Raw genomic sequence first — 127,928 nt, 5'->3', positions numbered from 1 at the left:
TGGCCTCAGCGGAGACCCCGACCCGTCAACCCCCCCTGCCCTGTACCAATAGTGCCCCCCCCTCCCCCAGAATGCCCCCCCACAGGACAGGGCCGACAAGACCGCCCCCCCACCCCACCCCAGACCCCGCAGCCGAAGCGGATGACACCCAGAGCGACCGGGGGCCCCAAGAAGGCTGTTCCGTCCCGCCCCAGAGCCAGGGAAGGGCCGATCCCAGCCCCAGGTGTAGATGGACAGCCCATCCGACGCCGCTGGGCCCCCCCCGAGCAGGGCCCCCCGCCAACCCCCCCAGCACAGGCAAAGGGACCACCCCCCCAAGCCACTCGAATAACTCATTAGTTCGTAGTAGTATTGTTATGCTAATGGAACAGTTATTGACAGTATAATTTATAACTGGACGAATCGCGTGTGACGTCACCCATACAGAATGACTTGCTTCCGGTTCCAACCAAATGAAGTCAGTTCAGTCGCCATTTGTCTGCAATATATCCTTTGCCATGTTGGAACCAGACATCCTCAGTAAGTTTACCTACATTTCTATGGCAACCACTCTCTCCAATCAGGAGTTAGAATGTTAGAAGGCCACACCCCTTCCACTGAAAGCGGGCTTGGTAGAATCATATGCTTTGGTAGTTCGACACGAGACCACCAACTTTTTTTAAGCATCTGATTGGTCAGTGTATATCTTGAATAACTTGCGCTATAGCAAGCATATAAAAAAAAATTGGATTAGCAAGAACACGTTAATATAAGGTAGTACAGGAAGAATAGTTATTCTGACGTACATGATGAGTGAGTAATAGTTTTTTATTTCTCAATAGAGGTTTATGGGATTTCGGCTTTATGGGACCAGTGGGTACTTCCTATTTGGTACGACTGGGGGGAGGGGTCGTGCAGTCCAGTTCTCATTTACTGTTAATGGGCACGGTGGAGTTAATTTCCCCCTCCCTTACTGAGAGCTATGAGTCAGGACCATTGACACCATAAGAACTGGACAGAGTGTCCCTTTCCCCCTCACATTTTAAACAGGAAGTACCTGCTGTCTACAAGAAGCCAAAATCCCTCAGACTTCTATAGAGAAATAAACAGCTATTACTCAGTCTTTCTATTTGTCAGAATAACCAGTCTTGCTCTGATACCTTTTAAAAATGTATTCTTGCTAGTCCTGATTCTTTTTCACGATATTTTTCTTTAGTGCAAGTAATTAAAGATACTTAATGAAGAAGCCAATCAGATGCCTCCAACATGGTCACTCCTGATTGTCGAGATTGATTGTAAAAGAAATGATGACTAGAAAATGGCACCAACTTCTTTTTGTTGGTGCCATTTTCAGTGGGTGATGTCACACATACTCAGTCCAGTTCCCATATACAGTCAATGGTCAAGACTCATCATGAATGAATTACTGAGTAGCGTTTCCTTGCTCCAAGCTAAATCATAACAGGAATGATTCACTCAGTAGCTCTGTAGCTCCGAGCTGGATCATAGCATGAAGGAATCACTCAGTTGCTAAAGCTAGGTTTCACTCCGAGCATGTGCAAATCCATCCGAGTTGTCTTCTTTATTAATGCAGCTAATTTGATTTCAAGTGATTGCAATCACAGTAAACCAGAGCTTAAAAGGAAATGGAGGACTATGACGCCTCTCATACGATAGACGATTTTTCGCAAGACACATGATTGTACTGCTAAGTCTGCTAAGAACATGGGTTTGGTTTTTGGATTGAAACCTTCTTGGTGTCAAAAGACAATCACTGATACCAGTCATGCCTTCAACTTGTCATAGATCTTCATAACAGAAAACCTAAAGGGAGAATGGATAGTTACCCTGACTCTTTTCAGTCCACTGGAGAATCATGGAAGTCTCACTTACATACGGACAATACAGCTTATTTACTCTTCTAGCTTAACAATTAACAATTACAATTGGCTGTTTACTAATTTATTCTTTTTTGCAGTTTCCTTGAAAAAATGTTACATCGCAGTTTTAGGAGACAAAAGCATTTTAATGTATTCTTGGTGCTCTTCAGCTTAACTCCAATTTGCACCAGTCAGTGACTTGGCTTCACTCAATACAGCTAGTAGATCTAACGATCTGCCAGAAAGAATCACCTGATCTTCAGAACCCCCTCATTCACTGAACAGACACTGCCTGTGAGCAGAAAATGAACTGACATTTAAATTTGAATCTGAGCAGGGTTTTTCGCTGGTTAGAGTGGCGGGTAAATTCATTCTTCACTCGTGTCACAGGCGACTGTGTTTGTCTGTGTGTCAGGACTGATAGTTGTATTTTAGTTTTGAAGAATGCACATTTCTTCGAACTGGCTTAGCTGGGAAATAATATATAAATAGCACAAAATAGCACAGGAGAGACTGTAAGGGAACCGTTAACATTTACAGAGAGACCAAAGCAATAGTCAGGAAAAACGTTCTGTTCTGTGTCCTATAAAAACCCTTTTCAGACAACTATTTCTAAAACTTTATTAGAGCCGGTTTAGCTCGTGCTGGTTTGCGGCGCCTTCCGTCCGTGAAACCCGGGTTCGACTCCAGGCTGTTCCCTGTTCCCTTCTCTACCTCTGTGCCGGTCCCAAGCCCGGTTTGAGAAGGTTGCATCAGGAAGGGCATCCGGCGTAAAACATTGCCAAGTTTACCATGCGACTTGTTCGCTGTGGCGACCCCTGATGGGAAAAGCCGAAAGAGAAACAACATTTCTAAAACTTTATTAACGATTTCTTAACTACATACAATACAAAACAGTCTAAAAGTCCTAAAATATCTTTCTTTTTGTTTGTATGTTTGTTTGTTTCTTGCTTAAAGCTGCTATACCAATGCTAATGCGTTCATGTTTTTATGCCATTTTGACCACCTGAATGTTGCTGTGGAATTTGAGAACAATCATAACATTCATTATTTTTTTAATCATCTTCAACCTAAAGTCTGGGACAACTGTTTTACATATTTGTTGAAGGGTGGCAAATGAAACCATTCATTCATTCATTCATCTTCTTGACCGTTTATTCCCTTTCGGGGTCACGGGGTTGTCGGAGCCTATCCCGGCCACTTGGGCGTAGGCAAGAGATACCCTGGACTGGTTGCCAGTCTGTCACAGGGTAGAATATCTTCAACCACACATCCATTCACTCTCACACTCACACTCACACCTATGGACAATTTAGAGTTGCCAATCAACCTATGAAGCATGTTTTTGGAGAGTGGGAGGAAGCCGGAGATCCCGGAGAAAACCCACGCATGCACGGGGAGAACATGCAAACTCCACACAGAAAGGTCCCCCATTGATGTTGTGTTTTTTCATGTCCCCCAGCCAGGACTTGAACCAGAGGCCTTCTTGCTGTGAGGCAAGAGCGCTAACCACTGCGCCACCGTGCAGCCCCACAAATGAAACCAGCAAAGTGGAAATATCAAAAACATTTTTTATTATTCTTGCTTGTAATAAAACAGCATTTATTTTAGCTAAGGTGCTTTTTCTAATGCTTCTTAGGTCAGCTGATATTTTTTTTAAATTTTGTCAATAGTGATACTGTGGTGGACCGAGCAGTAGAAGGCAAGGACAGCAAACAATTTAATCAAAAATATTTAAATTTATTTTTCAAAATATGTAAATGGGCAAAAACGGGCCCTTAAAAGAGGTCAAAGTAACAAAATTAACTCGAGCTTTTAAATGTAACAAAGGACAACTGAACAGACAAACCAACATAATTAAACTGACCTTTCTAATTGGAAACACAAGGGAACATATATAGTGGCTGATCAAACCAACTAGACACACAAGGGGGAACTTTAAAGAGACTAAGACAAACCACAGAGAACAAACTAAACTAATGCCCAACATGTGATAAATTAACATACACAATGAATGAAACTAAGGAGCATCAAAATGGAAACTAAAGTAAAGAAACACAAAAAGAGTTCCTTGTCCACTGGGCGATGGTTCAGTCCAATTAGCTGCCTGCTGAATATAAGGCCTCTGCTGACTGGGATGCATTCTTGTGTCAGGCCTGACTTGATTTTCCAGCAGCAGATGGCAGCAGCAGCAACAATGGTTCCCGTTAGCACTGGTAACTCAAACAAACCATCAAATTATAAAAAAGTAAACTGAAGCATGCTAATAAATGTTATCAAATGTGTGTGTTATGTTTGAAAAAGAAATCCAAAGGTATATGCAAAAATAAAGTGAACAGATATGTAGGGTGTGGTGCAGGATGTTACTGCCCTGATGGGGTGGCAGTGTAGGCAGCCACCACACTCCCCTCCCCTTCGGAGCCTTCATCAGGAGCACGAGAGAGATAGTCTGCGGTGATGTTGTCTCTCCCTGGGATGTAGTTCACCTTGTATCTGTAGGGCTGCATGGCGAGGTACCATCTCGTTATCCGGGCATTAGTGTCCTTCATCTTCTCCAGCCATTGCAAAGCCCTGTGGTCGGTCTCCAAGGTGAACTCTCTACCTAAGAGATAGTATTTGAAAGAGTCCATAGCCCATTTGACTGCCAGCGCCTCTTTTTCGACAGTGGAGTAGTGGATTTCTCTGGGGAGTAGCTTTCGGCTTATGTAAGCCACAGGATGTCGATCGTCAGACGTGTACTGTAGAAGCACAGCTCCAATGCCTCTTTGAGATGCGTCGGTTTGCAAAATGAAAGGTTTATTAAAATCTGGACTGTGCAGTATGGGGTCCTTACTCAATGATTGCTGAATGTCCCGAAATGCTGTCACAGACTCCGTAGTCCACCTGATTTTGTTTGGACATCTCGAGCCGGTCATGTCGGTCAACAGAGCTGCACGGGCTGAAAAGCTTGGAATAAACTTGTGATAAAATCCCGCTAATCCAAGAAAAGACCTTAGCTGCTTTCTTGTCTGTGGTAGAGGGCAGGATTCAATCGCCTGTACTTTGTTGACTTGTGGTTTGATCAACCCACCTCCAATAGTGTAACCAAGGTACTCCGTTTCCCTCCGGGCAAAAGCACACTTTGCTGGATTGATGGTTAACCCCGCAGCATGCAGGCACTCCAGAACCTTCTTCAGATGTCTTAGATGTTCCTCCCAGGTGGCACTGTAAACCACAATATCATCAAGATATGCACAAGCACAGTCTTTTAGGCCACCGAGTACCTGATCCATAAGTCGCTGGAAAGTTGCAGGGGCACCGTGCAACCCAAACGGAAGAACTGTAAACTGAAAGAGCCCCCAGGGTGTCCGGAAAGCAGTCAGTTCCTGGGACCGCTCTGTAAGGGGAACCTGCCAATAACCCTTACAAAGGTCAATAGTTGTTAAAAACTTTGCCTTTCCCAGACACTCAATGAGATTGTCAATTCTGGGGGTTGGATAGGAATCAAATTTTGACACAGAATTTAGATAGCGAAAATCTATGCAAAATCTGATGGTTCCATCCTTCTTGGGGACCAACACAACTGGATGACACCACTCGCTTTTCGAAGGCTTGATGATCCCGAGGGACAGCATGTGATCAACCTCTTCCTTTAGCGGACCCAGTAGACGCTCTGGTACTCTGTAACTCATGCGCCTAACTGTAGCCTGCTCCTTTAGCACAATGTCATGGTGCACCAAGTTTGTGCATCCTGGATATTCCTGGAAGACCCTGGAATCAATCAATGCTTTCACCTGAGCTTGTTGGTTTTCAGAAAGATGATTTAAATCCAAGGTGGTGGGCATTGATGATGGCAGGAATTCATCCACTTCGTCCTCCTCACTGACATCTCTGATCAGCAGTCCCATGGCATCGTCTGCAGTCCTGGAAACCCATTCTTTGAGAAGGTTAACGTGCAATACACGACTGGACTGTTTGTGACCTGGGGTGGAAACCTGATATGTTGTAGCCCCAAGTTTCTTTTGGACCACAAAGGGGCCTTGCCATTTGGCTAGCAACTTACTGTCACTTGTGGGTAGCATTACTAGGACTTTTTGACCTGGCAGGAAACTTCTCTGGCGTGCTTTTTGATCATACCAGCTCTTCTGGCGTCTCTGTGCATCAGCCATGTGGGCCTGTGCTAACTCGCTCATCCTCTGCAGCTTTTCTCTCATTTGAATAACATACTGAATGGCATTGACAGGTTCTTCTCTGCCCTGCTCTCCTTCCCAGGTTTCTCTTAAGAGGGTCAGGGGTCCCCTTACTTCATGTCCATAAAGTAATTCAAAGGGGGAGAACCCTGTTGAAGCCTGGGGTACCTCTCTGTAGGCGAAGAGGAGATAAGGCAGCCACTGATCCCAATCAGACCCGGTTTCATTGACGTACTTACGAAGCATTTGCTTAAGCGTCTGATTAAAGCGTTCAGTCAACCCGTCCGTCTGTGGATGATAAGGAGTGGTCCGCAGATTCTTCACCCCCAGGAGCTGATAAACCTGCTTAAGCAAGTTAGACATGAAGTTAGTGCCTCGGTCTGTCAAAATTTCTCGGGGGAAACCCACTCTGGAAAAAAACTGAACCAGAGAGAATGCCACAGCTTTTGCTTTCACACATTTCAGTGGAAACACCTCTGGGTACTTTGTGGCATAATCGGTGATGACTAGCATGTAGCGGTTTCCAGATTTACTTTTCTCCACTGGTCCCACCACATCCATGCCAAGGCGTTCAAACGGAGTGCCAATAATTGGGAGAGGCTGGAGTGGAGCTTTGGTGGTACATTTCAGTGAGGTTTTCTGGCACTGAGGGCAACTCTGACAGTAATGTTGGATGTCTGTACGTAAGCCAGGCCAGTAGAAGTGTTTCATCACACGTGCAGTTGTTTTTTGCTTCCCTAGGTGGCCAGCCCAAGGTATGGTGTGGCCTAGGCTGAGTACTACATCTCGAACCAACAGAGGAACCACCAGTTGCTTCACTTTACCTTGCTGGTGATAAAGAACTCCATTCTCCACCAGATACTCCCTCTTCGACTCCTCAGCCATTTCTGCTGCTTTTACAAAACAAGACGACAAAGTTGGATCATTTTGTTGCATTTCAACAATGTTAGATGGCAACTTGAACCCTAAACCCACTTCTGGAGTTGCTTCAACGGGCGGATCTACCATAGTGCGTTTAAATTTCTCTTGCCTTTTCTGACTACGTGTTTTGCGAGACTTCCCGGGTTTTGTCTCAAGCTCAGCATCATAGAAAGGTAAAGCGCAGAGAAGTGGCAGATTCGCATCTGTATTTTTAGCTTGAGCTCTCGTAACCGCAACAGCACTTCCTCTTGTGTCCAACAGGTCATAAAGAACTGGCAGGTCATGACCCAAAACAACTGGGAAAGGAAGGTCATCAACAACTCCTACTTTCAGAAGATACATCTGTCCTTGAATTTCCAAGTAGAGATCAGCAGTAGGATAAAGTCTTTTATCACCATGTACACAGCAGATGGAAACTGTCTCTTGAGTGGAAACAAGGTTGACTGGTACATGTTGTCGATGAATTAAAGTCTGTGTACTGCCAGTGTCAATCAGTGCATTGAAACATTTCCCATTCACTTTAACAGTGGTCATTTTAATAGGCTGGTTAGCTCGACTTTCCAAAGCATGGCTCTGATACGGAACAAAACACATCTGAGTGAGCTTGGCTGAATTTCTTGGGCAAAGGGGTTTAATATGTCCTTCCTGCCCACACAAATAGCAGATTGGTGGGTTATTGGAAGATTTTGCTGGTTTACTCATCTGATCGTCATGCACAGGCATTCTCGGTGCACCTGGAGCCATTCTGTGGTGGTGGTGTTGTGGGGCTGTTGGCCTGCGTGAGTCTTTTATACCCTTCCATTGCAGGTTGCTCCATGGTACATTTTTCTTGCGAGCAGCCACAAACACCTCTGCCAGTGTTGCGGCTTCAGCTGCTGATTTAGGCCCATGTTCTTTTATCCAGACCTGAAGCTCAGGAGACATCATTCTTAAGTATTGTTCCATAATGATTATCTCACCAATTTCTTTTACCGTTTTACCTCTGGGTTGAATCCACTTATCATAGAGTTCTTTGAGACGGGCATAAAGCTCCTTGGGACTTTTGTCGGGGCCCACTTCCAAGGAACGAAATCTCTGTCGGTAAGACTCAGGGCTGATGTCATATTTATGCAAGATTGCAGTTTTAACTTTTTCATAGTTCAAAGAATCATCGACATCCATGTTAACATAGGCACTTCTGGCCTTACCAGTGAGCAGTGGGATGAGGCGGAAAACCCAGTCTGACTCCACCCACTTGCACGCTGTTGCTATGCGTTCAAAAGTTATTAGGAAATGTTCAATGTCATCGGTTTCTGTTAGCTTTTCTAACCTGGGATCCATAGAGAAGCGAGGGTGAGTGGTTACTTGCTGTGCCCCTGCTGTCTGATGTACGGCCTGTGGCAGCCGATCATCTGAACCAGACTCCTCCGTTGGATCAGGGGCTGATGAGGTGTAATCAGGAACAGGTGACGTCCGGGCCTGCACCTCCATCTGCAAAAGTTGGAACTGATGCTGCAGGCCTTTTAGCCTGTGTTCCTGCTGCTTTGCTTCCTCCTGGAGTCTCATTTCTCGGGCTTCCTGTTGTCCCATGAAGGCCTGGAGAATACTAGTGAGATGTTGCAATGTTGGCTCTTCACCCTCAGTACCTGTACTAGCTCCTGAAGCTCCAGCCTCCTCCTCCTCTCCATTGTCCATGTTGGCAGTGCTGTAGTCTTTATGTTCAATGCGTGCTCTTGTAGTCCTTCCTCCTCGTTGCATGGCTCACAAAAAAAATTTCAAGGGATTGCCGGGGGGGAAGAGGAAAAAAAAAAAATTGTCCTTAAACTGCTGATCCCACTTCTGACACCATTATGTGGTGGACCGAGCAGTAGAAGGCAAGGACAGCAAACAATTTAATCAAAAATATTTAAATTTATTTTTCAAAATATGTAAATGGGCAAAAACGGGCCCTTAAAAGAGGTCAAAGTAACAAAATTAACTCGAGCTTTTAAATGTAACAAAGGACAACTGAACAGACAAACCAACATAATTAAACTGACCTTTCTAATTGGAAACACAAGGGAACATATATAGTGGCTGATCAAACCAACTAGACACACAAGGGGGAACTTTAAAGAGACTAAGACAAACCACAGAGAACAAACTAAACTAATGCCCAACATGTGATAAATTAACATACACAATGAATGAAACTAAGGAGCATCAAAATGGAAACTAAAGTAAAGAAACACAAAAAGAGTTCCTTGTCCACTGGGCGATGGTTCAGTCCAATTAGCTGCCTGCTGAATATAAGGCCTCTGCTGACTGGGATGCATTCTTGTGTCAGGCCTGACTTGATTTTCCAGCAGCAGATGGCAGCAGCAGCAACAATGGTTCCCGTTAGCACTGGTAACTCAAACAAACCATCAAATTATAAAAAAGTAAACTGAAGCATGCTAATAAATGTTATCAAATGTGTGTGTTATGTTTGAAAAAGAAATCCAAAGGTATATGCAAAAATAAAGTGAACAGATATGTAGGGTGTGGTGCAGGATGTTACTGCCCTGATGGGGTGGCAGTGTAGGCAGCCACCACAGATACAAAATCAGGGGCAGATGGGTCAAAGCTTTTTGGCCCCCTTGTCCTCCTGTAGCTCCATCTCAGCACAAGGTCAAGTATAAAAATCTTAACATTTAGCTAAAGATTTACCACAGAAGAGTTGAAAACAAATCTTGAATTAAAGCAGTCAGAATCAAACACACTGAATCTCATAGAGAGGATACAATTCAACCTAGTTTTGGTGTGGCACTTGGAACTGCTTAATTAGTCCTGTATTTGTCGCGCCTTCAGCGCAAGGTTCTGGGATACCAGCACGAGTTCCACCGTTAGAAAGGAGGGACACAAAATATGTTGGTCTCAAAAGAATCTTTAATATGTACCAGTGGTGACTACCACGAGAGAAAAAAAAGCTAAAAAATTCTAAAAGCCCCAAAAGCATAAAATGGCCAGATAAAAGGAGCAAAATCGATCAAAAAACATGCCTATAAAAACACATTAAAAGTCCATCTTGGTAGTTCATGCATAGTAAAAAAACAATAGGAAGTCCTTCAATTTAAAGCAGTGGATGAGCAGCAGGCCACGACAGGGGGTCCCGATTAATACTTTTCTGCTCCAGCACTGTTCCCCTTCCTGCACGCCACTGGAATGGGGAGAAGGAAACTCAGCTGCAGTTCAACCCGGTTAGACAGTGGCCACGTTTGTGCTCACAACACCAGTTACGTTCCTTTAAACTTAGCTTTATGGGCGATTCATCACATCCATTCCAGGCCCATCACAACTGGCCTCTGGGGTTGGTCCTCCGCAGCCCCCCTCGATCCGACCACACGCCTCTCTTCTCCAGTCGGCTCTCCTGCTGGTCCCTGGCCGCTCTCTGGTGGTGCTGCTCCTCTACTGCGAGCCAGCGCTCGATCGTCTGACTGACTTGCAGGGCGGCCCGTTCTGGCACCACTTCACCCCGAGCTGCTTCACCCGGTGAGCGTTCCTTAGGGGGGGGGGACTCCTCCGCTGTCGGTCCGAAGCCTACTCGTGCCGCAGCGATCCTCCCTTGTGTCGGTCCCGGCACCTGCTCGTTTCGTGGTGCTGCTCCTGTTCCTCCCTCTACCGCCTGCCTCCCTGTCAACCGTTCTCCTCTTTATAGACTCCTGTGTGCTTCAGGTGCGGCTCATCAGCAGGTGTCATGCATCACCAATCAGTCCATGCAAGAGTTCATGCAAAGAATCAAGGAGTCCACTACAAAGTCATGCAACACAAAAACACACATAAACCCACATAAATATTCAATAAAAACATGTGATAAGCCACCCGACATTTACCCCCCCTCCTTTAACACATGTCCTCTCGACCTCTTGCTACTACTGGTATCTATGCATTGTTAAGGGATTGCTTGTGTTGTCTGACCCAACCTTGCACGGTATAGGACTCAGTAGTCTGGTTCAAGCCCATAACCCAGTCGATAGGGAGCCTTGCGTGCCTTCCAAACACCACAAAGTGCGGTGTCATCTTCGTCGTGCTGTGTACAGTGTTATTGTAGGCCTGAAGGAGAGCCGGCAACTGGTCTGGCCACTGTGCTTGGCCAGTCTCAGCTAATGAACCCAGGAGCCCTATCAATGTCTGATTAAACCTTTCGCAGGCCCCGTTTCCTTGTGGGTGGTACGCTGTCGTACGGTTCTTTGACACCCATACAGTTTACAAAACTCTTGCAGCAGTGATGACTCAAACGAAGCCCCCAAAATCAGTCAGGATGCGCTCCGGGCAGCCAAAGGTTCTTATAAAATGTTCATAGAAGGCTCTAGCTGTTGTAATAGCTGTTTGATCCTTGGTGGGCACTGCAACTGCATACTTAGAAAACAGGTCAGTTATGACCAGGATATATGGGTACAGGTCCTCAGAGCGGCCCAAAGAGAAGTAGTCCATGCCAATGACCTCAAAGGGATAAGATGTCTGGATAGGTACCAGTGGTGCTCTTGCATCCGGTCCAGTCTTGGAACACACACACTATGGGCAGCTTTCCGTCCAGGCCTTCACTTCCTCTGTCATTCTCGGCCAGAAACAGCGTTGTTTTAGAATGGCCAACGTTCGAGCTGTGCTTGGATGTCCCATCTCCTTGTGGTATTTGTCCCAGATGTTTCGAGTGGCCTGTTTAGGGACAATTACTTGGAAGAGTTCTTGGTTAACATCGGTTGCTGTGGTTAACCTTCCAATAACACCATCTCTCACAACGATCTTATCCCACTCCCTCAACAGCAGTCTTACAAAGGGTGACACTTCACCCATCTGTGACCGTGGTATGGCCTGTTCTTTCCACTCTCGTACCTTGCTCAAGTCTGGGTCCCGGGTCTGTTGTTCCACCCACGTCTCCTCTTCAATCACCACCAGGTTCACCTGCACGTCATCATCCCCTCTGTGATGCAGCCTTGACAGTGCATCTGCATTCTTATTTTGGGTGCCAGGACGATACTTGATGGTAAACTTGAAGTTGGCAAGCTGGGCAACCCATCTTTGTTCAACCGCGCCAAGGCAAGCACTCTCCAGGTGTACCAGTGGGTTATTATCTGTGAAGACAGTAAAGTCAGCACCATACAGATAATCTTTGAACTTTTCAGTCACTGCCCATTTCAGAGCCAATAGCTCCCACTTAAAGGAGCTATAATTTTGGTCATTCCTTTCAGTGGGATGCAGGCTGCGACTGCCATAGGCGATTACTCGCTCTTTACCTTCTTGTACTTGGGCCAGCACTGCCCCCAACCCACCAAAACTGGCATCTGTGTACAGGTTAAATGGTTTAGAGAAGTCGGCATAAGCCAAAACAGGTGCTTTAATCAAAGCCTTCTTCAATAGATTGAAGGCTTCCTGACACTCTGAGGACCAGTCGATTACAGTTGGTTTCTTGCCATTTCCACAACCATTAGTCAAAGCACGTAGTGGTCCAGCGACTCTGGAAAAGGCAGGTATATAGCGCCGGTAGTAGCCAGCAAAACTAAGGAAGGACTTAACCTGCTTCACTGTCTGGGGTACTGGCCAATCCTTCACAGCTGAGATCTTTTGCGGGTCTGTGGCTACTCCTTCCTCACTGATAACATGTCCCAGGTAAGTTACTCTCTGCTGGAACAAGCGACACTTGCTGGGCTGGAGCTTCAATCCATGTTGATTCAGTCGTTGGAACACAGGTGGTGCACATGACTGCTGAAATCAGGGGAAAAAACGACAATGTCATCCAAGTAAATCAGCAAGAAGTCATTCACCATGTCTCCAAGACAGCGTCGCATCAATCTTTGAAATGTTGCTGGGGCATTACATAGGCCAAGTGGCATCCGATCAAATTCATATAGCCCAAAAGGTGTGGTGAAGGCAGTCTTCTCTCGATCACAGGGCTCCACCTCCACCTGCCAATAGCCACTGGCGAGATCCAAAGTTGAATACCATTTGGCAGCTTTGAGTCCAGTTAGAGACTCCTCAATACGTGGGAGAGGGTGTGCATCCTTGTGGGTTACTGCATTTAGTTTCCTATAGTCGACACAAAACCGCCAACTCCCATCCTTTTTCCGTACTAGCACAATGGGAGCTGCCCACGGGCTAGAACTTTCCCTCACCACGCCACTATTGAGCATGTTCTGCAGCAAGGCTCTTAATTCCGTATACAGGCTTGGGGGCACGGGTCGATACCTTTCCCTACTCTGTGGTGCTGACCCCGTCGGAATTTGGTGTCTCACTGCTCCGGTATGGCCAAAGTCCTCATCATGGCTTGCAAAAACCGTGGTCCATCTGTGTAACAGACTAGTCATCTCAGCCTGTTGGATGGAAGTCAAACCATCTCCTTGTAGGGAGTTTAGAAGGTGAGTCCCCACATCATTATAATCTGAAAGCCCCACCTGTCTTACAGACACCTCTACTACATCTGATGTCATACTACTCAGGACCAACTCTTGTTCTCCTTGTACATCCTCTTCTGCGACTCCACCCACTTGGGCCAACGGCAGTCGTTGAGGGATTTCTATGGGGTAAGGATTGGGGTTACAAATCCTACAAGGTATCCTCCCACCACTCAGTGTGGCCAGTGTGCGCTCCACACACCACTCTGTATCACTGTCTGGGAGAGGCTCTATACCATCACATCGGAGGAGTTGCATCCGTCGCCTGATACTTGGGTCCAAATGACCATCTCGGAGTAAGGCGGGATGATTACTGGTTGCTGACGGGGCAACTTTGCCACACCCTGACAAGGTGTGGGAGGAACCCTTGTGGCAACACGCTGACACTCTGCAAACGCCTGGGTCCAGGCCTGCCCTTCCATAGGTGATACGATTGTCTTGAATGCTGATATCCCTGGATGACTCCCTTGAGTGAGAGAGGACCACACGGCTTGAATGATGTTCATTCCCAATATTCCCTTGTCAGCCCCTAAGCAGCCATCATCCACAATGATCACCCCTTTTTCAAGAATATGCATTCCTCCTACCGTGCAGTTCACCAACATGTAACCAATATAAGGGACCTTCAGGTCATTAGCAGCTCGTAGCGCCAGCCAAGGGACTTGTCCATCCTTGGTCACTCCAGTCCCCTCCAGGTGTTGGGTGAACAAACTTTTACTCAACAAAGTCACTTGAGAACCTGTATCGAGCACAAAAGGTATGGTTTCACCATTCATCTCAATAATCACGGTGGGGCACTCACCCACTAGGGCAGACTTTGGCTGGGTTGCTTTTAATGTGGGCTCCTCGTTCTGGACAACCACCCCTGCTGCCTGGCCCTCGACTGCAGGGGAACTCAAAAACCCTGTCGCTGGTTTGATGACTGGGTGCAGTGACGCTGGAGATGTCCGACCTGGTTGCACAACTTGCATATAGGTCTACCTTGTGGGTCCCATCGGTAGGTCTGCTGTTGCCGGTCTGTCCGTCGTCTCCTTGCCCAATGTTCTTGCATGGGAGCCACATGGTTGCCTGTAGGCTTTGGTGCTGGATCATCCATAGAAGCCTGCGTCTTTAGTTCTGCCAGAAGATTTGCTGATATGACCTTCATCTGTTCAGTGATTTCTTTCCGCATTTCCTTAAGCAACTCTGCTTGCATCTCAGCCCGTATTTGACTATGTGGTTCCCCTGTACTGGTTGTAGCCACGCCTCCTGGGGATCGGGCTACCACTCTCTGAGAACAAACGGCTGGTTCTCCATCTTCACTTTCTTGTTCCAAAAACCGCGCTTCTTTAGTGGCTTCAGAGAAGGTCATTCTCTCGTTACGTCGCATTTGTCTGCTTAGTTCTTGTTTTACACGACCTGGCTTAAGCCCAACCATGAGCTGATCTAACAAAAGATCTTCACCATCATGCTCATCTTCATCTTGCTCCCACCACCTGGCAACGAGCTCTCGTAATCTCAACACAAAAGTGTGCACACTCTCGTCGGGCCTCTGCTTGCAATTAAAGAAACTGGCTCGCAGCTGCGCTCTGGAGGCTGATTGGCCATACAGCCCCTGTAAGATGTCCAACATCTTCTGGCTAGTATTTCTTTCTCTTGTACGTAAAAGTTGTAGCTCTCGTTTGGCTTCTCCTTCTAGGGCACCGAAAATAAAGTCAGCCTCTTGTTGTTGATTAAGTCCCTTTGCTCGCAGCGTGTCTTCAACCTGAGCTCTCCATTCTACAAATTTAGTTTTATCGCCATCAAATTTTGGAATCCAAGCAGCCCCCATAAACCATGGCACAATGTACTGTGTAGTATATGTAGGGTGGGTACTACCGTAAGCGGCCTCCATTTCTAACGGTGGAGCTGGTATCCTGCCGACAACGCCAAAAAATTTAAAGATGTCGTGCCTTCAGCGCAAGGTTCTGGGATACCAGCACGAGTTCCACCGTTAGAAAGGAGGGACGCAAAATATGTTGGTGTCAAAAGAATCTTTAATATGTACCAGTGGTGACTACCACGAGAGAAAAAAAAGCTAAAAAAATTCTAAAAGTCCCAAAATCATAAAATGGCCAGATAAAAGGAGCAAAATCGATCAAAAAACATGCCTATAAAAACACATTAAAAGTCCATCTTGGTAGTTCATGCATAGTAAAGAAACAATAGGAAGTCCTTCAATTTAAAGCAGTCGATGTGCAGCAGTCCACGACAGGGGGTCCCGATTAATACTTTTCTGCTCCAGCAGTGGCCCCCTTCCTGCACGCCACTGGAATGGGGAGAAGGAAACTCAGCTGCAGTTCAACCCGGCTAGACAGTGGCCACGTTCGTGCTCACAACACCAGTTACGTTCCTTTAAACTTAGCTTTATGGGCGATTCATCACATCCATTCCAGGCCCATCACAACTGGCCTCTGGGGTTGGTCCTCCGCAGCCCCCCTCGATCCGACCACACGCCTCTCTTCTCCAGTCGGCTCTCCTGCTGGTCCCTGGCCGCTCTCTGATGGTGCTGCTCTTCTACTGCGAGCCAGCGCTCGATCGTCTGACTGACTCGCAGGGCGGCCCGTTCTGGCACCACTTCACCCCGAGTTGCTTCACCCGGTGAGCGTTCTTCGGGGGGGGGGACTCCTCCGCTGTCAGTCCGAAGCCTGCTCGTGCCGCAGCGATCCTCCCTTGTGTCGGTCCCGGCACCTGCTCGTCTCGTGGTGCTGCTCCTGTTCCTCCCTCTACCGCCTGCCTCCCTGTCAACCGTTCTCCTCTTTATAGACTCCTGTGTGCTTCAGGTGCGGCTCATCAGCAGGTGTCATGCATCACCAATCAGTCCATGCAAGAGTTCATGCAAAGAATCAAGGAGTCCACTACAAAGTCATGCAACACAGAAACCCGCATAAATATTCAATAAAAACATGTGATAAACCACCCGACATATTTCTAGAAATCCATGTATTGGTGAGTGACTAACAATAAACTGTTTGTGTGGACAGAAACAGCAGCATTGAAAAGTGTCCAACTTAGAACTTAACATACATGAGACAAGCATATTCAAAAAATCTAACTGCACCAAACGTGCCTGGAAACAAACAAATGGGACTAACAGTAGCTGACAAACAGCTGATGGGGTACATGCAATATGCCAGGAAAAAGTGTATTTTTCTGATAAAAATGTAAAGAATGTGAGCAGAAGAATTGTGCAGGTGAACAATTAGTCTGTTGCCACACTGCAGATACATGTACTTTGAGAATACAATCCTTTTTCCAAGAGATGGTAAGCATAAAATAAAACACATTTGTGATTTTAACAACCCTGCTGTATTTCTTAAAGGTGCAGTACTTACGTTTTTGTTTAGGGTTATATTGGGGGAACTGGGTTGGTGCAGGACGGAATCTGGTGAGAGAGGGCTGCCAACTTTGTGTGATTGTCCTGTGTTTTCTCTTCTTATTAATTTTCATATTTTATGAGATATGAAAATTTTATTTTATTTGCTTTTATGTTAAGCACTTTATGTTTTCAACCGGAATGAAAGGCGCTAGACAAATAAATAAAGTTTGAGTTTAAAATACTGCCCCCTTGTGGTCAATTTGACTTATTCCAGTCCGTAGTTTCGCTAATTTCTAAATGTTCTTTTAAAAAAACATGCTAAATTAAAACCATATTATTAAAAATATCTGCAATGCAAAAACACCTATTGTATAAAACACAACAGGTATCCTGAAAATCTCTCCCTTGAGCACACACACAGGAGGGTTTTTGGTTTCAAATTGTGAGATATTTACATTTTAAAAATAATAACTTGATGCTTCTGATTGCATTATTATGTTTTTGCCTTTGCTGAGAACATGTACTTAACTCTCAATCTTCTTCAACAAGAGTTTGTCCCCTTGCTCTTATAGGGCTTATTGATGTGCTGATGTGGTTTGGTTTGGATGAGTTTACCAGTGGTTGCTCACTAAATGTATTCAATTACCGGTAGTTGCAGAAGACTGATTCTATGGTTGGGCCAATTTGTTTTGAGATTAATCACCTTTGTACCACAAAAGATACATTATTATCTCTTGGTCAATCATTTAGTGCGAGTTGAATCTCAGCCACCAGAGAAAAATCAATGCAGTCCAAGCAGAGCTCAGCAGGGGTCAGGAAAGACTGTTCCTGTCTTTTTGGAATGACCAGGGATGGGAATTGAGAAAGAAATGGTTCTGCTAAATAATTAACGAAAAAAATTAATCAGTGACTTAAAATGGGTTGTTTTAATACAGGTCTGTAGGCCAGCAAAATATAAATAAAACGGATATTTGTAAGTGGACTACAAAGGATAGATAAAGAAAACTCATCAAAATGCAGAATCTTTAGAGCTCCCCCTCTCCAGTACACTTAGATATTTAGATGTAAATTTTTCACAGAAACATGCTGTCAATAGTGTGACCTATGTCAAAGTAAAGCTCAGGGATGTGTGTGTCATGGTGGAGTGGAAGTTGTCTTTGGGCTCAGTGTGCCCAGATGAAGGACACTGAGACACTAAGAATGCACGGATGACTCAGACTGCATCAAATGTCACCAGAAGATCCTTTGCTCCATAATTACCTGGGAACATATTTAAATGATCTTCAATTAAAAAAAAGTGTCCTCAAGAATGAAAATAAAGCATTTGCTGTGAACATGATGCAAAATTACCACAAAAAATAAGCATGTTTATTGTTGTAATGCTTTATTTTATTTGTTGATATAATTTTATTTGTATATGTCATGATTTCAAAGAACCGAGGCAGACCCAGGTGCTGGAACCCGGAAGGAAAACAGGAGAGTATGGGGTAAGTTAGATGATAAATTTTTGGAGGACATAGATCCGATGGCGAGGATGACGGCCGAAGACAACAGATGAGTAGTTGAATGAGAAACGGTAATCTTGGCTTGAAGTCATGGCGTGGCTGTAGGTTTTCAGCAATGGCTGAACTGAAGGGTTGGCATGAACAGGAATCGGGGCAGGCTTGAGGAGGACCGATAGCTCTGGAGGTGAATCCCAGGTTAACACTCCTGGTGGGTTTTTCCTGAAAACAAGGCATAGGAAAATATTTACTTGAGGCACAAACTTCATGAGCGAGATCATGAGTGACCAGACTAAGCACCATGGAGGAGCAACGAACTGGCGATGAATGCTGGATCAGGATCTCCTTAAGAAGGCAGCAGGTTGATGAGTAGATTGTAAACAGCTGGGAGTCCTCAGGAGCAGAGCAGAGGGCTCTCGTGGACCAGTTTGATCTGGGAGACATGAATGGTGGGATGTGCCTTGAGAGCAGCGGGCAGTTTGAGGCGCACACAGGAAGGGTTGATGATCCTGTCGATGGTGTAAGGTGCAATATAGCGGGGAGCCAGTTTTCGAGAGGTAGCCTGGATGGGGATGTTCCGCGACGAGAGCCACACCCTTTGACCAGGCTGGTCCGTGGGTCCCACCACCCTGTGGCGATTGGTAATCTGGCAGTTGCTCTCCTTGGTGCGGAGGAGAGCGGCCCTGGCCTGGTGCCAAATTTGTTGGCACCGCTGGAGGTGGAGCTGGACCGAGGGCACTGCCAGATCGAGTTCCTCTCACAGAAACAAAGGTGGGGAGTACCCAAGGGAGGCCTCGAAGGGAAACATCCCCGTGGCAGAAGATGGGTGAGTATTATGGGCATACTCGACCCAGACCAGGAACTTGGACCAATCAGAGCAGTTTTGGGCTGCCAGACAATGGAGTGCAGCTTCTAATTCCTGATTGGCTCTCTCCGCCTGGCCGTTGGACTCTGGGTGATAACCAGACGTCAAACTGACTGTGGCACCCAGAGTGAAACAGAAGGCTTTCCAGACCTGCGAGATGAATTGGGGACCACGGTCAGAAACAATGTCAGTGGGTATTCTATGATGGGGGAAGACCTGATCGACCAGGATTTCAGTGGTTTCGGTAGCTGTAGGGAGTTGTGGAAGGGGGATAAAACAAGCAGACTTCGAGAAACGGTCGACAATGGTGAAAATCACAGTGTGTTCATGAGAGGGTGGCAAACCAGTAACGAAGTCCACAGCGATGTGGGACCATGGGCGACTAGGAGTGGGAAGTGGAAGCAGGTAACCAGCAGGAGGTGTGTTAGACGTCTTGGAGCGGGCGCAGGTGGTACAAGCCGCCATGTACTTTCGTACATTCTTCTCCATGGCGGGCCAGAAGAAACGTCTCTTCAGAAGATTGAGAGTCCTGCGAACTCCACCATGGCAGGAGATTCGTGAGGAGTGCCCCCCAGTAAGAAGTTCTGACCTGAGGAAAGAGGGTACGTACAGAGCTCCATGGGGACAGGGAGCATGGTTGTGTTCCTCACCCTGGGCCTGTAAGACCCTAGTTTCAGTTTTCCTGTAGAGAGCATCCAGCTTAACACTGCGACTGCCGGGACGGTAAGTGATTATGAAATCGAAACAGTCAAAAAACAAACACCAACGAGCCTGAAGAGAGGTTAGGCAAAGGAGATTGGTACGAAGGGTTGGATGTTTGCTTACGGTTCTGATGATCTCGTTGCCGGACATCCGATCGTAGTGCTGCGGCAACTAGGTCTTCAAAATGATTGGCTTCCGGCTGGGAACACAAATGATCTTTGATTTTATCATTGAGAGTTTCATCGAAAATTCCTTTAGGCGCGGGTTCAGGCCAACTGCCTCCACCGCCAGTATACGGAAATCAATCAAGTGGCCACTGACCGGCAATTGCGTTGCTTGAGGCTAAGCATGTGGACATCCCTGAGGTTTTTTCCGGAATCCGTTTGTTTTTTTTAGTTTTTCCTTACCGCAAAGGGGGGGTCTAAGGGCAGAGTTTAGTTTAGGTTAGGTTAGGTTAGGTTAGGTTAGGTTAGGTTAGGTTAGGTTAGGTTAGGTTAGGTTGGGTTAGGCTGGGTTGGGTTGGGTTGGGTTGGGTTAGGTTGGGTTAGGCTGAGTTGGGTTGGGTTGGGTTAGTCTGTTTAGTTAAAGTTTAGTATTATCCTATTGAATTATATGCATTTATGATCCTTTTTGATTGTATGTTTACCTTACAATTACCGGTACGAAGCCCATTGAGATGACTGTTGTTGTGAATTTGGGCTATTCAAATAAAACTGAATTGAATGGAATCGAATTGAAGGTTCAGAGCTTGATCTGGACCAAATTAAGCAGACTGGATCCGATACAAACTGAAGACACCATAAATATGGATGTTTTTCTGTTCCGTCAAATTCTGAATTTTTAAAACCATAAAATTTTCTTTCGGGATGTTTTTTCAAACCCTTGATTTTCAAACACCTAAAATTTTTGTAAAAAAATTGATGGGAAAAACTTTACTTCTGCCGTCTCTGTCATGGTGCCTCTGGCAGCTCTCTTCCCCCGCCCCTATCTGCTCTGTTCCTGATCTTCACCAGCTGTGGACACTCAGCTCATCTACCTCCAGATCCAGTTCCAGCATTCATCGTCAGTTCGTTGCTCCTCTATGGAATTATTATTCCCCAAGTGTCCACCTGGGTTCCAGCTCCAGAGCGCTTCCTACACCACGACTGCGGATTGACTGCATCAACCACAAGTTCTCCAAGTTCGTTCTCTGCCGTATCCCTCCAGCCACGCCACAGCTGAGCATCCCGTTCCTCATCTCTCCTCTCATCCACTGGACTCCACCTCACCAGTAATCGTTGGTAATACATCCAGGAAAAATAATAAATCTTCTAACTTACCTTCTCGTTGTCCTTCCGGGTTCCAGCGTCTGAGTGTATCTCGTTTACGAAATCTGAGAACACATCAATTACTAGCCAATCAAATCATGGCACTGATGTGACGTCAGAGTTTACTACGTTCAATAGCCTACGTGCACGATAGAACTTCCGGTTAACTTCCGTGTTTCGAGTGTGAGGCCGACAACTTCCTGTTGGTCGTGTTATTGTTGTGGGGAGTTTTGTTGAGTTGCTTGTTTTGAGTAAATAGGAGCGGATTTCGGGTAAAAGAAAGGCGTTTGGTGTTTCAACGCGTGACAAAGACATCACAACATTGTTTTGTACCCGTGTGCGAATTTGTCAAAGTACAACAGTACTAATATAAGCTTTCATAGCTTTCCAGTATATGTGTCGGTGAGAGCCGAATGGATGGTGAGCACGACGGGAGGACTTCACCCCAAGCAAGACGAGTCGTGTTTCGTATTTGCAGCAATCGGAAAGAAAATGCGTCATGTAAACACGCCGTTCGTAATACTTTGCCCCGGTCAGATTCGTTCGGATCAAAATTTCTTTCCGATCGAGATAGCTGGGTATACCGATCGTTGTTCATGTAAACGGTCATTCCGATCGTGTGTCACTACTGCTCTGGGTTACGTCATGCATAGACGGTGTTTCGCTGAGAGAAAGCTTTGGAGCGCATATGGGACCAATCAGCTGCTCTGCGGACGCCCCGCGTAAAGCCCCGCTCCGCTCTCGCCCCGATGGGTCTCCCCTCTTTTTCACCCCTCACGAGGGAGATGCGGGGGGGATGCGTGTCCACTGACTGAGGTCTGGACCCGGCATCCGAGCTATGCGTTCGGGCTCCGGTGCCAGTGGACCGAGTGAACCTCTCTGAGCAGAGCAGCCGGATTTATTAATGTGTTTGAGGGGAGGGTGCTTTGTTACGTGTGCGTTTTGTTATGTGTGAGAATTCGGACTGCGAGCCGAACCGCCGCTCTGGGTTAGCGGCTGCCGGACTCGCGAGGACAGAGCAGAGCACAAAGTGTGTGTGAGCTTAGAGCAGAAATGCCGCTCAGTCCTTAGAAACTGTTAAAAAAAAATCACGACACATGGAATTATGTTTCTAATTGTGCCCCGACAAATAAAGGCTGATCATTTACGTGCAGCAAGGATGCAGATTGCAGCGTTTCCCACATGGTTTGTCCTGGATTTTGTCTCCATCAAAAGGCTAATGTTGTTAGCCCGTGTTGTTAGCCTATCCTAACACTGGGTTGTTCTTCACTTCTGTTCTTCTTCCACAAAAAAAGCACTGACCACAAGGATTAAATATAAAATGATAAGCGAACAGGCACTTCATAATATTCATAAAATTAATAAAAGCACGTTTGGAAGATCGCCTCGTATATTACCGAGCTGCTGCATAAATATGTGACAGCACAGGTTTGTTTACAACGGGACTCATTTCGGTATTTTCGACACTATATATTTTAGACACGATATTTTGCCCATGTAACCACGCACTGGTCGACAATCCTGTAGATGTCGTTCACGTCGATTTTCGGGAGACCTTGTAGAAAATGGGTGAAATATACCATCTTTCGCAATCAAAATCTGCCGTGTCGCTGCTATAGAAGTCGCAAACCGGAAATGGTCGGCCTCACACTCAAGGCGGCGGAAGTAGAACTCCTTACTTTCGTGCACGGAGCCTATTGAAGCCAAGCAAACCGACCAGTGTTTCATCGGTGAGTAAATAATGCTTTGTCTCCCTATTTTCTTCTCATTGACATAGTTTAATAGAACACAAAAACGTACAACTTTGGTTGTTATTTTAGTTTTTATTTTTATCAGTAGATCTGTGTGTTTTTGTGTTAGGATAATAATTACGGGGAAATTGTGCAGTCAATCCTGGTAACATCGCCTGGGAGACTCCAGACCACCAAAGCTGGTGTGTGTGACAATCAATGACAAAAGCACTAGAGGAACCCGATGGAGACTTGACTGTTTTGACATGATTTGCCGTTCCTGTTTTTGGTGGTAACATGACATGAAGCCCCGAGCAAGCCTGGATGCTTCTGTTATTCATATAGTAAATATATGGCATCAGTGTTGCTAAAATATACTTGAGATGGAAATCAGTAAACAAGTTAATATGTGAAATTTAAGTACATTGTAGATATTTGAACCATATCCATAAACTAACACTTAAGTGATGAACTTCAAAAGTACTACGCTGAGTTAAAACGTGTTATTTCTGCAGGTCAAGTTTCTAGAAGCGAAGTTCCAGAAAAGTTTGTGCAGAGCCAGGAGAAAAGATGGCAGCTCTACATGGGAATACAGATTTATGTGAAATATGATATGACATTATGATAATTTAACCTTAATCTCAAAACTTAAAATAGCATTTTTTTCTCTGTTTCTGCCTGCTAAATAAGCCTGATTGGTTGTCTTGGGGAGTGGAAGTGGAGCCATGTTTCCTGCCTTAAGTGGCTGGCTGAGGACCTGGAAAACCACATCTATGAAGAATTGCATCAAACAAGTTAATGTTTAATCAAAACTGCATTTTAAAATGTTCATATTAGACTTGCTTTATTTAGGAGTTTGTGTTTAGTGGCTCCATGTTTACCGTTTTGAGTTTTAAAGCATTATTAATGATTTGCTGCCATCTTGGGCTTCAATAGAACGTAGTAAACTCTGACGTCACATCAGTGTCATGATTTGATTGGCTGATAATAGATGTGTTCTTAGACTGACTTTTTATTCTGGTGAGAAGGTAGAAGTAAAGTTTTTACCATTAATGTCTTTACATCCAATTTTGAAATAAAAACACTGAAATATTTAAGATAGAAAATAATATTTTTGGGCTTAAAATGTTGCTGTTTGAAAATCAAGGGTTTAAAAAAAAAACAGAAAAAAAATTCAAAGGTTTGAAAAATTTTGAATCTGATGGAACAGAAAAACGTCCATACCCCAACTTTCTTTGCTGTTTGTAAGGCAAAATTTTGTCGGGTAGTGCCTGACCATAATTCAAGGACTTCATGAAGGTCATGTTTGATTTTTAGAACGGGTCACATGGAGAATCATCATGAAGAAATACAACTTAAATGTGCTAACTTCAACACATAAATAGATTTAAACTGATTATTCCAATGACATCAAAATAAGAAATTCAAGAGATTTCAAATGACAAATATTTTACATTTAAAATAATCCTAAAAATATCACAGCAGCAAAAATGTTCTTGTTGCTCATGTGTTTATTAAACCAAATCTGTTTGTCTTCTTGGGGTCTCATGGTTTAACATGAGCTTGTCCAGGTGATGGTTCAGCCAGATGGGGGACGGATCTCCTAAAGTCCCACTCCAACTATATTTTCCCATTTGATCAATGCTAAAGCTTTTTAACTTGATTGGGCAAGAACAGAAGAATTACTGAATACTAAGTTAATTATTCTTTACTGTTACCATAACTATTTGGAGCTGTCTCAGAAAGCCTTGTTAGCTTTCACCGGAAACAGGATGTACACACAAAATGAGTGAACTTTGTGGAAGAAGATCTTTTACAAGTGTAAGGTAAATCCAAATTCTTCCTCTACCCCTCCGGCAAATCCCTATCACTCCGATTGTTGGGGCATTTGGAGGTACAGGGTTGTCCGAAATCATTTTTTTAACCCTTGTGCTATCTAATGGGGTCCACCCTGACATTGATGTGTTTGATTTGATTTTGATTTTATTGATTTATTTTAAGCATTGTAGTCAAAGCAATAAAGAATTTACACATATTTATCAAACTCATTACAGAAATGATGAAATGCATAGATTAAAAAGACAGAAAACAAAACAAAAACGTCACTTAAATCATACATGCTTAATTAAATACAGTGATCATTAACTGAGGTATAAGTACAGTTTGATTTATTGCTTGAAAAGGAGTGGGAAGAAGCAAGTTTATATAATCCCACCCCTACGGAGTTCATTCATTTGATAGTTTTACAGTGTTTTAAATCCGGTTCTGATCAGATAGATTCTCTTGAAGTAACAAAATCCAGTGCCTAGAAATGATTCATGATCTTCAGAAAACATTCATTCATGATTTCAGTAAACAGTAACGATACCGATATGTAATAATAATTGATTATCATTAGAACACATGATAACATTAAACCAGTAATTATTGCTTCACATTGCAGATCAAGTAAACAAAATCAATAGCTTATTGATTGTAATTTAAACATTTCAGTAATCATTATTGCACATTACAATGTAACACTCAGTGGTTGTAATTAAAAGAGCTTTGATTATTTCACCAAAATCCAGTTCACACATGTATTTGGAATTATTCAAGCACCTGTTGATCCTTGAATCCTCTTATCTTCATATCCTGAAATAAGAGTTTCTTTATACATTTTCTTGAATATTTGAATATTTGAACATTTTTTGAGCTCATTACTTAAACCGTTCCAAAGTTTAATGCCACACACCGACACACAGAAACTTTTTTTTGTGGTTCTTATCAATTTGATCTTGAAGTTCCTACATCCCCTCAGTCTGTAGCCTCCTTCATTTTCTAAGAACTGTTTTTGGATGTTGAATGGTAACGATTTCCAACTGGCTCCGTATAAAAGTTGCGCGGGGTAAAAATCCATGACAAAGGTGGATAAAGGTGAAGAGGATTTCATGTAATCCATGGACAACAGTGAAGATCACAAGTCATTGAATAAAAAAGGTTCAGCGCACTGTCTTGTGGGTCTAGATGACCCAACTCCCACTGTTAAAGTGCCTTGGATAGTTCAAGGGTTAAGGGCTAACCCTCGCGGTGACGGGAAGCCCTCAGTCGCAAGGGCGTTTCATGTCAAGCGCTTTTCTTCACGTGGGTGTTGATGCACAGAAGTTTTCTTTTAAATGTAAGTAATGACTTTTAGTTAGTCTTAGCAAGACCTTTTAAATGTATAAAACCAATGTTCTTATGTATTTCCGGGCACTAGCAGCTCCGCCCTTACGTAGCTGACCTGTGACTATTGACAACATATAATCAATTGGGAGTAGCGTTCGAATTCAATGACATAATTTTTCCATAACTCTCCATTTGAAGAATTTAGAATCAGCCTAAATCTGCTGACAGGTAAAAGAGAGCCTGTTGTATTTTTAATGTGGAGGTGAAGTCCATCACACTGGATAAGAAGTGGAATTACTAGCATCTTGAGAACACTACTAACTGTAAGTCACACTGTACATTGTGTACTTTATGTTACTGCAACTCCTGATGCAACACTTTCACAATAATTTCTCTATATGGCACTTGCTTTGTAAAGTGCTTTCCTTTTAAAAGTCAACTTGAGATGTAGACTTAGTTTATCCAAGATCAAATGTTGAGTGTACATCGTTTCAATAAATCTCTGAGAGGAAGACACAATTCCAACTCTTCATCACCTCTGAGATTAATACACAGGAGAAGCCAGAGAGCTCTCTCAGCTGTCACCTAATTCACAGTCTGCCTGTGCTGCAGTTATGGTGGCACTGCAAAAATACTTCACAACACAGACACTTATCCAAAGATGAAATCTTAAGGAGATAAAACTACTACTCAGCATTGCTTACTGCACATGGAAGCCAGGCATGGGAGCGCACTTTAATGCTCCTTTGGAGGAATAGCAGGGATTGTTTGGAGACTTTTGGTCATAAAAAAAATCAGGATTAATTAGTCATGCCTGGTCTCCTCCACCACCAGTCCCTGAAACAAACAGTAAATTCTAGAGGTGTAACGATTCATTATAACAACGATTCAATTTATATGAGTTGTGGTCGCTGAGACGATTCATTGTCAATATAAGTTCATTTTGAACAATTTAATTCACTGACTTTATTCCAGGACATCTTTAGCCGAAACATCAACCAGTGTAACTCAGAGATAAAAACCTAAGTACTGAACAGTGCAGGTGAAGTTTTCCAGATTCCTTGCAATATAATCAAGTGTAAAAACAAGTGTACTAACAAGTAAGGAAAGCAGATCCATTCACATTTCCTAAAGTTCAGCCCACTGGTTTTTTTTTCCACAGCAAGGGAACATTAAAACATTCTAGCACACTGTAGGGTCACATGTTTCAAAAAATTAAGTGTTTCCACACATTAGACTGGAATGATAGCTGGATCATTTTTTCCTGCCATCACGTGTGTCTTGTCTGCTGTGATGCACTTGGTCATTTTTATGTCACAGTAAGATAAACCTACCATGCAGCAATTATTGATTTATCTAATCTTAAAAAAATTTATTTTACTGATTTAGGTCGACTCGATTTGATTAACAACTTGCCCCAGACAGATCGATTTGGTTGGATCGTAGGAAGTAGAAATCAATTCATCAATTAACTGTTACCCCCCTTGTTACAAATAATTTTTTAAGATTTCTGGTGTGTTTCCAGGTCACTTCCCCTGTCGCCACATTCCTGAAACAAATTTTAATAAACAAACTCAAAAAGGCAAAACCCATGTAGGAACCAAAAGGTGACACAACAGAGCAGATGACCTGACAAGGATAAACCAGACACTTAAATAGGCTGAGGGCAATTAACTAAAATGATCACAGCAGTGGATCATGATGAACCTGGAACCAGTGTGACTGAGAGCAACTTGGAATATGACCAAAAAAACAAACAAAACCACAGAACCCTTACAGTTTGACCAGTTTAAACCTTGTGCTATCTTAGATGACCCAACACTTACATTGATGTGTTCTCCCTACCATGACAAAGGTGGATAAAGGTGGAAAGATTTCATGTAATCCATGGACACCAGTGAAGATCACAAATCATTGAAGAACAAAGGTTCAGCGCACTATCTAGTGGGTCTAGATGACCCAACTCCCAATGTTAAAGTGCCTAGGATAGCACAAGGGTTACGTTGTGACTTTCTTAAAGTAAAACCGAGGCAGTATGTACTTTCATCCTGGAAGAGTAATGAGATTACTGTTGGAGGACATATATAACACTTTGGCTCAAGCTGTAACACTCAGGAACATGACTTAAGTTCTTACGTAACAACATCTGTGTGCTTGATTGTCTTTGCGACTCCCGAAGGGTGCTGTTACACAAACTGATGGCAAGGGCTTCGTTCTGCAGTTTATTTGTAAGATGAGCCAGCGTTAAAATGCATTTTTAATTCCTGCAGCCCTTGCAGCATGAGTTGCTGCCTTTAACAATGATTCAACAATTAATGGCACATTACAAGCCAGCTTTGGGGGTAAATGGATAGCAAGAAAATTAAAGCAGTTCCCAGGAGCACCCAGGCTGTTGATAAATGAAGGGAAATCAATCAAGCCTTTCTCATTAAAACGATAATCAAGTGGGTCTGCTGTAGTGGCATTGATTGGGAGGCAGCTTGAGTGGCAGTCACGCTAACTTCAGGGGGTTTGGTGATGAGTCATGGTAAGTGGGGATTTTGAGGCACCCTGTGTGCCACTTGTCATATCCCGATGCCTCCGCTCCCCTGATCCAGGAAGACACTAAAGGCCACAAGTCATGTCACTGTCCGAACCATCCACAAGGTGATGACTGAATTCACTGTTGATTTTATTGGGAGGCTTTTGAAGAACAGGGAGGGGGGAAACATATTTGACTCACTGTCAACAACTGTATTAATTGGTAATGCAGGACCATAGTAATTAATTTAGGCAAGGCAAGTTGCCTAAATTAGTTTATTTGTATAGCACAATTCGTACACAAAGTAATTCAAGGTGCTTCACAAAACAGAAAAATGCATTAAAATCACAATACATCATAGAAATAATCAACGTAAAATTTAGAAAAGAAAAAAATTGAAAATTGATTTGAGAATAAAGGAAGGAAAGGAAAGAAAAGTGCAGATAGGACCTTTCAGTCATATATACGGCTAAACAGAAATGTTTTAAGTCTAGATTTGAACATGAACACAGAAGAGGCCTGTCTTATGACTTCAGGGAGGCTGTTCCAGATTTTAGCTGCAGAATATTGAAACGCTGATTCCCCTTGTTTAGTTCTGACTCTGGGCATCAACAGGAGGCCGGCCCCTGAGGTCCTCAGAGTACGAGATGGTTCATATGGCACTAACATGTCAGAGATGTACTTTGGTATTTAACTTTGTTTATCAAAAATAAAACACCATATCTAAATTCTCAAGATTGTGGATGACTTTGTAGAAAGTTGCTTTACTCCAACACACATCGCTTTATAAAAAAGAAAAACAAACAAACAACTATTTTGATGTTGAGATTTCAAGAACCTTGTCAGGGCTGATCTGATCTGCTGCAGCATTCACAGTCTTTGTGGTCTGTGAATGCTCCTTATGGACGGGAGAGAAGAGCAGCCACTTCAAGGTAGATCTTAACCCTTGTGCTATCCAAGGCACTCTAACATTGGGAGTGGGGTCATCTGGACCCCACAAGACAGTGCGCTGAACCCTTTTTCTTCAATAATATGTGATCTTCATTGATGTCCATGGATTACATGAAATCCTCTTCACCTTTATCCACCTTTGTCATGGTAGGGATAACACATCAATGTCAGTGTGGGGTCATTTTGACCCCACTAGATAGCTCAAGGGTTAAGGGGAGTGTGTGTTGTAGTTCCCTTGAGGCCTTTTTCAAAATGGAATATACGATTGTTGTATGTGTGGTAAATCTATCGTCAAAGTGTTTTCTAAGGCTTATAGAAGTTGGATGCACCTGTGACAGGTGACACTGCCTTACGGTTCCCTTACGCCAAACTCTATAGTTAATGTTAAGCCTTGGGGAGTACTCAAACTGGCTATTTTTGATTTGCTTAAAGTGAGCTGCTCTCCTGGTTGGGCTGGGGTTTGCACTCTCTGTCCCTCTATGCCTCCCTGCTCTCTGGCTTTGGGGGCCAGAGAGGAGGGTGGTTGTTCTCTATCTGCTACCGTGCGAGTGTTGGGGGGTTCCTGCCTGCCGCTGCTGCGGTGTGGGTCTTGGTGTGGGGATGGCTGGGCACTCTCCCTCTTTCTTTTAACATTCCATCATCCACCTTAGAAGAACATAAATACTCACCCGAGCACAGTTGTTAGCTCACCTTTGCACAAATAGTTTGCGTGACTGTATGAACTGTTTCAAATGTGTGAGTGTGTGTGGACAGGCCCCGCCCCTTTTAGATTTGTATTACTTCTAAACCTAACCGTAATGATTGTAAACATGCAGCAACTTGTTGCTTTATGCTGCTTTATGCTGCTTTGTGCTTTTACCCAGCCCCCCCATAATTGCCCTTCTACCCCTCCCCTGTAGTATCCCTCTCTATTCTTCCCTCCTTTTTTTTCTGTCCGGTCCAACACAAAATTGTTACAAATATAAGTAAGATGAACAAATTAAAAAAGGGGTTTCGTTCAAATATACACCTACTGTGTCAAAATTTTCATAACCCCTGTTTTAACAGTAAAATATATCCAACACAAGAGGCTTTCACCTCTCATCTGTTTGCTCATCTGTTGGACAGGACAAGTTAAAAAAAAAAAAAAGAGATCTTTTGGAAATATAGATTCCCGTTAAAAAAATGTCACTCTGTTTATAAACACTGAAATGCATTTACAGAAAAGGATTTAAGAAATGTTCGCTTTGAAAAATCTTTTCATGCCAGTAGCTGTTTTCTTTTCTTCAGCATAAGTCAGCCTCTTCTCGCTTCTCCCATAGGTCCAGTGATGACTCACAAAAGCTGCTCCTTCAGGTGCCTGTCTTAATGTTCCTCATAAAGGGCTTTGTGTTGTTCACTCCCAAAATCCCAGTGCAGGGACAGGCTGACCAGGTGCTGAACCATTCTGTTATTCAGTTAGATGTTCAGGGAGATGTTCATGTGGGGGTTAGATAATCAACAACCCAGTTGAAGCTTAGCCAACAGATTGACTAATGTAAAAGGAGGCTGAGCAGACAGGTTTTTGGCGGTCTGTGCTGAACACGTCTGTCAAGCTGTCTGTCTGTCATTGTGCATGTTTTGAGTGTGGCAGGCGCAGAGGTGGCAGCTGTGTAACAGCACACTGGGGAAATCACTGTCAGAATGCAGGACATGTGTGTCGGCCTGACCCCAGAGATGACCACACGGATTTAGCAGGGTCTGGTGTGCTGTGAGCCGTATGTGTTGGGGGGGACGACAATATTTTTCTAGCAGTACAGTTTCATTTCTTTTTTTTTTCTTAGGTCACACAAACATTTGACACCATTGCAGCTCGAAAGCCCCTTTCAAAGAAGCCTTTAGAAGACTTTATTTGGATGTGAAATGGATCCAAACCCGGTTACGGGTTACGAAAGTCAAGTCAAGAAAGCTTTGGACTGGTTTTCTTGACTTTGTTTCTTCCTTCCTTGGACGGCCGTGATGCAGTGATAGGGCGGTCGACCTCCGATCGGAATATTGTGGGTTCGATTCCCGCCTTGCTTCCCCATGTGTCGAAGTGTCCTTGGGCAAGACACTGAACCCCACCTTGCCTCTGGTGGAAGATTGGCACCAGTGTTCAGCAGCGGAGCCGCCACCAGTGTGTGAATGTGTGTGTGACTGTAAAACGCCTTTGAAGGAGGCAAAAAAGCGCTATATAAATATTTTGTCAGGAACTAGTGGTGGAGGACCCAAGATGCAGGAGACCAGGCATGGTGAAAGTAAAGAAAACATTTAATAAACAAACGGAATCATGACAAAACCAATGGACTGACAGAAAAGGTGATTCAACAGTGTAGAGCAGATGACCTGACAAGGATGAACTCAAAACCAGACATTTAAATAGGCTGAGGACAAATAACTAAAATGACGACAGCTGTGACTGAGAGGAACTCAGAACATGACCAAAAACCAAACAAAACCACAGAACCCTTACACATTTACCATTTTCTTTTGGTTCCTTTTAAATGCATAGGAAGTCTACCATGAGTTTGCTCAGAAACCTTGGGACACTAGGGGTCCCTGAGGACCATTGAAAATGCCACATTTGATTTTAGTTCTATCCGCATCTGGATTTCTCTGATGTATGAAGTAGTGTTTGTGCCACCGCAGTAAAAACCAAAGTCACAGTTTTGAAATCAAATATCCTAACAAAATGTTTAGCTTTAAAAATCTAACTTTCTTAAATAATAAATGTTTGTTTGCAAAATCCCATCTGTGTTTTCAAAATCTCTTTTTTTGGTTGCAAAATTCCTTTTTTGTTTAGTGACCTTCATTTATCAAGTCCACACAAATATTTTCAAAGACATTCTCTCTCTTTCTCTCATTTTTTATTTTTGCTTCTTAACTATACAAATGTGCCACTAGACCAGCCAATGACAGCCTGGGTCCATCCTTATTGGTCTAGATTTTATCAAATAAAGTGTTTTTGCCCAACAATAGCTGTGAAAACCTCCAGCAACGATCCTGCGATCCTCACAGGTATTAAACAGGGTAAGAAGAAGAATGGATATGTGTGTTTTTATGTGTGTGGAGTATACATATATGTCAACATAAAAAAGCATTTATTCAGTATTGACCAAGTTTCAATGTAATTGGATCGAATTTTTGAAGTTTCTCCAAAGTTGTTCTGTGTTTTTGGGGACTTGGATGTAAATAAGCCCAATGGTTTTCCATACTCCCTCACATCTGTTTACATATACATTTTCTTTATTATGTTTACATTTTTAAGCATAATATAATATAGAGTAATAATAATGGATTGGATTTTTCTGCGCTTTTCAAGACACCCAAAGCGCTTACATTATGTCCATTATTCATTCACTCCTCATTCATACTTGGTGATGGTAAGCTACGGTTGTAGCCACAGCTGCCCTGGGGCAGACTGAAAGAGGCGTGGCTGCCATTTCGCGCCTACGGCCCCTCTGACCATCACCGGGATCATTCATGCGCATTCACACACCAGTGGAGCCACACTGGAGGCAAGGAGGGTGAAGTGGCTTGCCCAAGGACACAACGACATTTTGGCTGGTGGGAGCGGGGATCGAACCGCCAAGCCTTCGATCATTGGACGACCCGCTCAACCACCTGAGCCACTGTCGCCCCAGTAGTAGAATAGAATGCTGCTGTACCACCGTGTCTGATAAAGCAGCCAGTTCATTTCCTGATGTCATTTTACGTGACATGGATGTCATTAGGCCTGTGAAAAGCAAATGCATATTTGTATGGGGGAAAGGGAACTAAATAAATAAAGGGAATTATATAAAAATGACGTTGAAGTGAAGGGTGGCATTCAAGCAGCATGAGCGTCTCTGCAAGCCGCCTGAGAAGTGCCTCTGAATGTCCATAAAGGAGGTGTCAAATGGCCTCTGCAGTATTTACAGCCCGGCACGGTAACCATATACCTGCAGCAGCATCAACTCGCTCTGTGGTTGTGTGTTTATGGGTAGGCTGCTTAGTTTCCACAAATGACTCCTGACGTCTGCTGCATTTTCCACAAGGAACTCAAAGGCTGTTGTACCGCAGTGAAGAAGATCAACCACCTCTACTTCATAGCTTTCCTCATTTTATACAGAAGAATCTCTTTCTCTTCTTGGTCTGTATCCATTATTTTGCTAAAAATGTCTTGAGAATAGGATAAATGGACTACTGTCAATTGATTTATTTTCCAATTACAAATTACAATACAAAAGAAGTTGTTCTTGATATTTTTATTTACAAAAAGGTGATTCTCTCTCACTGAAGTCATGTGTCTTCATGTGAAGTGTAATAAGCTAAGTTACAAGGATTGCACTTGCTTAGAGTTTTTCAGTACTTGCATGGTTTTAAAGCAGGCTGTTGATTTTAACCTGTTTGGTGGTTAAAAAATAAACCTTCCCTGACAGATAACTAAGGAACAAAGGAATAGTGTAATGAAACAATAAATGGTAAAAGTATTAGTAAAGAAAAAAAAATAATGATTTGATGAAGAGATTTGAGAATGAGAATTGTAGATGTGATTTGATAAATTAAACCAAGCTTTTCTGTTAATCACCAATAGAGCTTTTTGAATGAAAGTGTAACACTGCATTAAATGAGAGTATTTACAAAAATTTATCAGGGATCTCATTCATTAACTGAATGTGTTTGATTCTTTTTCTCCATTTATACAAAACAACTCCAACACAATGAGGTTTCCCAGGTAATTATGATATATTGAAATATACACATATATTTACAACTTCACCTTTAGTAGAAACCACCACCCAACTACACCCAGTCTTTTTCTTATTTACACAGTACTTTAAAGTTTCTTTTGTCCGTCTTTTGTCCCTCTGGACAAAGCAGTCTCAAAGATAGAAGGGCCTGTGATGCTCCGTCCGCATTCTGATGGTCAACGACTTCTTACCGGATCAGCTGTGATGGAAATCGTGAGACTTTCTGATGAAGGAAGACCTTAGGAAGGGTGGCAGAAAGTTCCGGTATATTCCTCAGCTTTGTTTAATCCATAGAACCATCCGTTACTAATCCATCCTTCAAGTGGCACTCAAACGTCACCCCAGCCAGTTTGTTTCTCCTTCCTCCTTGCTTGGCTCCATCTTCCCCTCTTTTGTGCTGTCATTAGCTGTCATCAGCCACACACCTGAGTAACCGGAAGTCACCGGCAGGAAGTCTCTTGGCCGCCATATTTGTAGTCCACAACACATAATCCAAAACCAAATACATACAAATCAAACTATTATAATGTGCTCACCTGGAAACTTAACAATGACATACTGGACCATTAATATTGGTGGCTAATTTGGAAAGCATTTACTGTTTTTTATCCCAACAGCGATATGACAATCCTATATTTGTGTGGCAATGCTACAAAAGGAGAGAGGAGAAACGTTATTGCTAATGTAATAAATATTTTATGGCAATGTTAATAAGGTCGTGAAACATTTATCCTATGTTAGTACATATAAAAGACTTCTATCGTCAGTGAAGCCTTTTGCACTGAGGGACCGGTGGAGGACCCAAAATGCAGGAGGTCAGGCTTGATAGCACGAAGTAAAAGGCATTTAGAAATAATCTTAAATGGGGGGAATAGTCTGTTAGAACAGATGAACTAAAAGGCAGACACTTAAATACACTAAGAGTTGTGAACTAAATTAAAACAACTAAGAAATGATGTGGGGAAACCCCAAAGCCTAACAACAGATCAATAGAACCAAGAAAATATAAAAGGGAAACGCCAGATCTTAAAATCCGCTAAATGATTATGTATAATTTTTATTTTGCAACAGAAAGCACAATTCTGATGGAGCAACAGAGTGTGGGAGTCATTATCTGTGTATGTTTTTTATTTAAGAGTAACATTTAGTTTTATAAACATCAGTTCATGCTTCTAGTGGTAATTCAACTGGGCACAGTAATTGTTAATAGTTTGCAATCGTGTGGCGCTTTTCCATATGTGGGGGCTGGGGGGGAAGGCATTTTTCATTACACATTACAACAATCAAAAATCTTAACAGACTACACAGGTCTTCACCCCATCCACTTTATGTTTTCCTATTTGTTAAAAATTTGAAAGCATCATTTACGAAGAGTTCAAACAAAGTGCACAGAATTGCATGCTCACTTGAAGATGAATTACCAGGACCAGGCAGCAATGCTGCGTGTGCTAATGGATGAGCATGTTGCATCAATGCAGCGCAGAGTAAAGACGGATTTCAAAGCAGGACGAACTGCTGGAACGCATGAAACCATCTGCAGGTCTTGAAGACGGTGAAAGCTGTCCCACAGAAGGTGCACTGTTTTCTGTGACAGAGGCTTTGAGGAGAGATGCTCAGTCTATTGCAGTGCACCCATGGTAGCTGATCAGGTTGTCTTCTGCACGGATGATGGACAGTTAACCCTGATAGGAGGATCACAGATGGGGTACAGGCAGTGGCGAGGGCTCTTTACAGCAAAGCCCGTGAGCTTGGAGAGGAAGAAATGCAAGGAGAGAGGAAGGGTAGAAGCTTTGCAATCTATTTGGATGGTTAGTAAATCAGGTACAACATTTTTAGATTTGAATATTGATGGTTTTTATGGCTTTATTATTTTTATTGTTTATTGTTTACTTTCGGGATTGACAAAGCTTCTTCTTCTTCTTTTTGGGGGTGCTGTTTGGTTTGCACGCATTTTCACACACGAAAATCTTTTTGAAAAGTCTTCTCTTTTTCTTAAAACCAAAAGGTAAAACTGTCTGTAAAGACTGTCTTTTCCTCAAAATACCTTCCACAACGTTGCGAGGTCACATGACTCGCACCTCTATCTTACCACCATGTTATTTAAAAGAGCCGCTGCCATTACTGTCTTTTCAGTGTCACATACAAATGATCAGTACATAACTAAGCTTTCAAAGCATTAGCCTGCATTTGGTAAAAATTCTCTCTGGAAACAACAAATGATTCTTGGCTGAAAATTATGCTAACTTGGATTGAAAAGTAAATTAACACTGGTGGATGGTTTTAGCCCTGATGGCAACAATGGTGCAGACTTTTATAGTTCTTCTCGAGGGAAATTCTCTCAAAAAGTGAACAAAAGTCACCTCTCAGACGACTCTCTACGTCAATTAATTAAGTTAAGATGATTATGTAAAGCGAATTATCTGTCAAAGGGGGCTCAGGCAGGTCACCAGAGTAATTTGGTCTTCTTTTAGCACTGGAGATTGCTTGGAGATGCTTTTCGTGTGTGCACCATGCAGAGCCCAGATAATCCGCTGAAAGACTGACTGCGTTCAACTTCATCAACTGAATTTTCAAAGTTTATTAAACATGAAAAGCTAATGTTTTTACACTGTATCCACACAGCTCGTTTATTTTGTTTTGAAGATAAATCTAATAATTTAGATTTGTTTAATTTATTATTTAAGAACTCCTCCTGGAGCTTTGATATCTGATCAGATATTAGCTCATTGTTCTCAGCTTGCATATTATGGGGTTTGCTTTACCGATTTTAAGACCCATTCCATTGAAAATGCTGTTTTTGGTGTTTTTATATATGAAGAAAATTCGAATTAAAACTTCTTTCTTGAGTATTTTTTTATTCAAATAGATGTGAATCAGGAGCAGATGAAAACATATTGTTTGAAAAAGCTTGTAGTTGTTACGTACAAACAACAGCTCCCTGCATTGCTCCATTCTGATGCATCCACTCGTTGACTAATAGATCCACGCAGGTCTTAGTTTTCCTCGTCTGAGCTGGCATTCGGCTCAAAACTGGACGGCTGGATAGCTCCAATATTGTTCACAATTGTTGTTGCACCGCTAATATTAGGTTGAGGTTGTGAGGGGCTGTAAGGTAGTGGGAGAGAGTGGAAACAAAGGAATGATGTGAAATGGAGGCGGGCTTTTTCCTCACCACCAGTTCTGCCTGCTAATCAGAGGTGAATTTCAGGTTAGCTTCTGTCGCTCTGCAGAAATATGTCCCAGAAAACGACACAGTTTTTTTTATTTTGGCTAAAAACAGCATAATCATAATTTGAAGGGTTACAGCCTTCAGTTTTGGCTTTGTTGGATGTCTCCTGCGTTCCATGTGAAGCACTTTTAGTTTACCACAAATGTGAATTTGGCCTTTCTCACAAAAAATAAATTTCAAATTTAGAAAAAGGTCCTAACTTTAAAAATTCTCACCATATTGAGAAATGAACCAAGTGCAGATTTGGTCAGTATGAGCACAGATAGCACCCAATGACACAAACCCTGAGCCAGTACTGAGGACAGATGGACGTGTGATAGTTGTCATACTTTTTCTTATCTGTTCCCAACTTCATCTGATTACTGTGTAACTGTCTGTGCAGTCCTTTGACAAAACTGGGTAACAGATTGCAAAGAACATTTGCTCAGACGTTCATTTTGGTTAATGCTGGGTAAATTTAGTTTTTCACTTGTGATGCAACATGGACTGAAAATCTGAAATCCTTCTGAAAACCCCCAACCAACCCCCCAAAGTAATTTGGAAATGGGTAATTGTGAATATACAGTACAGACCAAAAGTTTGCACACACCTTCTCATTCATTTCAATGAGAAGGCGTGTCCAAAGTTTTGGTGTCCAGGGTTTTGGTCTGTACTGTACATAAATAATTGTTGCATCTACATATCTTCACCATCTGGTATTTATGGGACCACCCCTGCATTTGTATATCTGAATAGAGGACTTCCATGCTGACCCGGGTTCCAGGTCCACTGCTGTTCACACTAATGTATCAGGGCTGTTTCTACCCACATTAATGCAGGTGACCCAGTGATGTCTGACCTTATGACTCCGAGCAGACCTGGACAGTGAAAGTGAGGTAGACTCCTGCAGAAGCAGCTGTGTAAGTGGAGGTCAGCAGCATGCAGACAGAGGACGCTCCTGACAGCTCATCGCACCTACCAATCCCACCAGGGCTCAGGAAAGTTGGAGGAGAACACCTCCTTCCCCTTCTTCTTCCTCTAAAGCTTGGCGATCAGCTGCACCTCCATCTGGTTTGGCAGCTGCAGAACCTGGGACAGGAAACTGGTCCAAAGTGTTGAAAACAGCAGAGGATCATCTTCTCCATCCATCTGTGGTTATGTACACAGATGCTCTCCAACTAAAGCCTCCAGTGTTCTGATAGACTGCACCCCCACCAACCAAATTCTGAATTGGTACCCTGGTGCCCAATCTCTGGGCAGCAGATCCTCACCGGTCCATGGGTAACCTGGCACTCAGAGAAAAAAAAAAAAACAAGTAACTTACTTTACTTCTGCTGTATGTATTATCAGATTATAATAGATGTTTTATTTTGGAAAACTGCAGATTCTCTCCACTAGATCTGTTTATTTCTCTCTCTTGACACAAGTCAAGTCATTCTCCTCGGTCACATACATTGTTTTCTTCTCAAAGGAGCTGCTTGAAACCCCCAAGTTTACAAAATTGGTAAAAACCAATACTCTTTGGGAAGTTACTTTGAGCAGAAAAGAGTCAGTGAGCAAACAGAAGAACATTTGATCTTAAGAAAAGTAAATCTATTTTTTTGACAGAAAAAACACAGAAGTCATCCTTGGAAATATGGATTTCATCTAACAGTTGTTCCCACACCAAAAACCCAACAGGGACCGACTCTAAATGTTAAGAGGACATAGGGATTTATGTTGATAATTATTATTTTTAGAAAATGTCAGCTTTTGTGACATTTTGCTCTTTTATTTATATTAAGGTGTGGTACCTTGAGCTGGGAACACAGCTGAAGTCTCAGTATAGCTTTGAATGTTTTTGGTAAAGTTATTGGAAAGTCTATTAAGTGCTTTTTTATCTTACATTTTCCTCAAAAGTTAAATAAACCGGAAGCTTAAAAAAATGGATGCTTGCATACAACAATAAAAAAGACATATTTACACACTATATTCTGAGAGTTAACATGAACACAAACATTATTTTTCCACTCGAAAAGGAAGTAAGATGAAGAAAAATCTTCATCCCGTCCAACTGCAGCTCATGCGAGCTTTCAAATGTTGATGTCGTTGTTAACAGAAGAAAAGATTACATTAAGTTCTTGTGCTGCTCAGCTTATCCTATTTCGTTGAGGAACATTTAAAAATATGAAATAAATAAATAACCAAAACAATCTGAGATTGAGAAAATATGTCCAAAGCTAATATTTTCTATTGCGGTGTTAAATTTGACTAATAGCAATTTTTTTGTTTATTTAAAGCCAAATGTACACAACTTAGTTTCATTCTGATTTATAAAAACCTTAACCCAACTTTTGAATTTAATAAACTAATAGAAAATTTCCACAGACACACAAAAAGTCTTTTTAACATAATAATAACAATAATAAAGACTTTCTCAACGGGCTTTTGTATAACTGATCTCTTCCAAAGGGAAACTCAGCCGGCAGGAGTGGAATCACATTTTTTGGCCGTTCTTACTCCAAAACTCTGCTTACTCTGATTAGGTCAACGTAATCCTTCTGCTCGACTTGATGGAGAAACTCCTTCTCACCGGGGTGGGTAATCCATACAGCAAGTTCAGCAAAAAAATTCATCCACAAAGGTCCAGGCGCGGAGAAGGACCAAATCCCTCAAAGGGCTTTGCCTGAATGACGTAGAGACGGGAACCAAAATGACTGATAACTGTAACCATTGGTGATCTCTGTCTGAGCAGTCAAATATTTGATCTAACAGAAAAACATCTGGTCCCACAGAGAATGCAGATCTGCTCACAGCAGCGCTCATAGGAGAGATGTCATCACTCTGGAGGAGGCCACTTCTGTGAAGCATTACTTTATCAGCGTAAAGCAAGTGGTTGCTTTGATTTGTGGCGAGCCGTTCCATTGGAAGGCCGGATGGACATAAATCATGTCAGCAGAGCTAAGTCATCAGACGCCCTCGCCGTGGGGGTCAGGTTTGGTTTGGTCGTTTGTCGTGGGGGTCCCAATTTCTGTGCTGGTGGGAGCCTCCATGCATGGGAAGCCTGTTCCACCCCCGCCTGCGGGTGATCTTCATCCTCCCTCTGCATGGGGGGGGGGGGAGACAGCAGGCTCCTCTGATGTCATCAGCTGTATCCCACAGGGAGGCTGTTGTACTCTCCCTGCCTCATCTTCCTCCTTCCCTTGCCTCCTTACACCCCCCACATTTATATTCGACTCCTCAGAGTGACAGTCTGAGCTGCCATTCCCAGCCTGCCTGGAGGCTGTCAGCAGGGCGTTGTCAGAGGTTTTCTTTTTATACACCGAAGCGCTGATGAGAGAGACCACCTGCATTTGCAGCCAGGTTCCATCACAGGCAAAACAACAAGTTGTACTTTCATAAATCAGATTTATTAAAGTAGCACAACAAATCCACCCAAAATTGATGATAAAATGATTTCTTTTTTGATATTAATGCGAAAAAATTTAAATAAATTTGACAATGGTCCCAAGTGTTTAATAAAAAAAACTGCATTGAGATAAATGTAAAGAAATTCAAACCAAATTAACCAACGTTTAAATCTCCACAGCGGGCAAGCATTTTTTTTGTTGTGCACACATATGTACTTGCATACAACAAAACAAAATACACAGTTACACAATACATTCTGTTAACATGAACACATACATTATATACACATACACACATACTATATACATACAACAGCAAAGAATCTCAAGGTAATGCAAAAAGGAGGATTTAATCATTGAAGAGAAAGTTATACGGTTCAAAACGGAAAAGTTATTACACCCCTGATGAACCGTTGTCAACACTTATCTTCTTACCAACTTCAATGAAAATTGTGTTTTTGGTGTTTTTAACACGTTCTTGTGGCATTTTTCTCATGATGGAGGGCATATATAAAGAAAATCGAGCGTAAAATTGCATTTCAGAATATTTCTTTATCCAAATTGTTGTGAATCAGGAGCAGATGGAAAAATGCTTTGACTCGATGCAATCTGCAGGCCACAAGCTCCCTGTTCTGGTTATTCTGATTCATCCACTTGCAGACAAATAGATCTGTGTATGTCATTTTTCTCCTGATCCGAGCTGGATTGAATAGCTCCAATGCTGCTCACCATTTTTGTTTCACCGGTAAAGTGGTGTTGAGGGTGTGAGGGGCTGTAAGCTAATGAGAGAGCATGAAAACAGAGGGATAATGGGAAATGGGGGCGGGCTTTTCCCATGGCTACAGTTCCGCCCACTACTCGGAGGCAAATTTTTGATAAAATACTACTGTCGCTCTGCAGAAACTACAGTATGTCCTAAAAAACAACACAGTTTTTTGACTCCATATTCTTACTGTGATAAAAGACCACTGGTTACACCTGTACAACAGATAATCAAAAGATGATCAGATTGGGACTTTAAATCCAGTCTTATAGTGATCAAATAAAACAACAAACTGGGTCTAACGAAATCCGAGAACATATGAGACACAAAGGCGGAAATCTTTCAGTTTGAAGGGCTTTAGGACTCCAGAGAAACCCTGCAGAGTGGTGGAAGGGTTGGGGTTGACGCTGAGACATAAGACGAAATGATTGCAATGTAGATCCAAATACCCGTTTAATCATCTTGTAAGTGCAACATGGAGCTGCAATAAAAACTGTTTGTGTTTAATAAGCAAGCATGAAAGAAAATAGCAGGAAAATCACTTAAACATCCACCAGAGAACTCAAATTGGAAGTAATCTTGTTTTCTTTTTTGCTGTTTTGAACAAATTTGCTCCCCTCTATTTTGCTCTGCTCCCATGGGTCGTTAGCCTGGTTCATCCAAAATGCAACGCTTAGAATCTTTCATTCCAATTAGTGACAGGGTTTCAGAGCTTGTATAATGCAGCACACATTCAAAGCAGCTTCTGCTTGTCTCTTTAGACCTTTCATCAGAGATTCAGACAGCAGTTTTGCTGCTGCTTTCCTCAACAGGGAAGCGTTGAGCGACGCCCCTCACATCGCGTGTCCCCGTCAGAGTCGAAGCCGTTTCATTAGGCATGCAGAGAGGCAGAGTTCGGGCTCGTCAAACATCTCTTTATTGGAATAATGCATTCAAAAACAGGACCGGGGATATGCCCTCCCTGCTCTGGCTGTGAACCGCAGCGTCAGAGAAGGTACCACTTTTCCCTGCCCCTCCGATAAATTTCTGTCAAATGAAGGCCGTGTAAATGTGAGATCGCTGTCACTCAGCTGATTCCACAGCGGCTGGTATGCTGTACTCAAATGTCACTGAGACTGTTTGTTCATTTTCAGTTTGTCAAGTATTCTCAAATCTCATGACAATAATGTTCATTCTGGCGTCCACTTCACTGCTGTCGGGACATGACAGTGTACATGACGGGACTGCCTGTGCGAAATGAGCTGAAGATCACGTGGATGAGCCAAAGCGCTGTTGTGACAAAATGGGTGATTACCCACAGAGTGGACAGATCCACACGGAAATGTTGGGAAGGTCATACATCATCTTCCTTTGCAAAATCCAACAGGGTCAGGAGAGAGAAAATCAGTTCACTGTCATTTCTGATTGAAGAGTATTAGGGAATCCATGTGTGTTTGAGGGTTGTGAGGCTGAAGCCAGAGATCTTTTTTTTTTATGGGGGACAGTTAAATCCTGAGATAAAGCCCTTGAGGAAACCGCCTTGAAAATGTAGGTGGAATCCAACGTATCAGCAGAAATGTGCAGTGCTGTCAGATCACGACAAAACATGAGCAAAGGTGAACACACGAGTTTTAATCTTGTAAAAATAGCTTGTGATGTGCTTGTGTGCAACACTCAGGTTTCTCCTGAAGAACTAAGGCCTAGCTTTATCTCTTTGGATCTGAAGAGTGATTCAGTGTTTCTGCCACCGAGTCACCAAGGAGCTGACCCGTGAGCATTTATGCAAATGTGAGGATAACTGGAACTGACATTATCTGACGAGCTGCGTGACAAGGCAGCAGTACGGGCTGTTAAACTGAGAGATGGCTCTTCCTGTAAGCACACTACATCATGTCCGGGTTTATGGGGGGAAATGAAGTGGAAGAAAGAGCGCCGTGATCAATGTTATACCCCCCGGTGTGGCATTCCAGTTTATGTATGAGGGAACAAAACGATCTCCTGTGAGCAGATGGTGGGATGGATTTCAAAAGCATCATGGCCTTTTACTCTCCAGTCTGTACGTATTCTCAAAGTTAAAATAAACAATCAATATAGGTTTGTTCTGAATTTATTAAGACTTGAAAGTCTAATGTCTCTCAGCAGAACTAAGCTTCATTTTAGGTCCAGCTTATAAATGTTTGGCCAAATAAGGAACGCCTGCTGTTTTTAGTTTCTATACTTCACGCTTCTGAATTTGGGATTCTTGCTTTATTTTGGTGTTATTGCTGTTGGTCTTTTTTATCATTTGTCCCATTGTTTTTGGGATAATGTTGAAACTGAATGTAAAACGTGATGCGTTGATTAAATTAATAAACCCTTTTGATTGTCTCATTGAAGGAATTCATGAGTAGAAAACCTTTGAATAAAGACAAAAAGATTCATTTTAGCATAAATTGTTCATTTTGATATTATTCTCTTAAGGCTAATGTTTAGTTCAGCCAGCCTCTCCTCATAGTAATACACTTGACATGACTCCGCTTTCAGCTATAAAAATATACTATTAACAATGGTACTGTTGTTATTATTGTATTACCCATTGGGGAAGTATGTAAATGACTATCTTCAGTCATTTTGTGTCAGCATGCTAAAAATCTGTATAAAAGATTAAGCATTATCTTTCTTGTATAAATAAAAACTGCTCTTGTTTTAGGGGAGGGGTGTGTCTTCGTCTCCTGACTCCAAGAAATGTCATGCCTTTTTTAAAAGTGCCTAATCTTACATGATCTTTTGTTTACCACACAGTTTGTTATCTTCTTGTCAGACCTCCTGAGTGTCTCTGCCTGCTGTCAGTCAGCTGGCTCTCACAGGAAAAAATAGAAGTGTGTTCCTCAGATGAACCCCTTCATTTCCTGTTGCCTCCCCCTGCACATCCCTCACTTCAGGCGTTGTTGTCAGAACAACTTGGTGTCATGCTGTGAGCAACTGCGTTCAGGGTCGTGGGATGCAGGCGCAGCTTCATGCAGGAGGTTAAAGTGGGGGCGGTGCTCCTCTGGTCAGGTGAAGGTCTGAGTTGTGGGAGGAGAGTCGCCTATTTGAGCTTGATGATGAAGAAGCTGAATTGCAAAATCCTTTTCTTTTGATTGATTCTGAATTTTTTTTAAAAGTCCTGAAACAGATACAAGGAGAGCGATTGATTCAAAGGTTGGCGCTGCAGCAACAAACACATGAAGCAGAGACTGAACCTCCAAGGCATCACTTTCCTATTTTTAGCCGAATCTGTGTAATAAAAAGTGTTCTAACACAACATGCTGCATCAACTCTAACGTTATCACAAAAATGCACAGTATTGCATCTTCAGTGGTCGTTTTTTATTTAAGCTTTATTCATAGTAACCCTTGTGCTGTCCTAGGCACTTTAACGTTGGGAGTTGGGTCATCTAGACCCACTAGACAGTGCTCTGAACAATTTTTCTTTAATGATTTGTGATCTTCACTGGTGTCCATGGATGCCATGAAATATTTCCACCTTTATCCACCTTTGTCATGGTAGGAATAACACGTCAAAGTAAGGGTGGGGTCATCTAAGATATTGTATTGTATTTGTATCCTTTTTTTGTTGGACCGAACAGAAAAGACAATGAGGGATGTTGGGGGGGGGGGGGGGGGGGGGGGATAGGAGAGTGATTATAGAAGGGGGGATTAAAATGATAAAGCATCAGCAAGCAACAAGTTGCTGGAAGTTTATAATCTTAACTGTCAGGTGTGGATGTATAATTGATCTAAAAGGGGCGGGGCCTGTCCACATGCACACTCAAATGTTGACTTCAAAAATATTCACATAGAAACATGTCGACATGTACACAATACAACTGCCGTTCTCACACGCATACTTATCCATTCAGACCAACACGTGAAACATTTCATTCAGTCTGTGCAGAGGTGAGATAGCACCTGTGCTCGAGTGAGTGTTTCTGTTCTTCTGGGGTGGATGATGAAATGTAAAAAGAAGGAGGGAGAGTGCCCCGTCATCCCCACACCAAGATCCCTGCCGTAGCAGCAGTGGCAGCCAGGAACCCCCCAACACCCAAACAGTATAGCAGATGTGGACAACCGCCCGCCGGGTAAGCACGTCTGCCACCCAGGCCAGGGCCAGCAGGACCGCCACAGGCCGGCGCTGAAGGGCAAGGATCAGAACACACACCACAGGGACTTGGACACCCCCAGGCCCAGATGTGATGTGATCCCCAGCTCTTGGTCTTGCCAGAGGACTCAGGGATCCCTCTCCCTGCATGGAGAGAGGGCTGCTGGGCCCAGGAAGCCAGCCCCCAAGGGACATGGCCGCCATGGCTGGGCCTGGTTTCCCCCCACCAAGGATGGGGTAGGGGACACATGGTCAGAGGTTCCTCCTTCCTTGTATTAACAGAAATTAAACCTCCAGTTTGTACCTGAGGATGTGGATGTTTCCCTAAAAACATTTACAGAAACTGGTGCATGATCACTGATAATAATTGAATGAATGCTGGAGCCTTTGACATCTTTTAAAAGAGATTTACTGACTAATAAATCGTCTAAACGAGTGTGTGAGTGGTGAACTGGAGAGAAGAAGGTGAACCCTTTAGTTTGGGATGACATGAGCACCGAGCGTCGCAGAAACCCAGGTCATTCATGCACTGCTTTAGAATACCTGTGCACCGCCACACGCACAGTCTGTCAAGTGCAGGATCCAGAATCAGATTGATGTCTCCTCCTATAAGAATTGTTAAGACGAAAGTGAAGAATCTGTGAAAGAAGGAAGAGTTGTCAACATTTGGGCCATAGATATTGGCTTTGCAAAAGTCATTGTTCTGAATTGATTTGTTAATGATTACAAATCTGCCTTCTGGGTCAGTAACTGTGTCCTTATGTGTAAATGTGGTATTTTTATTTATTAAAACATCAATTTCTCTTTATTGTATCCTTATCTAAAAGCACAATTTCTCAAAACTTAATTCATTTAGTTGAACTTTGACGTTACTACACATTTTTACTACATTTTTACAACCTTTTTTTTGCAAACAGACTTAAAATTAAATGAAAAAAGAAAATATGTAATCACAAAATAAAATAAACCAGTGTTCATTCCAGCGATGCACTTCACATTAAGTGGCTGAAGGCCAAACTTTTCTTAATATAGCCCCCTTAAGCTTGGTGAGCGCGCTGGTGCGGAGCCAATGGGGTCAGAGTGACGTCACCTCCATCCATGCTGGCCAAAATAATCCCAGTTTGGCTCTGTTTGGGAGCATGCATATACTAGATCAGGTCTGTGGATAACCTGCTGCTGCAGCAATGGCAAATTTGACAGATGTTGTAAAACTGTTCGAAATTTGCTATGCGTTGAAAATATTGCCTGTCTGGATGATGGGAATTTTGCTGAAATGTGTCACAACACATTTTAAAGTTGGAGCCTACTAAACAACCATGGCTTTTGTAAAAAATACTTTATACATTTCATTTTCTAGGTTTTAGTCGCTAACATGGAAACTTTTAAAGCAGAAATATTTGCCGTAGCTGTACATCAGCATCTGAAGCCGAGGGGGTAAAGCAGAGCGTGTAAGCAGCCTTTACTCACACGGATAATAACACACTGTTGGGGGAGTTTCAGCACAAGGATGGAGCATCTGCTTCTGCCCACTGGGCCTCTCAGCTACTGCAAGCAAACTCTCCCTGGCACTCTGACACGCTCAGAAACCAAACTGCTGCTGCTTCTAATGAGAGCGAGGCCTGCTGTGCTCATTCCAGCTCTCCGATTCCCATCCCAAATCTCCTCACACGTCATCCTCCGTCTCACACCATCCGTGGCGTTTCAGAGCCAATGGTGATGCCTTCCAGCATTGCTCAGCAGCTCAGCGCCACGAGAACACGCTCAAATGACCTACAAGCTAAGAAAAACTAGAACTTCTCTCCTGCCCAGAATCAACCATCTCAAGTCAATGTTTCAACTCTCACCTAATTTTGGATTGAAGTTTGGTCCAGTTTGCTAAACCTTGGCTTAATGTTGCTCATGTACCAGCAGTCCATGAGGATGAACTGAGCAACAAGAACCACCTCATTGATGACCTGATTGTGGTAGAGGTGATTTTGCCATCCAAACATCTTTTAATAATGTCTCTGCTACTTATGCCCCTCAAAGGGTCAAACAGGTGGAGGCATATCTTAAGGGGAGCACAGGTGTGTCTTGCAGTCCTCTTGTGGCTCCCTCAGATGAAGTATTTGTAAGGATAATGTAAGTTACACACACTTATGACATACCAGTGATGCTGCCTTAGGCTGCAGTTAAGCCATTAGTGAAGTGCGCCCATTGGCTCCTTACTGACTGTGCAATTGCTTTGAGCAGTGAAGGTGATACGTAAAAGCCTGTAAGATGCCAACACAGACAAATGGTCTAATTTCCTTATTTCTAACAGTCAGGCCTGCCCAAAACATTAGCGGGTCACGGTTGAAAAGCATGTTTAATGTATTCAACACATCTGTGTCTCACCCACTTCACCTTTACTTTCCCCTGCATGTTGCTTGAGCGTTCACTCCTACCTGACGCCCGCAGCAAGCACATAAAAAGAAATTTGCATTGACATTTTAGCCTGAAAGGCTCACAGGGTTGTCTTGTTAAAACTTCCTTCACAAATTCAAGCACTTTTTCTTTATTTTTGAATTTTACTTTGAACATTTCTGCACATATGTGGTTGGTTTCTGCTTTCTTAGGTGCTAATCCACTGGTCCATGACATCCTTAAAAATCAATTACCAATAGGGGGAAGGAGTGTTGGGTGGGTGGGTTGTTCATACAAGTTCATTGAATTTAATGAAAAGGAAAACTTTGTGTTATGAGGACCTTTCAAACTAAGCTGAACGTCTTTAACATTGACTGTACATGAGAACTGGACTGAGTGATCCCTCCCCCCTCCCATTCCAAACAGGAAGTACCCATTGACTCCAACACGCTGAAGTCCCACAGACTTCTATTGAGAAATGAAGAGTCATTACTTTTTCTTCTGCTATTGCAACTTTTTTTCACAATATTATTTCTTTATCCCAAGTTATTCAAGTTATAAACTGACCAATCAGATGTCTCAATAAGAGCATGTGGTGCCCGCAGGGCCCCTCCTCAAACATTCGAAACGTATGATTGACAGATTATGCTGGGCCAGCTTTCAGTGGAAGGGGTGTTGACATGATTTCATGTGAGGATATTTGGAGCCAATAGATATGTTTGTAACACTTGAGTATGTGTGTGGACAGGCCCCGCCCCCTTTGACTAACATTTACTCCAGACAGTAATGATGATAATCCTCCAGCATCTTGTTGCTTAATGATTGTAGCCCCCCACCAACACCACCACCACTTCTGTAAGCATCCTCCAGATTGCCTAAACTCCCCTTCTCACCCTTTCTTCTCTGCCCTAACCCCTTGTCTCCATCACCCCTCCCTTCTTTCGTCTTCTTCTTTTCCGTCCGGTCCAAAAAAAAAAAATAATACAAATGTAATCAATATAAAAAAAGTTGAGCCTTAATTACAAAAGGGGTTTATACAAATATACAACCTCTGTTGTGACAATAAAATCTGTCCAACACAAGAGGCTTTCAGTTCTTATTTGTCTGCTCAGCTGTCAGAAAGGACGAGTTAAAAAAAAAAAAAGGAAGGGGTGTGGCCTTCCAACAAGGTCACTGCTGATTGGCCACAAAAGCTGCCATAGAAACTTTTATTTAAACCAACTTGGGCCAATCACTGTTTACTAACCTCATCTGGCTCAAAATGGCGGCGTACAGGTCGTGGAAAAATGGCGACTGAATTGGCTTCATTTTGTTGAAGCTGGAATGAAGGCATTTTCCATGAGTGACGTCACACTCGCTCAGTCCATTTCTCTTGTACTGTCAAATCTTTTTAAGTCATCATCAATTTTCCTCTCGCAGCAAAGCAGATTATAGTCCTTTGGACCTACTCGTGTGCAGATGTGATCACAGCAACATCAAGTAGCTTGGAGTTGTTCTTCCAACCTTTTCTTTCAACATGGTTGCCTGTGAGAACCATTTTTTTTCTGTCGTCCATGTTCAGTCAGTTATGCGTAAAGTTGATCCTGTTGGGTTAAAAAAAAGGATAAAAAAACATGTATATTTGTCTGAAATGTTTTCCTGTTTAATAATTGGAAATTAAAATATGTGAAAAAAGTCTGTATGCCATCTCATTTTCCTAAAAGATTATGTAATTTCACTCACCCTAGTTCACACACGTGTAAACACGTGCACAGTATTTACACTGTAAGGCCACACCTAATCACACCCTAAACTGTTGCAACAAGCAACAAGGTCCTGCATACAAACTGAAATGTCTTTTGTGCTGAAGAATTACAATGCGATCCTCTGTTGTTGTTGTAAACTTTTCATTCATTTGATTTCATTCATATATTTATAAAGCACCTTCTACCACCAGCCAAGGAGACCCAAAGGGCTGTACATAGGAAAAGAAAACAAACACAGAACGTTATAGTCATAAAACATAAAAGAACAAAACCAATTTACTTTTACACATTTTGTTACAGAAATACACATTAATTAATATTTAATGTGAATTTTTTTTTTTCAATTGCACTTGTGTCAAAATGTGAGGTTGAAAGTAGGATAAGTGTTCGTTTTTTTTTTTTCTTTTTACAGCATCTTTGTGGCCATGAAAAAGAAGCTGCAGAGGGGCGTGTGTCCCAGATCTGTGGGGTCGTCGGAAGCTGTGAGACTAATCCAGACAAAACTTTTTTTATTCAGATCTCTGATACTTGCACTTATGTTGCGGACACAACCGCGGTTAAAAGTTTTCGAGTGCAATTCTTTCAAATTTGGCCAGTATTTACCAAGGTGGACAATAAAAATCGTATTATACGATTGGTGGTGTTAGGAGGGGGAGGGGGATGTCCTGGGATGCTGCTCCGATGGTTTTCAGCTGATCCTTCATCAGGATGAATCAGACATTCTAGTGACTTGGAGAGTCAGCCAAAAACGGACTTGTCTGCTGCTGCTCCTCTAGAAGACTGACATTGCTTCATGACTGCTGTGATCGAGCAAAACCTCATCTTTGTTTTGGGGATTTTGAGCCGCTGATCAAACCACAGTCTTCTTTTGTTTATTCTGACAATCCCTCCCATTCTTCATGGATCTTTACCTGCTTCTGTTTTAGCCACCAGACAAAACTGTTAGTCATCATAAAGCTAAAGTCCCATTAGCTGTCACACATTTTTCTCTCTGCATGTGACCCTACAGCCGCCCTCGGAAACCATTCTGTGGTTTAACCCCCCTATCCAATCCCTTAACGCTGAGTGTCAATCAGGGAGGCATTGACTTGCATTTCTTTAGACCTTTTTATGACTCAACCGTGGATTTGAACCCGCGATCCACCATTAGGCCAGAGGGTTGGTCTTTTGAGACTCAGCTCATTAATTTTCTGCATCTATCTTTCCTCCTCTGCCTCAGACTCTCCATCGGCAGCAGGAGGCAGAAGCTTAAACAAATCTGCCTCAAAGCAGAGCTCACAGAAATTATGCCTCCATCCATCCATCCATCTTCCTCCGCTTATCCGGGACCGGGTCGCGGGGGCAGCAGACTGAGCAGAGATGCCCATACTTCCCTCACCCCAGCCACTTCCTCCAGCTCCTCTGGGGGGACCCCGAGACGTTCCCAGGCCAGCCGAGAGACGTAGTCTCTCCAGCGTGTCCTGGGTCTTCCCCGGGGCCTCAGCGACTGCATAACTATGGACCGATCCGCCTGTCAATCTCACGCTCCGATCTTCCCTCACTCGTGAACAAGACCCCAAGGTATTTAAACTCCTCCACCTGGGGCAGGGACACTCCACCGACCGAGAGATGGCAAACTACCTTTCTCCGGTCAAGGACCATGGCCTCAGATTTAGCGGTGCTGACCCTCATCCCAGCCGCTTCACACTCGGCCGCAAACCGCCCCAATGCACGCTGGAGGTCCCGGTTCGATGAAGCCAACAGGACAACATCATCTGCAAAAAGCAGAGAGGAAATCCTGTGGTCCCCAAACCAGATCCCCTCCGGCCCCTGGCTGCGCCTAGAAATTCTGTCCATAAAAACTATGAACAGAACCGGTGATAGAGGGCAGCCCTGCCGGAGTCCAACGTGGACCGAGAACAGGTCTGACTTACTGCCGGCTATGCGGACCAAGCTCCTACTCCGGTCATACAGAGACCGGACAGCCCTCAGTAAGGCTCCCCGGACCCCATACTCCCAGAGCACCCCCCACAGGATGCCACGGGGGACGCGGTCGAACGCCTTCTCCAAATCCACAAAACACATATGGACTGGATAAGCAAACTCCCACGAACCCTCCAGCACCCCAAAGAGGGTGTAGAGTTGGTCCACTGTTCCACGACCAGGACGGAAACCGCACTGTTGTTCCTGAATCCGAGGTTCGACTATCGGACGGACTCTCCTCTCCAGTACCCTGGCATAGACTTTCCCAGGGAGGCTGAGGAGTGTAATTCCCCTATGGTTGGAACACACCCTCCGGTCCCCCTTCTTAAAGAGGGGAACCACCACCCCTGTCTGCCAGTCCAGTGGTACGGTTCCCGACCGCCACGCGATGCTGCAGAGACGTGTCAGCCAAGACACTCCCACAGCATCCAGAGACTTGAGGTGCTCAGGGCGGACTTCATCCACCCCCGGGGCCCTGCCACCGAGGAGCTCGTTGACTACCTCAGTGACTTCAGCCCGGGTAATGGACAGCCCCACCCCAAAATCCTCACTCTCCACTTCTTCAATAGAAGGCGTGTCAGTGGGATTGAGGAGATCCTCGAAGTACTCCTTCCACCGCCCGACAATGTCCCCAGTCGAAGTCAACAGCTCCCCACCTGCACTGAAAACGGTGCCTGTGGAGAACTGCTTTCCCCTCCTGAGTCGCCGGATGGTTTGCCAGAATTTCTTCGAGGCCAACCGATAGTCCTTCTCCATGGCCTCACCGAACTCCTCCCAGGACCGAGTTTTCGCCTCTGCAACAGTCCGGGCCGCAGCTCGCTTTGACTGCCGGTACCTGTCAGCTGCCTCTGGAGTCCCGCAGGCCAGCCAGGCCTGGTAGGACTCCTTCTTCAGCTTGACGGCATCCCTTACTTCCGGTGTCCACCACCGGGTTCTGGGGTTACCGCCGCGACAGGCACCAGAGACCTTGCGACCACAACTCCGAGCAGCAGCAGAGACAATGGAGGTGGAAAACATGGTCCACTCGGACTCAATGTCCCCAACCTCCCCCGGTACCTGTTTGAAGTTCTCCCGGATGTGGGAGTTAAAGACTTCCCTGAATTATGCCTATTTCCTCTCATCCCATGTGACAATAATGTCATATTGACAAGCATTCAGATTAACAGCTTAAAGTGTTTGTGTGTGTCAGAGTGAACACACTTTCATATAAACTTTAATTGAAAACGCATCCTAAAGCATTGCAGCTTTCCTCTCAGTCCTCTGGCGAACTCCTGATCCCTGACATCTTCTGTTTTTTCATCATATTAGATTTTACCTGCTCTTTTTCATCTCCTCCCCACCCCACTCAGGTTTGTATCATAATCCCTTACGCTGCAGAGAAAGATTATGATGCAATCTCAATATTAATGTCAATCCCGTGTATTCAGGCAGCCACATCTGAACCTGTTTGAACAAAGAGGCCTAATCTCCTCTCACTTACTGTGATCATGTTTGTTCATCTACCTCTGTTTTCAGGGCGGGGCCTGCTGCTTCTGCGGCAGGCGGCAGGGTTTTCTCTGAAGTTAGCGCGACTCAAATAGCAAAATGGAGGCCAGGAATATGCCCCCGAAAAGATAAAAGATAATTTTAACAAGTGAAACAATTACAGGAAAAAAACACAGGGACTACAGTTTGTAGTTCCAATAAACACTGAAGCAGAAGGATTGTGCTGCTTGAAAACAATAAATCAAACTTTTGTCATCAGTCAGAGGAGGAGTGTCCCCTTTTAGATCTTTTCTGGGTTCCACTTTTTGAGAGATGCATGTTGTTGTGTGAATGCACGAAGACATAGAAGGACTGGTTTTTTTCTCTCCCTACTGAAAAAAATAATCATGACTAACACATTTTAGCTGTTTCATGGGCAGTTTATGGAAAAGACAGAAAAAAATATAACTAGTAATTTATACACTGGAGGGGGAAAGTTTCTCTTGATGGTAAAATCGAGAGCACCTTCCAGAAATGTTGAATCAACTTTGAGTTTTTGAAGAACCTAAATGTGCAAACTGATGCTATGTTCGCCCGGGATGTGTTGTGCGTTCAAGAACATTGTTTCATGAACGCACAATTCATCCTGTGGTGTTTACTCCAGACCGGCACCGGACAAGAACCAGCGCATGTCTGACACCTACATAAAAAGTGGCGAGCTAGCTAGGAGGGAGTAGGAAGTGTCTCAACTCACACTGTGCAGTACTTTGAATTTGTTATCTTGCAGTACTATACGTATCGTGTCATCATGGATGTGTTCATGAACTTGGGGATTAAAATACCAAACAGTGTAAGAGTTGAAGGCATATCAGTCACTGAAGAAGCAGGTGTCGATGAAGTTATAGATTTTCTGAAACAATATGGGCGTATTACCAGAACTGAAATGATGTCTGAATCATGCGCAGAATTTGACGGTATGGACCGGTATTTCTGGTATGGACTTTGCTGAGGTGTTAAAAGCTACAATGGCTCAAATTGGACAGTCCGTCGCTGAGATCCACCCTGCTGCTGAGAAGAACCTGCCAGCAGACCCCAATGTTGTTATATCTTCAAAATCATCAGCAAGACCACCAGCCATTATCCCACCACAGGAGCCATCACCTTTCCTAGCAGAAAGTAAGCCACACCCTGCATCTTGGCAGCATACTACAGAGCCCGGAGAGAGAGCGTCTACCACCATGCTGGATTTCAACCCACCTGAATTCCAGAGCTATGTGGTGGAGCACATAGTGAAGAGCGAGGCGAGTGTTTTCCCACAGAACCTGAAGGTGTTTTCAGGACGACTGCAGAGACCATCGCATGAGGCAGATTACGAGACCTGGAGATCAGGGGTGGACTTACTGCTGCGGGACCCGTCAGTCTCGGACCTCCAGCGTTCGAGGAGGATTGTTGACAGCCTTCTGCCACCAGCCGCTGATGTGATCAAACACCTGAGCACAGACGCCTTGCCTTCAGTTTATCTGGACACTCTCGACTCTGCTTATGGCACTGTACAAGATGGTGATGAACTTTTTGCCAAATTTATGGACACTTTCCAAAACAATGGAGAAAAGCCATCCTCCTATCTGCATAGACTCCAAGTGGCACTGAATGCAGCTGTAAGAAGGGGTGGAGTTAAGGACACTGATGCCAACAGACACCTTATAAATCAATTCTGCCGGGGGTGCTGGGACAACTCTTTAATCTCTGAACTCCAGCTGAAGCAAAGGAAGTTGAACCCACCAAATTTCAATGAACTGTTGCTGCTTCTTAGGACCGAAGAGGATCGGGAGGCAACCAAGATCCAAAGGATGAAACATCACCTCGGGGCTGTCAGACAGAAAGCAGCTACCCATGTGCAGTTGGCTCAGATTGAGACTGGTTGTGAGGGAGGAGCAGTTGCTGCACTAACCAGCATAACACAGCAGCTGGCAGAACAACTTGCTGAAGTACAGCGACAACTGGCATCGTTAACAGCTAACAAAGGCCTGCCTCCAACCAACTCCCGTTCCAAAGCAGAGTACAGCAAACAGCCTGCATCCCGGAAGTCCACACCTGCCCAACGCAAACCTGGGTTCTGTTTTAGGTGTGGTGAAGATGGTCACATTCTTCCTCAGTGCCAAAATGAACCAAACAGTGCTCTGGTTGCCCGCAAAAAGAAACTGTTTGCCCAGAAACAACAACAACCCACGTTCACAAACAGCCAGTTAAACTAGTCGAGGTTCCTATTGAGGGGCAAATGGGAACCAGGATGGACCAAACTTGTCCCAAAGAGAAAAAGACTGTGAAGTGTGCGGGGTTGAGTGAAGCTGAATCAAAGACCACCACGGCCACCAGACTACCAAAGGGCCTAATTGGTTCAAAATGCACTGCTGTGGTGGAGATTGATGAACATTTGTGTAACTGCCTCCTTGACACCGGCTCACAGGTGACGACAATTCCAGTGTCATTCTATAATCAATATCTGAGCCACCAGCCTGTGAAGCCACTACACAGCCTGCTCCAGGTTGAAGGTGCAGCAGGACAGTCAGTGCCATATTTAGGTTATGTGGAACTGGACATTACTTTTCCTAAGGACTTCCTAGGAGTGGAAATGGATGTGCCAACGCTTGCACTTGTGGTTCCGGATGCTCGTTCTGAGTCCTCATCTTCTGTGCTTATCGGGATGAACACCCTCGAGCCTCTCTACGAACAGCACCTTGGCAGCTGTTACTCCACCTTCCAGCCCAGTGCACAGGGGTATCGCGCAGTCCTAAAGCTCCTGCAATTAAGACATCAGCAGAGTAACATGGACAGCGCCGGATCTGTGCACCTGTTAAGCCAAACTCCAGTCCTGGTTCCAGCTGGCCAGATCACTGTCCTAGACGGTTCTGCTAGATTCAACGTCCGTCCACCTGACCAGCTGGCCATCATCGAACATCCAACCTCAACGTTACCTGGAGGCCTGTGTGTCCAGAGCTGCCTGATCTCTCTCCCACACCATCCACCGTACAAAGTGCCTGTCTTCATACAGAACCAGTCAGAGCAAGATATGTTTATTCCACCATTAACCATCATTGCTGGCATTGGAGTTTCACCAACTATCTTATCACAGCAGGTTACCACCTCAGATCCAAATCACAAGAACCCGTTGCAGTTTAATTTTGGAGACTCACCTATTCCACCAGAGTGGAAGGAGCGCATGACTACAAAGCTCCGCAACATGCCCAAGGTATTCTCCCACCATAACATGGACTTTGGCTGCACAGATCGGGTGAAACATCACATCAAGCTCAATGATCAGACTCCTTTCAAACATAGAGCGAGACCAATACACCCCAAGGATGTGGAAGCGGTCCGCAGACATCTCCGGGACTTGCTCAAGGCAGGGGTGATTAGAGAGTCTGAGTCGCCGTTTTCGTCCCCGATTGTGGTGGTGAGGAAGAAAAATGGTGAGGTGAGGCTATGTGTCGATTACAGAAAACTCAATCTACAGACTGTGAAAGATGCATATGCTTTGCCAAACCTAGAAGAATCATTTTCTGCACTGACGGGATCCAAGTGGTTCTCTGTCCTCGACTTGAAATCCGGTTACTACCAGATCGAGATGGCCGAAGAGGATAAAGCTAAAACTGCTTTCGTCACACCTCTTGGTTTTTGGGAGTGGAACCGGATGCCGCAGGGAGTCACGAATGCTCCGATCACATTCCAGCGACTTATGGAGCGTTGCATGGGTGATCTGCATCTTAAGGAGGTTCTCGTCTTCTTGGACGACATCATTGTTTTTTCAGCCACCCTCGAAGAACATGAAACTCGTCTTCTCCATGTGCTGTCTCGTCTCGAGGATTTCGGATTGAAACTATCACCCGACAAGTGCAAGTTTTTCCAGTCCTCCGTCCGTTATCTGGGACACATTGTGTCCGAAGATGGTGTCCACACAGATCCAGAAAAGATAGAATCTCTAAAATCCTGGCCAGTCCCACGCAACTTGAAGGAGTTGCAATCTTTTCTGGGTTTTGCTGGATACTATCGACGGTTTGTTAAGGACTATGCAACAATTGTGAAGCCATTGAATGAACTGACACGTGGCTATTCACCTACTCGCCATTCCCACAAGATGAAGAAACCAGGAGGGAAATACTTGGACCCCAAGAAACCCTTTGGTGGGAAGTGGACCAGTGAACAGCAGAGGGCATTTGAGGCAGTAATTGCTAAACTGACATCTGCGCCTGTTTTGGGTTTTGCCGATCCAAAGTTGCCATACATCCTACATACGGATGCGAGCACTACTGGATTGGGAGCAGTGCTGTATCAGGAGCAGGAGGGCAAGCTGCGGGTCATTGCCTACGCCAGTCGCGGAACGTCGCTGAGTGAGACGAGGTACCCGGCCAATAAACTGGAGTTTTTGGCCCTGAAGTGGAGCGTCGTCGAAAAGTTCCACGACTACCTCTATGGAGCCACTTTCACAGTTGTAACGGATAACAACCCTCTAACCTACGTTCTCACTACAGCCAAGCTGGATGCCACAAGTCATCGGTGGTTGGCGGCACTATCAACATATTCATTCAAACTGCAATATCGTGCCGGAAAGCGAAATCTAGACGCAGACTCTTTGTCAAGACGTGCCCATGGAAACCCTCCTGAAGACCCCTCCTTCCCGGAGTGGGACCTGCTGTGCCAGTCGACTCAGCCGCCAAGTGCGCCTGGTGAAGTGGAGGAGATCTCGCCAGAGGTTGTGGATGCCATCTGCCAGAGCTGTCTAGTGAGAGCACAACAAGGTCCCGATCCTAGTCAAGCTACTGTGACCCTGGTTGAGTCTCTGTCTGCCACTGTTGACAGCATCTCTGACTTTTTCGCAGATGAGTCCCAAGGCCTGCCAGTAATACCATCTCTGTCTCGCACCGACCTCAAAGAACAGCAGAGAGCAGACCCTGCCATTCGGGAGGTCATACATCAGCTCGAGACGGGTGACAAGATCCCACCTACAGTTCGTGACGAACTGCCAGAAATCCCCCTGCTTCTGCGAGAGTGGAACAGGCTAGAGCTGGTGGATGGAGTTCTGTATCGGAGGAGACAGGATGGTGATAAGATTCTTCTGCAGCTAATCCTGTCACCTGACCTGCGCCCCACTGTCTTAAAGAGTTTACATCACGACATGGGGCACATGGGCATTGAGAGGACGATGGATCTGGTCCGCCAGCGATTTTTCTGGCCGAAGATGGCAGTTGACGTAGAGACTACCGTCAAAACATGTGGTAGATGTGTGAGAAGGAAGACACTGGTGGATAAGGCTGCCCCACTCATCAACATAAGGACAAGTCGTCCGCTTGAACTCCTGTGTATGGACTTCCTCACACTTGAACCAGATAGTAGCAACACAAAAGACATTTTGGTTCTTACGGACCATTTTACAAAATTTGCTGTTGCCATTCCTACTGCCAACCAGAGAGCTGGGACTGTTGCAAAGTGCCTCTGGAATGAGTTCATGGTGCACTATGGTATTCCAGAGCGCATCCACTCAGATCAGGGCCCGGACTTTGAGTCCAAACTCATCAAGGAACTGTGCGAGGTGGCCGGCATCAAGAAAAGTAGGACTACTCCGTACCACCCACGTGGGAATCCAGTTGAGCGTTTTAATCGGACGCTGCTGGGGATGCTTGGAACCCTGGAGAACAAACAGAAGTCGCAATGGAAACAGCATGTTAAGCCATTGGTTCATGCATACAACTGCACGAAAAACGAGGTCACAGGGTTTACGCCATATGAACTGCTTTTTGGTCGTTGCCCTCGTCTACCTGTTGACCTTGCCTTTGGTCTACCAGTCCGGGAACCAAGGTCCGTCTCTCATTCTGAGTATGTTAGGAATCTTCGCTCACGTCTGGAGGAGAGCTACAAACTCGCCTCCGAACAGGCCCTCAAGTGTGCAGCAAAGAACAAAGCCCGCTTTGACAAGAGGATAGTTCCATCAAGCCTGAACATTGGAGATCGTGTCCTTGTTCGCAATGTCCGTCTGCGAGGAAAGCACAAGCTGCAGGACAAATGGGAGCAAGGTGTCTACAAGGTCATTAAGCGTGCTGGTGAGTTGCCTGTCTACACTGTGCAACCTGAAAACCATGATGGCCCAAGCCGCACCTTGCATCGGGACCTCCTGCTTCCTTGTGGGTTCCTGCCAGCCTGTCCTAACGACCTTCCTGCTGCAGCACCTGCCCAGCGGCCGAGAACTCGGAGTCTGACTCGTAAGCTCTCTGACTCAGCTGATGTTCTGGAGGAGGAGGATGAGGATGCTGACTTAGTGCCAGAGAGTCATGTATGGTTTCCAGCCGTGTTCACAGTTGAGGGAGGAAGAGATCTCAAGCCACAACCTTGGGTCGTTGCCGCAGAGGAGCCCGTCACACTATCGGCTCCCAGCGACACTGTCCTTCCAGAACCCGGTCCCCTGGCTCACTGTTCCAACTTTGGGGGTGGAACCAATGACCTTGGTTCCACCCCATCTAGGTTTGGGACAGAGGGAGCCGCTGCTGATGTGCCTGGGGGGGAAAGCCCCATTGACTCAAGCATGCCTGAGGCCGTGGAGGTGCCTGTGGAAGAGGGCATACCGGAGGAAGTGCTGTCCCAGGTACCCGAGGTTGCAGATCCCTTGGCTGTCCAATCTGAGCCCTCCGTGAGTCCTGTTAGGTTGCCTAAAGAACCTAGTGTCTCCGTTGTGGCTGAAACTGATTTGGCGCCCCGTCGCTCCGCTCGTCAACGTCAGCCGCCAAGCCGTCTAGCGTACACTTCATTGGGCAATCCGCTCGTTTCGGTGGTACAAAATTTATTTCACAGCCTGTCAAGCGTATACACAGAGGCTCTCAGTCATGTTGTGGCCCCCGCAGGGCCAAATTCTGAGATCCCATGCAACGGGACGTGCATGAACTGAGGGGGGGAGGGTGTAACCTGGGTGATCTCCTCCTTCTGTTCGTCCTGCCCAAATGCGTACGAGTTATCGCGAGACATGCGCATGCTCCCGGTACTTCCCACGTGACCGCGGTGCCTCTTTAAAAATGGCGCAGCACAGACGGCCGTGGGAGGCTACTCGGAGCTGCTGCTACCAGGTACGCTAATCATGCCATACTAGACCGTACTTCGACTTCTCATTGTTACGACTGATATGGTTTCAACTTCCAGGAACGTCTGTCTGTGTGCCAGTTATTTGTGTTACCGGGATTTGTCGGATTTAAGAGGGACCTGGTAAGTTTGAGACCTTGTTTACGTTTTCGGAGCTAGCATGCTAGCGCTAGCCTCCGAGCTAACAGAGCTAACCCATGTTGTTTTGTATTTATTTGTGACTAAGCTGAAATTGTAAACTCTGCATTTTATTTTGAGATGTTTTAAACATTATCCGAATAACAAATGCACTGCAATTAGAGTTATGGCGCAGCATTTATTGATCAATTATGAATTTTCGAGTACTCTGAATTGTCTATTTGAATCGTACATGTACTTAAGTTATTGGATTATTGAAACCGGACAATTTAATGTTGAATCTGTCTCTGTGAACATGACGCATGTTTATTTTGATCCTGTCCCATACAGGCCAGGTTCCATCCCCATTCCATCCCTATTTCCATCTCCATTTTCTTGTCCTTCGATGGCGAGCTGCCTGGAAATTGCCTAGAACCAGTGCGGTAAGGGGTGCAGCAGCCCTGTCCTCTTCCCACTTCACATTGCCTTCATCAAAGGCACAGAGTGTCTGTTTACCTGGACAATAGAACCTGGATTAACATCTTGGTGTTTCAACAATCAGCTGTTATGGAACCCATGAACTCATGATCTCTTTCAAGCCCTGTAAATAGCCTTGTACTGTACATACTGTAAATATATTTGGGGAATAACTACATAAATTTGCACTTCCTGCACCGTAGCCATTTGTTGTGTGTTGTTTGAGCTCTTCACCTCCCTCCCTGAGACGAACCAAGATATTGCAGACGCTAGCCTAAACAAGAACCCTCAATGAAAAGCATAACTTAGAAGTATCCTCATTCGGGCTACATACAGCTGGGAGAGGTTTGGTGTGAAATGTCTAAGCGGTGCAAATCCTGCAAATCTTGCTCCAGGCTTTTTTTTTTCAGAGATCTATTCCAAAGTATGAAAGACTTGGTGCCGTGTTGGTCCAGCGTACAGACCAAAATTATTCATTTCTCCTTCTTGTTGATGTTTACAACTGGCTGGCGCTACTGTGACGACACTAAGACATCACTGCCAAATCCGAGTCTCTTATTGGTCAAAGTTCAGCTGTTTTGCAATTTAGCAGTCTGAAGTTCAGCTGGTTGAACTACAGGGATTGCCCGATTGGTATGTAAAGCCTGAAAACTGACATAAAAACTTGCGTAAACAACAACACATAAACACGTGAGTTCTGAACGCGGAAGCCCTAAAAGTGGGTTTACGAGCATATACAAAGATCTTTTATTGAAAGTGGCAGCTTGAAAGACAGTTGTATCGCGGCTGGTGTTAATGTAGGTTTCTGGTGCTCTCTGGAACCCGAACCACGGAAAAACGTGAAGAATATTCTCACAAAGTGTCCTCTGGTCTGTTTCGCCTTTTTTTTTTTTTCCTGTGAGAGCAGTGGCTTTCGAAAAAAAAGGACATTAATTCTAGCTTCAGTAAATCTCTCCAAATGACGAAGGCTCCAAACGTTTCTTCAGTTTCCCCCATGGTGGAATGTCTTCTTTAATGTCGCTTCTGCCGTATGTACAGTGGGCTATTGTCAGACGCTTGGGCACAGTAAAGAAAAAAAGGCAATAAAACAAACCTGACATGTAATAAATTTAGAGCATGGAAAGCAAAACTTTAGAAAATGAAGAGAACAAGGATATTATGTTGTTAGCACTCTCACCTCACAGCGAAAAGCCCCAGGTCAGATCCCAGCTGGGACCTTTCTGCGAGGCATGAACTCGTTCGGATGACAAAATGGCTGTCCAGTGCAAAGTTTCTGCTGGTCGGTGGTTCGTAATCATGGGGGCTGCGGGAGGTCAGGCAGCAGAGCCCCAGTTCCCTGCTGCCGGGGGCAAAGCCTGATGGATAAAATAGCTGTGCTGGTTCTGGCCCAGAGAGTCTACGGTCTTCCTAATGGCAGCAGACTAAGAGGCCATAAGAAAGGTGAGCGTGATCAGTCGCCATGCTGAAAGCACTGCAGGGGATAGATCTTCTCAGATGCCAGCAGATCCTTCCACTGCAGACGGCTGCGCAGTAAAACAGGGGGACGCAGCTGCACTTGTTGCCCTTGAAGATCTGTAAAATTAGGGGGGGCATTGATTGACTGTCTTAACTTTGAGTTTGTGGATCACTTAAAATGTTCAATAATGTTGGAAAATCAACGTCCTGTAAACAATTCCCTCACGAGAGTGTTATGGCAGATGCTTACTCTTTTGTTTTACAGGATTTTATTATCAAAAGAAAAATTAACCATCAAGCCTGTGTAGATAAAGAAATCCTCCGATTTTTTCTGATCCGTCTTTTTACCTTTTTTTTTCAAAACTGCATTTATCTGTAGAAAGTAATTTAACTAACTTGACTAACTTCCAGCTTCCCGGAACTCACTTATTCCTTCATCAAAGAAAGGTGCTACAATTTTTAGAAACACATTGGTGGAGAAGGTTTAGCTTGGAAAAAACTACTTCAGCACCATGTGATGCACTATCTTTAAAGATAGCATTTCAACCTGAGGAAGTTTTTAGACAAGTTTTTCATTTATCACTTGTTCCATCAGCAGATCAATCAAGCAAATATCTATTTGTCCTTCCATCTGTCTATTTATCCGTCCTATAATCCTTGTGTCTGCACACCCGGCGGCCTGGTCGCGCGCTCTGTCCATTTGTTTGAAGACGAGCCATCGTTTTTCACAAAACATGGACTTTGGTAGAAACAATCATAGAAGTCCTGAGGTCAGTGGTATGTTTTCTGAAACGGATCATCTCCTGGATGACATTCGCATCGCAGTTTCCTCGTCTTCTAGAACACACATGAAGTACAGGAACAAGCGCTGCTAGGAGTCAGACATTTTTCTAATTGTGACAAAACGCTCATTTGTGATTGCGTCATATTTTTTTTTAAAAATAATTGTTTTGAAAAAAATTCCTTAAAACATCTCAGTTCATGTGTCACAAGAACAGGCAGATGACTGGATCCAAATGCAGCAGGTTTATTAGCTCAGCTAAAAGTTCACAAAGCTAAATAAGGGTCAGGCAGGAATTGATAACAGGCAGAAGATCATCAGAGTAGGGACAGGGGACAGGGGACAGGGGACAGGGGACAGGGGGAGACTGTCACAAACATTTCTTTCCACTGAGCTGAGCCCAGTGCAGTGCTTAAGTATGCTGTGGTTGATTAAGTGAATGAGAGTCAGGTGTGCAGCATCCAGGATGTGTGGTTAGAACTCATGACGCCGGTGATCAGAGGGAGAGACAGAGCTCTGACTTAAAATCATGACAGAAGAAACACGCAATTTATTAAAACATCTCGTGTTCCCGGTATCTCTGGCAGAAATTATGTTTCATTAAAATCCTCCGACTGTTTTCCAGGGAATATTTTGACGTATGTTAAAAATATGTTGTTATATGTTAAACTGAAACTGTCCTCAGAGGTGAAGAATTTAAGAAATCCTCAGGTCTTATTTTGAGGCAGAATTAATCAAATTCAGCTTCTAATGTTGACATGACAGATGTGGAAACATGGACCCATGGATTTGCTACATCACAGACTGAGACTCAGGCAACCTCCTCCACTATTTTTACTTTTTAACTGGAGCACCCCGATATCACTTCAATGATGCTCCACCTCCATGTTTTACAGGTAATATGGTGTCCTAATGCTTTCCATCTCTCTTTTTCCTCCAAAATAAAATGGCTTTCTGCTTAAAAAAACTTTTACTGCAAAAGCTCTAAACTACAGAACATATGAAAACTCTGACATTGGAAAAAAACAAAACTTAACGAGACAAGGAAAACGTTATGGTGAGTGGCAGGACACTCAAACAGAATCTGATGCCGAGGGCAGATTAAGAGTTTATTCCTCAAAAAACAAGAACAAGCTCAGACGGACAGCTAAATCACGGAACTAGACTGAGAAACTACATAGTTACAAGGAGCTTGTCATGTGCGGGGAGGCTCGAGAGCCGGTAGGACCCAGACGCAGAGACGGGAGGCCAACTGGTTCAGGACTAGAAGGTTTATTAAACGAACAAAAAGCGCTGCAGTGCAGGGTGACCAAACAAAAACGAAAACTTACTGTGACGTGACGAGAAACATGGAACAAGGACGCTAAGACCAGAGGACGTGAAACACATGACCAGAAGTTAATGGACCAGCACAAGAGGAAGGCAGAGACAAGACTTATATACAGACAGGGCAGACAAGACACAGGTGAACACGATCAGGGCAGATGGGGACCAAAGGAAGTACAACTCAAGACATGACAAGACAGGAACCCTTTCAAAATAAATCAGGAAACAGAACCAAACAAGACAGAACAAGAACTAAAACAAAAACCAAGACAAAACAAACTCAAACCATGACAGAGCTGTTGAAAAGTAATCATCTAGGGAGCAGTGACAGGCTCAGGCTTTAAAGACATTGATGAGATGAGGATCAGGTGTGCAATGTAGAGAGGAAATAAAGAAAAGGTCAGCCACGCCCACGTGCTCCACACTGATCACAAGAGAAAAAAGGTGATCCTTCCAATAATGAGATTTACCTTTTTATCGCCTTTACAATGACTCCAATTTCTGGTTTTATATCAGAGGTTCTTGAACAAGTTTCAGTTTTTTATTTTTTATTGTAAATTTGTGAGTAAAGTGAAAGAACAAAGCAATTGAGGATTGTTAACCAGAATTTTAGAGTTTTATTAAGATAGGAAAATGCTGGTGACATGGAGCTGCAGCTTTTCAGTTAACTCATTTTTATTAGGTCAGAGTCAGTGCACGTGTGTGTGTACATGTGTGTGTCTGAGGATCCCAAATTTGATGAAAACTGTAACGTAATGATTGGATCTCTTACAGAGAGAATTTTAGAGCCACAACCCTTTAAAAACATTCCATTTTTTTAACCACAATAACAGAAAGGCAGCATGATATCCACTGAAGACGTTCTAAAGAGAAGCTGTCAGTCAGTCGTTGTTTGTGCATGTATGTGTGTATTTGTGCATGAATGCGTCTAACACATGGCATGCCTTCCAGCAGCTCAGTGAATTCTCATCCTCTTCCTCATCTTGCTGGGTCCAGCTGAGGCTCTGTGTGTCTTTGCTCTAGTTAGTAGGAATGACTCTGGTTTCATTCTCGTGTTATGTTTCTGCTGTAGTTCTTAGAAAGGGATTTCAGGCAGACAGAACTGGATGTTCCTGCTGTAAACACAAGACTGTATTCTGTCTTTACAGTGGGAGGAAATTCTATGTGGTGGTGGTTTCATGAGCTACAGATAGGCTAAATGTTTGTTTTGTTGTTGTTTTAGGGCCTCGATTCTAAACGCAGCTGCAGCCTCCAAGTGATATAGAGATATAGAGCCTCTGCTTTTTCAGAGTTCAGAAACACGTATGAGACACGAGCATTCAACACCCCCCATCCTCACCCACCCCAAAAGTAGATATTCAGTCCGCGTGATCTTCAAACCTGCAGATGAAAAGAGTCAAAGAACTTCAACCACTTCACTCGTTCTGTTGTTAAATATTCCTTTATGTATGTAATCCTACTTTTGTGATTTCTTTGGATTAGATAATGTAGCGCCTGGTGACCGGGGCCCTTCCCACGAACTCCGGCCGGGCTCAGCCCGAAGGAGCAACGTGGGACCACTCTCCCATGGGCCCACCACCCGTAGGAGACCTCAAAAGGGGCTGGTGCAATGTGGTTTGGGTGGCAGTCGAAGCCAGATGCCTCGGTGACCCAAACCCCGGTCATGGAACTTGGCTGACAGGATATGGAACATCACCTCTCTGGGAGGAAAGGAGCCTGAGCTTGTGCGAGACACATAGCCTGGCCTCTAAAACTCAGTCCTTAGAGAGGGGTTGGACTCTCTACCACTCTGGAGTTGTTCACTGTGAGAGGCGGCGGGTTGGTGTGGGCTTACTCATGAGCCCCCATCTCAGCAGTGTTGGAGTTCACCCCGGTGGACGAGAGCATCATGTCCCTCCACCTTCGGCTAGGGGTACTGGAAAGTGTCCCAACGGGGGAATCCATTGTCCTCCTGGGACACTTCAATGCCCACGTGGGCAATGACAATGGCACCTGGAGGGGCGTGATTGGTAGGAATGGCCTCCCTGATCTGAACCCGAGCAGTGTTTTGTTATTGGACTTCTGTGCTCGTCATAGTTTGTCCATAACGAACACCATGTTCAAGCACAAGGGTGTCCATTAATACACGTGGCATCAGGATACTCTAGGCAGGAGGTCAATGATCGACTCCGGCCATGTGTCTTGGACACTCAGGTAAAGAAAGGGGCAGAGCTGTCCACCGATCACTACCTGGAGGTGAGTTGGAATAGTTGGTGGGGAAGGAGGCCGGAAAGACTTGGGAGACCTAAACACACTGTGAGGGTCTGCTGGGAACGTCTGGCTAAGCCCTCCGTCAGGAAAGTCTTTAAGTCCCACATCTGGGAAAACTTCAAACAGGTACCGAGGGAGGTTGGGGACACCGCAAGTAAGGGATGCCGTCAAGCTGAAGAAAGAGTCCTACTAGGCCTGTGGGACTCCAGAGGCAGCTGACAGGTACCGGCAGTCTAAGCGAGCTGCGGCCCGGACTGTTGCGGAGGCAAAAACCCAGTCCTGGGAGGAGTTCGGTGAGGCCATGGAGGATGACTATCGGTTGGCCTCGAAGAGTTTCTTGCAAACTGTCCGGCGCCTCAGGAGGGGAAAGCAGTTCTCTACAGGCACCGTTTTCAATGCAGATGGGGAGCTGTTGACTTTGACTGGGGACGTTGTTGGGCGGTGGAAGGAATACTTCGAGGATCTCCTCAATCCCACTGACATGCCTTCTTTTGTGGAAGCAGAGACTGAGGACTTTGGGGTGAGGCTGTCTATCACCCAGGGCTGAAGTCACCGAGGTAGTCAATAAGCTCATCGGTGGCAAAGCTCCGGGAGTGGACGAAGTCCACCCTGAGTACCTCAAGTCTCTGAAATTCTGTAGGAGTGTCTTGCCTGACATGTCTCTGCAGCATCACGTGTCAATTGAGAACTGTACCACCGGATTGGCAGACAGAGGTGGTGGTTCCCCTTTTTAAGAATGGGGACCGGAGTGTGTGTCCCAAATACCGGGGAATCACACTCCTCAGCCTCCCTGAGAAAGTCTATGCCAGGGTACTGGAGAGGAGGGTCTGTCCGATAGTCGAACCTCAGATCCAGGAACAACAGTGCGGTTTCCATCCTGGTCGTGGAACAGTGGACCAACTCTACACCCTCTTTGGGGTGCTGGAGGGTTCGTGGGAGTTTGCTTATCCAGTCCATATGTGTTTTATGGATTTGGAGAAGGCGTTCGACAGCGTCCCCCATGGTATCCTTTGGGGGGTTCTCTCGGAGTGTGGGGTCCGGGGAGCCTTACTGAGAACTGTCCGGTTTCTACGGTTGACCGTAGCAAGAGCTTGGTTTGCATAGCCGGCAGTAAGTCAGACTTGTTTCCGGTGCATGTTGGACTCCAGCAGGGCTGCCCTTTTCTGTTCATAGTTTTTATGGACAGAATTTCTAGGCGCAGCCAGGGGCTGGAGGGGGTCTGGTTTGGGGACCACAGGATTTCTTCTCTGCTCTTTGCAGCTGATCAGGTCAAGCCGGGACCTCCAGCATGCATTGGGTCGGTTTGCAGCCGAGTGTGAAGCGGCTGGGATGAGGGTCAGCACCACTAAACCTGGGCCATGGTTCTCGACTGGAGAAAGGTAGTTTGCCATCTCTCTGTGGGTGGAGTGTCCTTACCCCAGGTGGAGGAGTTTAAATACCTTGGGGTCTTGTTCACGAGTGAGGAAAGATCGGAGCGTGAGATTGACAGGCGGATCGGTCCATAGTTATGCAGTCGCTGTACCGGTCCGTTGTGGTGATAAGAGAGCTGAGCCAAAAAGCAAAGCTCTCAATTTACCGGTAGATCTTTGTTCCAGTACTCACCTAATGTCATGAGGTCTGGGTCATGACTGAAAGAATGAGGTCCCGAATACAAGCAGCTGAAATGAGCTTCCTCTGTAGGGTGGCTGGGCGCTCCCTTAGAGACAGGGTGAGAAGCTTGGTCACACGTGGAGAGCTCTGAGTGGAAGCGCTTCTCCACCACATCGAAAGGAGCTAGTTGAAGTGGCTCGGGCATCTAATCCGGATGTCTCCTGGACGCCTCCCTGGGGAGGTGGTCCGGGCATGTCCCATTGGGACATTGAGGCCCCAGGGAAGACCCAGGACACGTTGGAGAGACTACGCCTCTCAGCTAGCCTGCGAACGCCTCGGGGTCCCCCAGAGGAGCTGGAGGAATTGGCCAGGGTGAGGGAAGTCTGGGCATCTTTGCTTAGACTGCTCCCCCCCGCGACCCGGTCCCGCATAAGCGGAGGAAGATGGATGGATGGATGGATGGAAGGATGGATGGATAAATTGATGATGTAAATCTTGATTGATTTTTTTTATTAATCCCAACAGTAAAAAGGAAAACTGAAAGGAGAGAGAACATTGAAGTGTTTTTATCTAAAGATTTTATTAGTTCATAGTTCAACCACCTTTGTGTGAAGTGCATCTTAAGTACAACAATTAACTGACAATTTCAATAGGAACATGTTTTTGTTTAAGCATATTTTACTTCAAAAGAATAAATAAATGGTTTCCAGCAGTAAAGTGATGGTTTAAAAGACTATTGGACTTTACTTCTTGGGACGTTTTCAGAAAAAAACATCCCACCTCTTTAAAAACCCGATGCAGGCGTGCTGAAATAAAACAGAGAAAGTAATTAACCTTTCCTCTACATAGATCTCTCACTGGAACTAGTCAGTGCCCACTCGTGAAATAAAGTCATTTAAAAGTTTGAAGAGAGCAGTTTTTACAGCAATCCCAGGGCTGGACTGCACCTTTTAAGCTTTCCTTCACCATGCATTCAGATTACAGGCTACTGATTGCATAATTACCCCCACCCCCCTTTACTGCATCAGCTGCTTATTACAGTCAGATTGATGCTGAAAATAGATTGATTGCTCTGTGGCGCAGGTCTCATCAGTCAACACCCTTAAGTTGAAGGAGTGTTTGGGTTTGCAATGATTATGGATAAAGAGAAAAAAAATGCAAACGTTTTTGTACCTTTGTTAAAAGTATTTTTTAATCTGATGATACCAAAACCTTGATGGTGGATTTACTCATTTCTTAACTTGCAGGAGTCCTGTACAAGAAATGTAATGCTATATTTTAAACAAGGCAGAGTGATGACAACAGTAGCTGCGTTTACATGGACAAAAAGTAATCGGAATGAACGCCTGATCGGAAGAAAAGTGTGTCATGTAAACACGCCGTTCAGAATAGTCTGGGCCGATCAGACTAGTTCGGGCCAAAATTTCTTTCCGATCAAGACAGGTGGGTTATGCCGATTGTTGATCTGACTGTGGTGCATGTAAACAGTTTATTCCGATTGTGTGTTACTACTGCTCTGGTTTTACATCACGCATCGACGGGGCGGTGCTTCAGAGAAAGCTTTGGAGCGCAAACAGGACCGACCGGCTGCTCCGCGCAAGTGAACCGTATCTGTGAGCTTAGCAGCCGGATTTGTAGCTTTGTGTTTGCGGGCGGGCGGGGGGGGGGGGGGGGGGGTGCTTTGTCTCTGGGTGAGCTGCCGGACTCAGGAGAACCATGTCTCCCAGTGGAAGTGTGTCTCCAAGCAGAGCTCGGACCGCCAGCTCACAAACCGGCTTTGGGGCGGTGTGTGAGCCTTTCAAAGCAGAAATGTCGCTCAGTCCTTAGGAACCGCTCAAACAATCAACGGCATTTCCCGCATGGATTTTATGTCCAAATGATTTATTCTGACTAAAAGTGTGGTGCATGTAAATGTTTGTTTTAGTCGGAAAAAATTTTTTGGGCCCATGTACACGGTTGAATTCGAATCCGATCTTTGATCCGATCAAGATATTTTACACATGTAACCGTGGCTAGTGAGGTTGTAACTGTGCTTGAAGGAGTTATGTATGAAGGTGGGTTTGAGGTGACTGACCTGTAGGTGAGTGTCAGTCCTTTGCAGTGGATGCTGCAGTCACAGAGAGCCAGTGCCGATCTGGTGTGACATGTCTCCTTCTTTAGGTGATTTAAATTGAGAAATGCAGAAAAATTGACAAATGGTTCTGCAGACTGTTAGTCCTGTTGGAAGATCACTGCAGGAATTAAGAGCATACATCAATGGTGGGTGGAGGTATTTTTCTTCTTCTGCAGATTGTAAAGCAGAAATAAACTGACCACTTGTTAGGACCTTGTTACGAGCGTGTCCTGGGTCCTCCCCGGCGCCTCCGCCTGGTGGGACATGCCCAGAACACCTCCCCAGGGAGGCATCCAGAAGGCATCTCCAGATGCCCGAGGCACCTCAACTGGCTCTCTAGATTTGGAGGAGCAGCAGCAGCTCTACTCCAAGCTCTCTGAGGGTGCCCAAGCTTCTCATCCCATCTCTTTTGTTTTTTATTTTATTTTATTTTTTTCCTTGTCTTGTCCAACAACTGAGCAAACAGATGAGAGCTGAAGACCATTTGTATTGGACAAGTTGTACTATTGCAGAAAAGGGATATGTATCTTCTGATAACCAATGTATATGTTTGTATAAACCCATTTTTGTTTTTATCTATGTTGTTTTTTAATTTATCTATTACATTTTATGTTTTAAATACATTGTTTTTTGCAGAGGGAAAAGAGTGGGGAAAAGTTTGGGGCAAAGAAGGGGGGATAGAAAAAAAAGTGAGAGGGAGAGAAAGTAAGGGGATACAAATGCTCATTTGAGTGGGTTATGATTTTAAGCTTCATACCATTTATTCTAGATCCCCTGGAAAGACAAATATTACATTCAAGAGTGACATTCTGACACTATAAGCAGAAAATATCTGTCCATCAATACACGGTGGGTAAGGAGGAGGGATAAAGCAGACAGGGAGCAGGGTGACAGTGTGCACGTGGGGGTGGAGATGCATGCACGCTGCCAACATGTACCATGTCATCATCTGGGGAACCAGATATTCCCTAGCCAGACCTGGTGAGAGGGGGCAGGAGACCCCCGGACCTGGAGCATCACCCAGCCAGGTGCAGAGGAGGTCCCCCTTAAGGGGCATAGGTGACCCCGGCGTCGGGGCCAAAAGGCCACAGGACAGGCACGCTCAGCCGCACCGGACGGCAGCCAGTGGGGCCATCGCACGCTGGACACTGAGACGCGGGTCAAGGACGGAGCCAGGACCAGGAGGTTTGTTTGATGGCAGCTTTGTCACGCTAAACAGAAACTTAACTCAGCGAAATCAAAGATGGGAAAAAAGTGAAGAGGCACACATCGCATGCGAAAACATTTTTGGCGGTGGCAGTTATACAAAGCCAAACTGCGCTCAGAGTAGTCAGCAAATTCAAAGATAGGAAAAAAGAGAGATATGACACAAAACATGTGTTTTGCAAACCCAAAAAAAAAAAATTTGGAAAGCAAAAAAAAAAAGTTTTTGAAAGCAAAAAAGAAGTCTTGAATGCAAAAAAATGATTTTAAAGCAAAATAAAAAATAATTTAAAAGCAAATATTTAATATTTTCATTTGCAACTTAGAAAGTTTCAAAGTCAGGGAACAAAACTTAATCTGAGAACTATCGTCCTATAAGCATTCTACCAATAAAAAAAATTTAGAAAAACGGGTCACAACACAACTGATCCTACATCTAAACAACAGTGAAACCTCTCTCCCTCTAATGCAGTTTGGTTTCAAGAAATATCACTCCACTGATACAGCCACTTCTTGTTTCCACAAAAATGTGAAACAGCTGCTTGACAGGGGAGGCTTTGTGGGTGCTGTATTCCTTTATCTGAAATGCGCCTTTGACACTATTAATCATGATGTTCTCCTTGCAAAGTTAACTTATTTTAATTTCTCGAACAGTGCACTTTGCTGGATGAAATCATATCTCTGTCACAGAAAACAAGCTGAACAAATTGAAAATTCGCAGTTTTCATTTCTTAGTTTTTCAGATGGAGTCCCTCAAGGCTCAATATTGGGGGCACTTTTATTTAGTTTGTATGTGAACAACCTGCCAGATGTATGCAAGAATACAAAAATACAATTATATGCAGATGATACAGTTCTGTGTGTTCATGCCAAAACACAAGCTGAAGCAGCTGCAGTTCTGTCTGGAGCCATGGTTCCAGTCTCATCTCAATACTAAAAAGACAGTCTGTATGTTTTTTTCACATCAGCCAACGAGGGAAGAACAACCATCTGTAGTGGTCTATAGGGAGCGATTGATTAGAACTTAACTTTTAAAGATCATGTAAAGAAAATACCTAATATTGTCAAATCTAATCTGTCAAATTTGAAGCAAATAAGGTATTCTCTGACTCCTGAGGCAGCAAAGGTTTTTATGCATTCAAGGATTTTTAGTGATATAACAAATTGTCTTACTACATGTTCCCAGACAAATGAAAAGAACTTTAAAACCCCTCAAGTCTTTGTTTAAGAGAACCCTGTAAGTTTTAGACAGAAAGCCTCTGCGTTATCATTACTGTGACATTCTAACCAAGTATAACATAATGGATTTTGAAAGTTAAAAAATTTACATAAATGCCTGTCTCATTTTTAAAGTTTTGAATGGGCTGGCCCCTCCCCCTTATTAGATTTTATAAGTGAAAAAACAAATGTTGAAATAGGCACCAGGGCTTTAACTCGAGGGGACTGTAATGTACAAAGGCGCAGGACTAAATTTAGCCAAACATTGGTGTTAACCAGAGGAACACAGTATGGAATACACTGCCACAGCACATCAGAAACTGTGAAAACTATCCTACCTTTAAAACAGCTCTTAAACAATGGTTGAAACCAAACCAGTCCTGCAGACATTGATGTTATTGTTGTTTTGCTTGGGTTTTTTAGACTCATGTTTTATTGTAAATAACCATTGTAAGTATCTTTATCACTAATATTGTGCTATTGCTTTGTGTTGTAAATGTAGTTGTTGAACCTTTTATCCTGCCGTAGGACAACGGATAAAAGACCATCCCCACCCAGATGAATCAAGGTGTCCAATATGCGAGTAAAAGTGGAATGGAAGCCGGGTGCCGACGTAACCCCAGAGAGAGTCACCCCCGGGCAGCACCGCCAGCGTATCCCAACTGGCCCCCTAGCCAGCCGCAGCAGGCGCCTCCACCTCCCAGGGCGACCGGGAGTAAATGAAGAAGGAAATAAATAGAATAAATAAAGAGTACATAAATAAATAAATAAACCCTTTACCCCTCTGTTGTGGAAGCAGCACTGATCCCTGGTGTGCCAGGCCAAGCGCCAAGTGACCTGGCTGCGGGCAAAACACCAGCCAATACGTAGCCCCCTCCCCCCACCTTTGGGCAACCAGAGCTCCGTAACCCGAAGAAATCCGGGCCCTGCAGACTCTGCACCCCTACTAGGTGATGTGACTAATCAGAAGGAACCAGGAACCATTTTTTGCAGGTCCCGCCAGAAATTGTACATTCATCAGAAGCAAAGGTGAAAAAAAGATACTGCTGTACAAGTTCCAAACAATTTTTTCAGGGGAAGTCAGTTACTTAAGTGAAACTAGTTTTTGTATGTACTGTCATGGTGTGTTTATGTTTTTATATTTGCAAACCCCAAGTAAATTACACAAATGTTTGTTTTTCTTTTTGAAATCTAAAATCTGAACTAAATCCTCAGCAGTTTAGTTAATTATTTTTAAATAAGTTAAAAAAAAAAACACTAATATTTGAAAATGTCTGAGCCTTTTCTACGATTTATTCATCATTGTTTTGTTATCTCATTGTCACATTACTATGCAGGTCACATTACCAAAGCTGCCTCTCTTTTTAGACGCATAAATTAAGGGTTTTAAAGCTTAGCTTTAGAAACAAAGCATCATCTGTGCTCTTTAGATGAACAAAAGGGTTTTTGTTGCACCATTGAGCAGTTTAGGCATTTTCTCTGTTCCATCTGTGGAGAGTGGTAATGACAGATCTGTTATCTCTGCTGGCTATTAGCTACAGAGTGCAAAGTCATTACAGAACGTAATCAACTCCTATTGTTCAGTGACAAGTTGCTAGCTAATGAGTCTAAGACGAATGTAGCATCGACCTCGTGTTGGTGACCTACAAGCAGTGGGAAGTTAAACAAGCCCTGTGGAGAAAAAGGCATTGGAGCGTTGTTACAGCAGCCCGTGTGTGATCATAAACAAGTTTTTGTTGTTCATTTACAGAACGCAAACCTTTGCAGAATGCAAATGATGCAGATTGTGCTCTTCATTCAGATGAAGTATAGCAACCCTACAGCAAAGAGCACTTGCACAAAAAGAAGTCTGCTATGAGGGGCCGTATAAGACATTATTTATTCTGAACCATTCACATTCATACATTCTTGCTCTCACAGTCATATATACTCTCTTTCGCATACATATATTCTCTTACGCATCCATATATTCTCTCTCTCACATTCATACATTCTTGCTCTCACAGTCATATATACTCTCTTACGCATTCATATATTCTCACTTGCACATCCATATATTCTCTCTCTCGCATGCATATATATTACTTTACACATACATACATTCTCACTCTCATTGTCACTCTTAAAAAAGAATGTATGTATGTGAAAGACAAGTATATATGAACGTGTGAGGAAGAGTTTATATGTGTGTGTGAGAGAGGAGTATGCATGAAACGGAAGTGACTTTGCATTAAAAGGAAGGCACTTTGAATGAAAAGGAAGGCACTTTGAATGAAACGGAAGGCAGATGATTTCTCGTGCTCTGATTGGACGAAAGGCCGCCACCTCCCATTTTGAACACACTCTAAACCCTATCACTTGTACTGACTCATAACTATTAAGGTTACACAACTTAAATGTCATTTTGTAGTTGATTCAACTATAAAGTATTAAGCTCTATCAAGATTTTTTCAAATTTAACTTAACAGTGCTAAATATTTTAAAGCTTATTTGTATCTGGCACTCAAAAATTTTAAGATCCGTGAAGTAGCGTTATGACGTCATCACGTACTGGTGGGAGGGTCTTTCGTTTTCTCTACGTTAGCTCAGGTGGCCATGTTGGATTTGCCGAATGCGAGTATGCGACGTTTGAAATTGAAAGTCGAGCATTTTATTATTCTGCAAAGCGTTGCGATTTCGTCCCGCTTCAAGACGCCCCAACCTCGGGTTTTTTTTTCATCCGCCTCATTGCTGATGGTGCCGTCTTGTCTTCAGCCCTGATTTAATTTGGTAAGTATCGTTCATGGTTTATGAATGAATGCTTTAAAAATGCTCTTATACTACCGTAAATGTGGTTTACTGTTGTTTAAACATATGTGTGTTATGATTGTTTTAGAGATTAATGTGGAAATGTATACATGATTAGTTTGTCATAGCAGACGTATGGCGAGCCAAACCCAAAATGCATTTTCTGCCCGTAAGTTACGACAGTGATGAGGGTTTTTTTTTTTCAGAGGTAGAAATGATCTGTTATGCTGCAATCAAACTAAACATGATCCGCGTGTGAAATTCGCGTTGGAGGCCTCTGTCTGTGGCTAAAGTTTGCTGCTGGACATTTGTCCAAAAATGTCACTCAAAGCCTCCAACGGTTGTGTGGGAGGAGCTACCGCCAACAGTTTTAAGCCTGGTTGCTACATGGAAGCATTGGGTTTTGAATGCAGTTTTAAGCTTTTATAAATCACTGATCTCCGTTATAAAAAAGGTTTTTGTAAAAATAAATTAATCAACGTGCTCGTGTTGTGTTCAGGTACCGAACTACAGAGTGTTCAGTGTTTCACCTCCAGGTAGACGCCAAGGCCAGCCAGGTAACTTGTCTCAGTTATTTGTCTAGAGCTATTTTAAAAAAACAAAAAATGCAATAGGTTGTGTAGTGCAATAAATGTTTTTTGATCAGAATATAATTGAAACATTTTTTAACATTGAAAAATCTCTTTTGGACTTTTTCAGATACTGAACTTTTAGAAAGTTCACCAGAAAGTCACCATTTTACCAGAAAAGAGCTGCCAGTGGGTGAGTTTTATACTTATTTAATACATTCATCCTGAACTATTACCATTATTAGATTTATACTGCAGCATGGAAACATTTATGCACATTTTAACTAGCCAAAGGTCTAAATAGAGCTGAAATTATTTACAATTTAACTAAACATATTTAGATTGCAGGCTGAAGGTGGCACAATGGAATGGAGGTGCAAGTTGTGTTCTGTTACTTTGGCACTATGCAGTACTACATATAATACTGCAGTACTACATAGCCAATATTCCAAAGTGTTTCCACTGCCATGTATGTGGAGACACTTTGGAATATTGTCATGTCTTTATGACAGTATATTACAATAATAAAATGATGTTGCATTAGCACCATTCCATCATTTGAAACCATGAAAACTCATCTGTCAAGATCTGAAATGGATTTATGTAGAGTAGATGCAGTCAGAGGAAATTGTGCAGTTTTTACATGTTTGTGTAACTTAAAGCTGCCCTTTTCTGAGACTAAGTCCACCAAAACAGACAGGAACTGGCCAGCTTGGTTAGGATTTATGACCTCCAGGTGAATTTCTAATGTGCATAATTCAAAAACGGATAACAAATCATTTGTAGACAGCTGTAAGAAGCCACGGTGTAACTTGCCTTAAAAATTACTTTGGGTCTTTGACCTGAAGTGGATCATGACATAAACACTGTATTGTCCTCTTACTAGAAATAGACATCTAGAAAAGGTATCATTTTATTATTTCTTAAAGTTCCTTAAGTAAATATTGGAAGTGTTTGCTCTGCATTTGCTTCAAAGGTAATGGATATTTCTTTTTATTCTTTTAGGACCAGCGTGACGTGAACATGAGACGGGCACTTGTCCTCCTTGCACTTCCTGTTTATCTGCATGAAGATGCCTCCAACTTCTTCAAGACCTGTACAGTAAGTGCACACGACTCCCTGTCAATGGTTTTCACTAATCCTTTAATATTGATTGAGATTTTATTGAGTGACATAATAAATAGGGCAATTGTTTGTAGTTTGTAAACTGAGTGATATTTTTAAATGGTTTTAAAAATGAGACGGAAGATGAAAGGCGAACATCAGGGACTCCTGATTGGAAGGAGTGGAGTTTCGTTTACCTTTTCTGCTCCTGATTCATCATTATTTGAATAAAGAAAAATGAAGCTTTAGTCTTAAATTATTTTATAAATGTCCTCCTTCAGAAAAATGCTAAAGAACTTTTTAAAAACACAATTTTAATTGGAGTTGGTCCTTAAAACATCATAGCCAGTTGATTAAAAGCTAACAGAATGTTAGCATGAAAAGATTCCTATTGACAGGTGGCAGGAATGTCAGTTTTGGACATTAGTGTGATGAATATCTTTGAGGGTCTGAACTCATCTGTGTTTTTTGTTTTGTATTTTCCAGAATACCAGACCTCACAGACACCGCTGTGGGTATCTTCTCAGTTGTCGTGGTGACGCTCCTGATGCTGCCGTCAGTGGTCCCACACATCTGGCTGACTAATCTCTTCTAACTCTTCGGGGACATCTATGCTCTGGACCTACAGCACCCCAAAAAACTTGAACTTGCCTTCATATTTATTCAGAATGCTGTCTTGAGCCTTGAGGACAGCAAACCACTGAAAGGACATTTATTGACGCTGGAGAATGTTTCGTTGAGTGAGTCTTCCAGAATGGACTATTTGTTGGTTTAAGTGTTATGTAACTAATGTGTTTTGTTGTGATCATTTGCTTTTTCTGCCGTACAATACAAAACCAACTCTTTTTGTCAATATGTTGTGTGGCACTCTTATAATGCAGTTTTATTGCACTTATTGTTTCTTCATCCTCTTGATATTTGTGCTTTTTTTTTAAAGAGCAATTAAAAAAAGTGTATTAAGCAATCATTATTGTGTGGCCTTCACGTTTGTTGGTTTTTATCAATGTTAGCCTTTAAAATGTAGTGGGGCAGTATCCATATCTCTGTTTAGAATACATTTTAAGCTGAAGAATTTTAAATATTTTCAATGCTACACATTTAATGAGTTAAAGAATTTATAAAGCATTTGAGTGAATTTTACATATTTTATGAGTTGAGTAATATAAAAATATATTTAGTTAAAGCGTTTTTTAGTTAGAAAATATTTAAAACTTAAAGTAAATAATCTCTTTATAAGTTGAGGAATCTTAATATTTTTTATATGAAATAATACAAATGTAAGCCAACTGACAATATGAATTTTAATAAATGTTAACTTAAAAGTTTTAATAATATAACTTAACTGTTGCGTAATCTGTTACAAAATAATTTTTAAGTTCAGTCAACTCGCTAGGGATTACAGTGCAGATGCTAACATGAACAAGCAAGAAATCCCAAATTAACAGACTTGTGGTGTGGAAAGGTATGTTTTTCAGCTAGCAGGAATAATCAAAGTATCTGTTCTCTGTTTCAAAATGAGATTGCCACAAAACCGTATGTTATCTCATACTGGAACAGCTTTGGATGTAGAATTCAGTGGGAAAAGGTTTGGACCCTGCCACAAAAGTATTTCATCACCAATAAAATCAGAGAAATTTCTTTCAAAATTCTTCACAAATTTTATCCAGTGAAACATTTCTTTACTAAGTTTAAAAAAGATCTGGACATAAACTGTTCATTCTGTCATTCCTCACCAGAAACTGTGCCTCATCTTTTTTGGTTTTGCTCTTTCACTCAACTATTTTGGAAAGATGTGATACATTTTATAAGAACTCATCTATGTGAAGATTATAGATTATTTTACGAGCATATTATTTTTGGATATTTTACACAAGAAAGACTTAATGCAGAAAAAATATATGTAGTTAATTTACTTATAATTATGGCTAAATACTTTATACACAAGTGTAAATATGCCAACAAAAAAACCGTGTTTTATGTTTTTCAGAAAGAAATGGTTTTGTATGTGAACAGTATTAAATCTTCCACTAACAAAAAAGCTGTCAGAACAGTTGAAACATGGTCTCTCCTGAAACTTTAACAGATTCCTTTGCCTTATTATTTTTGTTTTCTTTTTGCATAACCTGTTTTACATGGTTATCATTATGTTTTTTTGTTCATTCTCATGGCGAACGTGAAGATTGTATTTTGCACACAGTGGAGTTTTGTGTTTGGTATTTTGTATGTGCAAGATATTGTTAATAAAGTTTATTTTTTTTAAAAAAACGAACCGGCAAGAAGTAGCCACGGGGGTCCTGCAGCCATCGGAACCTTAACAAATATTTCATCTCCACCTCACCGTTGCCTTTTTTAAGAAATGACAGCTGGAATTTGTTTTAATGTAAATGCGTGTTCCAGCGTCTACAGGAAGTGTCGCCCATAATTCACGCAAAGGCTCATGGGGGCTAGGAATAAGGTGGATACGGATTTTCTGTTTCGGTGGCACTTTTATTACCATTATTGGTATTGGAGACATTCCTTTGTGTCTCTAGAGATGCAGACAGATTTGTGACCACTTGAGGTGAAGATAAAATATTTCTTAAGGTTCCGATGGCCTTCTTATTGGTTCGTGTTAGCGTCTGTTCAAAATGGGAGGTGGCGGCCTCTCGTCCAATCAGAGCACGAGAAATCATCTGCCTTCCGTTTCATGCAAAGTGCCTTCCTTTTCATTCAAAGTGCCTTCCTTTTCATGCAAAGTCACTTCCGTTTCATGCATACTCCTCTCTCACACACACATATAAACTCTTCCTCACACGTTCATATATACTTGTCTTTCACATACATACATTCTTTTTTAAGAGTGACAATGAGAGTGAGAATGTATGTATGTGTAAAGTAATATATATGCATGCGAGAGAGAGAATATATGGATGTGCAAGTGAGAATATATGAATGCGTAAGAGAGTATATATGACTGTGAGAGCAAGAATGTATGAATGTGAGAGAGAATATATGGATGCGTAAGAGAATATATGTATGCGAAAGAGAGTATATATGACTGTGAGAGCAAGAATGTATGACTGTGAGAGAGAGAATATATGGATGCGTAAGAGAATATATGTATGCGAAAGAGAGTATATATGACTGTGAGAGCAAGAATGTATGAATGTGAATGGTTCAGAATAAATAATGTCTTATACGGCCCCTCATAGTCTGCTGCATTATAACGTTAAGTCATAAAAACCAGAATCAATAACGTGTTGTCTCAACTTTGAAGCGTGCGCCCGCTGTGGAATTTTTTTTTTTTACAAGTGAGTCAATGCAGTTCTTTAGAAATTTTTAAATTGAAAGCTAAGAAATGTAGGGATTTAGGTACATTAAAAGTAAAAGGTTTCTGGTTTATAGGGATAGCTGGCAGATGACAGCTGAGGGGAGGCAAGGCTCAAAAATCTGATTTCAAAGAGAGACTTTTCTAACCTGAGAGGTCCCAATGGAAGTTGATGCCAAGGCATAGAATGTTTAGCTCAAATACTTTTTACTTTTTGTTCTAAAAATTATATAGTTTTGTTACCATTATGCTATATCGACCATACCAAAGCCAGCACTACGTTAGAGCGACCACATCATAGTTAACATTATGCTACAGCGACCACGACAAAGTTAGCATAGTGCTACAAAAAACACATCAGAGTTAGCATTATTCTACATTAACAACGTCATAGGTAGCATAATGCTGTGTTACCTACAGTTACAACAAAACTCTCTATACTGCCATCCAGTGTGTGATTGTGTAATTGAAGCATGCTGGATCAAATTTCTCTTTTTTCAAATACTTTGTTTTTCATTCAGAAAAAGACATTATTCAGGGCTGCTATTTTGGAGAAATCTCATATTCATAAAGGGTAAATGGTCAAACTGCAAACCTAATTTTGAACACTTTAATTATGAATTGATGCAATGTGGTAATTCAAACAAATGAAAACACAAAAAATCTATTTCAACAAATCTAGTTTTTTGGAAAAGGTAGATTTTTTGTAAATATGCTGTGGCTCGTTGTTACATTTTTTGGGTTATGTGCTGCTTCTGTACTCTGGGTGTACGTATAGTCTCTATTTTATCTCTGTTTCCCCTTATGGCATTCACATTCTTGTTGTATTTGTCGTTTATAAATAAAGTTTACAAAAATTAAATTTTCATCCAATAGGGTTGTAATGAAATCTTTCCATTTTTAGACATCACTGGTGACCGATGACTGAACTATTCTACTATCAAAGTAGAGGTGGAGCGCTTCTCAACCAAAGCTACATTTGCTAAATTCTTTGCTGTTGCTGTTTTGGTTTGCTCGTTTGACTCTTCATGAACTGATCCTTTCAATAGGTGGATTAGTGTACCCTTGCAGCAGAGTCCATTCATGGATATGTTCTACTGTGACTTCACCTGTGTGTTGGTGCTATTAGCAGGAAGCAGTTTTTCTGTGGCGTTTAAAGGTTTCGCCTTGCAATGGTGGCGCATGCAGATGGGAGGACTGACCTGCTGCGACCTTGGCAGAGCGCTTTGCCAGAGGATGGTAGCGACCTCGGGATGAGCACAATGTGCTGCAATGCAGTAGCGCAGTTCAGGCAGCTGCATGCTCTCACCCACACTCTCTGGCACACACTCGCATAAGCTGGAGCATTGTTCCATGAACATGCACGGATGCGCACAAATCAATGCAACCACACACTCTGTGTCTTCCTGGATAGGCAGGCAGGGGAGTGTCCTGCCTACACTGCAGCTGTGTAGTAACACACCGCGCTTACAGGAGTGTCCTGAACAACACACACCCACTGATATAAAGACACATCCCTACCTATGGGAAATGAGTCTTAAAGAAACATAAAGCACGAGAGTAATTAAATCAAGAAAAATGTTAAATGAAGTGCGATGCTGCACAATTATAATGTCTGCCTGGTTTTTCCTTTCACTTGGTGTTATTTAATGTATCACATGTGAAATGCTTCTGTTTTATTCCCAGCAGGGCGTCCCAGCAGGAGGACAACGTAGCACCGTGGTGCCACAATCTGGGGGCTTAGACACCTGCGGATACTTGCGAGCAACCATGACTCAGCAAACTCATCTAAACAGATCACTGTCCAATTGTTTCCACTTTAAACACCATAAAATGAAAGGGCTGCCATGACTTCTTTTCTGGGCAGCCCCTGCATCTTCATTGTTAATATTTAAGAATGAGTCAAGAGATATCTAACGTTTTAAGTGACGCAGACATAAAAAAGCACACTTGAGTGAAACAGCCAGCAGCAATTTTCTTTCATCTTTGTTCGCCTTGTTGTGACCTTATTTGTACCCGTCTCATACTCACATCATACTCTCATTATTGTGTCAAATCTGCAGCAAATAAGCTTGACATGTTACTGGCGTCTCACAGGATGCGTGGAGCATAAGAAAGGGTTGAAATGTCTGCTGTCATTTTCTCCAACAAAATCCCCAAAACAGGCTTGTACACGCCGGCACCGTCAGTCTTCAGTAGATGCTCCAGGATGCTGGAGGATGTGATGGGAGCTGAGGGACTTTCTCTGACAACCGCTTCCTTCCGCTACAAAGTTCCTTTTAACAGGAACAAGCTCTTTTCTCCTTATTGATTATGTAGTTAGAAAATCTTCTTTTCTTAGTACCTTAAAGATGATCATGAAACAGATGAGGATGGGCTTCAGACAAGATGAGCATCTCTGTGTGTGCACAGGTCACATGAAGAAGCAATGCACTTTTTTGATAAAGAGGTCTGTTTAATATTTGATATATCATATGCATATAACAGGTTTTATATTGGTAAGTCAAAAATAATAATATTATATTCGTATACATAGATATATAGAAAACTAATCCAATAATCTACTTCTTACTTGGACTTTACTTCCTTGTAAAAAAGAATATGGAGAACTGCATCACCTTCTCCCCAGCTTCAGTATAGGCGCTTTAAGGGAGCAAACAAGATAATACAAAATAAAATTACACCTGAACATGGCATCTCATAGAACAAGAACATCTGTCAGCAGCTAGTAATGTTGACCATCTTGGTTTAAGACACAGGAAGAGGTTTTTCTTTGCAAGTATATCTTTGAGAATGTTTTCAATAGAAATGGCAGAAACGGTATTTCAGTTTTTTGGGAGGAAGGACGATGGTGGTCAACTGGATTTTAGGACTGAGAAACAGAACAGTAGATTACACCAGTCCCAACACATTTTGGAGACATTGACTCGGCTGAAGATGAAGAGGACAGGAGGAAGAACAGGCGCGTGGGGAAATAATTCATGTTCGGAGAGTCAGTGTGCTTCTTTACCAGAGGTCTACTTTTGTAAACAGAGCAGCACGAACAGTGTCATGTCTTCTTTAGCTCCTCCTCCAGATCCAGCTTCATTCCCCGTCTCCTTAGGGTCTCCTTATGAGGAGTGAGGGCCACTGTTGGCAGGGAGACCCGTTCACTCGGATCCATCAAGCCATTTCATGAGTTTTACAAATGGCATTGCTATCGTCCCCACCCTCATGGAGAAATAAAAACATGGAGGCAGGTTGCTTGAAGGAATATGAACATGGATGAGGTCAGGAACTACAGAGCGTCTGGATCCTCGGCGGTTGCCTTCCTGGGGCCTCGCAGTCTGTGGAAGCCAGAGACGCAGGAGGGCTGCTTTACTGTTGCCCCTCTTTCTTTTGAGAAGCACTGCGGGGCAAGTTGTCAAGAGGAGGCATCAAAACTGTATAGAACAAGGAAAGAAAGAAAGTCACTTCAGATTGACACCAAAGGACATGACTGGTTCTGAACTGATCCAGTCAACCTGAATTAAACAAGAAATGATGGAAATGTTCAATGAAATGTAAAGATAAGCAGAAAGCCCCTTTTGTTATCTCACACTTTATAACAGAACACCACAGTTCAGTCATGCCGGGGATTAGAGGGCACATCCACATTGCACACATTCACACACCAGTGTTATCTTTTTATAGTCTGCCTCATTTGGCAAGTGTGAAAGCTGATCTGGATTCTGGGATCAAACATGTGAACCGAATCTGCCTGAGAAGATGAATCTTGGTTCACTTGTGATCACTTCAACGTGATTACAGACAAACTTTCCATGGACGAAAAGACGGAAACCAACCTAAGGAAGGACATGAAAAAAACACAGCCGGGATCTGAACATGTCTGAAATATATGGTGGCTAAATATGGTATGAGAACAAGGCAGATACATGAAAATCTAAGCACAAATTTCTTTCTTTTTTTTATGGCTGTCTGCTTCAGTCTTTGGTTCTTTGTGTACAAATCCTGAGTTTGTTATCACTCTTCACGGTGTATATTTTCTTTGGCTCCCAAGAAACTAATCAAGAATCCATGCTACATGTACGGTGGCCAACAGGGCTCACACTACGTACAAAAGAAAAAACGCAACGGCATTACCCGAAGCACAATGAAATTACCCGCAACACAACGACATAACCGCAGCAACAGCATTAACTTCAGCACAACGGAAATGAGGACAATTCAATTTCAAACTATTTGGCACTCCTGAGAGCTACGTGATATTTGGACCAGATTAGAGTGTTTTCTTACTAGATAACGTAATTTCTTACAAATATAGGTTTGTCTAAAGATATAAATTTACCCAGCTCCACATAGTGACATCTGCTTCTAATGCTCTTTGTCTTTTTTTTTTAAATTACGACTTTTAAGTCGTAAACTTACGAGAAAAAAAGTCGTAAATTTACAAGTTTTTGTCTAATACATGTACGACTTAAAATCTCGTAAATTTAGAAGAAAAAGTCATAGATTAAAAAAAACACCAAAGTTTTCCGTTTATCTGACTCAAGCAAGAAGATGAAATATGCGGAGCCTTTTGTGAAGCTTTATTTCCGGATAGGTTTAAAAAACAAACAGATTCAGAACCTTTTGGCGACTCAAAATTAGATTATTTTCACTGGAGCCGGCTTTCCGGGGTTTAGTGTCGCTAAAGCGGAGTTTCATCTGTATAAAAAGTAGCTCAGAGACACGTTTGGGTGTAGAGGACCGCTGCAGCCTTTATTTTCCTTTTCATTCACACACCCTGAAGTTCATTTGTCACCTTATGTCATGAACCTGTTATCCGAACACCAATGCGGAAGTAAACAGTGTTGCATACGCCCCCTCCTCCAGATGAAACGTCCCGTTTCAACATAAAACAATAAAGATTAATGAAAATGGTCTGTTGTATTAGCATTAGAACGTTGACAATCCCAAAAAGTGCTCCTCCTCAGACGGAAGCGTCACACAGACATAGAGATCTTGTCTTTAATGGAGGAAGAAAGGATTCAAGTGGACAGCCGCAGGGATACCGACGCCGTCGGCGAAAGCTTCATCGGGCTGCAGAGATCCTGCAAACCACCCATCAATAAATAAAACATTAATAAATCGTAAATCAAACAAATGAGCTTCAAAACATTTGGAACGTCATCAATAAACATTCAGCTCACCTGTTCAACTAAGTTTAGTCAGTCTGCTCTACTGCTGCGCGGCGTTCACTTGCTGCTGCATTGAATGCTTACCTCCACTTTAATCTCATAAAATTCCATTTTTTTTCCGTACACTTGCTTACGGAAGAGGATAAGGGCCATGGAGAAAGAAAAAAAAGGGCATAGAAAATTCTCACTTTTTTCTCAGAATTCGAAAACTCCATCGCACCGAATAGTTTGAAACTTAATTATTTTTTTCCCACTGGTAGGAAAAAAAAGTAATCATTTCCGTTGTACTGAGATTAATGCTTTTGCTGCGGTTATGTAGTTGTGTTGCAGGTAATTTTGTGTTCTCGGATAATGCCGTTGCGTATTTTCTTTTGTATGTAGTGTGAGCCACGTCGGCCACTGTATACATGGCCCTAAACCAAAACTGAAAATCAGACGTACTTACACCAGGCAATCCGTACCATATAGGAGTACATTTGGCCCTCACAGTCTGTTTTTTTTGGCCATTGTGATTGCTTTGTTCAGTTCTCAAGCAGGATTAGGCAAACTGTGACAAGAGGTAGTCCAAAACATGATTCAATGGATTGTGGTGTGGTACGGACCAGTGTGACTGTTGAGCGTGTCAGACCGAAAAGCTACGATGTCAATTACCGGATGCCTTGTCACGTGTCAGTTGATCAAATACGTTATTAGCACTAACCAATCCGTAAACAACACTGTTTAACAAATCCCACCTTAGTCACAGTTGCCCTTGAGGCTATATACCGGCTGTCTGAGATGGAATACTGGGCAAACCTGTACAGGGCATGCAGGACTCCCCGTGCATGCATGGCTTTTCTCAAGGCAGTTTGGCTTCCTCCCAGAGTCCAAAAGCATGCTTCATAGGTTCATTTGTTACTCTAAACTGTCACTAGGTGAGACTGTGAGTGTGTATGGGTGCCCAACAATAGCCAGGTTGGACTCCGGCAGCACCATGACCGCAAAAGATTGTTACAGAAATCTTGTAATCAATTTTCACAAAACAGCGACCACATCTTAGTTAGCATTTTGCTACAGGGACAATGCCATAGTTAGCATTATGCTACAGCGACCACGTCATAGTTAGCATTATGCTACAGCAACTATATCACAGTTAGCATTGTGCTACAGTGACCACTGCTTGGTTGGTATGTTGAGTTTCGTTTGAAAGGCTTAAGAAAAGCATCATCTGGGCCCTTCAAGTTTACAAACTTAAGAAGCCGAATGCGCGACTCTCACCGGAAGTAAATAACAGTAAAGTACCAGTGACGATTCTTATTTTCAAAGTAAAGCTATTGAATGCAAACTCCATGCATGCCGCATTTGTGTGAAGTCTGTAAGGAGCCATTACTTGCACCTTACTAATGACTGGAGTGTAGTGTAGGGGCACTGTGTGCCAGCATCACCTGTTGGTCATAAGTGGGTGCAACTTCTATTTGACGTTCAACACTTCATGATGCATTTTCCACACGCAAGTCAATCAAATGTTACACTTTGGCAGAAAATATGCATTTTTCTTCATGCGGATGTGCTCTGACGCATTGAAGTTTACATTTAAGTAATGAGTTATTGTTTTAGCGTGACCTCTTTTAAGGTTAAGGTAATAAAAACAATGTGTTTATGTCTTTCCGAGCGATAGCAGCACAGCACTAACTTAGCTGATCCGCGAATATTGATGAAGTCATCGAGTGAGATTAACGTCCGGATTTTAAGACACTATTTTTCCATAACTCTCTATTTGGAGGGCTAAAAGTGGGGGTAGGGAGAAGCCGTAGGGCAGGTCCAACTCCAGTCAAACTCCAGTTTCAGCGAGGGCCACATCAGCATAGTGGCTGTCCTCAAAGGGCCAGATATATCTTATACATGTAACTAAATGTAATGAAAAAGGAATGTAACTTCTCCATAATGTTAAATAAATCATTATTTATTCATTATTCTTTTTAAAGTGACAAAAGTTGCATAGAAAACATATGTTTGCTTGTTACTCTAGCATAAATCATTTTAAATTTGATTCTGTCAGGTTAGGTTATATGGACAGTGTTTAAATCCCAATGTATAGTTGCACAATCATATATATATATATATATATATATATATATATATATATATATATATATATATATATATATATATATATATATATATATATATATATATATATATATATATATATATATATATATATATATATATATATATATATATATATATATATATATATATATATATTAGTCCGATTCACCTTGGATATGAATAGATACACATCAATTTTTATTTTTTATTTTAAGAAATTAGAAACTTGTTTGCTCTCGAGACATAAAATGACATGGCGGTCCACATTTGGCCCGCGGGCCTCTAGTTTGACACATGTGCCGTAGGGGTAGGAGATGAATTCAGGCCTTAATCTCTTCCCTTGATATGGCCATACAAGCCTCAATGGCACTAAAGAGGTTGAATAAAAACCAAGAGAAATGAAAATACTACTTTTTAACTTTCGGTGGTCTCCTTTAGGCCTGAATAATAATAAAGTGAGGTAAATAGATTATGGAAAAAAAGGGGAAAAAAAGTTTTATATATAAAAAAATGCAAATACATATAAAAATTGTTCATAAATATATTTTATTTTCACTTTTAAAAAATAAATATTTTAGTTGCATGTTTTTGTAGATGTATTTTTCCCTTGTTTCTTTGTCCTGCAATTCAGCACTTTGAAACTATTATTCATGAAAATAGCTCATCTTTGTTTGTGCATATATATTCTTTAGAAAGAAAAAAAGCAAAAAACTGTATTAGCAAAATTGAAATATTCAGAAATGACATTCCATAAAATAAAAACAATGAAAATAGATTATAGAAAATAAACAACTACATCTCTGATTTTGACACCAACTCACTCTTTCTGTCCTTCTATTATGTAATCTCTGTCTATATTTGTACCATGACCTATGCTGTGTCATTATGATTTTAAAATCATGACATGACAAATGTGCTAAACGTCTGGATAAATGCCTGATAGGCAGTACATGGTTTTGTGTGTCATCCCCTCCAGCTGCAGGAGCTGCCTGGGTCTGCATGGTTAGCACGTCCTTTTTACCTCTGATCTTGTAAAATCCATGAAAGAGAGAGTAGAGAATGTTTCTAAAGGTTACAATGGAATTACATGTGGTTTCACAGCCTCAGGAGCTATGTTTTTTTTTTCATGTCATCAAATATTAAAACACTTCCATCTCAGACCAGATAGAAGGTTCAGAGGGACGGCAGAGGGTCACCTCTAGCTCTGTGGTCCCACCTGACTCGCGCTACGCTCACAAAAGCGTCACTCAACATCCCCCTCTCAATATCCTGGCGTTCATCCCCTGCTGGTCGGGAAAGGGTAAGAATTGCTTTGTTATCGACAGATTCCACGGTTTCATGTAAATCCCTCCAATCCAACAAAGGGTAAGAAGGTTTGAAGACTTCTGAGGCCCACTCAGCGGTTGAGCAGAATAATGGGAACTAATTACAGGATTATGGTCCCCTGTGCAAAGAACTGACAATGACTGTTCTTCTTTTAGAGTTTGGAGGGAAAAAAACAAGGTGGGGAGGGGTTCTTACCTGTCCCATAGCTTGACATTTCTACAGTTGTTGGTGCAGCAGCTGGCTGATATCAAGGCTGTTTAAAAAGAGAGTAGTGGGAGACACAGAGGAAGAAAGACTTTAATGTGGTGGCTTTGACAGGCGCAGAGAATCTCATTAATGAAAATTTTAGAACCGGCGTCTATCTGTGAAGACAGAGAACTCATATACAAACATTTGGATTGACGAGCTGCTGGGACAGCCAGCGCTAATGTGTGTCAGACATGGAACTGAGGAGGCAAAACAAACACTGGAAGACAGAGTCTGACATTTAGAAATAATCCCGCTTCTCATGATGGGAAGACAAGGAGGTGCTTTTGGTTTCCAAGCGTGAGACCGTCTCCAGATATTTGTGTAAGCCGCACAAAAGGAGGATGAGCTGACGTCGTGTGATCACTTCCAACAGAAACTGAGTCACGGTGGAGCTGCGTGCCCAAACGGAGAGGAATTTCCAATATCTCCTATTGCATGAAAAGGCTCTGAACTTCTGATATATCCTGGAAATTCTAAAAAAGTGAGAGAAAATGACTTCCAGTGCAGTTATGATGAATGATCGGTCTTGTTTTAAACCCATAAGACTGTAAAAAATAAAAATAAACGCCAAAAAACAAAAAAAACAACCTTCTGAGGCTCCAGAAATAACAAGGATGCAAGTGTGAACGCTTGCAGTGATGACCAGCAAAGATGCAGGTAGAGACGCCCGCAGGTTTTTATACAATCATAAGCAGTCGGACATGAAATTCAGTTCTGACAGAAAATGGGAATGGAGACTTTAAAGGCGAAGAGACAGAAACCCACAGCTTCCATTCAAATTGTCAAAAATAAAGCTCAATTTACAAAAACTAACAAGAGGAAGGATGCAGTTTATTTTGAAGGTGGAAAAACAAATTTCCATTCTGTATGAGATACTGGATCATTTAAAAACAATAACATGTCATTTAAATCTTGAGGCATTATAAACACAATTCTGTGAGAATTTCTAAATTCATGCCTGGGCATAGACTGAAAATTTGAATACTGGGAACAAAAATGTCACCGTTTGGTTTACTAAACATTTCATTTCATTTAAGCAAGATATAATTTCAAAATTTCCGGTAAAATAGATGTGAAAAACTTGACTTCTTCATGTCTCAGAGGCTTAAAGGTGTGTTAAGCGGAAACATTTCTCAGGAGGATAGTGGCAGAGATGTTTCCTTGAGGTGAATTTCTCATCTTGGTTCATCTGTGCTCTGACGTTTTTTAGGTTATAGCAATCTAGCTTTTGTCAATAATTTATATTTTAAGCAGCATAAAAATAGCACAATAGCACATTCAGCTTATTTTTTTATTTTTATTTTTTATTTTTATTTTTTTAACTTGTCCTGTCCAACAGCTGGGCAGACAGACGAGAGCTGAGGGCCTCTTGTGTTGGACATATTTTGCTTTAACAAGAGGGGTTATTAATCTTCTGACAAACCAAAGGTATGTCTGAATAAACCCCTTTTGTAATTGAGGCCAAACTTTATTAATTTCAATCATGTCTGAAAATCTTTGGTGTTGGACCGGACGGAAAAGGAAAGAGGGGAAGAAGAGAGAGGGACGCTAGAGAGAGGGGGGGGTAGGGGGTGATAATAGGAGGGGAAGGGGGATAAGACCATGAAGCAGCATACAGCAACAAGTTTACTGGTTGTTAATCATTATGGTAAGGTTCAAATGCAGTACAAAAAGGGCGGGGCCCGTCCACACACACACTCAAATGTTATAAACACACCTGCTAGCTGCAAAAATGTCCACCTGTCGACATGTACACAAAACAGATAGTGTTCACACACGCATACTTATGCCTTAAAACCAACTAGTGTGAAACATTTCAGTCATTCAGTCATGCAAGCTATTAGTGCAAAGGTGAGCTAACACCAGTGCTCAGGTGAGGTTTTATGTTCTTCTAAAATGGATGGTGGAACGTGAAAAGAAGGAGGGAGAGTGCCCAGCCATCCCCACCCCAAGACCCCCACCGCAGCAGCAGCGGCAGCCGGAATCCCCCCAACGCCACACGGGAACCGGCAGGGAACAACCGCCGCCCGGGCGACCAAGCCCGCCACCCAGGCCAGGGCCAGCAGGGCCGCCGCAAGGCCCCCAGAGCCAGAGGCCAGGGAAGCACGGAGGGAAAGAGAGCGCCGCCCCAGCCCAACCAGGAGAGCAGCCCCCCCGCCGCGCCGGGAGAACCCAACGCAGAGCCCCACCGGAGAAGGACGCCCACAGCCCCAAACGAGCACCCCACCACCACCCAGGAGTTCCGGGCATCCCCCCGCCCCAACCCCAGGTACGAGCCAGGACCCCCCAAGGGAGACACGCTCCGCACTCCAGGCAGCCATCCGCCCGGCCCACGGTTGGTCCAGGGAGGAGCGAGGCAGGGGGCCCGCCGCCCCCGCCCAGGAAGGGGGAACTGCGGGGAAAAAAAGAGGGCCCACAAGGGGTGTTATAAATATGGCCCGACCAGGCTCGGCCACAGTTGGAAATTTGGCGGGGCCCAGCACTCAGGAGCAAGGACCAGAACCCACCCCCCAGGGACCAGACACCCCCGGCTCAGATGTAATGTGAACTCCCCCACCGCGCGGAGAGAGCACCGCCGGGCCCAGGAAGCCGGCACCCCGGGGACACGGCCGCCGTTGCAAAGGGGCCCGCACCCCCCACCAGGGAAGAGGCAGGGGACAGATGGACCCAGGTCCCACCTTCCTTGCAAAATGTGTGTGCGTGTATGTGTGTTTGAGATGGTGTGTGTGTGCATGTGTGTGTGTTTATGTTGGGATGTATATATTGAGGGGGGAGGGGTGTGTGTACTAAGGGGGGTGCAGTTAAAATTGGCGGGTAGGGCACTAAGGGGACATCTCCTGATTACTCACAGTGACGTCCCCTCACCCTCCCCACCAAGGGGTCCTAAATGTCTAAGGTGCGGTTAAAATTGGCGGGTAGGGTGCTAGGAGGACATCCGCTGCTTGCTGGCAGTGATGTCCAAGCACCCCCCCTACCAAGGGCCCTACATGTCTAAGGTGCAAGTAAAACCGAAAGAGGGGGGGCCCACTCCATACGGCAACCATAGGAGGGGGGCCACTGCCTAGTAAACCCCCCCCCAAGGCTCATCGCAGGCTAATCCCCCCACCCCCTCACCCTATTATGAGGTTATATGAGGAAGGGGGTAAGTTGGGGACAACTGATAGACTGTCCCCCGGTGGTCAAACAGCTGTCCCCTGCCCCCCCCCAGCAAGGGGGCCAGGCCCACCCAGCCCAGGGGCCCCACCCCCGGAGGCGCCGACACCCCAGGCCCAGCACCACCCCCCCCACACAGAGAGAGAGGAGCCAGAAAGCGCCGGCCCCCCCCGGAGCAAGCCCAGGCCCCCACCCCCAAACGCCGGCCCTAGAAGAGCTCTGGTCAGGCCTCGACGGGACCGAGGCAGCCAACCGGCCGGGGAAACCGCCGATGGCCTCAGCGGAGACCCCGACCCGCCAACCCCCCCTGCCCCGTACCAATAGTGGACCCCCCCCCTCCCCCAGAATGCCCCCCCACAGGTCAGGGCCGACAAGACCCCCCACCCCACCCCCCCCCAAGACCCCGCAGCCGAAGCGGAGGACACCCAGAGCGACCGGGGGCCCCAAGAGGGTTGTCCCGTCCCGCCCCAGAGCCAGGGAAGGGCCGATCCCAGCCCCAGGCGTAGATGGGAAGCCCATCCAGCGCCGCTGGCCCCCCCCCCCGAGCAGCGCCCCCCGCCAACCCCCCCCAGCACAGGCAAAGGGACCACCCCCCCAAGCCAGGCCAGACCACCACCCCACCCCCCCACCACGCACCCCCACACCCAAGCCCAAAGGACCACGCAGCGCCCCAGCCCGCCCCACCCAGGCGCCGGACCCGATCCCCCGACCAACGGAGCCCCCAACAACCCCCGCCAGGCACCGGAGGCCCCGACCCCCACCCCGGCCCACGGCAGAAGGGCAAGGAGCAGCGACGACCAGGCCCCCCCCACCCCCTAAGTCACGGAGTTAGCTATGCACATTCAGCTTAAACATAGGCTACATTTCATGCTTTTTTTTCTTCCGTCTGCGCCCTCCAAGGGTCGCCCCAGTCAAAATTCCGCCTCCATTTATTTCTTCATCCTCCTTTCTGACATCTATGTATCCATAAATCTCCCCTTTGCTCTTTAAACCTCTTGCCCAGCAGCAGTAACTTAAGCATCTTTTTACTCCTCTTCCTTTGAGCATCTCCATCTGTTCTCCTGATCTTCTCTTCCTCATTCTATCATCCACATGGCCTCCAAAGACACCCTCTGCTCTTCCTCTTTATAGGCCTTCCTCTCCTTCTTATACACCTTTCCTTTCATTTCTGCTCACACATCACACCTTCCCCATTCATTCGACAACAGACCTCTTCACCTCTTTTTCATTTTGGTTCTCTGGACTTTTGGGTACTTAAAATCCTTCCTCACCTCTTCTCCCTGTAACCTGTCAGGAACCAAGTGCAGCGATGGCGACTGAGCAAAAGATAGCCTTCTGAATAACGTTTTAACACATGCTGCAGCAACAGAAACGTTCCTGTTTTCACATTTCTAACAATTTTCTGAACACACCAGCCAGAAACATGACCAACCGTCGAGGTTGTTCACAGATTACTGGTAGAAGTGGAGACCTGACACCTAAATATTTTACATCTAAATCCCCCCAAAAAGGTCAGTAACACACAGAGCACGGGGACAGCGACATTAATAAACTTTGTGGGTTAATTTTCTTTTAACTGTGGTTAAAACTTCCCTATCTTTAATTGTGAATACATTATTTAAATGCCAGAATATATGGAATAAACGCTGCATGTTGTACCAGTTTCCTCCCAAATATGACTTTTCTCGATAAAAGAATCAACCCATAGTCTTTCCATGGCTGTGCTTTGTTCAAAGTCTGATTCTCTTCTAGATTACATGGGGTTGTTAGTGTGCACATTGACATAGTCACTGCAGACTTCCAACCTTGAGGGCTGTTTGGATGTTGTTGCTGAATCTCCATGCCTACAATCCCTAAATGGATTACAGATGCTCCCTGATCATTTGGAGCATATCTGAGGTTAAAAACCCTTTAATGTATTCATAACTAGAGAGATATGAGAATTCCACGCTGCTGCATTTTTTATTTTTACTTTGATCCTCCCATCTGAGGCTGTTCCCTTGGAAAAAGTGACAGCAGTGCGCCCCCTGAGGGCTGAGCCAGGATCTTTTCAGCCAGATGCCAACGTGTTTGTTGGGGACTTTACTGTGGAAGAGTGATTCAGGATCAGTCTGAATGTGATCACACTCAGACTGAGACATGGCGCCAATCTTCGGACTCTCCTGAAAGGTGAGGCAGGCCTTGTGTGGCTCTGCGCTCACATCTGGGAACGAAACTTCCGCTTTATTTATTCCTCTCACTAACAAAACTTGGAAAGTGTAAACTACTGCAGCAAAGCATTCTGGGCTTCCTGCAAGGCGTATTTGGCTTTGGTTGCAGCCTTTAAAGCTGCAGAAAACAACATTGGTCTCAACTTTTCATATCTCTCTCTCTCAGCCAACAATATCCTCTTCCCTGGAGTTCATGATCACGTTCTGCCCCCCTGGGGTGGCAACATCTGACATTAGACACACTGCTGTGCCAAAGCTTCAGGAGCCACCTTCACCGCTTCCCCTGCTGTTTATCTTCACGAGGTGAAATGAGAGCAGGGAGGGGCTGCGGGGGTGCAGCAATAAGCTGGAGGGTATTTTCATCTGGAGGTCATGGCGTGTGGAGGGGGACCGATTTCACAGCTTAAGTTCAGAGTATGTAGAGGAGGAAAATCCTAGTGGGTTCCCCCCTCAGACTACAAACTACAGCTTTACCTTCATCTGAGAGTCACGTGGAAACGTCTGACACAGGATTTCACCAGACACTGACTTTAGCTTTGACTTAGGAATGGTTTGGACTCCGAACATTTAAAAACATCTCAAGTAAAATTCTGGCAAATAAGTTCAACGTTCCCAAATATATTGGACTGTAAATGAGTCCAAGGCTTTGATCCATTATTGAATGCATGTTGGTGGATTTTTGATATTTTATGCATCAAAATAGCACTTAAATATACTGTATCTTTTTAAAAAGATATTATCAAATGTTTCCAAAAATATATATTAAAAAATATGTCATATGTAATGTGAGTCTAAGGCCAAAAAAGGGCGGGGCATGTCCACAGACACACTCATCCACATACCCAAATATGACAAACATACTTGTTGGCTCCAAAGACCTTCACACACATCCATTTCAACACATTTGGAATACAAGTACAGAGCAGCTCACGCACATACATGTGGACACAAACAAACATGTGTCAAGCCTGTATCATACCTGCATGTGTACTATTTGTTCAAAGGTGAGCTGGCACCTGGGCTCAGGTGAGTGTTTGTGTTCTACTGTGGAGGATGATGGAATGATGGAGTGAGACAAAAAAGGGGGAGCGTCCGGTGACCTCCACTGCAGATCAAGGTCCATGCTGGAATACCACAGCATGGACAGAAACTGTTCTGATGACTTGGCACAATTTAGTGTAAAAGAATTGGGTTATGCTGTAAATACTTGAGTGTCTTACAGGAAGAGGAATTGTTTCTTTATCTGCTTCTGACTAATTTTCAACTTCTTGGATACGCTACAGTCAAGTTGAGCTCACCTGGCCTCAGCGTCAGCCCTTCACGAAGGCTTTCAATTCAGTTCAGACTTGGTGGTCACAAACATGATATAATGCCCCCATCCTAACCTGCAGAGAGCCAAAGGTTGGACTCGCAGTAGCAACAATGTTCCAGTCTAGCAATTGCTAATCAATTACAAACTGTACATCGACAGCAGAGTCACCACTGCTTTGATGCAGTCAACCACACATTACCAAGGTTTCCTGTAAAACTGTTGCAATAAGTGGACATCAGCAGGTTCCTCTAGTGTGTATATTCCCCTGCAGCTTTTGTTCAAAGCACTGCTGAGCACCAGCCTTCCTTAAGCAAAACTGAATGAGGCTCATCTGCGTCCATGAGAAGCAGAGTAAAGATCATTTCTGTGAGCAAAAACAGATGCAAGGATGGAAAGGAAAAAAAAAACAATTTCTGCTGAGCTTAGTGGCAACTGCATGGATAATTAGATTTATTTTCCATTTCTTTATATTACAAGACCAAGATATCAAGCCCGACGGTGAGAATTTTAATTTAAGTCCCTCACAGAGGAAGTGTTTTTTCCTTTGCAACACCTCTACAATATTAGACGAGCATCATCTCCCAGTTGCATTTATTTCCTGAGCACAATGTTCTCCCAAAAGGCAAACAAAAACAACAACCCAGTCCTGTCAGCAGCCTCATGCTTGGGTCAGTTTTAGGTTCAGCTCTTTACATTTTCAGTCTCTACAACTTTGACACAAACAAGCTAAAAAACGGACTAAACAACCACAAGAGTGTTTAAAAGTTATTTTTCCCAGTTTTGGATCAAGACATTGTGATTATGTGAGTCTTGAATGCACATTGTCATGAAAGGGAACTCTACAGAGGTGGAGAAGCTTTGAGGATGATAAGTGACAAAGTCAGACCCAAGTCGCACTGCAGCACTTTGGAGCCTCTAATAGACGCAGCTGCAGCAAACATCCAGCTGAAATGTCACATCAGGCATTGTGCTGCATGTACAAGTACAGCTACAGCTCAGCCCGCCCATCACTTCACATCCAGTGTCTCTTCAGTGAGTTAATTCAATATGTTTAAATTCAGATTTTAAAACTCACCTTTATGCAAATGTGTTAGTCTGTGAGAATTGCCTTAAGAAAGCATCTGGATTCTTATTTTATATCCAGAAAAAACTATTTAACGACACAAAATCCATTCTTTAAACTTTCCTTCTGTCTAAGCCTTTACAATAAATGTATTGGCTTTGTCTGTCTTTATTTCAATACGTTGTTGTTCGCCTTTCGCCCTATCACTCCAGGGGTCGCCACAGCAAATCAGCTTCCATTGTTTCGCAGGTGTAGTTTGGAAGATATTTTTTACGCCGGATGCCCTTCCTAACACAAAGCTGTATTTTTTCCCGGCTGGGGACCGACACAGGGGCACCCAGACTTGGGCTGTCTTGTAGCTGCATAGTAACTCTAATTCTATTGCTCCACTTTTAGAGGCCATTTTGGAACTTCCATGACAGGAAATGTCGGCGTTTAAGTTCACCTCTGTTTGCAGAACACACTTTGATAATAAATAATAGATAATAGACATAAAGCATGTTACATTCATTCTTTTTTTTTCAAAAAGTTGTCATAATCCCATACCTTCAGTTTTCACAAGATCATATCATTAAAACAACAACTAGTACTACTAAAATATACTAATTTATATAAGTACGCCCACATGCTTTGCTGAGGGCTTTTTTATCATCCATGTATTTTTTGGACCTTTTAAAGCCTTTTCCAGTTCACAAGGTTGCTCAAGCCTGGATGAAGGTGGGTTATAACCTGGACAGGTTGCCAGTTATAAATGTCCTAAAACTCCAACTCTGACAGGAATTGGCTGTTAAAAGAGACTAAACTAGTTCTGAAGGTGCTGAGTCAAAAGTACTGAGAAGTTTCTTTTTAAATCTATATTTTATTTCTTTTTTAGAAGTTGAATTAAAAGCACTTCACACAAAACAATGATCTGGTGTGAACCTCCTTCTTGGATCGTCATATTTCCCCCAAGTAATTGTGCTAGTTACCGGACTGTAGACACACACTTCAGGTACAGAAGATGCAAAAGATTGAAGCTGCCAACAGGACACCTGCGGTGAAAGAATGTTCCCAACAACCGTGAAAAATGGTGAGCATTTCTGTCTTTGTGCAGAACGTCTACCTGTTGATGTCACGGTTTATGGTGATGTGCTGAGGTTCTGTCTGACAAGGATCTTTTGTTGCCAGAAGTAAAATGATCTGGAATACACACAACCATAGCAGATAAAAAATAGTGTGGATTTTTTATACAAGTAGAGAAATAAAATCCATCAGACAAAATTCTGACGGTGACAGCCCCAAAACATCACTGCTCTAGAGGAGATCTGCATGGAGGAATGGGCCAAGCCCTCCAGGAAAACAGTTTCTGGCAAGATATAAACACTAACAGTCATAAGTTTGGGCACACTTGTTCATGTAACTGTGCCCAAACTTTTGACTGATCTTAGCAGAATTATGTAAATGTCAAGCAAAGGTAGAGTTTTGTCCATTTCGCAGAAGCATGGAGTCCAACGTCAAAAAGGAGCAAAGATTTCATTTTTGTTTTGCAAACAAGCTCCACGGTGATTCCCTCTGGAATCATTTGACATTTCAGTGATATACAGTGGTGTACTGTACTCACACTGATGATCACTAGATCTCTGACTGAACCGCCACTGCAAAAACACGCCTATACATGCAACACCGTGTGCCCCATTTCAGGTATTTTTCCGAGACAGGGCTTGTGAAGAAGCTCCAGAACGATGTTCATGGTCATTTCAGGCATTTTATTTACTGCATTCCTTCTGTGTTTGACCTAGTTCTGCTGACAGATCAAAGATTCATTTGCAGACATTCAGAAAGTAGGCTATACCAGTAAAATAAAGAAGGGATATATGCATTTCAGATCAGCAGAAACAGCCAGTGGGTGGTTTAACAAATCCAGGTTACTCAGATCTGGATTTTAACCTGCTTTACAATTAATTTGCTCATTCTGTCTCATGGACACACAAACACCCAGGTCAAAGGATGACATCCTTGCTTGTAAACAATCAACTACTGGTGAAATCTAGAGAGTGACAGAGACCACCATCTTATTTCGGAGTCTGTGACCTCTTCGGGGAGAACTACCCAACAAAATGAGCTAACTTCCTAAAAACCTGGATGGTGGCTCTTGATGTAGTTACGGGCCAACTTTCCCAAGTACAACATTGGATTTAACAGGATATGAAGGATGTATGGACAAAAAGCTACCTTGGTGTGGGGGTCAGAGTGTGGAGCTAATGGGATTACTTCAGAATAATGTGGCTGCTAAGCTCTTTAAATTCTACCTCTGTACACAAGAGCTGGAGTAAAAGGCTCTAAATTTCCTCGCAAAGAGATCTGAGAGATCGACTGGGGAGATGCAGGTCCCATTCTGAATAAATCACATTTATGGGAGGGGAACTCTTTTTTCTGTGCAACAACACACCAATTATTGGCTCCTTGTAAGTCTCAAAAGACAATCATGACCACTGGAAACAATTTATAACCCGTTAACATTTATTTCTATTAATTAGTGACACTGAAACAGGAGCAAAAAAGCTTTGAGAGGAAAAATGGAGCTGCTCTGGAAAATGCAAGCAATCATCTCTAAATATCTGACAAAACAGGTTATCAATTTGATGTTAATGTCTAAATGAAGTCTCCACACACACACTTGCTCCCCTCAGTGCTCCCCGTCCTTCAATAGTTTTTCATCTGTCAATTTCTCCCAACTCTCCCTCGCTCAATTTACAGAATCAATATGAGGTCATTTCACGTGAGCATTCACTCTGATCTTCTGAAAATTGGCTACGTAAATTATTCAGGCTGGTAGTGGTGAATCTCTCTGAGGATCGGTGACCTTCTGTGCAGTCAGACAATCGGAACGGGGTCATCAGGTAGGGGAACTACGTGGCTTAATGTTGCTAAGGTCGCTGCATTATTTTACCATTATATCAGAGGTGTAAACCTGCTGGCACTCAGAGCTACAACCCCAGACTGATTGGCTGTTTTTTCCTGCCATCCATTGTTGGTGTGCATAGAGCCCATCAACCTACACACTCAAGAGAAGTCCTGCAGTAATGCTACTTATTCCCTGCATCCTTAAGGAAAGAGTCATTTATAAAGCACACACATAGCTGCTTTTGTTTGGTCAGCATAAAACAGCAAAAGCAACAAGGGCAGAACACTGGCGGGCAAACGCAAAGCAATGCTACACAGCACTAAAACAACAGACATGCCAAATGAAACCAGTCCATCAGCACAATAAAAAGGAGGTTTTAAAAACACTTAATGATTTAAACAAAAGACAATAACAGACGAGAAAAAGACCACATTTATTGAGCGTCTAAAGAGAGATAATTGGTGAAGAGAAATGCATACTGTGAACTCAGAGCAGGTAGTCTGTGGTCAAGTTTGGTTGACGGTCGGATTCCTATAGCTTCTGGAAACCTTGCCAAGGCCGGTTTGAAGACGTGGTCCAGAGCATGGTTCTGGGGACTCTGGTGCCGTATGGATCTGATGTGATGCTCTTCAAAGCTTTAATGTCAGAATGGAATCTGTTCTTCAACTTAAGACAACTCAGAGTTCCACCATGGAAGTGCTTGTTGGTTTAACTTCAGATGGCCACAGGAGGCTGATTTATGAGGGAAGCAATTTACTCTTAAATTCTCACTCCAATCATCTTTTGATCTAGTTTCAAATTGTTCCCAGTCGTCTTTTAATTATGATTATAGTGGGGCAAAAAAACTATTTAGTGAGCCACCAACTGTGCAAGTTCTCCCTCTTAAAAAGATGAGAGGTCTGTAATTTTCATCATAGGTAAACCTCAACTATGAGAGAGAACATCTCTGATTTCTTAAGGATTTATTTGTAAATTATGGTTGAAAAAAAAAAGTATATATATATACCCACCTTGCACGTCCATGAGTCGATGTGTCCTTGGGCAAGACACTGAACCCCACTTTGCCTCTGGTGGTAGGTTGGCGCTGGTGTTTGGCAGCGGAGCTGCCACCAGTGTGTGAATGTGTGTGCGAGTGGATGAATGGGTCTGTGACTGCAAAGCGCTATATAGGTATACGCCATTTACCATTTACCAACTAGTGAATGACCTGCAGAGAGCTGGGACCAAAGGCTACCATCAGTAACACATTACGCCACCAGGGACTTACATCCTCAGTGCCAGACGTGTCCCCCTGCCATAGCCAGTACATGTGCAGGCCCGTCTAAAAGTTGCTAGAGAGCATTTGGATGATCCAGAAGAGGATTGAGAAACGGTCAGATGAAACAAAAATCGAACTTTTTGGTAAGAACTCTACTCATTGTGTTTGGAGGAAAAAGAATGCTGAGTTGCATCCAACTGTTTTTCATGAAATATGAGTTATTAGTTCACTTTGAAAAAAAAAACTGTTGTTGTCTATAACATAGTTTTTTCAAAGTGGTAGGAGTTCATTAGAAATTCACCTCTGAGTTGTGGGCAGAACTGTTGGTGCGAAGAAACCCTGTCCCAATCCTCTTTTTGCTTACACTCTCTCCCGCTATCTCCACTCACAACCCCAAACAATGGGGCAAAAGAAATGGCGAGCATTTTCGGAGCTGTCTAGACATACAGTTTTGATCCAGATTACAGTTTAGAGGAAGGAAACAAAGACACTAAATGATCAGTTTGTCTATTTGGATGCATCAGAATGCAGTGTAGCAGGGAGATTATGGTTTAACGATTGTTGTTTGTATGTTAAACCGTTTTTCAAATACTCAGAAACGCAGTTTTAATCTTAGTCTTACTTTATATATATATATATATATATATCCTCCACCATGAGAACAAGAACAAGAATACAAGAATATGTTAAAAACATAGAAAACACAACTTTCATTGGAGTAGGTGTTTAGCTCCAACGTTAAAGGCCAATTTTACAACAAAACAAACGTGTGTACAACCTGGTGTCAGAATGAGTTGTGTCAAGACGTTCATTTCTTTATTTTATTTTCATACGAACTTTGGTGAAAGAGGGGCTATATTATTGAAGTTTAGTTCGTACACGATTAGGGAGATGTTTTTTGAGGTGGATGGACACGCGTGTTGACCAATCGGTACTCTGACTTTACTGTTTCCAACTCAACTAAAAATCTTGGCAGTTTGAGTTTGTGGTAAACTCCTGTCCATGACAGACTTCTTTCTTTTTTTCCTCTAAAATGAGATGTTATAAATAACCTTTCGAGTTAATCTATGTCTGTATCATTATTCTATGCCACATGTCATGTTATGAAAATGGTTTGGCAGCAAGTAACGATTAAATAATAGGGGCTCCTGGATCAACCCCTGAGGAACTCCACAGTTTGTACAAAGTTTTTTGTGTGCGTTTAAGACTGGAATCAACATGGTGCCTGCCTTTACAGAACAATTTAAAGCAACAAGGAGCCTAAGATCCACAATCTGAGGATTCTGTCCAAATATGAGGCTGTAAACTGGTTTTACACAGTTCAGTTTATAGATTAAAATCAATCTAAACCTATACTTTCTGTAAAGGAAAATCAAAATAGAAGAAAATGTTTGCTGAGAAATAGTTCTAAATCCACACTAATGAAACATATTTGAATGAAAAAGTCAGTTTTTCATTAATATGTAGAAACTAACTTGCATGAAAGAGGCTTTAGCACCACATCAAAAGAAAAAAGCAGCATGTCCTTTTTTTGACATGAGCCAAACTGCAGTCAAGAACCTGAGCTTTATGGGAACCGCTTAGTTCAAACCTCCAGAGCAGAGTTAAGAAATAAAAGTCAGATCCAGATCCACGGAAACATCAAAAGTTAATCACTTCTAAGTTGAGCAGTGCCCCACCTCTACTAAAAGTTTCATGCAAACCATCCATTAATATTTGAGCAGGTCAAACAAACATAACTTTGTTCTGTCGAGTAAATTAAAAATACAGATCCATGCTAAATAAAGACCCTTCCTGATCTCAGTGACTTCAATTTTGGCTTGTTGGTTTTTGAATAATCTGGTTAACAAACGATTTTGTGATTGTACAGATCACCCCAGAGAGAATGAGGTAAAGTTCATAAATGCAAGAGAAAGACAGTTTTGTTTACAAGTATCGTTACCTGATTGAGCCATAAAACTCAAGAATACTTGATCCCATAATGAATGAGGTGTTTACTTACTAGATTTAGATCAATATGACCCAAAATTATTATTCTGAATGTAAAATTTTGGTAATGACATCTTTCTCTGGCTAAAATGATCAACTGAGTGTGTTAGCATGACATAACTTATTTTGGATCGATAAATGGGTTTATTTTCACAGAAAAGCTTATTAGTTTTGTTGTAGTAACATTTTTTTAAACTAGAGTCTAATCTGAAAGCATTCAGACTATTTATTGAATATTGGACATAAATGTAAACCATAAGCTCCCCATCGCAGGCATCTATTAGGAACAACATGTATTCCCATCAAAAATAGCATTTACCTAAAAACAGTCAATTACTGACTATGAATGTAAACACAAGCTTCCCAATCTAATAGGAACAAGTATACATTTTTAAAAATAAAGTTTATCTAAAAACAGTCAGAAGAATATTGGACCGATACTAATAAACTCAAGTTATGCAAGTATTGGCCAATACCAATACTTCCACTGATATATCGCCCATCCCTTATTAGATACATTCGAGGAAGCCAAATTTATCTTACTGAAATAATTAAAGGCAAGTGCCTGACTGAGGTAGAAGGAAGGAACGGCAAGGTGGAGCATGAGTGTCAGGAGTAACGCAAGCAAGCATGGATAAAAGCACAGACCCTCGTTGAAATAAATACTGCTGTACATCTTCCTTTGGTCTACACGGAATCCATGTTTATGTGTGGTGCAGATTTTTGTGATTGCAGGGTCAAATCTGTCTTTTCAACACAATGTTGTCTCGTCAGGCAGCGTTCAAAGGCAGAGATTTCCAGAATGTTATTGTTCACTCACCCAAAGCCTTCATATTCTAAAATATCAACACATGGGGAAAGTTTGGATATCAGAAAGACTTAACTTCTGTGTGTTTACCCTCACATTGCTTCAGTAGGCATTCGACTCTCACTCTCTAAGGAAAATTAAAAATTTAAGCAGAGATAAACTGCTGTTGTCCTATTTTAACATGCCCCTACCCATCACTCCACACTGGTGATGAATTATACAACAGACCAGGCATGCAATTGTGAGCAGAGAATACTACAAATAATCAGATCTCAAGTGGTTAGAAAACAAAGTTTTTTTTGTCAACCAAGATGGACGTTCACTCTTAAAACATCACACACAGAATGTCAACACTTAAACCTCCCACAAGCTTCCCAGAGGTGCTTAGCCTAGATGAGGGACATAACCCCTCCTGAGGATGCTGGGCCTTACCCATAGACTGTAAAAACAATGGACAGCTCAACTCCTCCCTTCTCGGATTCCCAAGTAGGAAGTATCATTGCTTCCTGATACGGGCGCCACCATGTTGAAAGCAGTCGACAGTGATTGGTCCGAGTTGCTCATCAGATCTGGCAACTACTGTCCCCATTGCCATAGATACGATGACCCAGAGCGACTCGGACCAATCACTGTCCACTGGTTTCAACATGGCGGCGTCCGTATCAGGAAGCAATGGTGAGGGATTTAGCATGATTTAGCGAGAGCTGGAGGTAAGGCATTTTCTATGGGTGACGTCACACCTCTACTCGTCCATTGTTTTTACAGTCTATGGCAGGGGTGGGCAATTCCAGGCCTCGAGGGCCGGTGTGTCTGCATGATTTCCAGATACTCTTGCCCTACTCATGGCTGATTACCTGGTTCAGGTGTGTCCAGCCAATAATCTTGCCCTACTCATGGCTGATTACCTGGTTCAGGTGTGTCCAGCCAATCAGAACATGCCAGAGCAGGGTATGCTGGAAAACATGCAGGACTGCGGCCCTCAGTGCCCACCTCTGGTCTATGGTCTTACCCAGATGCTCCTATCAGTTGGACAAGTCCAGAATACCTCCAGACATCCAGGAACATCTGTAAAGTTAGGTTACCTGAAGCCAAACCCATTGTTGAGCAGAGCTTGCCTTGCTCCAGGTGCTCACCTGCAAGTCCCAACCTTGGGTTTGGCTTTAGAATGGGACTTGGGTGACTTCCATCTTTGCGACGTAGCAGACGCTGATCCCAAGAATCACTTCAGTTGTCCTTCACTCGGATCTCTATTGTTACTTGGCTACAAGACCATTTTACTCTTAGATTCAGACTAAATGTCATGTGAATGATGCTCCTGCTTCTAGTGGTGTAAAAATGTAAGGATGTAGAGTTTTACTAAAGGTGATTGCAGAAGATCAGGAGTCCTTAGAAAGATCATGTTACAAAGTTATTACTTTGCTTTTTTCTCCTCAATAATGTGTGTTGAGATAGAGTGAACAAAGAAACAACAAAGGCCAGAACAGAGACAGAAGGAAGACAGAAAAAAGGTCAAATTGAGACACAAGAAAGGTAGAATAGCAGACAAAAGCCAAATAAATACAGACTGAAGGCAAAGGAAAGGTGTAATGAAGGCAGCAGACAGACAGAATAAAGATGGAAACAAGACAAAATGAAAGCAACAGGAAAGCGGGCCAAAGACAGGACAGATCAAAGGAATCGGACATTCAGAACAAAGACAGAGTAAAGGTGGAATGAAGAAAGAACAATGGCAGAAGAAAAGGAATTTCATTAAAAACAAACGTGAGAGTAGATGCCAATGTTTGATAATAAAGCTGAACTTAAACAAATATTATTAACGTAAGTTTTCTATATCTATGGTATTTACTCTAATTCAGGGAAATGGTCTCACAACAGAAGTCTAAAATAGACATTTCAGTAAGTAATGGTCAGTCCTAGAATCACTGTATCATCATATTATTGGTATTGTGGGTTGTGTATTTCATGTGATAATATCTAGTTTTTTATCACTAGATTTCCTTCCATTCTCAAACATTTGATGGCAAAGCCTGGGTAAGGTGAACAGTGAAGGTGAACACTTATCAGGTGATGAACCAGATCCCAGATCCTTAAATAAATGTAAGATGTAGGAGCGAGCCCTTCCTTGTGACTTTGAGACTGACGGAGACTCCCTCGGGCTCCGTCCTGCCATCAACATGGCAGCCACTCAACTTCCATTTACAGTAATTACCTGGCCTGGAAGGGTAATCCCCACCCCCCATCCCACCCCCGGCTCAGCAGGTCACACCCAAAGCGTGCCATGGAGGAGCAAAGGCTGGTCTCCAATCCATCAGCTCTTCGTTTTTACCCTACAACCGCAGCTACTGCAGAACATTTGTCATGTACCTCTGGGGCTTCTGCTGGAGTGAAGCAAGCCCACAATAAACAGCTTCCTTCATAACTCAAACGGTGCTACTGTGAGACAAATGTTTGGGGGACAATAAAATATCTCAAAAAGATCCCAGATTTTGGTAGAAATATGTTTTGCATTGCAAGATTATAACGGGAATCATATTCACAGTTCTGCCCTCTTTGTCCTTAATTTATCATCTGACATATTTCATCCTCAGTTTCTGCTGATATCTGCTGTCTTGGGGGTTCGGTGAGGAGTGCAGGACGGGAGAACCGTCTGCAAAAAGAAGACATAAAGGACTGGTTACTCCATGCAGCAAGAGCCACATCTGAGAGAGGAAGCTGGCGGCAGCTTGATTAAAAAAGACAATGATATGCACTGGGGGCAGATAAACAAAATGCCTAATCATGCGCTCCTCAGCTAATGAATGCTTTGATGGTCTTCTTTAGGCGGCATGTTGGGATAATTGGTCTCAGCTTTAATTTCAAATTCAAACGTCACGATGACATTTAGAAGGAACATTTCCCCTCTGCTGGATCACAACTAAGGCACTGAGAATGACTTGAGAATCTCGGAGGGAGGCTCATCCATTTGTTGAACAAATATTTGTTCAAGTAGGTTCAACTGAGGAATATTACATACAGTCATGGGAAAAGTCATGTGTTTTATGAGATGATTGTATTTGAGGATAAACTGATTCACAGATGATGAAGACATGAGGCTACATGTCCGATTGGGTCGACTGACGCTACATCACACCACTTTGGGAAGTTTCTGAAATAATTCGACGCTGTAGCGGTTCATGTGAGGCTGATAGTGATACTGAGAATCCTTTAGCCCCAAGCAGCTGTGACAAACACTTGAACGCCAGCATGTTGCTCAGGCTTTGAGGCTTTCTGTCTGTTGCCTTGTCGCCTCGGCAGATTGGCGAGGAAGATGAAGTCAGAGAGGAATCGGACAAAGAGGGGAAGAATATAACCAGTAATCCACTCAAAAACTTCCTCAACCTCATTTGTTGATCCCGGCCTGGCAAACACCGCATCTTCCATCTCCTGCTGGAGAGGAATTCAGAGTTCTCTCTCTGTCCGACAGCTGGCCGTGCAGAGTGGCAGCCAATTAGGATGAAAAGTGAGAGGAAGACACAGAAGAAAAGAAGGAGAAAAAAAGCAGCTTCCATTGTGAGACTGAAGAGGAAGAACATTATCTAAGAGCCCTGCTTCAATGAAGGTTTCCTGTTACACTGACAGCACTTCCAAAGAAAGCCAGAGGAGCTGCAGAGGCTGAGCTCATCCCACAACCCAAAGATCCACGGATGCTGCTAGTTAGAGGATGGACCACCATTCATGGTCTAGGATGGAAAGTCGTGCACATATGTGAAGGCTGAAATAGTAAACAGAATTGGGAGAAGGTTGAACAGCATGCTTCTCAAAAAACATGAACTTTCTTCTGGTTAAAGAATTGACCAATGTGTCAAATAATATCCCATTGCTGTTTTTTTTTATTATTACAGAAAATCAATTCAATGAAAGCATGTATGTTCATATATAGATGGCAAAGATGCTCAATTACAGTAGGTTTCTAAAACAAAAAGATTAAAAGTTGATTCACATTTCTTTATTCCGTCCCTCTAAATTATTTGTAGGCAGCCACTGGTTTTTTTAGTTCTTTAAATGAAAAACACTTACAAATCATGAAAACATTTGATCAAGATTCATACTTGTAGTTTAAAACTCTGAAAGCATGAATCCAAAACAAAAGTATGTTGTTGAGATTATATATTCTTAAATGTACGTGTGTTGACCGATCCGGATACCAAATATCTGAACTTTTGTCTTTCTTTATTTAAGACTAGCCCTAAATAAGAATGCCACCCACTTCACACACACACACACCCCTCCCGGCCCCCATGCTCGAAAGCAGCATCAGTGCTGCTTTCCAGACATTGGAAACATCTCCAACTGCAAGGGTGTTAGCAGAAACTTTCAAATTGACTGATTTTGTGTGTGTGTGTGTTTTTTTTTTTTTTTTTGGGGGGGGGGGGGGGGGGGCAATCATAGGCTGATTTCTAAATTCTTCCAAAAGACTAAAACATGCTCTTAAATACTTTACATTCCCCAGCATCGCTGGTTTCTTTCCTGTTAGCCGCACATTTCTTCCCTTGTTCTGTTGAGGACAAAAATCTCACAAGCCTGACCTGGAACCTGGAGCTGAGTTTGTGGCCCCCGGCTCCAGCCAGAGGAGGCTTCTCTCATGAAGCTGAACACGTCAGCATCCACAGACGTAACCCTTATATAATGCGGGTAACTAAATAACCCAGCATTAATGGTACGTGGACTGTTGTTCTATTGGATCTTTCCAACTGAACTGATGAAAAACATCATCTCTGTCATCCAATTATAGCTGACAATCACTGATGTAATAGTCATTTTGCCTTTAGCTAAATCCCTTTGTAAGAATTGAGATCCCACTTAAAGATCAATGTTAAGGGCTCCTCTCTCATGAATGTGAGCTTTCTCTGTGCTTTGGTGTTTACTGCACGATGAATGGCGTCACGAGGGCAAAATGTCCCCTCACGCAGCATTCATGCAGCTGATAAGCAGAACTGGTGATTTCCTAAAGCAGAAAACACGATTAAGTCTCGTTTCACTGAAAAAAAAGTCCCCCTTCACTGATGAGATGCGCAGGCTTAGAGAACATTCACCCCTCCAGTCTGGGTCAGGAGACTGCAGTGCTCATGGCTGATTAGAGGGAATTTATCTCCGGGAAAGACAGATGCTGTTAATCTGAGTCAGCACTGAATTTAAAGGACCCTAAAGAAGGTTGTTTATGCCTCGACACTCACGCTGTAATCAGGCCATCTTTTGGACCTGGCCTTGGACCGTGTTCCTGAAGATTAAAGTCTATAGGATTCAGTGTCACTGGCAAAGTCATCATTTTTGTTACAGACATAAGAGTTTATGGTTACATTTGTTTTGGTTTTTGCGAAATAGTAAATTCTGGGTGGGTTTTCCTCCTGTTGTGTGTTTGCAATAGAAAAACCCTATATCTTCCCAAATCTATTTGCTTAATGTCCAGCTATCCTAATCAATAAATGAAGAAGTGAGCAAACAGGTGACATTTCACTGAGAGACAAGTACCTGTTTTATTTTTGTTAATTCTTTTTTTATAAAATGGGTTTGATGGAGACGAAGAGCAGGTCGGCAGAAACGTAAAACATTTCATTCCTGAATGTTAACATGAGAATTGGACAGATTGGTGAACAATGAACTGAACTGAACAGCTGTAAATGATTTCAGGCGTGCTCATTCCACAGAGGAGCAGCACATAACAGGAGTAGAACCCACCCTGAACAGAAAATATCAAATAAAACATGATTAAAAAACCCAAAGAGCAAAATAAAAAGGCACCAATTCTCACAAGAGCTGAAAAACAGGAACAATTTCTGATGTTTTACCTTTGGCACACAAAAGAACACATATTTTATTAAAAATATGGGTTATTTTTCAGAGTTATTTTCCAACCAGGTAGTAAGACGACTCAATTTTTGAGGCTCCGCCTCGGCCTCAGCAGCGTGTCTGCATTTCGCCCACGCAAAAGAAACAACATCCAAACTTTTCCAGAGATGGATGTGCATATTGTGCATATTAAAAAAAAAGGCATTTTTGTCAATCACCGCTTGCTCCGTGGAGAAAGTGTGTGTTTGTGTTAGCCTGGGGGCGGTGCTGGCAGTGGAAGGGGCGGTTCACCACCGGACTACGTCAGCTCGTTTTCGTGGATTGGGAGGGGCTCAGAGAGCAGGTTTTTAGAGGAATGCTCAGAAATGCGTAAACAGATCAAAATACCACTTTGGGGATGTTTCTCGTGAGATATAAACATTATAATACACTTAAAAGCTCCAAAAAAGTTGATTTTGTATGGTATATGCTCTCTAAACCAGTGTTTTTCAACCAGTGTGCCGCGTCAAACTAGTGTACCATGGGAGATGGTCAAGTGTGCCATGAGAAATTTCCCTCATTAACTGATCTAAAAACATTTTCCATCTCCAGGAAATCAGCTCTTTGTTCATCCAAACAGGCCCTGATAAAACACTGAGTAGTTAGGAATATAAAAGATCTTAAAATTACTTTTTCTTTGTGTTTATTTAATTCTACTAAAGACATTTTGATGAGAATGACGGTACCGCGATTTAGCTGCAGCTATGACAGTTTGCAGAAAAGTCCCGCCCCTTCAACAGTCTCCGCCAATCATTCTTGAAGGCTTAATCACATGTCATCAGTCTGACCAATCAGAAGTGGTTAAAGTCTTCACTTCCTTGTTCTTAATTCTGCTGATAAAGTCGCTCAGTTCTAACAAAAATACCAGCTAAAGCTCGTCTTTAGCGGTGTAGCTTTCCATAGAGCCCGGTGTCAGACCGTGGAACAAGTGAACAAAACAATGAAGCTCAGAGACGCGAGTCTTTCTGCAATTTTTCGGCAGTATTCACACCACATCTCCCATGATGCATTGGCTTAAAGGGCCAGTGTCCCAGCGCACAATTAGTTGTCCTTGTGAAACATCTTGAAGCCACAACTGGGCTGTCGATCAATTCAGACCATGAATTTCTGCTTTTGTTTTTTTCTTGGATGCTGGTGTGCCGCGGGATTTTTGTCAAGGTTAAAGTGTGCCGTGGCTCAAAAATGGTTGAAAAACACTGCTCTAAACAAAGGAAAATATCCATCCATCAACTTTCCAAACCCGTTTAATCCCTTTTATGGTCACAGGGTTGCTGGAGCCCATCATAGCTAGGCAAAAACAGAGCACACATTAGGTCACCAGACCATTGCAGGGCCACATAAGCACACACATGCAAATTCATACCTAGGGACAAGGGAAAATATGCCAAATTCATTATACTGCATGTTGTCTGTAAATAAGTCATCACTTAGTGAAGTGCTCTCTGTTCAGAAATGCTGTACCAAATCAAACGTGATGAGGTATTGGATCAGAAATTCAATATTTTTTAAATGAAATGCAAAGGGAACCCTCTGAACTCTGCTTCAAATAGTCTGCAGTTTGTCAGCATGTTATGAGTCAGTGAGTGGGCTGTGGCTAAAAATTCAGTGTGAAGAAGGGATCCCCTTTATCCTTGAACAGATTTGGATCACTTCAGTTCAAATGGGTCATCTGTGGTTTGGCTGTAAGGAAAGCAAACGCTGACCCTGAATAAGTCATTTTTACACACATCTAAATCACATGCTGGCATGCAAGCGCATGGAACATGAAATATTACTGTGCAAAAGGCTTAGGGGATAATCCATGTGAGGGAAGTGTACAACATCATCACAGGAATTTAATTCCATCTTCCTCCAAAAAGAGGATGAGGCAGGAAGGCTGGATCAATGAAAAGCACACATGAAATGATCCTCAATCTGTTCCCTGTAGTTTTTTTTTTTTTAACCACACAAACTATCATCTGTAATCCTTGACCTTCACTGGACCTCAGAGGTTTTGGGGGAGTTACAGTGGATGTGAGCGTCATCAAGTGAAAATGACATTTGGGTTTTCCTTTTCTGTTACTGATAGAAAATCACAATCACATCATGCCACTGAAGTGCTGAAGATGCTAGGAAGTGATCATAAAAGCATATATCAGTCGACAATCTCCCGAAAAACCACAAAAGCTTCATGAAAATTTCATGGTGCCGGTTAAGGGCTGTTAGGTTTTACATTTCACTCCGAGCCTTTCCAACAGTTATGCCACAGTTGGCAAACAACTAAGCCCGAGGTCCAGCGAGTGTCCAGTGCACGCACGACATTTCCAGTTAAGGATTTGGAGGCTTTAAAGTGTTGTGGCTCTCACAGCCCTCATTTAGGTCTCAGTTTACATAAAGAGGGAGCTTTCTTAGAGCTGCAGGGCACACAGGCTGCTTCCATAGAAACAGAGTGACGATCCAAATCAAAGTAGAAGTTCTCTTTATTATAATCCGACACGATCCATACGGATTATAGAAGGGCTAAAGGTAGCGTGTTTACTACCAGGCTATCATTTCTGATGCTGTACTGCAGTTCTTAAAAAAACTCTGGTTAGTTAACATTTGATTTCAAAACTGTGCCACAAACAGCTCTGTATTCAATGACATCTGATTGTGCGCTGTCTCCGACATGCTGCTATGATGAGATTGAAAGTCAAATTCAGGTATTAGAGCTTCTGCACCATCTTCAAAGCCAACAAACATCCAACTTTACAGCTTTAGAGAACTTCAAATTTGCAAAGACATTGTGTTCAATGTCTTTGCAAATTTGCATGTAAGGTCTCAATAATGTCTTTGATTCAATTCTGTCCTTCAGAACAACTAAACATGACAATCTAAACTTTCCTGCTGTTTTATTATGACACTTTATTGTGTTTAATAGTGATTTACATTTTCATTTGTCTGTGATTATGGACAATATTTGTCTTTTGTAAAAACTGAAAGTTCTAACAATCTCTGCTTGACAAAAAGCTAACCTGAAGAGAAGCCTTTGTTTTTTGATAAGCCAAAATGGGGAGTACTGACGAAAATTAAGACAAAAAGTTGCAAGACCGTCTGGAAATTTGCTCCAAGGATGCAAACCTTGGAGGAAATTTAATTCCACCTTTTTCCAAAGAGGTGGAAAGTAGATTGATGCTGAGCTAAAATAAGTTTCAGTTATTTAGGAAGGAAATACCATTTAAAGAAACAATCTACATGCGACTTTTGTCAAAAGAAAAGGATTTTGTCTTTTTATAGAAATGTATGTGTTATTTGCAAATTATACAGGAAGTAGCAGCATATTGTTCAGTCAATTAAGAAAAGAATTTCTTAAATTTGGAATGTGGTTTGTTAATTGGAACTGCTTTTGGATTTCAGTTGTGATTTCACAAAGTCTCACCCCTAAAATGACCGTTTCTGCAGATGGATGCTCCTCCCTTATAAGCTTCACCATAGCTTTAGTCCATTTCAGCTCAGAGTTGTTCCACCAACATTCTCTCCTGAAGCTTTAGTATATTCCACACCTCTGTCTTCAAATGGGTATGCATGATTTTAACATTTGTAGATATGCAAAATTTCCAAATCCTTATTTTGTTTACTGGTATCGAGATCCAATCTGTAACCCATCCACTCCGACACGTTTGGTTTGCAAGGCCAGAAATCTCAGCAAGGATTTCCATAACTCCCTCTTTCCAACCCCCTCATCCAGCTCTTCTGGGAAGAGAACTCTTTTTTTTTTTTTTCTAAAATCCAAACTCCCCAGCTTCAAACTCAGCCATGTTGCAAAAGGTCACTTCTTTTATTATTTTTTTCCTTGTCTTGTCAAACAGCTGAGCAAGCAGATCAGAGACGAAGGCCTCTTGTGTTAGACAGATTTTACTGTTACAGTCAGAGGCGTTTCAGGCTAGTTAGTCGCCCTGGGTGAAACAAAATATTTTTTTACTTTATAATTTAAAAAAAAGTAAAACACACTTGTATAGTTGAATTTACACTTATGTTATAGTGTGTAATCAGTTGTGTTTTCTTCTTGAAGGCTAGCTGACTTCTAGTAAAAATTGTCACATTTTTTAGTTCTTTTTTTTCTTGAGCAGAAAATTTCCAACGGCTTCATTAATGAACATCAATGGAAACTAAAGGACATATTCTTCTTTATTTTGTGCTTAAGTGTCACATGAAACTGATGTGAAACTATTGTGTACATTGCATCTGTAGCATTGACTGTATATGAGAAAGTCAGAGAAGCTTAGATGAAATCAGATGAAACAGATGAAATCCATCAATAAGCTAATTAACAAGACTAGTCTAATTAAGTGCAAACCTTCATTTGTCGGGATCGGTGTGGACACAATATGCAGGACGCAGAAAGATCAGAATCAAAGGTTCCTTTTGTTAAGTATTGTTAGTAGTGTTTGGACCGAACCGGACCGGACCGGACCGGACCGGACCGGACCTAAAGCCAGATGCTGTTAGCTGACAAACAAAACAATCCGGCAACAAATGCAAGGAAGACGCAGATTATAAAACAGGGGGAGTGATTAACCAAGAACAAACAGGTAATAACAGGTAATAACACTGAGGGAGAATTACACTGGGAGGGAGAAGTCAAGACACCTGAAATGAGAGGACAACAGGAAGTAACAAATAAACCAAAATAAAAGCAGAAAAACCCATCCTGGCCCAAATACCTTAAATCATTAGCCATGTGGCAAATGTTGCTCCAAATTTAACTCACAGTGATGCAGACTCGTTTCTATTTTTCTTTTCTTTAACTTTTCATAAAATCCAGTAAACCCAATAAAGTATATTAATTTTATTGATGACAACTACTTTTTATTTGGAAGCAGCAGTTAGTTTGTTGCGTGGAACTGCGAACCCCCCCCCCCCCCCCCCCCCCCCCGCACTCCACCAGGGTATTCTACACAGAGGTCATCATAGCAGCAAACTGACACGATAGTAGGGGCACCCTAAAAAAAATTTCAACAGTTTTACATGGAAATGGCTAGTTTTAGTCTAGGAAAACTGCGGGGGGGGGGGGGGGGAACTGGCTCATTTTGTTCTTTTTTTGGGGGGGGGGGCGCTCGTGTGCCCCCACAAGGTTGCGCCCTGGGCGACTGCCGACATTGCCCACGTTAAAAACCACCAGTGGTTCCAATAGGGGTGTATGGATCTTCAGACAAACAGAGTGTATATTTGTATAAACCCCTTTTTTATTTGAGGCTAAGCTTTATTTAAAATAATTATATGGACTGATTTTTGGACCGGACGGAAAAAAGAAGATAGAGAGAGAGTGGGATGTTAGAGATGTCGATAATACAGAGTCATAACATAAGAGTGTCATAAGTACATTGCATGACTTAGTTCTCACATGCACACATCAACACACTAACAAATAGTCTGCACACAACTCTATACTGTTTTAAGTATATTTACACATAGAAGACTTTTCTCAAAGGTTGCACCGACTGAAATTAAGTTAAGCACACAGACAGGGACACAGAGAGGGATGTTAAAACAGTACCTATGCCAGTATTTGTGCAAAAATGAATAAACAGGTGGGTTTAAACGAATATGTGCTTCGTAGAGTGTACCTTGACCACAATGCTCCACCAAACGCAGGAGGCCCAGCATCCCACACCCCAGAGCTGCCGGCAGACACCGCAGCAGCCCAGCCGATCCAGACACTCAAGAGCTCCCCCGACTGTCAAAGACCCTGGAACAACCACCTTCACGCACACCGAACCCCCACCACAGAGATGAAGCCGGAGGACTAGACCCGGCAGCCCTCCGGCTGAGGAGTAGGAGGAAAAGAGGGCACAGAGAGCTGGAGCCCCCATCAAAGTAGGGATCTGCCCCAGCCCAAGGCGCTCCAGGCCCAGACCAATGCCCCGACCACACAAGACTTATGCCGGCACCCAGATGAGAGGTAGGCCACCCATGGGACTTGTGAACCCCACCCACCCCCAGAGGCAGGTCGAGACCACCCATGCCCGGTCCGCACTGCACACCCAGGCAACCTGCCGCCAGCCCCACCGAGGACAAACCAGCGAAAGGCGCAGGAAACCGACTGCCCGACTGGGGATTCTAAGGTGACAACAGCCAAACTTCCACCATTTGGCTGCACCAAGAAATTCTTCCCATAAAAGTTACAAACAGAACTAGTGACAGGCCCTGGCTAGTCCAGCTCTTGCCAGGATATAGTCTCATTTACAGCTGGTTACATGAGTTCCAACTCTGTTTGGATCAAATGCCTCCTCCCAACGGCAGACATGTAGCCTATATTTCCAGAGAACTGCAAAAAATACGAAAATAATTTTTTGTTTTTATTATGATAAAGACAAAACACCAAGGTTTTGCTGTATTAAAACTTGTGAGATTGAATAAAAACCGAACTTCCGTTTATTAGTACACAGATGAAATTCACTAAGACGGTACAAGCTTACAAGTAAGCGTCCCCAACAGCTCTATTCAGCACCATATAACTTAATGAACGATAAACCTCTCTGAGCAAATACCAAAACATTTTCTGTACACCCACCGCACTGACCTGACACAAGACACCCCCCAATCACAATTAGTGGTAATGTTTAGTGATATGCACAGTTGGCTCCATGCACCCAACCTCAGTCATATCAATGGGACATCGCTACACACAACATAATGTGTCTTTGTTGTCCATTTGCTTAGTATCAGAAGCACATGCTACTACATCTGTAGTGACAGAGCTAGTGAACTTCTAGAAATGCTAAAAGCTTTTCAAAGGCTTTGTCTATCCTCTGGGTAGTGACAACATGCAACAAGCTTATGATCAGATTTGCTTGGTGAAGTTGAGTAGCATGAGCCTGCAGCATGTGAGTGCGAGTGCCGATGAAACTTTCCCTGTCATACAGGGTCACGTTTAAAATATTGTGGTGGCTATACCGTAGTGTGACTCAAAGCACACAATTAACCTTTAGAAGCGAGCATGATTCACCATGCAGTATGGTTTATCATAATACACAATGAGTCCACTGATTTAGCTCTTAGGTTTTCATCTCCAGTGTTTGCTGTTGTAGTTCTTAGATTCACTGGCTGACAAACCAAAAGCTGCTTCGGAATTTTGGTATTCATTCACTGACACTACCACTTAAGCTACGGACACACCGGACATGCATTCAAGAACGCACTAAACCCGTTTCTTATACTTGCGTATTAGGGATGGGCCGATAAAGTTTTTTTCGGCCAATACCGATAACCAATATTCTCCCTGCAGATGTGGCCGATAGCCGATATTTGCCTATATCGATATTTAAGTGTCTACAGTAACACTTAGTTTAGATTCCCTTTTTGTTTCTTTGTCAGAAATCCACATTTTTTCTTTTACTGGACAATCACATTGTACTTGACCCTTTTTAACATACAGCAAAGGATCTCATAGGAACAAGTATCATTTTAAAACTTCCATATACATATATGTGAAAGCATTCAGACTATTTATTGAATATTGGACATAACTGTAAACCATAACCTCCCCATTGCAGGGATCTATTAGGAACAACATGTGTCCCCATGAAAAATAGCAATTACTGACTATGAATGTAAACATAATCTTTCCAATCTATTAGGAACAAGTATACATTTCAAAAATAAAGTGTTTCTGAAAACAGGGGCACACCTCGGACAATTTCTTAATCTATTGCAAGGCTTTACGAGCACACACAAACTAATTGGTGTTCATTTGGACCCTTAGTCTCTAAACATGAGCAAGTGACCTTGACTTTAGTGTCAAAACTGGGATCCCTCTCTGGCAGTAACAAGCAAGAGATGACATCAAAATTATAATTCATGATTAAAATCTGATCTAATGACATTGTTTTAGCTTTGTGATCCTAATTTCTGCATTAAAAAAAAGACTCTGTGAAGAAAAAAAAACCTTAACTGAGACCCTTTCCGACAATAGGTGACGTTTTAAGGATTTATGCCCCACAGTTGGACTAATTTTTCACCTTGAAGAATTTGTTCTTTGGTACCCGAGAACATAGTGCCACTCAGCACTTTTTTCCCGGACTCCAAAAATCATTATCAGCCACTGCTGGGTGTTTAAACAACAGCCAAGTTGCTACTTTGATTTTTTTTAAGCTCGGCCCTGACATGCACGACTCCCGCCGATGTCCCACAGATGGGCATGGAGGCAGCAAAGATGTGTCCCGAGTCACTGTGTAATCACACCTCAAGTCTGAGCGTTTGTTCTTTGGGCTGCATCTTCTCAAACTGAAAGGAATATGTTCTAAACTTATGTTGTCTCTGTCATTTCTCAAGGCAACACTCACTCTTCCTAAGAGGCTCAATAACCAATACTGCTGTAAATGTTGCAGCACTGCAAAGAGGAGGAGTATCAATTTTCTAAATCAAGTAATCATACTCCCTGGAATGTCTCCTCGAAAACATACACGGCGTGACATTAGCTTTAGTTTTCTGGGTTTTTCTCTGAGGTTTCAGACTGCTGTTTTCAGTGACTCGCTGCATTACTTTTCTGAAAGGTTTGGGGCTACAGAAGCACAGCTGAAACGCACACTTACCATTCATGCCATTATAGATGCTGCGGTGATGCGGCGACAGCTCGTCTCCGGCTGGCCTCCTCTGCCCCTCTCTAACGGGGCTGCCGAACTTCACCTGGTCAGGGCTCAAACTGTATTGATGCCGGTGGGTCTCGGGGCTTCCGCCCTGGATCATACAGCCCTTTTCATGATGATCCCCAGTACCTAAATGCACATGCCGGGGTTCTGGGCTCCCACAGCCGGTGCTGCTGATGCTGCTCCTCTGATGCCTCTGATAAAGCTCCCCGCTGCCTCCCTGGCCAACATAATGCTGCCTCTGGCCCAGAAGGAGGTCAGAGCTGTGGTGTTTGGGATGCTGTTCCGGGCTACGCTGGCCTATGCTCCTTGCGTATTTTTCTGGGCTCAGGCCCCGCATAACTCGACTGTGGTCGGGAATCGATATGGAGCCGCAGCGGGGCCGGCAGAGCTGGGGCAGCGTGTACGGGTACTCGAGGCTGGTGCTGCGGTGGCGTCCGGTCGGGTGCACAGGACTGGAGCCCTCCCTGTCTCCTCCACTTCCTCCTCCAATTCCAGTGATGCTGCTACACCTGGGTTTGTGCACAAGCTCCGGGCTGCCTTTGTCTCCAATGCTGACAGCACCTCCTGCAGCAAGGTGAGCCTGCTTGTGGTGAGGGTGATCGGAGCTGTCAGCACTTCCAGCGCTCGAAGTGCTGCTCCCGTCCCCTACGTCTCTCATCAGGAGCCCCTGTCCCGGCACCAGAAGCAAACTATTCTGGCTGTCTATGGAATTGCGGCACCCCCCCATTCCTGTGTTCCCCCCTGATAAGTTACCTCCGACGAAACTTCCTCCTTTCTCCTCATCCAGCAGAAGGCACAGCTCCTTCAGCTCCAAGTTCTCCCGAATCACCTCCTCCTGTCGGAGCTCCAGCTCCTTGAGCTTCTGGAGGTAGAGGGTCACCTCTTTGCGCATGATGCTGGCGCTGTAACGCCCAAGGCGCTGCCACTCCCTGGAGACACGCTTTCCTTTCTGACGGTCGTCGTCCAAAAAGCAGCACAAGTCCCTCAGTTCACGATTGTCCTCTTGCAGCTTCTGGTTGATGTCCTGAGAAGGAAGAGAACAACATGATGTCCTCCCAATTAACCATCATGCAGCAGCAGCCCGCTTATGAGAAGATCAATTACTTTGAATCACTACCAGGTGTAGCATTTTCCCTCTATTCGCTTGACAAAATTGAAAAGGAAATTGAAAAGGATGTGGCCACTGTGCTCTGTTTTAATGCTCTTCCAGGTATCGCTCAGATGCTGTGTGCAAACCCGTGAAATGAAATCCTAATCCTCTCTACTTTTCCCTTAAAAGAGCAGAGTCCCTGTATTCACTGTGAAAGCAGATTAGAATCCTCAATCCCAGACTGCATGGTAAACAGAGATGACACACCCTTGACAATGTTGCATTAAACAACATTAAACAGCCTGCAGCTCCTCCCTCTCCTTTAAAATACCCCCCCCCCCCCTCCTCTTGTCAAACCCTGCAGCTCCTTCCTCTGTAATTAGGCCGCTTGCATGGGTGGAGGTGACGAGGTCTTGGAGAGAGAGGAAACCGATCCCAGAGCTCTGAGTCTACTTCAGGCGAGCCTCATCTGTGCTGTAAACATTGTGAGCAGTGCATACATTAGCCATGTTAAAGGCAGCAGTGAGCGGCGTGAGAAAGGCCGCATGCTGCTTCAAAGCAAATGCCAAACTCCTATGGGCTGTTTGGATTCTAACAGGCTGAGGGATGTGCAGGAATTTTCTAGGAATGTGAGGCCTGTGCAGACAGGAAGGCATCCTGATAATCATTAAGAAGCCACTAATTTGGCTGATAGGCTCAGTCACACAAACACAACAGGGAATGTGGCTGCTCTCATTTGCACGAATCTCTCAGAGGCCTACACGCTGAACTTAAGTGATGTCTTCATCCACGCATCCCTCCTGTCATGCGCGTTCTCAGGTGCGCCCCAAACCTATGACCTCATCCTTTCTCCATGTGCGCCCCCTCACCTTCAGCCCCCTGATCTCATTTAGGTGCAGCTGGAGGCTGCGGTTGACCTCTCGGATGAGATTCCCATGGTCGAGAATCACGCTCATCTTGTCGGCCTCAGAACGTCTCAGCCGTCGCACCAGGTCCTCCTTGGTCCACTTGAGCAGATCCTCGTCCGTGATCCCGGAGATGTCCTCCGCAGGACTCTCCGTTTTCGCTATCGACAGCTGCAGCTGCGGCTGGGGCGGCGGAGTCACCTTCTCCATCGGCGCAGCTCCTCCGGCATCCACAAAGGTTACAAAATACTCGGAGGTTCGCTTCCAAGCTCTGCGCGCATCCGCTCCCCGCTCTGCTCAGGGGTGGAAAGCCGTTACCGACAGCAAATCGGTGGCATAGTTTTGGCCTGTGTTCCTCCACGCGCTCACACCCTCACCCACGGAGCAACAGCTGACGCCGCCGGCTGGGATCCAGCGGAGAGAAAGGCTTTCTGCTTTATCGCTGCATCATCATCCTCTCAGCCAGGTGGACCTTCTTGCGGCCGGCGTGCAGCTGAATCCAGAGTCCGAGTCCGGCGTGAGAGGAGCTGCTGGGAAACCTGCAGGAGAGGGGCCGCCGTCTGCTGTGCAAAGAAGAAAAACACACGAAGAGCAAAAAGCTCTCCCCTTCTCTCCTCCTCACCGCCTTTCTCCTGCTCTCTCCCTCCAGGGGTTTGCCTCTCATAAAAAAAAAATACTACCCGGCTGCAGCGCCACCTAATGTTCAGATCCGTTCTTGGAGAGGAAACAGAATGTGCAAAAGGGCGTTATGCAATGCGATTTTTAAAAATACATTGTTTTCTCTAAAAATATTAATACTTTATACTACTTAATGGTATGTTAATCAAGACCGTTTTAATAAACATTTAGAAAAGTAAGTTTTGATGTTCATATGTCTAAGCATTACATCATGACGTCCACGTCCAAACTTCAGCACCACAGACAGCTACCGATTAATGCCATTTGTGGTCCAACCTGGGCTGTGTCCGAATTCTCACCCTAATCCCTAAAACACTTTATAGTGAGGGACTATGTACTGCCATGAATTTTAAAAGCAATTCGGACACCATGCTCACTATTTATTTAAAACAGCAAATATGACATCACAGATTTCACAAAGTGAAAATCTAATTCATGAGCGTTTTATGACAACTACTTATATGTCAGAACTCCTTCACTACTCACTAGTGCACTATATAGTCCATTCACGATTCTGTAGTGTTGTCCGAAAATCAAGTGCCCTAGAAATTTCCCTAAAGTCTCTGCGAAAAGCCAGTGTGCTCATTTTGGTGAATACAGACCAAAATTTATGCAAAAACAATTCATTTAAATGTATGTTTTAATTAACTATCAATGTTTCTATCAGAACATGGTGGATTCATATAGTCATTATAGAACGTTCATATCAATTAGATTTTCACTTTGTGAATTTGGTGACGTCAAAATCGCTGTTAAAAAAAAGTAGTGAGAATGCTGTCTGAACTACTTTTAAAATATAAGGCACTACATAGTCCCGTACCATATAGTTCTTTAGTATATAGGGAGTAGGGAGGGAATTCAGACATAGCCTGTGTTCTGATGATGATTACGTTGATTGATTATTAAAATAAAAACATTTAAATACCAACAAAGTACAACGTGGTCTATATTCCCCTATCTAGTGAGCATTGAAGCACACTGGTTTTTCGCAGAGACTTAAGGGAAATTTCTAAGGCACTCAATATTGGAATTGTAGATTCGGACAGCCCTACAAAATGGTGAGGGCAACATGTGATTCACTGTATAGTTAGTGGTGAAGGAATTCAGACATGGCCCTGAAGATGTGTCGTTTTATTTATCTCAGTGTTTTTCACTGAGATAATGATTTAAGCCGTGGCACACTAGTGTGCCATGGGAGATGGTCAGGTGTGCCGTGGGAAATTGCCCTCATTAACTGATCTAAAAACATTTTCCATCTCCAGGATATCAGCTCTGTGTTCATCCAAACAGGCCCTGATAAAACACTGAGTATTAGGAATATAAAAGATCATAAAAGACTTTTAGCCGTAGCTTCAACTGTTTTCGGAAAAGTCCCGCCCCTTTAACTGTCTCCACCAATCATTCTTGGAGGCTCAATCACATGTCATCAGTCTGACCACTTAGAAGTGGTTAAAGTCTTCACTTCTTTGTTCTGATTCTGCTCATAAAGCTTGTCTTTAGTGGTGTAGCTTTCCGCGGGATCCGGTATCAGACCGTGGAACAATTGAACAAAACCATGAAGCTCAGAGAAGCGAGTCGGTCTGCGTTCGGCGGCCGTTTGCACTACATCTCCCATGATGCATTGGGTTAAAGTGACAGCGTCTCAGCGTACATTGAGTCTTCATTGTTAAACATCTTGAAACCACAATGAACACGCATCAAACAGTTTTTAAAACTTCTAACTTAACCTATATTACATCTTTTAGAAAAAACAGCTGCAACTTCCAGCTTTTTCTGCCACAATTATCACAAAAATGTATGTGAGATTGTGGAGGGACCATATATCTATACAGACTAGGAGTTTCTTCTTTTTTGTTTTTGGATGCTGGTGTGTCGCAGGATTTTTGTCAAGGTTAAAGTGTGTCGTGGCTCAAAAAAGGTTGAAAAACACTGATTTATCTTATATTGCAAAAGTTATTTGTCTTTCAGGAAAATAAATTTAACTTACTTAATGAAAAAAATCATATGGAGTTAAAGTTTTTTTAAGAGAATTATAAACATAAATAAAGCAAAAGGTCTAGTCAGCTTTTTATTTTTAGTTAAAAAAGAAAGCATAAATAAAGGAATAAAAACGGACTCCACTCAAGTGCAGCTTTTAAGATATTTATTGAGGCATATTTAAATAAACCTAAACAAGTTATGATTCAATTGTCAACACTTCTAAAACAATCAATATCATGCAAAATTATAGATGATAAAAAATAATAACTAAAATAAAATTATTATAACAATAGTACAAGACATGTTTGAAATAGAGCAGGCAGAAACTTATGCCCTTAAACAAGACAAGAAAGTTACTTATTATTAATATTATTGTTGTTGCTGTTAGGTTAATAATAATAATAATAATAATAATAATAATAATAATAATAATAATAATAATAATAATAATAATAATAATAATAATAATAATAATAATAATAATATCAATAATAATAATAATTATTATTATTATAATTATAATAATAATTACGAAAAGACAAAAAATACTACTGAAAATAATACGAATAATGTTAATTTTTGTAAATTATATTCATTTAAATCAACTATCTATTTAGTGACAAAAATAAAGTGGAGTAAAAAATAAAAGTCAACAATTCAGTCCACGGTCTGAATTGTTCACGGTCTGAATCTGAACAATTCAGTCCACGGTCTGAATTGTTCACGGTCTGAATCTGAACAATTCAGTTCAGGCCAACAATTTAGTTCACCGTCGAACTAAATGTGACCAACAGCTCAAAAATGCACCCAACCAAATGCCGTTCAGGCAGCGCTATTCACTGAATGCAAACTACATTTCCCTTTTTTCCTTTACGTCTACTGCGATCAAGCAGCACGGGCTACGTCACGAAGAGAGAAGCCAATGGGAGACGCCTATTTTCCGAGTAACACGTCATTCTAGTAGAGGGAGAAGCCGGCTGGCAGGAGTCGTCCCCTCATCGACGGTGTCTCTTGTCCTCTGTGTTCGTCTTTTCTACATCTAAATGTTCTAATTCTCTCCGGTCACCTCCGCCTCCGTTTGAACCTGAAAACAAATCCACAAAGCAGGTAAGAGCTCGACGGAATGTCGGTGAAAAGCGGGTCACCGGTCTTCGACTCCATGATCAGAGCGGACAGGAAGTACTACTAGGCTAGCGCTGCGTTCCGTTAGCTAAGTCAGCCAGCCGTACGAAGCAGCGCCGTGTGCGGCGTTGGAACGCCGACGCTTTGGGGAGAAAATGGTTATTCGACCATGATCGACCGGAGCTAATGTTGGCGATGGATGAAATGCGTTCAGACCGACATTACGGAGGCTCCATGATGGGCCGTCAGCAGTCTGAGTCTGTCGACGCGTCTGTCAGTTCCGCGGCTCTCGTCACGAGAGACGACGTGGACCAGAGATTTCCCAAAAATAATCAGGTTTTTGATCCGAAAAGACTTTGTATTTAACTCAACATATATAATTTAATCGAGAAGGAATTTTAATGCGGGGTTATTAATTAAAAAGTAAAGTCGTATTCTAAGAAATGGCTTTCTCTTTTGAACCGATATGGTGTTCAGGAAAGAAGACTGGATTATGATCGATCAGGCAGGACAAACAGAGCGGACCTGCTCTTCTGGGACAACTCTATGCTCTTCTGGGGCAAATCTATGCTCTTCCGGGGCAACTCTATGCTCTTCTGGGGCAACTCTATGCTCTTCTGGGGCAATTTGATGTTCTTTTGGGTCATCTTGATGTTCTTCATCGGGGCGTCTCGATGCTCTTCATCGGGGCGTCTCCATGCTCTTCATCGGGGCGATGCTCTTCATCGGGGCGTCTCGATGCTCTTCATCGGGGCGTCTCGATGCTCTTCATCGGGGCGATGCTCTTCATCGGGGCGATGCTCTTCATCGGAGCGATGCTCTTCATCGGAGCGATGCTCTTCATCGGGGCGTCTCGATGCTCTTCATCGGGGCGTCTCGATGCTCTTCATCGGGGCGATGCTCTTCATCGGGGCGTCTCGATGCTCTTCATCGGGGCGATGCTCTTCATCGGGGCGATGCTCTTCATCGGAGCGATGCTCTTCATCGGAGCGATGCTCTTCATCGGGGCGTCTCGATGCTCTTCATCGGGGCGTCTCCATGCTCTTCATCGGGGCGTCTCCATGCTCTTCATCGGAGCGATGCTCTTCATCGGGGCGATGCTCTTCATCGGAGCGATGCTCTTCATCGGAGCGATGCTCTTCATCGGAGCGATGCTCTTCATCGGGGCGTCTCGATGCTCTTCATCGGGGCGTCTCGATGCTCTTCATCGGGGCGATGCTCTTCATCGGGGCGATGCTCTTCATCGGGGCGTCTCGATGCTCTTCATCGGGGCGATGCTCTTCATCGGAGCGATGCTCTTCATCGGGGCGTCTCCATGCTCTTCATCGGAGCGATGCTCTTCATCGGGGCGTCTCCATGCTCTTCATCGGGGCGTCTCCATGCTCTTCATCGGGGCGATGCTCTTCATCGGAGCGATGCTCTTCATCGGGGCGTCTCGATGCTCTTCATCGGGGCATCTCGATGCTCTTCATCGGGGCGTCTCGATGCTCTTCTTGAACATTGGAGATGTGATGTTTCACTTGCTGGTCCCCTTGTTGACATGGTCTTGAACTTGTCCCTTAGCTTGCACTGAGTCATATCAGGACTTTCCTACATGAAGGAATGCCCTGTCGATTGGGAAGCGTTTCATAACTGTAGTCTGATTACTTTATAATGTTTGTTTCGTGCAGACAGAGTCTCTGTCATCAGTCAGATCTACAGAAATAGTTTGATATATTTGGTTATTTATGACACCAATGTCTTTAAAATACTTTGAAATTATATTTCCCCTTTACATAACCAAGCTATTAAAATGCAGAAATCAGAGAAAATATAAATGACATAATGTACAGTAATCTCATTATCTTTATTGTTGTGAAATAGTTCAGATGAATATGGTCAGAGGCGTCACACATCAGAGATCACTGTTTCAGATCACCAACTACAAACTAGATTCAATTCACTTCACAAGTACTGAATTAAATCGAATATGAGTCCACATGGCTTATTTAAATATATATACCACTGTGTGTGTGTGTGTATATATATATATATATATATATATATATATATATATATATATATATATATATATATATTTCTTCCAAACCCACTTTGTTTAAACAGTTCTCAAACTATTTGTGGTTAAAACTGAAAGGCCTTTATTACAAAAATAGAATTTTTTGCATTGCATTCTGTCACAAAGCCTATTTTTAGTTTACATACAAGATTTTTGAAATTCTTAGAATTATTTGTTGGATTTTGAGTAACCGTTGTTTTAAACCTTAAAGGCTTTCAGAGCAAATTATTTTCTTGGTTTTTGCTATCATTTCTGGGTGTTTTTTTATTTCTTTGGGTTTTTTTTTCTTTTCCATTCATGTGCCTAAAACCTTTTCAAACGTACGTGTTGACACATAGATCTGGACTTAGGTCGCCGATATCAGTGTCATAACAGCGTAGAGATACTAAAGGTTTGTTTTTACAATCCAAATGTTGAGTAACTATTAATAAATGCTCTTTAGAAAACAGTATGCATCCTTTCAGTCGATGGCTGCATACCTGGGCATTTGTCCCTGCCCTAATCCAGGGCAGGTGTAATTGTCGATGTAATTGAACACATTAGGGGTGTGACAGGTGTGTGCGCCTTCACTCGCTCATATTTGTTTGTGTATGTTCCCTCTGAACAGCAGTTATTAAAACTAGAAAATAGAACATTGTTCTAATGTTCTTGTCCTGAAAACAATGCATCTTTTTTTTTGTTTTGTTAACCGCACACAGAGTCCTCCTCAACATCAATTACTATTTTTTTTATCGTTCTATTCAGACGGCAGCAGAAAACAGTTTGACTCCTAATAAGAATAAAATTGTTCTTAAACAGAATCCGATCGTAAAGATTATACGTCAACAAGGAAATATTCCAATCCACATTTCCGACTCTGTAATGTACTTCAATACTGTACAGAAGACTGATCCTTTATTTTAGAACTACATACGTTTTTTTTTTTTTTAAGTATCCTGAAGACTTTGGTTTGAAAGTTGGCCTGCACAATAAATCGCAAATTTACTGTTATCGCTATATCAAGCTGTGGAATACGCATATCGCAAAAGACGGCGAAAATTACAATAAATGGTTACCTGAAATGTGCTAGAACGATGTTATGGCAGCTTGAAGAATTTCACGAGTCAAATAAATCCTTTTATGGATTTGACCAATCGGAGCGTTTTATGTTGGATGCTTGCCTCCCATGTAGACGAGGGTCATTTGGGGTATAATATAAGTTATGTCGACTCTTATTTAAATTAAACTGTTCCAGTGAAATGGAAATGTTTTTAGTTGCTTGTTCATGTACTGCCAGTTATATCGTCATGGCAATGCTAATTATTATTATCGAAATACGCAACTTTTCCTCATATCGTGCAGCCCTAGTGTAAAGTCAACATCAGAAACAGAAGCAGAGTCAAACCTTCCCTCAAGCCTGGAGGGCTTTTGTTCTCTGACTTAACCAGAAAACTCTGACTGTTTGGAAGGAAAAGTGTTGTTGAAAATCAAGGATTCCTTCTCTTGTTTTTTTTTGGGCCAGCAGACTGTGCAGATTTCAAATTCTTGAAGAAGTCGTCGGTTTGGTGTGACAGTCCCA

The 127,928-nt window shown here is 43.2% G+C and overlaps 3 protein-coding genes and 2 long non-coding RNA genes across 11 annotated transcripts in view; 2 read left to right on the top strand and 3 right to left on the bottom strand.

Moving 5' to 3' along the window:
- Positions 1-3,000: 3,000 nt before the first annotated feature.
- On the bottom strand, positions 3,001-14,397 carry LOC144989469 (uncharacterized). Its single transcript, XM_078942172.1, is given in 7 exon segments — positions 3,001-8,688; positions 10,250-10,448; positions 11,780-12,642; positions 12,645-13,148; positions 13,388-13,457; positions 13,572-14,074; positions 14,142-14,397. Coding segments are annotated over 7 exon segments (6,861 nt in total). The 3' UTR covers positions 3,001-4,222.
- Positions 14,398-15,332: 935 nt separating this feature from the next.
- LOC144984043 (uncharacterized) lies at positions 15,333-20,777 on the bottom strand. The gene is made up of 2 exons (XR_013647653.1): positions 18,475-20,777; positions 15,333-18,396 (listed from the first exon to the last, which is right to left on the bottom strand). It is a non-coding gene; the product is annotated as an uncharacterized LOC144984043 (long non-coding RNA).
- A 38,857-nt stretch (positions 20,778-59,634) lies between these two features.
- Positions 59,635-79,327, top strand: LOC110015594 (uncharacterized). Of its 3 annotated transcripts, XR_013647651.1 has the most exons (6): positions 59,635-60,250; positions 60,324-60,386; positions 71,334-76,137; positions 76,280-76,342; positions 77,155-77,250; positions 77,740-79,327. It is a non-coding gene; the product is annotated as an uncharacterized LOC110015594 (long non-coding RNA). The 3 variants fall into 3 exon arrangements; XR_013647652.1 differs by lacking the exons at positions 59,635-60,250; positions 60,324-60,386 and having other exon boundaries at positions 69,944-71,557; positions 73,322-76,137; XR_013647650.1 differs by lacking the exons at positions 59,635-60,250; positions 60,324-60,386 and having other exon boundaries at positions 69,944-76,137.
- A 3,667-nt stretch (positions 79,328-82,994) lies between these two features.
- ccdc85al (coiled-coil domain containing 85A, like) lies at positions 82,995-121,202 on the bottom strand. 4 transcript variants are annotated; one of them, XM_020705635.3, is made up of 4 exons: positions 120,496-121,201; positions 118,480-119,560; positions 89,332-89,389; positions 82,995-83,982 (listed from the first exon to the last, which is right to left on the bottom strand). In XM_020705635.3, exons 1-4 carry the CDS (start codon positions 120,739-120,741, stop codon positions 83,964-83,966), a joined length of 1,404 nt encoding a protein of 467 aa, XP_020561294.1. In that variant the 5' UTR covers positions 120,742-121,201; the 3' UTR covers positions 82,995-83,963. The 4 variants fall into 4 exon arrangements, with proteins under 4 accessions (XP_020561294.1, XP_011477970.1, XP_078787408.1 ...); XM_011479668.4 differs by lacking the exon at positions 89,332-89,389 and having other exon boundaries at positions 120,496-121,200; XM_078931282.1 differs by lacking the exons at positions 82,995-83,982; positions 89,332-89,389 and adding an exon at positions 96,521-98,302 and having other exon boundaries at positions 120,496-121,202.
- Positions 121,203-124,082: 2,880 nt separating this feature from the next.
- sec23b (SEC23 homolog B, coat complex II component) overlaps positions 124,083-127,928 on the top strand; it is a 10,232-nt gene continuing 6,386 nt past the window's right edge. The window contains exon 1 of one of the 2 annotated variants that reach the window (XM_023960211.2): positions 124,083-124,296. The gene's annotated coding sequence lies outside the window, so the exon portion shown is untranslated. Of the gene's footprint in view, positions 124,297-124,503; positions 124,648-127,928 lie in introns of those variants that run through there. The other variant, XM_078949802.1, reaches the window with a different exon arrangement.

Source organism: Oryzias latipes, chromosome 1 (assembly GCF_053564925.1).
Source record: "Oryzias latipes strain Hd-rR chromosome 1, Olatipes_Hd-rR_3.1".
In the NCBI taxonomy this organism is placed as follows: domain Eukaryota; kingdom Metazoa; phylum Chordata; class Actinopteri; order Beloniformes; family Adrianichthyidae; genus Oryzias; species Oryzias latipes.
The sequence above is the reverse complement of the archived record's forward strand: the minus strand, read 5'-3'. Positions and strand labels throughout refer to the sequence as shown.

Bases quoted from the DNA above. Each gene is read 5' to 3' on its own strand.
- ccdc85al (XM_078931220.1), bottom strand. From the start codon at position 120,741: ATGGAGAAGGTGACTCCGCCGCCCCAGCCGCAGCTGCAGCTGTCGATA. The intron at 119,561-120,495 runs GTGAGGGGGCGC...CTTCCTTCTCAG, and splicing joins ATGAGATCAGGGGGCTGAAG to GACATCAACCAGAAGCTGCA. The intron at 106,710-118,479 runs GTAAGTGTGCGT...TTCTTTTTGCAG, and splicing joins CATCTATAATGGCATGAATG to ACGGTTCTCCCGTCCTGCAC.